Source organism: Nomascus leucogenys, chromosome 10, assembly GCF_006542625.1.
Source record: "Nomascus leucogenys isolate Asia chromosome 10, Asia_NLE_v1, whole genome shotgun sequence".
Taxonomy (NCBI): Eukaryota; Metazoa; Chordata; class Mammalia; order Primates; family Hylobatidae; genus Nomascus; species Nomascus leucogenys.
In genome coordinates, this window is record NC_044390.1 from 40,158,484 (window position 1) to 40,302,662 (window position 144,179).

A 144,179-nucleotide genomic window follows, 5' to 3' on the forward strand; every position below is an offset into this window, starting at 1 on the left:
TGGGCAATGAAATTGTTTTCCCTTTCTTCCCTATCATATAAAAAAAACCCTTCATTAAATGTCATAAGGATAAAACAGCATGGATGAGCAGAAAAGAATAGATAGGGTTTTTGGAAGACAAGATATGCTGGGTTGCTTGGCAATGCCATCATGTGAAGAAAGAAGGGCAAGAATGTCACATGGGATGATGAGGAGTACTACAGCCGTGCTGTGCTTCAGTAATGAGCTCTCATGTGTTGTGATGTGCAGTTCTTAAGTGGTAAAGTGTGCAAGCCGCATAGCAAGAGGTGCTAACCTAGGTGTTGACAGCCGCCTACTTCAGGAGAAACCGGCTGAAGCAGGCATAAAACAACCTTTTTCTGTTCTTAAAAATGGTTTTTAATTACTAAAGCATCTGCTCATTTTATTATGAATCAGAAAATGTTTGTGCATAAATGGAAAATCATTCCCTATCCGTGTTGCTACTTCCCATAGGTAACCACTAGAAATACTTTGTTATATAAACTTTCAGATGTTATAGAAAAGGTAGACAGTTATAATCTATCCATAGTTATATATAGCTGTTATATATAGTAGTATAAGAAGAGAATTTGTTTTTAAGCATAATGCTCACCAATTTGCCCTTTTCATTTACTATCTTGTGTCTCCCTCTCCACAGCAGTGTAGTACAGGGGTATCTGCTCCTTCCTTCTCCAAGACACAGCTTAGGGTGCAGCTGATATGCCCCAGTCTCAGTCCCAATGCCTGCAGTCACCAAGATAGTTCTGGCAACTTGCCTGGGTGAGTGAATGGCTGGACACTGACAAGACCTACCTCTAGAGCACTGTTTTCCCTGGTTCCCACACAACCGCACTTCCAAGATGAGCACTGGCTTCAGCTCCCTCAGATACCTTCTTCTTCCCTGTCCCTCGGGGTCTCCTCCAGGATATGCATGGCAAACTCAGAAGCCTACAGAAGCCTAGATGGTCAAGTAAAAGAGCAAAGCATGCTGGATGGAAGAGTAGTGCAACTGTAACGACTGGGCACGCAGTCCTCTTTGAAGGGCAGTCACTACTCACACCAGCTGATTCCTTGTAAGAAGGGAACATTGTCAGATCTCTACATTTTCAAGAGAAGCCAGAAATCAAATTTTTAATTTAAAAATCTGCTTTTCAAATGTCAGCAGCTAAGATTTTTTTACACATATTCAAGTCTTGATCTTTAATTTTTAAAATAAGCTTTATATTTTAGAACAGTTTTAGATTTACAGCAAAAATGGCAAAGATAGTACAGAGAGTTTCCATATACCCCCACACCCAATTTTCCCTGTTATTAACATCCTACATTAGAATGGTACATTTGTCACAATTAATGAGCCAATATTGATACAGTGATATTAGTAGTTGACCATTTCCTTAGCTTTACCTAATGTCCTTTTTCTATTCCTAGATGCTGTCCAGGATAGCACATAACATTTGGTAGTCATGTGTCTTTAGGTTCCTCTTGGCTACGAGTTTCTCAGGCTTCCCTTTTTTGTTTGATCACACAGTTTTGAGGCATACTGATCAGGAATTTTGTAGAATGTCCTTCAGTTGGGTTTTTCTGATATTTTTCTTGTGACTAGACTGGGGTTATGCGTTTTCAGGAGCAAGATCACAGAGGTAAGGTACCATTCTCATCACATCATATCAATGGCACATACTATCCACATGACTCATCACTGTTGATGATCTTGATCACATAGTTGAAGTAGTGTTTGTCAGGTTTGTTACTTTCCCCACTTTCCACACTGCACGCTATAAAAGGAAGTCACTCTGCACATCCCACACTTCAGGAGTGGGGATTTATGCCTCACCTCTTTGAGGACAGCGTCTCTAAACAAATTATTTGAAACTGTTCTCAGCACAATCTTCCATAACCAGGTCCTACCTACATTTTGGGCTTCATCCCCAGCTGCTCCTTCCCTCTCCCATTCCAGGCTCATCATACTACAGGTCAGCACCTGCAGATCCTGCATGGTGCCGTTCTTTCTCACGTCTCTTGCTCTCACTATTGCCACTGTCTATGCATGGGTGTTCCTTATCCTTCCCCCTTGCATGCTCAATTCCCCTTTGACGTTCAAGACTGCTCAAGTCCGCTCTACTCTAGAAAGTCTTCCCAGAACCCAGTCTGCCTCGAGGGATTTTCCTCGAGTCCCAAAATACCCTGTGCATTTTCCCACCATGGCGTTCATTCCTCTCTATTCTTTATTCTCAACACACTCTCTTGTTAGACTGAGAGTTCTTTGACAGCAGGGCTGTCTTTTTACTTACCTTTCTATCCCCTGTGCTTATCTATGGCAAACATCAGACACTGGGTAAATATATTTTGAATGAATGAATGAACAAATGTACAGAATTCTAGATACAAGATTTATTCTATGAATTTCCAGTCATTCTGCCTTATCAACAATCACCACATTCTGCCTTGTGTATGGTTGTTTAGGTGCCTGTCTTACTTATTTTAGCAGCTCTATTGCTCTTTGAAGGCTATGATCATGTTTTATTTGTACTATAATTTCCAGGTCAGCGTCTTACACATAATAGGTGTTTAATAAATCTTTGTTGAACAATCAAATGAGTTAATGAACAAATAAATGAAGCTGCCTGCACACATAATTGATGAGAGGGAATCGCACAAGGAAAGGAAGCATAATGAACTGGAAAACAAATGGCAGAATTTTCAAACGAAATGAAGTTGACTTGCCTAGCACATTATTTCCAAATTTTTATCATATGCTAGTAAATATTGTCACATGTTTGTTTAAAGAAATTTAAAAACTTGAATCAATTCTTAATGAAATAGCTACATTAACTGCTCCTTAACAACAGAAAGGAGAGTCAAGCCTGATTTATCTCTTAGAGATGGACCTCCCTACAAAAAGATCCATGCTGCTACTCTTAAAAATCGCTGTTGTATAACACAACATGTGTTCCTTCCTCCCCTTTAATAACCAAACGAGTTTATATCAAAAAAATTTTTAAATAGCTTTCTCTTTATCTATCTCTAATAAAATATAATTTTTCTAAGTGTCCTCTGCTGGAGAGAAGTAAACAGAAAACAACCATTCTGGAAGGAAAAAAAGTCCTTATAGCAAGATAGATTACCATTGTTATCAACACCAAATTCAACTGCTGCAGAAGAACCTCACTCAGAGGAAACCGAGTTAGGAGAGAATTTATTTCCTCTTTTTCTTGCACCAAAAAATAAACTTTATGAATATTTCTCAATTAGTATTTGATTAGGAAAACCTGTAGAGGGCGTCCTTGCACCAAGAGCCATAGAGGTTTGCGCAGAACTAGGAAAAAAATGTTAAATTAAAACCACACGCTCCAAGTCAAAGAAAATGCTATTGTGCTGTGAAATTATTATCTTTACCTGGGTGAAACTGGCATTACAACATTAAAGTGTTTTAAAAGTAGCCTAATGTTCATACATTATATACATGAATATTCACAGAAATAAAAAATAACGCAATGTTGGGAAACAGGTAAATATTTTTATTGTAAAGGAAGAATGACTGTGAAGCTTTGGATGCAAACAGACTTAATTATGATTTATTTATCAGTATGAGGTATAAGTTACTAAGAGAATGGGCTTTGAAATCAGAGTGTCTGGGATTTGAACCCTTACTCTCATTTACCAGCTGGATCCACAGTCAACTTACTGGACTTTTTGAGCCTTCTTTCCTCGTCAGTAAAATGAGAATAATAGTAGTACCCACTTAAGAGTTGTGAGGATTAAGTAAGCACTTAAAAGTACTTTAAAAATTAAGACACTACAAGTTCAAATCAGTCATAGACTTCTTGTCTAATTCCTTTTTTTCCTTTTTTTTCTATTGGTTGGTTGTATAGCTGCAAATATTTCCTGATTGGAAATCTATATTCTCAGAAACTAACACTGATTTAACTTGATGCCTGCACATGCACCTTCTCTTCTGTTGTTTCTGTTTGATTTTCCCTCTTGAGGCATCTGCTACTCTACAAAGGACTGATTGAAACACCACGCCCAGCCCCAGACATTTGATCCTTGAGGCATTTGTCACAGCATCGGGTACTAAAGAACAAAGACAAGTAAATGAACCTTTTCTGAGTCCGAAGGCTAAGTTTTTTAATCAAAAACAAAACAAAACCCTTTTGCTTCCGTTTTCTTTGCGCATCCAAGGAATTAGGCAGGAGGCAAAAATCAGTTCTTTTCTGCTGGGCCAGGTGGATAGGTTATGCTGCAGCCCACTGCCGGCCAAGCATGCTTCTCATAGACGAGGCCAGAGCCTTGGTTTTGCCCCCACGTACCTGTGAATTCGGCAACTTTAAAAAAAAATTATTTTATTTATTTATTTATATATTTTTTGAGACAGAGTCGCCTAGGCTGGAGTGCAGTGGCACGATCTTGGCTCAATGCAACCTCCGCCTCCCGGTTCAAGCGATTCTCCTGCCTCAGCCTCCCAAGCAGCTGGGACTACAGGCCCCCGCCACCACGCCTAGCTAATTTTTGCATTTGTAGTAGAGACGGGATTTCACCACGTTGGCCAAGCTGGTCTCGAACTCCTGACCTCAGGTGATCCGCCCGCCTTGGCTTCCCAAAGTGCAGGGATTACAGGCGTAAGCCACCGCGCCCGGCCGAATTCAGCAACTTTTAAAAAATATCAGCAAACGTGAAGATATACACGATGTTAGAGGAGCCCTATCCTGGAGGGTCAGGTACAGCTATCATCCAGGGCCCAGGGCACTCTTCCGGGCACTGCCGGGTTATCAGGGAGACAGACGGGCATCCCCAAATGCTGGGTGTCGGTCAAGTACCAGCTGAACGCCCTGCGCCTCTAGCCAAGGCCAGCGCCTGCCATCGGCACCACCGGATAGTCGAGCCTCGAGTTTTAACTGCTTGGGAGCGCGCAAGGTGTCAGCCTATCGCAGAACGGAGCGCATAGGGTTGGCAGAGAGAGGAACCCTGCTGGCTGAAAGGGAGACGAAGGGCAATTAGCGCCTTTAAGTGAGCGCCGGAGGAGGAACAGGAGTCATCACCCTCATCACCATCACCATCATCAGCGCTCAGTCAAGCCCAGCGTTGTCTGCTCTTCCCATTTCCCTCCCCCGAAGCATCCCTTGGCCCAAGGAGGTGGCAAGTGACGTCCCAGGGGTCTCTGAGTGCCCTTCTCCGGGTCCGCCAGCCCTATACGCCCACTTCGCGTGAGCTCCACTGGGCTCACCGCGCTGTGAACGCGGCCTCGGGGGTCCCGCGCGGCCCCGCCCCCGGGGGGGCCCACAGCGCCCCCAAGTGGCGGCCGCCCGGGCCTCGCGGGCCCCACTCCTCGCTCGCGCCAGCCCTTCCCGCTCTTCTGCTCTCGCTCTATTTGCCCCGCTGACTGCTGGCCTCGCCAGCTTTGCCAGTCTTACGTCTCTGCCGCCCCCACTCCCGCCCGCGCCCCATCTTCTTGCGCGGCTCGCGCCCGCTGGTCCCCCCCTCCTCCTCCCGCGTCCTGCCTGCGCCCTCCTCCTCCTGCTCTCGCAGGCTCCTTGGCACCCAGGCCGGGAGGCGACGCGCCCAGCCGTCTAAGCGGGAACAGCCCTAGCTGAGGGAGCTGCAGCGCAGCAGAGTATCTGACGGCCCCAGGTTGCGTAGGTGCGGCACGAGGAGTTTTCCCCGCAGCGAGGAGGTCCTGAGCAGCATGGGCCAGAGGAGCGCCTTCCCTGCCGCCGTGCTCTGGCTCTGGAGCATCCTCCTGTGCCTGCTGGCACTGCGAGCGGAGGCCGGGCAGCCGCAGGAGGAGAGCCTGTACCTATGGATCGATGCTCACCAGGCAAGAGTACTCATAGGTAAGGCACCCGCGTCCAGCGCCTTCCCCTGCCTGTGTCCTCCTCTCTCCACTCTTCAAGAAAGAGGGATACCTGCATTTCGTGTGTTTTAAAACTTAATTTCCATAAAAGAGTTTTCCCCTCTTTTAATTAGATATTTTCCATCTGAAAGCTTATAAACTTCTCTTTTAAAAAACCAAAGCTGATCTAGTGTTCTGATCATGCTGTTATTTTTTATAGCCCTGCGTTTTTAGGTGCACCCAGCATTTGTTTGCATCGGTTAACTCCATGCCCATCCTTTTCCCTGAAAGCATGGGTCTGTTGGCATCATTCTCATCATCCAGAGAGGAAAATTAATCTTAGTAGCGTCGATGGTACTGAAGGCAGATGCCTTGTGAACAGAAATGACCCATACTAATTCTTTAGTTTTCTTTTTGCTTGAAACTTCTGATTTAGATGATTTCAAGTATACCTGGTTTGATCGTTTTTTTATTTTAAAAACCAGGATTTGAAGAAGATATCCTGATTGTTTCAGAGGGGAAAATGGCACCTTTTACACATGATTTCAGAAAAGCACAACAGAGAATGCCAGCTATTCCTGTCAATATCCATTCCATGAATTTTACCTGGCAAGCTGCAGGGCAGGTAAGTTCTGAGAAAATTACCCTTTAATATTTCCACTGCCTTATGGCAGGTGGAAATAGTACTGTATAGTGTGTAGCCTGGTACATTTTACAGTTATTAAGAGAAACTTCTCATCTGATTGCCAAAGCAAATAAAGAATTAATTTCCATTTATTTCAAGTTGCCATATAAATTAATGATTTTCAAAAGAAAAGAGCAAGCCATGTGCCTAAGCCCATTATTTTGATAAGACTCAGTGTCCTGAGGCTGCTGGAAATATAAAGAGCTCCAATACCAACATCACTGTGTCTCTGTGATCATTGACATCAAAATTTAACATACTTAAAAGACTCTTTGCTAGTAGTTTCTAATTGCTTGTGACATTCTTTATACTTTACGACAAATTTTAAAGTCTGTAAGTATTTTTGACATTGTGCACTTTTAAAAAGTCAGTATGTTGAATGTTATTCACTGGAACATGAATGTTGCATATTTCTGGTAGAAGTTAGACCCAAAAGGTGTCATGTAAGAACGTTGTAAAATATTGCAGCCTATGTTTTCAAGTTACCATTTTAAATGCTTTCATATGGAAAAGAAAACTGCAATCTATTTTTTATGAAGAGGCATTCCTTTTATTCCTTAGCACATTAGCATCTTTTATATGTTACCTTTTGTACATTTTTATGGCTTCTAATTTTAGAAAGAAAGAATAAAATGCTTATGTAAATTTAATTTCTTTTGTACAATTGGAGAATTTAGAGGACAAATGGTAAGTAATACATTCTTTAGCTTATTAGTTGGTAAAATGTGTCTACTATGAAAATCATTGAGCTTATTAGTTGGTAAAATGTGTCTACTATGAAAATCATTATAATTATAATTAAGACCACATTTTGAGGTCTTTTATTCTAAAGTTCCTTAAATGATTATTTTCAAGAAGAATGTGATACAGAAAACACTTTTTAAAAAATAACTATTTTGAATTGAGAAACCACTTTGTTTCCCTCTAATTACCTGTTATGGTATAGACATGACCATTTTAGCTGTCTTTTTCCCTTCAAGTCTGTTCTCTTTTTCTTCTTCTTCTGAAATAGATCAAATCTAGACCCTTCAACACTTCCATTGCTATGTGGTTAAAAAAATTGAGGTTTTGGATTCACTGAGGTTAATAACAGGAATGTCATCTATTGTTAATACCCCCATTTTGCAGATAGGTTCATCGAGGTTTCCATTGCTCTATAGGGAGATTATTCCTTTTCTCCCTACAAGTCCCTCTTCACAGATACTTTATAAACAATTAAGTTGGGAATATTGTGAAATCAGTAATAAACCAGTGAATGGCCTTTAATTATCTCCTTTTCAGCTGAATCTGTTTACTTGTGGTTGACCGCTCATCAGATGGTCATTAACTAAATGGCCAATTAATTCTATATTTTTGAAAAGACATTTTTTAACCTATACCTTTATGGGTTCATAAGAATCACTAAAAGGCAACTTGAACTGCACGCCTCCAGCAGAAAGAGTTTGGTAACTGGTTGACTGTAGGAGAAGCAGAAAATGCCAATAGCTGTCTTGCACACACTCTCTCTCTCTCTCTCCCCCCACTCCCTCCCTCCCTCCTCTCTCTATCTCTTTCTGTCTCACTTATGTTTGTCTGCTGAAGAATAGAATTTGAAGCAAAGGCTTAAATTCCATGTTGCCTACCCTATTACTTAATAGTATAATGCATGTTTGCAAATATTGGCATATTGGTGAGTACAAAATGGACTGACATGTCATACCATCTCAGGAATATGTCCTGTAGGGGATTAGGGAGGAGAGTGGAACTGGCATGAAGATGAAGTTTGTAATATTTTTTTCTCCTGCTTAAGTGTTGCTCACCTATGTGGATGATCTAATGATGCAGGACAATGTTGGCACCTCAATTAAGGTACCTTTCTCTCTACTCATTCGGCTTTGAATAGGTTACCACAACTAACTACATAAAATCTGCTTTCTGGGGAAAGGGTGGTAAGGGGGAAGAATCTACACAATACCAAGCAGCAAAATGCTTTAAAATATTATTTTTTATTTATTTTTAATATTATTTAAGTATGGCTAATTTTGCTCAATAAAGTTATGTGATCCCAGCACCATAATTTGAAATGCACGGAAATTCTGAAGATGGGAAAAATGACTTCAATACCAATTAGTATTTTGAAAGGCATCCATGGCTAAAGCCAAACCACATCAAAACATTTACATGGAAAATGAAAATTTCATTTCATTATCTGATTATTTCATCCAAATGATATCAAATATTTAGGAATTTCAATAATACATAAACAAAACACGTAGCTCATTAATTAAGTTTTATATTTAAGTGTTTAGCAACATGAGGACAACATTAAAATAACCTCAGGATTGAAGACCTTATAGAAGCAGTAAGGTGTTACTTACTTCCAATAAATTATTAGTACAGTAATGAAGGGTCCCCAACCTCTGGGCCACAGACCAGTGCTGGTCCATGGCCTGTTGGGAACTGGGCTGCACAGCAGGAGGTGAGTGGCAGGCGAGTAACTGAAGCTTTGTCTGCATTGACAGATGCTCCCTATCTCTTGCCTTACTAAGCTCCGCCACCTGTCAGATCGGCAGCAGCATAATATTCTCATAGGAGTGTGAACCCTATTGTGAATTGCACATGAGAGGGATCTAGGCTGCACACTCCTTATAAGAATCAAATGCCTGATGATCTGTCGCTGTCTCCCATCACCTCCAGATGGGACCGTCTAGTTGCAGGAAAACAAGCTCAGGGCTCCCACTGATTCTACATGATGGTGAGTTGTATGCTTATTTCATGACATATTACAATGTAGTAATAAAAGAAATAAAGTGCATGATAAATATGATGTGCTTGAAGCATCCAGAAATTATTCCTTCACCGCCCAGTCCATGGAAAAAAAGTCTTCCACAAAACTAGTCCCTGGTGCCCAAAAGGTCGGGGACCACTACAGTAACCCAAAGTGTTCTTGGTGCCACTTAAAATGCATCTCATGTTCCACTTCAAACAAATGCAAATACAAATTACAGTGAGATTCATTTCCCCATATCAACTTGGTCAGATCTTTTAAAAGTGGTTTTAGGATGTGGAGAATAGTGCATTATCATATGCTGCTGATGTGCATGTAAACCTTTTTGCAGGGCTGTTAGACTCTGATGGCAAAAGGCAGGATGTAGACTTTTTGACTGGACAATTTTACATCCAGAGATTCGTGCCAAGGAAATAGGCATGGATATAAATAAAAATTTAGGTCCAAGAGTGTTCCTCATCATGCTGTTTATAAAAATTAAAAAATAGATACAACTTAGGGTCCAGCAATAGTGGCAGAAGAAGAAAGTGAAGCAGTTGTAAGGATATTCTAGACATCCATTTGGGGCCATGGGAAGAGTCTCATACAAATTAAGTAGTTCATAAAAGTGGTCCCCAACCATTTTGGCATCAGAGTCTGGTTTCACGGAAGACAATTTTTTTTTTTTTTTTTGAGACAGAGTCTTGCTCTGTCGCCCAGGCTGGAGTGCAGTAGGGTGATCTTGGCTCACTGCAACCTCTGCCTCCCAGGTTCAAACGATTCTCCTGCCTCAGCCTCCTGAGTAGCTGGGATTACAGGCACGTGCCACCATGCCCAGCTAATTTTTGTATTTTTAGGAGAGACAGGGTTTCACAATGTTGGCGAGGCTGGTCTCGAACTCCTGACCTTGTGATCTGCCTCAGCCTCCCAAAGTGCTGGGATTACAGGCGTGAGCCATCACGCCTAGCAGAAGACAATTTTTCTATGAACTGGGGATGGGGGATGGTTTCAGGATGATTCAAGTGCATCACATTGATAGTGCACTTTATTTCTATTATTATTACATTGTAATATATAATGAAATAATTATACAACTCACCATAATGTGGTGGGAGCCCTGAGCTTGTTTTCCTGCAACTAGATGGTCCCATCTGAGGGTGATGGGAGACAGTGACAGATGATCAGGCATTAGATTCTCATAAAAGGTGCGTAACCTAGATCCCTTACATGTGCAGTTCACAACAGGGTTCACAGTTCTATGGGAACCTAATGCCGCTGCTGATCTAACAGAGGCAGAGCTCAGGCGGTAATGCAAGCGATGGGGAACACTCACCCACTGCTCACCTCCTGCTGTGCGGCCTGGTTCCTAACAGGCCATGGACCAGTACTGATATGTAGCCTGAGGGTTGGGGACCCCTAGTGTATAATATAGTATATTCTGTTTGATTCCATTACAAAATATGTTGGCGGATATAGAAAAAATCAACATCTGATCTTCCAAGATGTAAACACCAGTTACATCTTCATCTATTATGTTTTGGTTTCTCTACAATGAATTCATTTGTAATTTAAAAAATTATTTTACATCAAATGTGTATAAATGGTGTGTGAGTTTAAAATTGTATGATGTTTTGTATTATAAATACTTTATTATCTGGTATCATTTTTACACTACTTATCACTCAACAAAATGATAACACCAATGATTTTCATGGGTTATCGTAACTATGGAGACCAAAGAATTTATTGATGCTCATCAGATTCTCATCAATTTCTTTTGAGGTCCCCCCAAATCTTTCTTGCCTGAAATCATTTTTCCTGAATTCTCCCTCTCCCTGCGATTCCCATTTTTCATGGACAACTTTGCCTCCATTTAACCTTCTGATACTCATTTTCTGACATGCCTCCTCTCAAGGCTTTTAGATGAGAGAAGAATTTCTACTGCAAAAGCTTAGCCTTAATGGATTTTTAGTAATTAAGGAAAAATACTGTTTATTCTTGTATAAAAGTTTTCAATAGATATTTTTCAATGAGGCATGCTTTATTCTTTTTCTTTAAATTTGAGACAGGCAGGGGCCATGAGCAACAATTTTAGTTTTCTAAATAAGGCACTAATTAAACATTTTATTTGGAAAATAACCCTTTCTAAGCCCAATGGCTTTCAAGTAAAAATTTAATGAGAAGTTTTGTTAGACAAATCAGAATCGAACGTTAGGATACCACTGCTGATTTCCATATGAACCAATTTGGTGTAAGGCCAAAAGGTTTTTATTTATGTCGATTATATAAATAGATCTTTACTTACAAAGGTCGCATAGACTTGATCTTGATAACTATAATATATTCTATCACCTGCATAAATATGCTAAGGTTCTATGAATGTAGTACTTAGTTAATAGGACATCCCTTTTGATGTTGCTTTTTTTTTTTTTTTTTTTTTTTTTTTTTAGCAATGACAAAGGATTTATGCTGAGCCATCTGTACTAGTTTTCCAAACTCCTTGTGACCAAGGGCCTGGATTTCTAAGACGGATGGCAAGGGTTGGCGTGAAATTGTTGTCTATGGAATAGAAATTCTCTGGGTGATGATAATCAACCAATATTAATTTCAAGCCCAACACCTGGATTGCTAGGCAAGCTCTAGACATCTGTACCAACAGGTCCAGATCTTAAAGTGAGCTTTTTATCGTGTATAGTGTGCAGAATTCTTATAACCACTAAAAGTCAGTGTGGTACCTTCATTTTTCTGAATCTCCACGTTTAAAAACAAAACTGAAGTGTTGCTGTGGATACAGGAAAAGAACAGGAGAATTTTGTCTGCTGCCCTGGGGATGTGGGAGGTCATGTATATACCGTACAATAACTGACTTTATTGAGTTAAACTGCAGGAATGTGTTTCTTCGTTTTTATGTATAACCACTGAAAATAGAAAATATTTGATATGCTCAAGAGAGAGCGTATCAAGTGAAACATTTTCCAACGTGTAAGGTTTATTACAAATGAGTTAGTGACACTAGCCTAGCTCCCTATCAATTTAAAAAAACTTCTTGAATTATTGAAAACTATCAGAAGTAACAACAATAATAATTTAAAAATCAAACATAACAAAGGCTTAAGAACTTTGTCTGGATACTGGTATCTTTGTGAATGATTCCAGTCAGTATCATCCAAATTCAGCTTTAAAGTGAGAAAAGTACCACTGGAAAAAAGGGAAAACAGAAACAGGCCATTTCTCTGACAATGGACTCACATAATTGCTAATTTTATAACAAACAGAATCATCCTACTTATCTGTTTCTGTAATATGCTGTTTGATATGATGTAACACTGGTCCCATTAAATTGGCTACAGTTTGCACTCTCAAGTTTCCCATTGGACTGGAGTTAGAGACTTATATTAAAAGTGTGGTTTTTTTCCCTTTCCTTCTCCCCTTGACGTAAACCAAAAAAAATTTAAAAATAGGGTAAATTTTAATTCAAGAATTCCCTCTCCAACTTCAAAGGAACTGCCAAATACCCTTAAACATTTCTTTCCAACCCTGCAGTTATGGTAACACTTATTATTATTATGGAAATCCCTTAATGTGTACTGTCTACATTTTTTCCTAATAGAGTTATGATTGTTTTGGTAGTTACAACCCAAGTGGTTTCATACCTTTGCACTCCTGGGGTTTGCTGTCATACCTTAGTGGTGGTTTTACGTCACCAAACGGAGGAAATGCCTCATTTTCTGACCCCTGTTCCATGGTTTCAAAGTGGGAATGTGAATATGTTTACATACTGTTGGCATGATTTTTTTCAGGAGGTACTCATATCAAAAGCACAGCTTTAAACCTTTAATGTTTAGATTCTGCTGTGCTGTGGTATTTTGCATTGTGGTGTTGTAGACATGCCACTAGGGATCAAAGAGTAATTCTGCAGAGAGCCCATTTCATTTAGCAAAGCAGGCATGTGCCAGCCATCTGTTGTATCTGCTGATAGAAAACAGCAGTAAGTTTCTCAAACTTTTGCCAGAGGAAAAAAAAAAAGCCTTTATTGCTCAGAGGAGATGAGTTACAAGGTACCTTGTAAGCCACATCTGGTTCTATGGCAATTTACATGGCATAAATGTAAACTCTGCTATGTCTTCCTTTCACGGTGGTGTAAAAGCACGTAAACAAACCCTCCGCTGGCACCCTCCCTATTTATTCCTGATTCTAAATTGCTTGCACAAATAAAATCTTTGAAATTGTTGTGGTGAAGCAGAAAGGTATGATATCCAATAAAGCATTTTGTTTTGGATCAAACTGATTTAACTTAACTGTCCCTGATAAATAAGATGGGTGTGGTTAGGGAAAAACTTTGAGGGCCAAGTTCAGCAAAAATGTCCCTTATCCTGTTGCCGGACCTCTGGAAGAGGCCTTATCAGTTCAGGGTTTCTTTTACTGCAGTAATTTAGCCAATTCAGTAAAGTTACACATGAGTAACTTGCTGACATTCCTATAGAACCTTGGTGGATGGCAAGTTGTTCTCCCGTGCAGCCTTTTTCTCCGACTCAAACACTCAATCAACAAATACAGAGCCAGGTGCAGAGCATACAAAGAGAAATAAACCCAGTACCTGCCCTCTGGGAGCTTGTACTCTAGAAAACAAATATTAATCTCACTCATCCAAATGAGGTTAGGAAGCACAGGATTGGCTGGGTGGCCAAAGGAAGCCACTCTTCTTCCTGCCTGGGGAAGGAAGGGAGCCAGGGCTACTTCACTGAGCTCACTGAGCAGGTGATGTTTGAATCAATCCCAAAGAATGAGTCCCATAAGCAAGGGAGGAAAATGCCTTCCCAGGGGAGAGCTCAGGATGTCCTAATGCTTGGAGGTCTTAGAGGGGAAAACATATTCTACGTGATCATAAGGGGCTTTGTATCTCATCTGAGAAGTAATGGAAGCCCAATGAAGGGAGGTCAGGGCCAAATAATGGAGAGAGAGTCTCGGGGAAAAGAAGTAGAAGACAGAAACAACTAAGGAAAGTTTCTCTCTTCTTGGCTATGGAGACAGTGGACTCAACATCTTGCAAATTTGTATTGAGTAAATCGTTGAGTATGTGTTGGGTCAGCAACAGTTTTTCCACAACCCTCATTTAGCTCTTCCTTCTTAATAAACTTTCAAAAGAGTTGCAATGATTAGTCTCAGCTCCAGGATGGGGTGTGTGTGTGTGTGTGTGTGTGTGTGTGTGTGTGTGTGTGTGTGTGATTAGAGCAGGGAACTATAAAAAAATTCTTTTTGTGAGTGCATAGTACTAAAAATAATTTCATTTTTTAATGGAGTCTAGAACTTTGAACATAACATAAAAGGGAGCTTAAATAAGGAAAATAATATGTTAATTGGAAAAAGAATTGACTTAGCATCTATTCTCAACCTCTACACTACCTTTTTAAGTACCAGGAAAAGTACAAGAGAAGTATAGAAATTAAAGTTGGCGGCCGGGCGCGGTGGCTCACGCTTGTAATCCCAGCACTTTGGGAGGCCGAGGCGGGTGGATCACGAGGTCAGGAGATCGAGACCACGGTGAAACCCCGTCTCTACTAAAAATACAAAAAATTAGCCGGGCGTAGTGGCGGGCGCCTGTAGTCCCAGCTACTCGGAGAGGCTGAGGCAGGAGAATGGCGTGAACCCGGGAGGCGGAGCTTGCAGTGAGCCGAGATCGCGCCACTGCACTCCAGCCTGGGTGAAAGAGCGAGACTCCGTCTCAAAAAAAAAAAAAAAAAAAAAAAAAAAGAAATTAAAGTTGGCAAGTGATCCTTAAGTTTACAAAATGAGAAGCTGAACACTGGAAATGGATTTATTTAAAATATGCCTGCATCTTCAAATATTTGATTTCCTTTTAAAACTTACTATTAGCACAAACTCTAAAGTCACAGGACAATTACTGTCCTTCCCTGTTTTTCTCAGCTAGACACATGGATGTCTGTCCTTCTGAGCTGTACATTTTATCTTCTTTTTGGATTTTCTGGATGAATGTGATGAAAGAATCTTGGAAATTGTTAGGCATCTTTTGAACCCATTCATCTGAATAAAATCTCACAGGGTAGCTGTGTGTTGTAGGCCTGGGACAAAGGGACAGTGGCAGGAGGGTAAGTTCCTAAGCTGGCAGCATGAGAAAGGAGATGAATGTAGTTTGCTTAGCTGCCCTGGGCCAGAACACAAATCTCGCCTTGGGGGTAAAACATGATTAAGAACCATTTATCTGCTCTTGAGAAAATTGGAAGCTAACTGGAGAGACATATATATAAATATATCCTCTTAACAATTCCTGGAAAGTGATGTTGTGGAAGTACTGAAGTATTCCCAGGTGATGATGTGGGCACAGAGAAGTAACTCCAGAGCTGAGTCTCACTCTTGAATTAGCCAAGCAAAAACGTGGAAGAGGGGATGGTTTTTAGGGAAAGGAAACAGCTTGGGGCAAGGCATAGAGACCAGAAATACAGTTTTCTCGGGGAACTGGTACTTTGCTGTGGTTGGAGTGTGTAGTACAAGGCAGGAAGTGGTGAGGTAACTAGGGCTATCTTCTGGAGGGCTTTGTCCACCCTGTGAAGGCATCTGGGACTTTAGTCTATAGGCAGTGGCAGGTCAGATAATGAAAAAGTAGAAAGGAGCGGAAAATGGGGTTGGAGATACATGTTTAGATTATCTCGTCACAGGGTGGAGGGTAGTTTTGAGGGTAGCTCAACTGCAAGGAGAGAAATCTGGGATCGAGAGGAGATCAGGGGTGAAGAGGAGGTTAGAGAAATATTTAGAAGATAAAACTCTGAAAATCTTGGTGCCAGGAACAAGGAGTGCCTCATTTCCTCTGCTCTGCTTCACTGACTTGGCAGTAGCCCTGCTAGCTATCCTATCTCCCGACCCCAGGCTCACCTTTCCTGCCTCAGGGCCTTTGCACATGAAGTTTCCTCTGCCTAGAATGCATTCCCTTCAGATTTCTGCAGGGCTCGCTCCCTGGCTTCCCCCATGTCTCTGATTAAATGTCACTCCTCCGAGAGGCTTCCCCTGACTCCCCTCTCTAATAAAACAGCCACCATTCTTTCCATCACTCTGAGTCTCCTACTCTGCTGAATATTTCTTCATGGCTCTTAGAATAATGGTAATACTTGATTATAATAGGTTTTAATTGATTAACTTTTCCATTCAATGTAAGCTCATGAGAGCAAGGACTTGGTCCTGTTCACCATATATCTCCAGGTCCCGGAACAGCTCCTGGCACATAGTAGGCAGCTGATAATTATTTGTTGAATGAATGAATAAGTGAGGTAGGTCTCATTATGATTCCTGTTGGACAGATAAGGCAACGGAGGCACAGAGGTCCAGGGTCACACAACTAGTAAGTGTCAGAGCTGGGATTTAAACCTGGGCAGCTAGGATCCAGCCCTTTCTCTGATAAGTGCGAAATAGATGTATGAACACAGAGCTCTAGGAGCACAGAGGGGGATGCAGCTAGTTTGGGCCGGGGTAGTAGAGGAAGGCTTCACCGAGGAGACACGTAACAGTGGAACTGGGGCTCAAAGGATGTTCGTGAAGCTGTTTAATGAGCTGAGATGGGAGGAAGGCACAGGGAGAAAGGCTATCACAGGCAGGGTCAACAGAGTTGTGAAAGTGCATTCCAGGAAATGTTAATGAGGCTGGGGCTTGGTGTGTGGAAAGGAGAATATTGGGGGCCAGGGGAAGGGGGCAGGGGGCAGGGGAGGGATGACGACATGAGGCTGGACATGTGGTCAGGGCCAGATGGAGAAACACTGTGGAAAGGTCACTGAACCCATTTAGGCCCCAACACTTTCATGTATAAGGAAAGCAGTTTGGATTATCTCTAAACTTTCAAATTCTAAAATATTATGATTCTATCTCTGAAGTAAAACATCTTCAGTCATTAAACATTAATGGTAATATCTTTATACAAATGCAAGATCTGTCTCCAGATTTTCAGAAATCAAAGCATAAAGATTCTCTTCTCCAAAATTGTATTGTTTGTTGCCAAATTTAAAAGGATTCACCTCCGAATACCCTTTGTGTATCCTATTACTGTCATTAGTTAAATGGTATATACTCTGGGCTGGGCACTCTTCTAAGTGCTTTACAGTGAATCTTCAGTAAATCTTCATAGTAACCCTGAGACAGGCATTTCTTATTATCCCCAATTTGTAGACGACGAAACAAGAGAAGAAAGAAATTAAGTTACTTGCCCAAGATCACATAGGTAAGAACACTTATGCACATATTTATATACTTCAGAGACTTTCCTCAGATCTGCTCTGACAACTTTTGGAATATCTTCTCATTCCGAAAAATAACAAGTCAAAGAACATTTGTCAGTGCTTACTATGTCCTTGGTCCTAAGAATACAAGCTTTAACTGATCTAACTGGCTTCAGGAAGTCACCAGCTGGGGAGAAGACTGTGGCATCAATAAAGCAATCATAATAACTGTGATATTATGTATGTATATGGGAACCCAATCAAAGGGGCAAGTGGGAGCTGAAATCCAGCCCATACCTCACTTCTCAAGTTTGTATACAGAGCTGCCTCTGTCTAGAGGGGGCATTTCCACCTAATTTGTAGAGAGACTTCACATAGGCCATAATGCCCTAAGAAAGATGCTATGAGAGTATAAAGCTAGAGGATTTCGCTACTGATCAGGTAAATTTGCAGTTACTTATCTGCTGGAGAAGACATCACCAAGGAGGTAACAGCAGACCTGAGTCATGAAAGATGTTTAGTAGGCAGAGTGGCCAAGGAGGGTGGGGCTGAAGTGGGCACTTTACGTATAATGAATAACCCATAGGGAAATACATATAACTGATAATTATTGGTGTAGTTAGAAAATGACAATTATTTAGAACAGTTAGGTTTTATGGAACAGAACTGAGGAATGTGGGTCTAAGAAATAAGTTTGGGAAAGATTATGACAACTTAGGTATGCACAGTTGACTTTGTCTTATAGAAAATCAGAGCCATTGAATGCTTAAAAGTAGATAATAATGTTGTATCTGAATTCACAGAATTAGCTGGTCTTTTCAAGGGAAAAGGTAGGAGTAAATGAAACAGAGTTACTACAGGAGCAATAGAAGGGACAAGTTAGCACTTCAGAGTATAAATGTAAGGTAGGACTCTCTAAATGTAAGTCTATTGACTGGTAGAGTCCAGGGATATTCAACAGTTCTGTCTGTGAGTGATAACTTTGGTGACAGATGGAGGTAGATGATGGGATGCTTGACTAAGGACAAGGAGTCAATTAGGAAATTATGTGAGATATCACGAAAGGTGAGGAGCACCTGAACCAAGGCAGGCAGTGGAGAGGGAGGGGAGGTGTAATCGACAGGACTTATTGAGCATGGGTGTTAATGGAAATGAGGGAATAGAGATGACTTTGAGATTGTTGCATGGATGATGATGTCGTAACTAAGAAATCAATAACTAGAGCAAGGGCAGAACAGTTTGGGCTGCAAACACACGGGGATCCATTTGGAAATTCCTGGATACATATTTTCTACTGAACATTCAGATGGCAAAGTCTGGTAGACAATTGAAAAAAATTTGACTCTGAAGCTAAGACATGAAGTGGAGAATGGAAATATTGATTTTGAAGAGTGAATCTTCCTTCCCCTTCTCATCCGCTCTATCGCTCTTCCTTCTTTTGACCTCCACTCAGTAAATATTTATTCAGGTTCTATCTAATACCAAAGCTTAAGTTGAACATGAACAAGACTAATGTAAATTGGATATGATGCCTGCTCTCAAGGGGATCACAGTCTAATGTGGAAACAGATATAACCCATATAACGACACAATATTAAACGTATTATAATTGCAGTATGAAGAAGGTGCTATGAAAGTACTGAGAAAGGAGCATTAACTCGGCTGGGGGAGGACTGAATTATCTGCATAGGGTTCCTGGTGTTCTTCAGAGCATACTCTGAGACTGTCACACTAAGATACTAACAAGTGGAACAACTTTTGCTCTGCTAACTTCATGGCTTTTATGTACTTGAGATAATTGGGCCTAATATAGTCTGCCTTCCACTTACCATTAATTCTTTGGAGATGAATATGACAAATGTCACTATACCATCAGGTGACAGAGCAAGTCACCTCTTCCAAATGAAACATCTAGAACAACTCTTGAGGAAACTTGTTTGTGGGAGCTGAAGACAGGCCTAAATAAACATATATTTCAGGGCTTCTTAGGATGCCTTGTTTCCAAGGGCTATTTCAGTATCAATAACGGATGCGCCCCTGGGAGGATTCACATCTGAAGCCAAGTCCAGGTAGGAAATCTCCAACTTTTTTTTCATTTTTCATTTTTAATTTTTTAGATGGAGTCTTGCTCTGTTGCCCAAGCTGGGGTGCAATAGTGTGATCTCAGCTCACTGCAACTTCCGTCTCCTGTGTTCAAGTGATTCTGTCACCTCAGCCTCCTGAGTAGCTGGGGTTACAGGAGCTACCATGCCCGGCTAATTTTTGTATTTTTAGTAGAGACAGGGTTTCAGCATGTTGGCCAGGCTGGTCTTGAACTCCTGACCTCAGTGATTAGTCCACCTCGGCCTCCCAAAGTGCTGGGATTACAGGCATGAGCCACTGTGCCAGGCCAGGACATCTCCTACTTTAGACAATAACCAGGTGGATCCCAATACATGTAGAATTACTCTGATTCCTGCATGTTTGAAGCACATTGAAGCACTCAATATTTTTATTCGCAGTTAGAACTCAATTAGGATTGAGGTTGTATTTATATTGCTGTCACTTATAGCAGTAACCAGCAGATGGCAATGTAAAAGTTACTTCTTTATGGAATTTTTCATCTCAACATTTTTTTTTTTAAGCCTGCAGGTGCTCTCTGTGTAACAGAAGCCCATTTGTGATCTTTATGTCACTCATTTCAATAGCCCATTACTATATTCAGTAGGTTGGAAAATAAAGTTTCCCAAATTCATTGCCACCGATACAATTAAAACTCACCAAAAGTTAGAACTTATCCTCATTAAAAATGTGAATGATTCATTACACACTGATTACATATTCTTTTTCTTTTAAGTAATTGCTCAAATTTAGGCAGAAGTCAAGTTTTGAGTTATCTCTCCATGTTCATCCAATTTCTTCTTTGCCTTCTCTGGCTGTATCTTTAGAAGACATAGAAGAGCAGAGTTGGAAGAGATTCCAGAGCTCATCCAACTCAGTGAGCTCAATCTTTCTCCAAAGTATCAATGAACTGTGGTCTCTCAGCCTCTGGTTGAACATGCCCAGTGGCAGGGAGCTCGTTAAGATGGGGTTTAAAAAATATTTTTGGGATGGGCGCAGTGGCTCATGCCTGTAATCCCAACATTTTGGGAGGCCGAGACAGGTGGATCACCTGAGGTCAAGAGTTCAAGACCAGCCTGGACAACATGGTGAAACCCCATCTCTACTAAAAATACAAAAATTAGCCAGGCGTGGTGGCGGGCACCTGTAATCCCAGGTACTCGCTACTTGGGAGGCTGAGGCAGGATAATCACTTGAAACTGGGGGGCCGAGGCATATCACTGCACTCCAGCCTGGGTAACAAGAGTGAAACTCCATCTCAAAAATAAATAAATAAATAAATAAATAAATAAATAAATAAATAAATATTTATATGATCATATATATAATTATTCTGTTAATCATAGAAAGTTGTTTTTATAATGAGCCCCAATCTGTCTTCCCAGTATAACTTGAATATCCCTGGACTCTACCAGTCTGTGGGCTTACATTTGGAGATTCCTACTTGCATTTATACTCTGAAGTGCCAACCTGTCCCCTCTACTGCTCATGTAGGGATTCTGTTTCATTTACTCATACTTTTTCCCTTGCAAAGACCAGCTAATTCTGTGAGTCCTTGGAAGAGTTCCACACATGCCATCCTGAATGGAGATATCCTGACCCATGGTGCCACTGGTGAGAAGTCTGCTTCTCAGATCTGAGTGCAATCTGTCCATGTTTCTTAAGCTGTAAACACTCAAGGGTCAAGCTGGCCTGTATTCTCTACAGGACTTATGGCCTCAGAACAGCTTGGTGTCCTGTGCAGAATGGAGAAGAGTCTGCCCCTTTCCTCATTTGGCATTGAACTTTGTCACTTGGTACCTAAAGCAGTCCAATGGTTTAGGTGTGGTTTGTCACTGCAAAAACTCATCTTGAAGTTTAATTGCCAGTGTGGCGGTGTTGGGAGGTGGGGCCCAGTGGGAGGTGTTTGGGTCATGGGGGCAGATCCCTCATGAATCTATTGGTACCACCCTCACAGTAGTGGGTGAGTGCTTGCTCTCATGAGACTGGATTAGTTTCCATGAAAGTGGGTTCTTAGAAAGTGGGTCAAGCCTTCTCAGCTACACCCTGGTGCACTAGTCCAAGCCCCCACAAAATCCCTCATTTCCCTTACTCTGCAAACACCTGCTTGCTTTCTGCTTCTCCGTCATATTGTGACACAATGCAAGGCCTTCACCAGAAGCCAAGCAGATGCTAGTGCCAGGCTCTTGGACTTTCCAGCTACCAGAATCAAGAGCTAAATAAACTCTTTTAAAATTACCCAGCATATTCTGTTATAGCAACACAAAACAGACTAAGACAGACAGCATGGCTTAACACCCTGAGCTCAGTGAAGTACACCAATGTTAAGTTCCTTCAGCCCATGTCCCCGTAGAAATCAGGCCTGGTCCTTAGGGCCAGGCCTTAGAATCTTTTGGTACAAATGTGTACCTCTAACTTCCTTCCCCCTTATTTCCTAGGCAGCTGCATAAACAAACTCCCCATTAGTGGGTCCCTGGCATCTCATGCATGCATGGTGCCACAGACCACCGGAGACACAGCAGAACCCAAAATCCCAATTGGAGCTCTACTCCTATTATCCTGGTCACATCAGTAATTCCTGGTCTTGGTTCTCTCCTTGTCCTCTGGAGCCACTGGAGTATGTTTTAACCCCTTTCTTACTTGAAATCATACCATAGGCATTTTAAACCAGCTCCCATCCCCTTTAAATCATCTTTTCTTTATGATAAACACCCCCAATTTCTTCAGCTACTTCATATATTCAGCTTTGCATTTCTTAAGCCCTGACTCCTAAATACTTATCAAAAGTATAAAATTGTCACAGATAGACTTGACTGGTCTTTTTACGCTCTAATGAGAAAAGAGTTGATTGCTAGAATTAGAAATTTACTAACTTACAGAATGTTAAAATCATATTTTGGCCTGTAAACCTTGTATTATGAACTAAACAAGAAGAAGGGGTGGTGGGGTGGAAGGAGGAGGAATAGAAGAAGAAGAAAATAGAGGAAAATGTCTAATGCTTATTAAGTATTGCTCATGTGCCAGTCATTGTGCTTATTATTTTTCATCATTATCTAATTTAATTCTCACAACTCTATGAGATAAGCACTACTGATATTCTCATTTTACAAAAGTGGCAACTGGATCACAAAAAGGTTAAATAACTTGCCTGAGGTCACACAGCTAGTAGGTAGTAGAGCCAAGGTGTACACTCAGGTAGTCTGACTGCAGAATCCATGATGAATTGCAATTTGAGCTCTTTGAAATCAGGATATTTCTGAATCTTCATCTTTGTTATTTAGACATTCTGTTGCATGCATATGAAGGGTATCCTGCTGTGTGCTGTGGAGGGTGAGTTTAAATAAAGACTTTGACCAAGAAGAGTTTATACTTTTAGGGGAAGTTAAACTAGAGTGGCTTTAGTAAATATTGGTTGCACTTGCTTGAAATTGTCTTTTTTAATAGATCAAAATGCTTGAATTTTATGTGATTTAACCTAATAATAAGAACTGGCATATATGGGGCATTTACTGTCTGCCAGCCACTCTTCTAAGGTAATTTACATGGATTATCTCATTTATTACTGGGATCAATTCTGTGAGCTAAAGGCACTCATTTTTTTGGCGGTGGGGTGGAGTCTTGCTGTGTTGCCCAGGCTGGATTACAGTGGCATGAACATGACTCACTGCAGCCCCAACCTCCTGAGCTCAAGCGATCCTCCCACCTCAGCCTCCCAGGTAGCTGGGACCAGAGGTATGCACCACTGTGCCTGGCTTTTAAAATTTTTTTTGTAGAGACAGGGTGTCACCAAATCACCCAGTCTTGAAGCCACTATTTTTATTTCCATTAAACACGTGAGAAGTTAGAGGCACAAGGAAATTAAGTAACTTGCCCAAGGTCACACCTTAGTCACCTGCAGAGCCTGGGTTTGAACTCTAGCAGTCAAATGCCAAGGTACATGTACATGTATGTATATTATTTTACCTCCATATTACACAAGGGTAGGCCTACCTGTCCACTCAAATCAATTTTTTAAAATGTAGTTTCATCTGTAGAGTCCTATATATATCAAATTTTCATATTCAAGATCTAGTTCAGAAGCCAAATAGAGCAAAATCCACTTGGCTCCAGACTGGTGGAATATTTTTGATTTCCAAAGTTTGAACATTTATCTAGTTTCTCAGTTATCTGCAGGCTTGAGTTTAGAGTTTATTGCATGTCCTATATTGTCTAGAGTTTGAGGAAGCATTCACTCATAAACTGAGAGGCAAAGTGTAAATTGGTACAGCTCTCCTGAATTGAAGTAAGACGTTGTTCTATTATTCTGCTAACAGTAATGATGCCTTTCATGTACTTAATTATTTAAAACATGCTTTCATTTATTTTATCCCATTAAGTTCATTCAGTCCTCCCAAAAACTAAGGAAAAATCATGCATTAGTGAAACTTTAGATAACTAAATATGAGGAATAACTGATAATTTACAGTAAGTGGCCTTTAGCCAAAAGTAAAATAATTCAAACCTGATCTTCAATAGCTGTGCATTTTTCTATAATGCACAAATGATTTGTGTTCGTGATTTATAGAAATGCTTTTGCCTTTCAATAAAAATATATAAGGGCCCAGTCAATAAATACTATTTGAATTATAAGGAAACATTTTGAGTGGAAAATATAAGTGGATTTCCATTTCATTACATGGTAAGCATGGAAATACTTACCCATCATCTATTTTTGTACTCTGTATTTTAGATATTTTTTGCCATCCATTTTTCAGAAACTCTATATATCCAAGGCTTTTCTAGAATGGTATTTACTTGGTTATAGATAGTTGTCCACCCAATATAAAACACTGCAAGCTAAGAGATGTGATTGAAACTACCCTTTTGGGTGGGACAGAGGGCCAGGACTAGGGCACAGCAAGCAAGGCACTCGGGGTGCTTGTATGAGCCTAGGAATGAGTGCCTCCGTAAATTCACACCCTGGGGACCTTGCCTGCCTAGTCCAAGGCCCTGAACTGAACATACTGGCAAAAACATCATGTGTGATGTTAATTTTATGTGTCAACTTGACTGGGCCTTGGGGTGCCCAGACAATTTGGTCACATACATTATTCTGTGTGTGTCTTTGAGGGAGTTTCTGTTTCTGGATGAGGTTAACATTTGAATCCATAGACTGAATGAAGTAGATTGCCCTCCCTAATGTGGGTTGGCCTCCAACAATCAGTTGAAGGCCTGAGTAGAACAAAAAGGCCGCCCCTTCTATGGGGAGAGAGAACTCCTCCTGCTTGACTGCCTTCCAGCTGAAACACTGGCTTTTAAGGGCCATCAGACTGGAAATACACCATGGGCTTTCCTGGGACTCCAGCTTGCCAACTGAAGATCATGAGACTTGTCAGCCTCCATAATCATGTCAGCCAATTTCCTTATAAGAAATCTCTGTATATAACTCCTATTGGTTCTGTTTCTCTGGAGAACCTTGACCAGTATACCAAGTATTCTGTCTTACCTGCCCACCAGTGAGAGAAGTTACTGTCAAAGAGAAGCAAAAGGCAGCACAGGTTAAATCTTGATCAACTAAACTCTTGAGGGCCTCAGTTTCTTAAAGTACTAAAAGGAAATAATTAAATTACTTTTTACAATGGCAGCAAAATGCAGTTGCATAATGTATACAAAATTCTTGACACATAGTAGACAATGAAAAAGTAGGGTCTTTTCTTCCCTTTGTATTAATGAGCTGTTTGTGCTAGGTGAAAGTCATTAGGCCAAAGAAAGCTGGTCCACCTGATCCCAAGCTGGGGAATATGCTGGCAAGATGCCCAAATGCCACTATAAGTGAATGGTGTCCCACTCTCTGAACTCAGAGTATCACACTGAGCTGACCTCAGGAGACCTGTCTCCCAGCCCAGCTCCCACACCAGCTATCTGAGCCTTCAGACAAGTATTTCACTTTTGTCCTTATTGGTAAATTATAGGGGTTTTTTATTTTCAGCTCTAAAATGTCTGTGATTTATGATCGGTCACTATCATTTCTGCATTGTTCTTAGTTTTGCATTTGAATTTAAATCACAGTAAGAAAAATAGCACAGACAATACAATTACTTGTAACAAAAGTAAAGCAAATTTTGAGCAGAATTAACTTTGCAAAATACTGTTTGCCATTTTAATGTTAATAAAATTTCTTAAATTAATTTTAGGCAGTTTTTGTCTGGTTTCTCTATTAGCTTGATTTCAGTGTCTTCAATTTGACTAATAAACAGACTTTAGGAGTTATACTCTGAGGCTGGTAGACAGAACAGCTATATTACTAATATTTATCCTGTAAGACTTCCTCAAATGGTAGCTTCTTTCCAGATATTCATGACATTTATTCCTGGCTTGACTCTTTACAAACAACTGAGAAATTGACTCTGAGATTTAGTCCCTCTGTTACAAATTGAGTTTTTATATTGCTAGTTGTCTTCGTAGTAATTATAACTTGCAAAACCTTTTACTCACCAAGAACATAAACTGGACTTCATTAAAGTTTGCAGTACTTAATTTCCTGGATATAACCATTTCTTTTTATGAATCCTGACTGAGTTTTAAGTTCATTACCTTTTTCCGTCATAAATTAGCACACCCTTAAAAATATTTGGAAAATACCAAAAAGGAGAAAGAAGAATGGGAAAAGAGCATTCATATATAGTTAACTCACCTAAGAAGATTTGTGTCCTTTTTTGTTTGTTTTTTGCTTAAGGGCAGTAGGGTAGTTTCCCATGTTATTACGTACTCTGTAAACATGGTTTTTTTTAAGTGGCTACACAATATTTTGTGGTATTTTATTATTTCTTTTTTGTAGAGATGGGATCTCACTATGTTGCCCAGGCTAGTCTTGAACTCCTGGGCTCAAGTGATCCTTCCACCTCAGCCTCCCAAAGTGCTGGGGTTACAGGTGTAAGCCACCACACCTGGCCCTATTCTGTGGCTTATTTAAACATTCTATTTAAATCTTTTTATATATATATATAACATATATATATATATTTACTATTACAAGTAACACTGTGAAGAACAACTTGATGCATAAAACTTTTTCTGTATTAAGATTACTGCCATACGACTGAGTTCCAGGAGTGGAATTTCTGAGTCAAATTGCCAATTATTCTATGGGCTCTTTGCACATACATTATTGCTGAATGGCTAGTAATGACTACTCCATACTTCCAATGGAATTATTCAAGAATCTCTTTTTTAGTATGCTTTTGTCGCTTTTAAAAAATCCTCCAAATGAAGCTTTCCAAGTAGTATTGATAATTGTTGATTTGTGCCTATATTTTTGTTCAGTTAGGACAAGTTTTTCTCAGTGGGAATTTTATACTGTAGGGGGCAGTGGGGGATCAGTAAGTGGTAGGTGAGTGCTCTCCCTTTTCATCACGGCTGTTAAGATCCCTCAAGTTTAGAGGCTTTGCATGGGGATGACTATAATTGTGAACACGGGACCCACCAGATACATACTACATTATAAATTATACTTCTAGCCTACAAATACAGAACTAGTAGGTAATTCCTAAAAAATAAACCAAATAATTCCTTTTGAACATAATAAGGAAGCATATTTTCTACTTTTAAATGAATGAGTAAAATATTTTTATGAGTTTCTTTGTATGCTTCATATACATGTGCACATGCATTTATTCATAAATATTTTAAAATAACTGAGTTCGAACATTTATTTTTGTATAAATGCTTTAAAAAATTTTTAATATTAAATAATTTATTCTCCCAATGCTCAGAGGTGTTATTTCCTCAGTTTTCTTAAGGACAAAGTAGAGTGGGATTAACAAGTAGATCAACGTCAAAACTTAAAGAGTCATTGTCATTACTGGCTGGAAAATAGCACTTTTTAAGAGAAAGAATGTGTATGCTACATTGTATAAAAATGAGGAAACTGAGCTAACAAATACATTCTCATGGGTGCTTGTAAAAGAAATGGCAAATAAACTTGCTAATCAGCGCTCCCAGAGCTGTATATCCAAGAGGAAGAAGAGGAAAGAATAGATGTAAGAGAGTCTTTGGAGAAAGTACCCAGGCAGCCAAAGAGCTGGCTTCACTTGAACCAGCAGTCTTGATATCTGAGTAAAGACTCTGTTTCAGGCTTTGAAGTGTCTGTTAACTTCTGCTAAATTTGCTCTCTATGGAATAAAACAGTTCAAGGTGGTGGGTTGGGGAGAAGGGGAGCCTGGTAGGCATACACAAATTATTGTTTCTAGACTGCTGGCCTCTCTGCTGCAGAGCATCTTCTGTAGCCACTTCAAAGGCAGGAGCATCACGTGGCTTATTTGAGCAAAATCTGCTCCGGTGAACATGCGGCAAACAGGAGGGAAATGGGCAGGTCTGATGGAGGGAAATCATTCTCAATCATTCCCATTGGCTCACTCTAAGTAATCTCATAAATTGGCTATCAAAAGATTTCTATACATTTTGAAAACATCAGGAATTGATAAAGGCAAAGATATGTCTCCAAAGAGATTTGTGCATCAAATTTCTAGGTTTGCATGTGTTTCTGAGAAGATTGCTTATTAGATCTTAGGCCACTAAGAGCACAGAATAATTATGCTGGGACTTTAAGACCTAAGTCTATATCGAGCTCGTCAATTCTCTACCTAGGTATGCATGCAGAATGAGCTATATCCTCTTCCCAAATGCTCAGGACTCTATGCTAAATCTTAGAAGAAATTGCTAAGGGCTTCCTTAGAATTCTGAACTCTTAGAAGGGAGGGAATCTTAAAGATTAGTTCAACCACCTTATTTTTCAGATGAGGAAACCAAGGACTAGAAACGATGACCGACTTCCCAGAGGGAGTTAGCAATAGAGCTGGCTAAAGGGTACATGTTTTCTGACAACCAGGGCAGAGTTTTTCACTGTGCTTCGGTCTTAGGATACAACATCACCATATCACAGTCCCATAAAATGTGGAAAGAAAAAGTTGCCTACAGTATTTCTCTGGAATGGAGTATGGGGAAGGCCATTGATCTGTTTTTGTGTTGTCCAGTACACAAACACACACATAGACTTTAATGTTCAATTTTGAGGCAGTAGCTGAGTGGGCTAGTTGCAAGCACTACTTGGTAACTCAGTTCTGGCCATGATCCATTTTGCCCAGCACAATGCCCAGGACATGGTAGGTATTGAACAATAGCAAAGCAGACAGAAGTGGTTGATGTGGGGGCCATATGATATCATGGAATGCATGCTGAGCCAGTCCTGACTGGGGGCCTTTGGAAATTTAACTTAACCTGCCTAGCCCTCCACTTCCCCATATGATCTCTTAGAATTTTTCCAGCTCAAAAGTGATATAAGTGTTGTGTCTGCTATTTTCCCTTAGAAGGGCTTTGTGAAGACTGGCCTGTTTACAGAGCTCTCTGAGATTCCTTATTATGGACATTCCAAGAGCATCAAAAGGAACTACAGATACAGATTTTTCAAACAGAGTTGAAAAGTGTTTAACAGTCAGATAATATATATGTTTAAAAATAGTGCTATTTTTACATGACTTTGAAAAATTGCCCTGACCCTATGTTAACCTATTTCTAAAAGTCTGTGTTCATAAATTGACTTATTTTATCCACTGCCTATGGAGCAGGAAAGACATTATGCTAGCACAACATGTACTAACCCTGATGTGCTGTTGTCCTTCTCTTAATTTGTTTTGTAACTTTGGCTCAATCTTGGATATAAATTCTTTTCACCAGAATCTGCCAATCCTAGAATCACAATTCCTCTCTTCCCCACTTCTTCCATTTAGTAAACATGTTTTTCCTCTATGATACTAGAACATTTTGAATTTTAGTTTCCTCTTATCATATCACACAAAGTGATATGATACTATCAAAGAAAATTAAGGGAAGACACCAAAGACAGAAATACATAAAAGACAATGCTAAGCTAATTCTAAAAATGGCAACAGAAAGAGTTCTATGGAAAGATTTACTCTCTGGTCAGGAGATAATTTAGAAACAAATGTTGAGGAAGGACTTGATTTTTTGAAACAAAGTGATTTTGAAGGGATCAGGAAAAGTAACATAGACTAGTATGAATAAATGATAAGAGTTGGGAGTGAGAAAAGTAGGAAAAAGAAGTAGGCAACTTGAGCATCTCCATATCTGTGTTTGTCAAAGTCACTAACAAGAATATCTAATAGATTGGTTTCTGAGACTAACCTGAATAAAATACCACCCAGTGTGTCCACCAGGCTGACATAGGTTTCTGCTTTGGGTGTGGCTCTTAAATCTATTGTTTAGCCATCGCCTAGAATGGTAGAGGCTAGATTTCCCATTTTATAACTATGCCATGTAGGAAGGAATCAATATCAATTTTGAAATGGAGGTAGCTATCTCTATTGTTTCTTGTCCTCTCTTTTGAGCAAAGACGTCAATTTAATATGGCACGGCTTGCATCTTGTGACTCTATGTTTATGTCTACGTTGTTCATCTAGCTATTAATAAAGCCATGAAAACAAATATTGATACTGACTGGAGTATAATTCTCAGAGCTGTTCTTTTTTTTTTTTTTTAGGTGAATAAAAGAGGCCCAGTTTTCAGAGCTCTTAGTTTCCATGTATCCACACAAATCATGAATCAGATTACATCAGCCTTGCTGATTTGGATACATCAAGTTTTTTTCTATTGATGTTTCTTTTTTTTTTTTTAAGTTCCAGGATATATGTGCAGAATGTGCAGGTTTGTTACACAGGTATACCTGTGCCATGGTGGTTTGCTGCACCCATCAACCCATCATCTAGGTTTTAAGCCCCACATGCATTAGGTGTCTCCTAATGTTCTCCCTCCCCTTGCCCTCCACCCCTGATAGGCCCCAGTGTGTGTTGTTCCCCTCCCTATGTCCATGTGTTCTCATTGTTCAACTCCCACTTATGAATGAGAACATGTGGTGTTTGAGTTTCTGTTCCTGTGTTAGTTTGCTAAGAATGATGGCTTCCACCTTCATCCATGTCCCTGCAAAGGACATGATCTTATTCTTTTTTATGGCTGCATAGCATTCTATGGTGCATATGTGCCACATTTTCTTTATCCAGTCTATCATTGATGGGCATTTGAGTTGGTTACAAGTCTTTGCTATTGTAAATAGTGCTGCAATAAACATACGTGTGCATGTGTCTTTATAATAGAATGATTTATTATACTTTGGGTGTATACCCAGTAATGGGATTGCTGGGTCAAATGGTATTTCTGGTTCTAGATCCTTGAGAAATTGCCACACTGTCTTTCCACAATGGTTGAACTAATTTACACTCCCATCAACAGTGTAAAAGCATCCCTATTTCTCCACATCCTTGCCAGCATCTGTTGTTTCTAGACTTTTTAATGATTGCCATTCTAACTGGCATGAGATGGTAGCTCATTGTGGTTTTGATTTGCATTTCTCTAATGACCAGTGATAATGAGCTTATTTTTTTATATTTATTGGCCACATAAATGTCTTCTTTTGAGAACTGTCTGTTCATATCCTTTGCCCACTTTTTGATGGGGTTGTTTGTTTCTTGTAAATTTGTTTAAGTTCCTTGTAGATTCTGGATATTAGACCTTTGTCAGATGGGTAGATTGCAAAAATTTTCTCCCATTCTGTAGGTCGCTTGTTCATTCTGTTGATAGATTATTTTGCTGTGCAGAAGCACTTTAGTTTATTTAGATCCCATTTGTCAATTTTGGCTTTTGTTGAAATTGCTTTTGGTGTTTTAGTCATGAAGTCTTTGCCCATGCCTATGTCCTGAATGGTATTGCTTAGGTTTTCTTCTAGGGTTTTTATGGTTTTGGGTTTTACATTTAAGTATTTAATCCATCTTGAATTAAGTTTTGAAAAATATGGAATGCTTCACGAATTTGCGTGTCATCCTTGCACGGGGGCCATGCTAACCTTCTCTGTATCATTTCAATTTTAGTATATGGGCTGCCGAAGTGAGCAGGATCTGTTTCTTTTCTTTTCTTCTTTACATAACATATTTCCTTCTATTACAACTGGGGCCCTAACAAGCTCATTGATATTTTCTTTAAAGATAGTCAAACTGAAGATATTCCAAAACCTGATCTCTCTCCCTTTGGTGTTACTGGTCTTCTTTGATCATCCTTTTTTTGTGTGCAAGACATTTGAAATTACCTTTACAAAATAAACCGGACTATTGAAAATAGACTGATAAATAGTTATTATCTCTGCCTCTAGGAATTATAATCAACTAGAGGAGATATGGAGCCAAATATCATATTTTTAATGCAAATGAGTAACTGAATGTATTGTGAGTATTTCTAATTTGAAAGATACTAACATATTTACAAGAGGAAAAGTTCTCTATAGTGGCAGTAGAGCCACAAGGATTGCTTGAGAGTGCTATTTTGAACTAGAGAATCTAGAGACATACAAATTTGCCCAGAAGTGGCTTGGCAACTTTCAAATATGTTCCAAAATAAAGAAAAATTCAAGCTGGGCACTAGTGGCTCACGCCTGTAATCCTAGTACTTTGGGGGGCCCGAGGCAGGAGGATTGCTTGAACCCAGGAGTTCAAGACCAGCTTGGGCAACATAGTAAGACCCTGCCTCTACAAAAATAAAATACAAAAATTAGTCTGATGTGGTGGCATGCACCTGTAGTCCCAGCTACTGCAGAGGTTGAGGTGGGAGGATGGCTTGAGCCCAGGAGATGGAGGCTGCAGTGAGTCAAAATTGCACCACTGCACTTTAGCCTGGGTGACAGACAGAGACCTTGTCAAAAAAAAAAAGAAAAAGGAAGAAAGGAAGAAGAAGGAGGAGGAGGAGAATCCATGATAACAGGTAACAAAACTGACTAAGGTGACGATGGAGTGGGGAGTGGGAGGGAAGTTAGTTAATAGTTATTGGGAAAGAAGAAGCCAAAACACAAAAATAACTCCTTTGATGTGTGCCCTCTTTATTTATTGCATTTGGCTTTATATACTTATCTCTTTAAAGATCTCATGTTTAGTACAAAAAGATAGGACTAATCTTTCCTCGGATATCTTTTATTCTGTCATTAAGTGCTCCTTCAATTCAGACTTCTTTGTTGTTCCCTTAGATAGATCAGAAAATTCTGTTGGTTTTGTTTGTTTCATGCTTATTGCCCTTCCTCCCAAAGTGAAGGCAATCAAGCTACACTAAACACCCACATTTCTAATTTGCTAATAATGCAATTTCATTTAATGAGAAAGAGAAAACAAATATAAACCCTAGATAATGTGGTTAATGACATAATGGCTTCCCAGGCATTTGGGATCTTCACACAAGAGCATGTCTTTGCTAAATGAATATATTTTCACTTATATTTTAACAATGATTTGTCGGAGAAGTCTTTTTCCCCCCGATATATTTTTCAAAGCACACAAGCCATGCAATTAGGTAAAAAGTTACTGTCTTTGATTAAATTGCTTTCCGCAAATGAGTGCTTATTGGATCTGGGAGAAATATTTGTCCTTTCAGGCTTTCCAAAAATCCTGCCCTTTAGGTACTACACCCACGCTTAGGGGTTTGAAGAGTTCAAGGCTGACAGTAGCTGTGAAAAGTTTCATAGCCTTTTAAGAAAGTTCAGCGGCTATGTTTGGGGAAGAGATATGTGTATTATGCAGGACTGTTAGCTAATGCTGAGATTGTAACATATGGAATTCATAAAGGTCCAATTACAGAACCGTCACTGTTTGCCATGGTTTTAACTTATGTAAGTTATTGATTATACTTTCATGAGATCATAATCAAAAGGTTATTCTTTGGTAATGGTGCGTTAGAAGAGCTTTATCCTGAACTTCAAAGCCATCCTCTGAGCCTCAAGAACAAAGGCTTAGAAGTTTGAACCGGGGCCAGAATCAGTCTGTATGAGTTAACGATGTTTCAGACCATCCAGGAGCCGAATCCACCTATCCACGTGCGGGAACTTTCTCTCATCACATCAGATCAACAGTTATCACTAAAAGATGACAGTTGATTCAACTTTAATGTGTCTGTGTGTGTGTGTATGTATTTTTTTAATGAATCAGCTTGACTATAGCGTCTGCTCTCATTTGTTTTTATAACCATTTATTTTGACTGTAAAATACTGTTATTTGCTGTGCTTTCAGAAGACAGTGATTACCATTAAATAGGTATACATCTAGGAACAGGAATTACAAGTACTCAAAATTTGCAGAAAACAATTCTTAGAAATTAAAAAGCTAAGGTGTAACTTAACGTAAGTAAAAAGTAATGAAGGAGGGCTCAGGTGTGTCCTAATATTCTGGCATGTGTTAAGCAGGCAAAAATAAAAAAAAAAACCAGACTGTGAGTTTGGCTAACGTTACAAATGGCAAATCTGCTGCCTCTCTTTTACTCTTAACATCCTTACATAAATTATTGCATCAAAGAAGCAAAATGCCATCATGTGTAATCACACAGAGCGATCTTTACTCTTTCTCACAGCAGATCCTGCAAACCTACCACTAGGCTACTTTCTCTCTGGGTCTTTGGATGGATGCTCAGGCAGATCCTGAGATTTCTGTAGTCAGCCTGAGATAATAAAATGTCCTCTGATTACTTTAGTGCTAAGATTATTCTCATGCCAGTAATTAAAATCTCCTCTTCTGTGTGGTAGTTAAAATTCTGACCTTTATTTAAAGTTAAGATTCTCCTTTCCCTTAGCTGCGGCTTGGGTGGTTGCAACATGGTTGACCCTTCTCAGTAGGGTCTAGCTCCTCCAGGAGAGGGTTCATGGACAAGAGAGGTCAGAGGTAAGAGGCAGAAAGGAGTTGATGTCACCTACAGAGTTTCCTCTGGCCCCAGAGGATGCTTAAAACTGATCTTGTTATTATGGGCGCTTTCTCGGGTTCCTCCTCTGGGATCTCCAGACAGCTTTGCTTCGGTTAAGGCATTGCTTCCCCTTGAGCTGCATGCTCATAACCATGGTACCCATCCACTCTGATACAGCCACACTGGCCTCTTCGCTATTTTTATGAATGTGCCAGGTACGCTGCCACCTAAAGGACTTGGCACTAAGCATTCCCTCTGCTCTTCCCCCAGATATCTGCATAGCTTGCTCTCTCACTTTATTCCAGTCTCTAGTAAAATATCCCAACCCAGCAGTCTTCCGCGTCTGTCCTCTCAGAAACAGCAATCCCCTACCATGCATATATATATATATGTTCTGGGATATATGTGCAGAACTTGCAGGTTTGTTACATAGGTATACACATGCCATGGTGGTTTGCTACACCCATCAACCCATCATCTACATTAGGTTTCTCTAATGCTATCCTTCCCCTAGCCCCCTACCCCCTGACAAGTCCCAGTGTGTGATGTTCCCCTCCCTGTGTCCATGTGTTCTCATTGTTCAACTCCCACTTATGAGTGAGAACATGTGGTGTTTGGTTTTCTGTTCCTGTGTTAGTTTGCTGAGAATGATGGTTTCCAACTTCATCCATGTCCCTGCAAAGGACATGAACTCATTCTTTTTTATGACTGCATAGTATTCCATGGTATATATGTGCCACATTTTATTCTCTGCCATCTTTCTCCACTGAAGTCTTCCACATAGTGCCTGTCATTACTTGATATATGTTCATTTAAATATTTCTTTAAAAATTATGTGTCTCCTCCTCTTTATCACATCAGAAGTAGGCTCCATGAGGGCCAAGAGTTTTTACTTCTTTTGCTGACTGCTGCATCCCTAGTGCCTAGAGCAGAACCTGGCACATGGAAACTACTCAGTAAATATTTACTGGGTGAATGAATGAAAGAAGGCATGAACACAGAAAGATCGGCCACATATAATGATTTGCTCTTCTGTGTGTATCTCAATTTGGAAAAGATTTTGTTCTTAATTAATTAGAATTAATTTACTTTTTAACCTTTGATCAGAGCTATTGGTTGAAGTGGATTCCTAGGGTAAAAGGCAAGACCGATGAAAATCAAACTTGCTTTTGGAAATATAAACACGGTAGAATTTAATCACAATACCATTTTACCTAGTCTGTGATTTCTTTTTATTCAAACTGTAATACAGGAAATTGGTTATATAGGATACAATATTGAATTTAATTTAAACAGAAGCAGATACTCTAATTAGCTAAGTTCAGGCAAATAGTATTGTTATCAGAGATTCTCAAAGATAGGGAATAAGACTTCTTCTGTAGTTTTGCTTTGTATAATACTGGGAAATACATGGAGATTTCCTTGTATAATACTGGGAATAATATATATAATGTATAATATGTATTACATATGGAATATATATATAATATATAAAATACTTGTCTTGCATAATACTGGAAAATACATGGAGATTTCCTCTCTTTCTTTCATTCCTTCAAATTTTTATTAAAGAAACTAGGTTTTTGCCCTGTAGAGTTGTCCATAGTCTGGATTTTACTGATTCCATCTTTGTGGTGTAGTTTAATTTATTCCTCTATCCTTTAAATTTCCTGCAAATTAATCGTTTGATAAGACATTTCTAATTTATTTTAAAGTTAAAGAAATAGGATAATTCCAATTTTGCCTATATGTGCTAACTTGAACTAGAAAAGGAAGGTTGTTTTGGACTGTTTTCACAGCCCCTGCTTTCACTCTGAACCTTACTCCCTATACCCACAATGCATTACAGAGACCCTCCCTTGATCACACCCCTCCAGCTCCCATCACCCAGGAATCTCCAAGCTGCTTTTTTCTATGGGTACTGCCACTGTCAAGGGACTCCTGCTACCACAGTGCACCAATAAAGGACTTTATATTGATCCTGTGTATAGTAACTAGCATTTGTTGAATGCTTACAATGTGCCAACATTTGCACCTACTTTACATGCATTATTTGATCCTCACAACAGCACTGCAAAGTAGACACTGGCTTCCTTGGGTTCCTCAAGCTTGCCAGAGTCCTCCCAGAGCTTACACAACTGATCTTTCCTCTGCTTAAAAAGCTGCCCCTCCTTCACCTGTTTAACCTCTGCTCACTGAGCAGATCTCAGTTCTGCCATCCTTTCTCAAGCAAGCTGTTCCTGACCCCCAAGTTAAGCCAAAGTACACATTCTCAAAGAACCCCATGTACTTCTCTGAAGCCCTTTATCACAGTCTTAATTTTTTACTTACTTGATTAATGATCAGCTCCCTTCCAGCCTGCAAGCTCCATAAGGACAAATACTAGGTCTGTTTTGACTCAGCTTGGCATCTTAGGCACACACAATGCCTTACGCCTGGCACACTCCATACATATGTGTTGAATGAATGTAAGGCTAAGCCTGTACCCAAGGCCAGCTAGTAAATAGTAGAGTTAGAATTCAAGCCAAGCTGGTCTCACTCTAGCCCAGATTTCACCCACATTCTCCCCAGCCTTGTGGCCATTGTTATTTGGACTGTTGGCTCTCTCCCTTCAAGAGCCAGCTCTGGACCAGCTTAGTCTCCCTTGTTGGCCCCTTTTCCCATTTCCCGCTGACTGTTGACTGGGACCCAATTGTCTACCTCTCTCAGCCAAGACTTTGCAAGTATACTTGAGCTTCTGTTTCACTGAAAGTCAGAAGTTTCATACCTTGAATGAACATGGTAAAAGGTGACTTACCTATTTTTTTAGACTACACTAACTTAACTCAAAGTTTGCATTCATTTTTTAGAAACAGTTTTTCAGCCACAAAAAATAGATTAGTCACTGAGGATTCAAATAAGAAGAGAAAAAACCCCTTCCAATGAGGAGAGTTTAATTGGGGTAGGGGCCAGGGGGAAGAGACAAGAAAATAGATTTTTACTGTAAGTACAATAGTGTAAAGATGAGGAAAAGGGGACAGGAAAGAAGCATCTGTAGCAAGGGCAATTTTACCGAAGAGATGACATTTCATCCAAGCTTGGAGAGGTAAGTCAAAGTTTGCTTGGTGGGAAAGTGCAGGGAGTGGATATTCCAGGCATAGAGTACGAAATAAGATTCGTGACAGAGGCTGGTGGCTCCGTTAACTTAAAGCTTGCTATGGCCAGATCAAAGACCTGTGAGGCAGGATGTGGGAGAAGAGGCTGGTGGGCAGAGCTAGAGAGAAAGTTGTAGCTAGCCAAAGTCTTCATTGTAATAAGAAACAATTAAGGGTGTTAAGTAGGAGCAGTGATATATTCCAGTTGGCATTTAAGAAGAAAAATTGGATGATGATGCCGATTGAGGGAATAAATCTGGAGGGCATGAGTTACCAGGGAGGTAGGTTAGGAGCATGAGGGAGAAATGTCTGAATTTTGGTCGTAATATTGGGAAGGAAAAGACGGGAATAAAGCTGAGAAATCAATGAGAATTTGTGGAGGTAGTTGGTAAGAAAGAAGTTTGGAGTCTAAGAAAAACTGCCAAGTTTATGTCTTGGGTAATAGGTATATTATGCTTTCTTAAGGAATACAAATGAACAGCCTCATTGGGAAGATAATGAGTTTGTCCATTATCTTTCCAGTGTTAAGTCCAAAGGGAGATATCTGGTAGACCGTTGTCAATACGAATCTAGAGATTAGGAGAAGGGTGAAAATTGGAGATAAAAATCTTGGAGGCTAATGAAATGTAGGTGTAATTTGAAGTCATAGAAATAGATAAGATGCCCCCAAAAAGAGGGCATAAGCCAGAAGAGCAGACTAGTAGTTGTTTCCTGGGAACATCAACATTTAAGACAATGGTTCTTAACTTTTTTGAGTCATAGATTCTTTTGAGAATGTGATGAAAGCTAGAATCTGCTCCCCCCACCCAGAAAAATATTCATATGCATATGAACATTGAAGCTATGCATTCTGTAAGGATGCATAGACCCACGTTCAGAACTCTTTTTTTTTTTTGAGGTGCAATTATAGAGAGAAGAGCATGTGAAGGTGACTAGAGAAAGTGATTGGAGAAGGAGAAGAAAAACTCAGAGAGAGTTGCTATGTATACACCAAAAAAGAAGAGAAGGTGAAGTTAATTGTCATTAAAAGATTTCATAGAAGACAGGAGAGATAGAGATGGGAAAGGGCTCACTGGACTTAGCAACTTGGAAATCATCAGTAACCTTTTATGAGAAATTTTAATAGTGACTGGGACAAAACCATACTAAAGACTGATGGGCAAGAAAACCAAGGCCATGGTTATAGACTCTTTTAAAAGCATGATAATGATGGTAGAGACAGAGTTTTTAATCTTTTCATCACATTAGTACACTTACATGTGCACAGATGGCATAAATGATGGGGCCAGTCTCAGAAGATATGGAAAGGAACCAGGATTGGATATTAGACTATTTGTAGATAGATGGGGGGGATGTTGAGAGAATTTGTATATAGTAATCTCTGTTTTCTTTGTGGATATTGACATCAATTGGAGAAGATAGCAGGAATGGGACAGCATACCTGGGGGAAAACTATGAAACTGTCGTGTGTACAAGAAGGGAGAGACTAATGACGTTTACAAGAATTTCTTGGGGATTGGGAGGACAATTGAAGTTGGCCGTATAGATTTAGTTAGTCCTCAGATTACGGCTTGTCATCATCGGTGCTCCTCAGGAAATTTTCAGTTCTGCCTTAGTTTCTCTTTTCCTTAAACAGAATGAATAATGCATGTATGAGTGACAACTTTTAAATAGCAAATCACTAGAAGAGCTTAGAAGAAAATTAAAAGAGCCAAGTATCTTATATCTTCTAGGCAATGACTTTTTCTAAAGTGTAAAATAAAATTTATCGAATACATGACTGTTCTTAAAATCTTCTTTGGTAAGACTAGTTTTGGACTTTGAAAATCTGTAACCAAGAGGTTACGGATTTTTTTTTTCCTATTTGACTCTTAGGTAGGAACAGAACAAACTGCTCATTAGAAGATACCTTGTAATATAGTATTCTGAAATATGCAATTGCAATTACTTGAACAAAAATGTCAAATTAAGGCACTTCTCATAACCTTTACGAAAGTATCTAATGCATTTTTTCAAAACATTAAGCTAAGGGGGAAAGTCTGTGTTTTTTTTCCTCCTTTTTTTTTAAATTAAAGAATAAGTTAATACTGTCCATGTGGATTCAATGAAAAAATACTAAAGAATTTAAGAAAACTACCTAGAGCTAAACTAAGAAAAATATGACCTAATTTTAAATATTTTGGAAGTCATCACTGAATATATCTTCTGATATTTCAAGTTTAAAATTTTGACATTTACTTTTTATCAATAGACTGAAGTAAATATACACCCCTGGAGGTAACTATGCATTTTAGAGAACTGTGAAAGAAATGGAACATTAATTTTGCCTCTTTCAGTTACTTATATATGCTACTCAAGTTTTTATGTACACTTTGTAAATGTCATTCTGTCCTAAAAATTTTGATTTGCTGAAATATACCACCACGTAAAATGCATGAAGGAGAGAACAAGGGAATGAGATATTGATGAAGAACAAATGTACTGCATAAGGTGTGAGGGTAATTTGCTCAGGATTTTTTTTGTTTTGTTTTATTTTTTCCCCCGAGATGGAGTCTCACTCTGTCACCCAGGCTGGAGTGCAGTGGTGCGATCTTGGCTCACAGCAACCTCTGCCTCCCAGGTTTAAGCAGTTCTCTGGCTTCAGCCTCCAGAGTAGCTGGGATTACAGGTGTGCACCACCATGCCCAGCTATTTTTTTAATTAATTATTATTTTTAGTAGAGATGGGGTTTCACTATGTTGGGCAGGCTGGTCTCGAACTCCTGACCTCATGATCCACTGCCTCAGCCTCCCAAAGTGCTGGGATTACAGGTGTGAGCCACCATGCCCAGCCAATTGCTCAGGTTTAAAAATATTATTAGTAAAGAAATAGCTGTTAGCACAGTTCTCTTTTCCCTTCATACAGATGAATACTCAATGACTGCTTCTGAAGCTTTAAGAAAAGAAATATTCAAATGTAAGCCTTGAGATGAGATGAAAAAAAAAAAAAAAAGAAACACCAGGAAAGAGATTCCTTTTCCCTTTCCAGAACTGTTTCCCTCTCCCTTCTTCTCCCAAGTACCTGCACACACACTGCTGCTTTCTGGGCACCTCCATGCTATGGAATCATCATCTTGCCTTAGCATTTAACAGAAATGTGTCGTTGTGCTCTCAAGTTTCTCCACGCTGTTTCTTTTTCCACACCTCCTGTTTAGACTGACCCTGGTCCCCACAGTGTCAACCACACCACTTGTAATGACATTTTCTTTCCTCAGTCCCTTATCTTACCCCACCATAGTTGCCTAATGCTTCCTTCCTCCCCATGCCCAATTTTTAGGTTGGCATCAACCCAGGACTTTACTACTGCTTGAGTTGGAGCAGGCTTACTGTGAGGAGGAGGCACTTGTCCTGGAAGCTCGAGGGGAACAGAAGTTTTCAGAAGCCCCACTGCTGCCTACACCACCCTTTCCATTATAAATTTTGGCAAACCAGTGAAAGCAGTGTGCTGAACAGGGCTAAATTTGGTTTAAAGACTACTTTATATTTATACCAATACCTTTCTTTTTTTCAATTTTTAGATGAGCTGAACAAAGTGTTTTCCATTTCCCACTGCTTTGCTTCTACTTTTCTGTCACCCCTTCCTCAAAAAATAAAAATAAAAAACCTTAACTGTTGGTTTTATTTAATACAAAATAGCAGTATAGCCCTCTGTTGCTTCTCTATCTTTAGACATCTTGAAAGAGAGTGACTAGCCAATGATTTGTCAGATAGCCAGGTCTGTTTCTGGTTTGCATGAACAGTGGTGATTCCAAACCCTAGGAGGAAAAAATGGAAAATGTCTTAGAAATTTCAGATTCATGTGAAGCCAAACTGTGATCTCTTGCCAGTTTTAGTTTACAAAACTCTCATAGTCCTGGATGTGTTTATTTGAACTTCAAGTTTTAATATCACCATTATATTCCAATAACCTCACTCCCTCAGTCCAGCCCACTGGCTGTGGTCTAGTCTAGTGTGTATAAAAACAATGACTGGAACAGAAGAACTTGGCTAATTGAGATTTTCTCTTTAGGCAATGTGTCTTCCATTGCCTGTTTAAGCCATGATCAGTAAAATAAATAGCTACTCTGCATGAGAAGGTGCTTTCCCTTTTCCTTTTGAAACAAGTTCTTCTAAGAGCTAGTTTCAAAAGGAGGCGGGGAAAAATAGTCATTGTTGATATAGGTTGAGCATTCCTAATCCAAAATCTGAAATGCTCCAAAATCTGAAACTTTTAATGGCCAACATGACACCACAAGTGGAAAATTCCACACCTGACTTCATGTGACTAATCACAAAATTATTTAAAATATTATATACAACTACCTTCAGCCTATAAGGTGTATATGAAACATGGATGAATTTTGTGTTTAGACTTGGGTCCCATCCCCAAGATATCTTATTATATGTATTCGAATATTCCAAAATTTGAAAAACAATCTAAAATCCAAAACACTTCTGGTCCCAAGCATTTTGGATAAGGGATACTCAATCTGTATTTCACAGTTTCCCAATGATAGCACAATTACATCCTGTAATTTATAGAAGGCAAAGTGATTGGAAACCCAAGAGGGAAATATAAACCAGAAGAGCCTTAGGCAAAGTCTTGTGTCAGAACAGGACCTCATTTACATTATCTCCTTACATTCTTTCTGGGAGCCTCATTGCCAAAAGTTGGTGCCAGAACAAGCATAAAATAGTTATAAACTGCACACAGATCAGGTAGATAACAAATGTCAGTGTTTGATTGTTCTTTTTTTCAAAAGTGTCCTGTGTTCTCAATTGTGGGCTACAATGACTGACCACACAGAAAAGTAAGAGAGGAGTTTTTGGCCCATAAAAGTAACTTAGCAATTGCCAAACAGAAAAGCTGCTGTCTGTCACTAGAATCAGAGGCTAATGCCATTTTACCACAACAGCGTGTTCTGGAACGCATCGGGTTTATACTTCGGGATGCTTCTCAGTAGGTCGTTCATTCACTTATTCAGCAAATATTTTTCAAATGCCTTGCTGTGCACAATGCTGAGTGAGTCTCCAGTAGACCATTGGAAAAAAATATGTAGTCCTATTCTTAGCCACAAGGAATCCAACATTTAGATGAGAATACAAGATAGAAACATACGAAAAGTTAAATAATAATACATAGTGGTAGATGTTTAAAGGCCAAGCTGGTTTAAGTCCTATCGAAGGTCAGTAGAGGTTAAATCACTGGAATATAGGCATGGCTATGGTATCACCTTGGGCCGGTGAGCTCCAGAAGATGATCCCTGTTAGGGAGTAGTGAGAGATAAAAAGATGAAGGAACCAGGCTGTGGAGACACGTAACAGGCTGAAGGCCTTATCCCAGCCATAAGCGAGGACAGGAAAGGATTGTAACATGGCAAAAGTGGCGGTTTAATTTGATGTATTGGCCACTTTTAAAGAGAAAGGCGAAAAGAATATTTCAAAGAATGTTATAAAAATGCCAATATGAGGAAATAAATGCTGGATTCAGGTGGAAGTGGTGGGGATGAAAGGAAGGTACCGAATCCTAAGATATAAAAGAAGAAAGAATAAGATTTTGGTATCTTTCTGTGGGGACATGAGATAGAGGTAAGAAACAGCAATAACCCTGAGATTCAGTATCTTTGTTAATTGAAACAATAACAAGACTGTTGGCAGCTAAAAAGAAATCAGTGGGGCTAGGCACAGTGGCTCATGCCTGTAATCCCAGCTACTTGGAGGGGTGAGATGGGAGGATGGCTTGAGCCCAGGAGGTTGAGGCTACAGTGAGCCATGATCGTGCTACTGCATCCCAGCCTGGGCAAGAGTGAGGTGCAAAAAAAAGAAAAGAAAACAAGAAGAGAAGAGAAGAGAAAGAGAAGAGAAGAGAAGAGAAGAGAAGAGAAGAGAAGAGAAGAGAAGAGAAGAGAGAGAGAGGAGAGAGGAGAGAGGAGAGAGGAGAGAGGAGAGAGGAGAGAGGAGGAGGAAAGAGGAAAGAGGAAAGAGGAAAGAGGAAAGGGAAGGGGAGGGGAGGGGAGGGGAGGGAGGGAAGGGAAGGGAGGGAAGGGAAGGGAAAGGAAGGGAAGGGAAGGGAAGGGAAGGGAAGGGAAGGGAAGGGAAGGGGAAAGGGAAAGGGAAAGGGAAAAGAGGAAAGGAAAGAAAAGAAAAGAAAAGAATAAAAAGAAAAGAAAAGAGAAATCAAGTGGGGAAGCTGATTTTGGAAGATAATGAACCAGGCTCCATGCACATGAGCATGGGCATGAGGCAGATGGCAAGAAGAGTCTGAGCTTTGGAAGAAGGATGTGAATGGTTCATGTTGAGCATCACTGTCTACAGGGAAATGGTTCAATCTGTGAAAATACCTGAGTTTCATGACAATATAAAAAGAGTCTTAGTGATTTTATATGATTATGAGCTGAGAGGAGAGTTAATGAGGAAACGCAGGAAAATCAAGAAGTGATATGAGAATAAGAAGAGTGTCACAGAGTCCAAGGATAATGAGCTTTGAATTTGAAGAATGAAATTTTGTAGAGGTAACAAGAAGAATTCTGAGGAAGAATGTGAGATCTGGCAATTTTTGCTCTAGATATTCAGATTAGTTTAATCATTGGGCATGCTTATTTGTTTTGTTTGGGTCTTTAACGTTGAACTATTTTCCTTTCTTGCTTATTTTAGATTTTTTCTGGCCCTTCACATACAGCATAGGATCTATTTTATAGCTCTTAATACCTCTCATACCCAGTGAATCTGCTAATCTGAATTCACAGTGAATCTGCAAATCTGAATTCACTCGTATGCTATAACAATAATAGGCTGTTGTGAGAATTAAATAAACAGTAACTGCAGTATAATAAACATTCAACAAAAATTATTTGAAAATCTTCAAACCTTATGGCTTTTGTGTGTTTTGTATCTATAAATGCCTGAAACCTTCTTTAGAATAAAGATGATAACTTTATTGTTTTAATGTTCTTCCATGAGCACTTAGGTCAGCATCACGATATATGGGTTAAAAGAGGTTTGAAGTCCTTGGTTTTATGAAAGATCTTTGATTCTTAACTCAGAGGCTCCTGCAATTATTGTGCTTATTAGATTAAGTACACACCATAAACATAGAACTTCAAAGATAGAAGAGAAATACTGGATTCTCTTCATTCCTCCCAATGGTTAATGCAATTCTCTGCTTCCTTTCTCTATGTCTACCCCAAAAGAAGTGCCAGAACAAAGGCCTTATGAGTTGTCCCATTTTGCTGTTTAAATGATGTCTTCATCTCATCTGGAAGGAACAATCCTAATATTTCAGCCAAGTCCATTGGAAGCAAGTTAAATGACCTCTGGCACTCCTCTCTTGATAATATTTGGGTGTCTTTTATGCTTCTCCATGGAAAGAAAATTTACTGCATGGCAAACCAGGCCAGTGAATTATTCTCCTGAATAGACCCATTCTTTGTTTGAATACAAAGCAACCTTTTCATGTATTTCCCAAATAATTACTCTGTTTGCCTTTACCTGAGTGTCCTCTAGTGTCATTTAATAGAACAAAATGTACTTTTTCCTAATAGAGGTTTTAGACTCTCCAGTATACTATTTCTCTATTACTGTTCATGCTCTGAGTTCCTTTTATCTAAATAATAAACCTACAATTTGTGGAAATTGTTCCCAAACTTTAAAGCTAGTTCTCTGTTCTCTTCGGTGTAGAATTTGGATTTTATTTGCTCTCAAATAAGTTTTTCCAATGGGGAGATTTGGGTCTAAGAATATTTATTATAAATAAAAACAGAAAGTCCTGTCTAGAAGTTAGAGTATGGCATAAATATATTGTTCATCAGCCATTTCTTGTGGCTTTTAATTTAAGCCCTTAGGTTAAATGAAGGATATATTTACTCTGTAGTTCGTAATACTATATTTGTAGAAATATTTTTACAGTATTGAGGGTTTTAGATTTCTTTACAATGGCAAAGTAAAAGTTTGAAAGAAGTTAGTGTCAACATCAGAGATAAAAGGTTAGTCAATTTCTAAATGGTTTTCAAGTTAAAATTTTTCCTTTTTCTTCTCTTTTTTTGTTTTTTTTATCTTAAAGCTTCCCAGTGTGAAGTTACAATTTTTAAAGACGCAATGAAAACCACAGACAAAATCTTTTTTAAAAAATGTACCAAGTATCCAGGAAATTACATGTTTCAGAGATTCATGCACCGTTAGTTATCATCTTCAGCAAGAAAGAAAACAATTTGGTAACTGCCTTTTGCTGATAAGATCCAAGAAAGAAACCAGTTCCTGCCTTATGATACAGTCTTATTAGAATAAGACAAATATTTACTGATTCTCAAAGAAATAAAAGGGACACTTTTGTGTAAAGTGTGTTATTGATTAGATCAGAGTATTGGGTGTCCAGAGAAATCTATTAAGCCTAGCTGCATCATGTGGAGCAGTCGTGCCGCTGCTCGTTATCAACTCTCTGATGGTAAGTATAACAGATTCCATGCTTCTCAGCCTACCTTCTGTGGTCATACCTGAAGGCTCTGTGAAGTTATGTTTCTGGCCTCTGAATGAAATTTTTTCAGTTCCATATTCTTTGAACATCATCAAAACTTTTTGAAAGAGACGTTCAGAAGCTATTTTACGCGAATTGCTGCACTTTCAAGGAGACATGCAAGAGATTTAAATAAAATTGTTGTATAAACAGCCACGTTAAATAGATGTTCAAGAAGAATATTTTATCTATGATCACAGAATTATGGAAAAAGAATCATCAGCCACAGAACTGAAAGGAGGGTACATGATTAATGCTTTTTTAAAAAATAAATGCACTTATTTCATGAAAAGATACAAATTCACATATAGAAAATCTGAAAAAGAGAGAAAAGGAAAAAATCACCATCAATTCTACACAATCGTTGTTTTAATCTTGGTGTCTAGTTTTTCTTATTAACTAAAAGCTTATTTTTTTAATTAAATTATATTTGTTAAAATTATTATAGTTTTACAAATGTAATTTTTAAATATACCACACATAGAAAGGTATATTTAATTTATAATGTGACAAAGCTCAAAGATATAATTATGGGGTAGCAAATGATAACTTATATGGTATTTGACCTTTTCATTTCAAAGTTTTTGCATTCTATCCATTCAGTTCTTTTCCATCATTATATGTACTGTTAATAAAGTCTTTAGACTGTTTTGGCACATGGTGTGCATTACACCCAAGTTTATTGTGATTGTTGTTACTGTACTTAGTAATAGAAATAATTCAAATGTTATTCATTATAAGGGCATCTATCACTAAATCCTTTCATAGTGCCAAATAAAATACATTTTAGAACAATATGTTAAATGATATATATTATCTAGTAAAATGTAGAGGGAAGTGCAGGTGGTAGAAGTCATTTAAAACACCTGGATTCATGAAAACATATCCACTTTTAATAGTCATTGGTTTTCCTGTAGGGACAGAAATACTGTTCTCTCTTTCAAAGGAATTCATTCCAAATTGAATTACCTTTCCTGACAACACTCCTTTCATCAGACTTCTTATAAACCTCTGCCTTCCCTTAAAGAGGGTAAGAATTACCTGCCTTATGACCCTTTATTCTCAGGGCCATCCTAGTGAATCAATTTTATAAATTAATTTAAACAATGTTGTTACCCACCTAAGGAACTGTTCACAGTGGTCTTTTGGAATCTTGACCACAACTCACAGGAGGGGATGCAGTGGGAATTTGGTCCCTGAAGGTTCTCCTTTTGGCCTAGTGAAACCAGGAAGTGTTTCTCAATTAACTTCAAGTATAGACAAGTTCCCACAGCATCTGAGACTACCCCTTGGCATTATTATCCTCATGTGAAGTCCTTAATGCCTGCTGCGTGTGATACTGTGATTTAAAGCAGCAAATTGTTTGAATGTCTACCATGTATCTCTTAATATCTTTCATGTTGTAAAATAAATTTTATATTGCTTGTAGGGTCATATTCTTTTTTAACCTCCTAGCCCATGTTAATGTAATTTCTTTAATTAATTAATGGATAGAATGCAAAAATTAATTAATTATCTTTAATTAATTACATTGAATTAATGTAGTTCTGGGTGTGGAACTGAATGGATAGAATGCAAAAAATTAATTTAATTCTTTACATTAAATTAATGTAATTCTGGATGTCTCTACAGGTAACTGCAGAACCACTCAACTTGCCTCTCATGTTAGCATTGATGCTATTTATTGATTGTTCTTTATTTCTAAGCAAGAACATATTGTTACCATCACAACTCTCCTCCCACTTTTTTGTTTGTTTGTTTGTTTTTTTGAGACAGAGTCTCACTCTGTCACCCAGGCTGGAGTGCAGTGGCATGTTCTCAGCTCACGACAACCTCTGCATCCCAGGTTCAAGCTGGAAGCTGATAACTGAGGGAGGAGACTTATGAAAACAATATTGATGATAATAATAACAATCTCTAATACTTATAAATTTCTGTAATGTTGGCATTATTTCTTCCTTAATGTTTGTGAGAATTCACCAGGGGAGCCATTTGACCCTGGAATTTTTTTTGTGGGAGGGTTCTACAATTTTGAATATAATTTCCTTAACAGACATAGGCTATTCGAACTTTCTGTTTCTTGTCAGATTTGTTCATTTGTGTTTCTCAAGGAGTTCATTTTATCAAAGTAATTGAATTTATTGGTGTAATATTGATGGCAATATTCCATTTTCTTGCTTAAATGTCTATAGCATCTCTAGTAATGTCTCTCTTTCACTTTTTTTTTTTTTAGATGGAGTCTTGCTCTGTTGCCCAGGGCTAGAGTGCAATGGTGCTATCTTGGCTCACTGCAGCCTCCACCTCCTGGGTTCAGGCATTTCTCCTGCCTCAGCCTCCAAAGTAGCTGGGACTACAGGCACCCACCACCAAGCCCAGCTAAGTTTTGTATTTTTAGTAGTGATGGGGTTTCGCCATGTTGGCCAGGCTGGTCTCGAACTCCTGACCTCAAGTGATCCGCCCACCTCAGCCTCCCAAAGTGCTGGGATTACAGGCGTGAGCCACTGTGCCTGGCCTTCACAAACCCTTTTAATAATCCAGTTGGGAATCCATTAAGCATTAAAGCTCTATGGTGAGATTATGCATCATTACTTTCAGTATTCATGGCCATTTGAGTAGCAGGAATCATTTTCTCAACTAGACTTAGTGGGTAAATGAAAATGTTTACAATGTAAAGGTTTATGGCTTGTTGTCTTATTGTGATGGTGGTTTTTGCATCTTTTGGCTTTTCTCTCCACAATTAAATTGAGACATTAAATATAAACCTTTCAAAGAGAATGAGAGTAAAAAATAAATGTTAACAGCGAGATCATGGAATTTGGGACTTCGTTACAACTCTCCCAATTCTGATCAAAAGACTCACTTCAGAATTTAGAATTAGGAGTATTAAAGAATGACTAAAATAGCGGAGATGGATTCTAGTCAATGACTGGTTTCACATCACCTATTTCCCTAAGAGAATTTTTTTTCTCAATCTTTTAAAAAGACAGCAATTAATATCATTTAAGTCAAAAGATTACTGGGCGGGCATAGTAGCTAAAGCCTGTAATCCCAGCACTTTGGGAGGCCAAGGGAGGCAGATGACTTGAGGTCAGAAGTTCGAGACAGACTCCGGCAACATGGTGAAACCCTGTCTGTACCAAAAATACAAAAATTAGCAGGGTGTGGTGATGCATGCCTGTAATCCCAGCTACTCAGGAGGCTGAGGCAGGAGAATCGCTTGAACCTGGGAGGCAGAGGTTGCAGTGAGCTGAGATTGCACCACTGCACTCCAGCCTGGGCAACAGAGCAAGACTCTGTCTCAAAAAACAAACAAACAAAAACAGATTAACTATTGTGGCTGTTTTTAATGTTTTTAGGGATCACTTCTCTCCAGAGTCTAACACAGAAGGGTGAGTTGTGCCTACTCAGTATCTAAGATGCTGTGTGCTCCAGAGTTCCTGTAATGAAAATTATCTCTGCCCCATCAGATGGACGATGAATTCTGTGGTGCCTTCTCCCTCTCTGTGGTTTCCATGTTACTAACTGTCAGTGCCTTTGGTTGTAGGCAGAATACTTCTATGAATTCTTGTCCTTGCGCTCCCTGGATAAAGGCATCATGGCAGATCCAACCGTCAATGTCCCTCTGCTGGGAACAGTGCCTCACAAGGCATCAGGTGGGTGGTCTTTGCCTGGAAAGGTTTACACTTAAAATGTAATGATGATGAGAATATTTAAGATGCAAATGTCCTACATCAGAGAGGTTATGAAATGTTTTCCTGAAGAGATTTGTTGATTTTAGGACAGTTCAATTGTTATTCTTTGGGCAAAGGATTAAGATGGGAATGAAGAAATGATGGTTATATAATTTTCTAAAGATTCAGAATAGCCCCAGCCCAGCCCACACTAAGTTCATAAATGATTCAAGACTTTTTTAAAGAAAAAAAAAGAGAAAGAAACACATCTGGTGAGATATGTTTGGCCAATGTATGGATTAATGAAATACACAAAAATGTGGCAAAGATACAAAGTAAGTGATTGGGGGGCAAATGGGATAAGTCAAGAAAATTCCCCAAAAGTTAGCATTGTATTAAATTAGAATTTGAAGGAGAGAAGAGACATGGAAAAGTGGGAGAAAGGTGTTCAACGTTTCTAGTCTAATCATCCTTCTTTGCTAAGAAAATAATAGTATGTGATATTTGTTTCAAGCTTTTCAGCTTACAACAGACTCACTCTTGCGTTATCTAATTTGAATACTAGGAGTGATTCAAATCCAGAATTGCAGCTCCACTTTCTAAATTAAAAAATTAAGACTTAGGAGATTTGACTGACTTGCCCAAAGTCAAATATTAGGATAGTAATAAGCAGTAGAGTTGAGACTAGAGTCCGGGATTTCTGACTTTTAGAAATATACAGAGATCACTTGTGTTAACATCCTAATGTATTTCCTTCTCATCTTTTTTCTCTGAATTTTTACATACCTGCAATAATATATATTTGGTTTTGCATCATGATTTTTTTTTGCTTTTAACCTTTTAACATAACCATTTCCTATGTCATTATGGATTTTTTCAAAAGTTGTTTTTAATGCTCTTACAAGATTCTATTTTATGGATATACCATAATTTGTATATGCATTCCCTTATTTGTTAATGATGTTGTTTTTAGAGTTTGAATATAGCAATATCACAATATTTTTTTAAACTAATGGATGGTAACTTCCATGCACATAGGAGCCCTATTTTTTTGTTCACTGTGGCTCCACCCCAGGGCCCAGCACAGAACAGGTATTCAGAAAGTAATTGTTGGATTAATGTGCATACCAAAATCTTGGTGCTTATCTCATTAGTTTGTTAAAATCGATTCCTAAAAGTTGAATTATTGTGTCAAATGATAGGAACTATCAGCTTTTTAAAGATTCTTAAATTGCCAAAATGCCAAATTACTTTCTGTAAAGGTTATCATACCCATTTTTACCCTGGTTAAGCAATAGGGAGAATGCTTGGCTTACTGTAATCCCATCAACATAGGTTATTAATCACATTAACTACTTTAGTGGCTTAAATAGTGAAAAGTCAGGCCAGGTGTGGTGACTCACACCTATAATCCCAACATTTTGGGGGGCCGAGGGGGGAGGATTCCTTGTGCCCAAGAGTTCAAGACCGGCCTGGGCAACATAGCGAGACTGTCTCTACAAAAAATAAAAAAAATTAGCCAGGTGTGATGGCACATGCCCATAGTCCCAGACGCTCAGGAGGCTGAGGCAGGAGGGTTGTCTGAGCTGGGGAGGTGGAGGCTGCAGTGAGCTATGATTGCACCACTGCACTCCAGCCAGGGCAACAGAGCAAAAAAGAAAAAAGTCAGTCTCAAAAAAGAGAAAAGAAAGAAAAAGTAAAAAGTTATTTATCACAGTCATCTTTTGGTATTTTTTATTCCTATTAAGGTAGAAAATATTTTCTTGTATCTATTAGACCATGAAAAATGTGTACCATGCTCATTTTTATATTGAGATAATAGTGTTCTTCCTACTGATCTGCAAAGCTTGTTGTATATTAGGTATATTTACCACTTACTGCATTTTTTTTCAATTTAATATTTATATTTTATTTTATTTTGGGGGAGAATATGCAGAGGCTTTAAAATCCTATGTGGTCAAACCTATCTTTTCCTTTGCAATTTTTTCCACTGTGTTTATGTTTTGATACTAATTCCTATTCCAGAAAGCAATTAAATTATAACTTTCATATGCATCTAGCATTTTATACAATTTTATTTTTGGAATATTAAGAAATAAGGCTCTAACCTGAATTATTTTTGAGTCATTAACTTTTCTTACGTGAGAAGTTGAATTGATTCAAGATACGCTGTTTATTTCACATTAAGTTTTTCTACACATAGGGTGTGTTTAGAGATTACTCTTTATTTTACTATTGTGATAGTGGTAGCTTTATAGTGTTTTAAAATCATCGATGGCATACTCTCTCTTTTTAAAAAAATTTAGTCTTATTCTTCTAGAGGAACGTGAAAATAAATTTTGTCAGATGTCAAATAAAAATCCCCTTCGGAGCTAATTTAAGTCTCTAAAGTAATCAGGAGATCAGGTACTTTTACAAAGGGCATTTTCAGATTATGGTTATCTACCACTTCCAGTGGATCTGCCTTGTTGCGTTCCAGTGCCGTAAGAGTGGGAGACTAAATAAACACAGAGTTTCTCTAATTTCCTGACCTAAGTGTCATCGTGGGTGTAGACAGGAGGAGTATAACTTCAGTTTCTCTTTGATCATCACAGTGCTGCAGGTGTGACCAACAGTCCCCCTAGAGGATCTGTTTCTGACTTAGATGAGTTTGGGTTCTGGGTGAAGATTTATTCACCTGAGATGTGTAGCCCCAAGGACGTGAGTATCTATTCCAGAGATGTGGATACGCTGATTCCACTCAGATGGCATTTGTAGGGCTTTATTACCTTGTGGAGAAGAGAAAGACACTCCAGCCACCAAATTCTTGGAATATGGTCATCACTCAATCTCATGCCATGTCACATGGTGTTCCTTTTTAGTTAAAAATAATTTTTTTTCTTTTTTTTTCGTGAGACAGAGTATCCCTCTGTCACCCAGGCTTGAGTGCAGTGGTGCGGGTCTCAGCTCACCACAACCTCCACCTCCTGAGTTAAAGTGATTCTTCGCCTCAGGCTCCTGAGTAGCTGGGATTACAGGAGCATGCCACCATGCCTGGCTGATTTTTGTATTTTTAGTAGAGATGCGGTTTCACCATGTTGGCCAGGAAGGTCTCGAACTCCTGACCTCAAGTGATCTGCCTGCCTCGGCCTCCCAAAGTGTTGGGATTACAGGCATGAGCCAGCACCTGGCTAAAGATAATTTTCTATAAAATTCTTCTTGATCATATTTTGTGCTCTTTTTGTTTTGTTTTGGAAGCAGTCAGAATGAAATAAGTACATAACATCTCACAATTTCTATTTTATATTTTTCTTTTTTTCTGATTAATAAAGGAATATAAGCTCATCATAGTCCATTAAAAATACATTAATTAATTACCAGTTATACCTACCTGCTCAGCTTCTGGTAAATCTTGCGTCTTTGAATTTTTAATTTAATGCTTGTATCCTAAGTGCTTTTTTCACTTTTTGTGTCTAGTTAAAAAAAAAAAAAAATCTCACTGAAATTCTACTTCTTAGGAAATTGACACGTAAGATTTTGAACATATGATGTGAGGATATTTTAATAGATCATGTTTAGATAGAACATCATTTTCTAATAATTTAGGTTCTTTATAAATAATAAATGTAGAGGAAAAAGTGGGTGACACTTTGGTCAACCTGAAACTAAAAACAACAAGCCTTCTTTGGGAACCAGGTGATATGTACACATATGCCCATGTGTGCACACAGACTCGCACACACACACATCCTTTGCATATACAACTCCCTCACCCCACCCCGCACACACATAGTCTTTTAGAAGCAGATGTAGGATTTGTTTGTAGAAATGCAGGTGCAAGAAGTTTATGGGAACCTTAGACCATTGCAGGGCAGTTACTCATTAGCCTCATTAGCTCAGTCCCTCCAGTAGGAGAAGTGAAGGTACCTTGCATTATTAAAAAGTAACCAAATCAGTGTGTCTTTGCTCTTAAGCATCCAGGTAGCATTCATTATTCTACAAGGCTATTTTATACCCCCAAGCTGCTAAACTGTTCTTTTATCCTACAGACTCCTATATGCCTAAACATTGCATGAAAAAGGAAAACTCTTGATCTTTAACAGTTATGAAGTGCCTGCCTTCTGGCATCAGAAGAGAACAAAAACAGGAAATACAAACTGCAGGGTGGTTCAGTAAAATTACTGAGTTGTATAACAAAAAACAGTTTCATGAAGCCAAGACTTTGCCTCTTTGAACACTCTCTTTGTCTGACCATGAAACCAACAGAGCAGTGGTGTTTCTCAACTAGGACTTTTAGGAATCCAACGTCTACACTGTTAAATAGGTGCCCATGCTGGAGCGACCATCTTATAGGTGACCTCAGTTCTTAGCAGAATGTGAAGCCCAGAGTTTGTGCTAAGTATTTGGTAAGAGAATGAATGGCTAGCAGGGCAGCTTGGAGGACTGATGAATATTTATGTTGGATATTTCTAGTGATGTAGCGGTTCATGATCATGTGGTGTGGAGGATGCGCTCTTGCCTGCCTTTCTCATCTCTTGCCCTGTTGTAAGGACAGGGACTCAACTGACTAGAGGCTGAGGCTATCTGAGCACCATGTCCATCTGTGTGTGGGAGCAGTATGCAATCAGAACAAATTTGCTGCTTTCTTCTGTAGAAGAGTTAGTTGATGTGCAATCAATTGCATATCAGTCTGTACTTCAATGCTGTGAGTTATATTCAATCTGCTTTAGTTTTTCTGAGTTGTTTTAATTCACCTCGTTTAGATTATACATCCTATTCTGCACTGGAATTCATATCTGGTCTAACTTCATCTAGCGTTTGGGAACAGTGGCTCTTTACTCATATGCCTATTGTTGCAAAAGTACATGACTTTCACATTCCTGTTATTCCTTGGAAGCAAAGAGTCTCTTTTTCTCTGTGCATCTGTTTTTCTGAGTGCGTGTTGCTGGTATTTTATTCTCTACATCTCCCACCGTCTATGGTGAATTTCTGTCTCTGTGTATATGTACAGGTATGTGCATGTGTGGAAGTGCAAGTGTGTGCCTGTGCACACAAGGTATATGGTTGTGTCTACTATAACGTATATCACATCTGTTGGTACCTAGTTTGTGACAGACAATATGCTAGATGCTGAGATTACAAAAACAAGATATAGTTCTTGCCTTTGAGAATTCTCATCCTTAGCAAAGGATGCAAATCATAATTAAATCATTACACCACAATGAAATAATATATATAGGTGTTTGTAAAATATATAAATGTAATCATATAGGCAAAGCGTGTTAGGAAAGACTAAAGAAAGCAAATACTATTTAATTTTGGCCTTGAAAGTTGAGTGGGAGGACAGTAGGACAGAAAACACAAGAAAGAACATTCCAAGCACCTGGGTGTGCAGTAAGGAAATTGTGGATGTGCACCGCACATTTGGGGAACTGAGAGACCATAGTTTGCGCAGAGCACAGGATTGACAAAAGGCAATTACTGGAGATGACTAAAGTCAGATTTTGTTTTTTTAAAGCAAAATTCTTTGAAAACTTTTAAAAGGTGTTTAATTATAAATATTATTACCTAAATGGTCTTATAGGTAAAGTCTATATAAACAGAAAGGAAGACAACTGGGGTTTGCACAAGAGGAAATAAAATTTTTACTTTGTGTTTTAAAATTGAAGAGTAGGCAAGTGTAATGGTATGGTTTATCACATCTTTCTGTAATTTCTTCTTTTACATTAAAAATTAATTGTTGATCTGGCTCAAGATGTCCTCAGTGAAAAAAATAATAATTCATTGAAATTATAAGCTAGGTACCTCCTAATTTCTAAACTTTATTTCCTAGTTCTTTACAAATCATTCTGCAGTAGGGTTCAGATCATAACTGTGCTTACTGCCTTCTATTTCTGAAGAGGCAGAAATGTGCAGGTAAAACTTATATACCTGGGCTGATGGGATCTTTAATGTGTTCATTTTTAACTTGAAGCTGAATTTAAGGGCTAGTATTATTATGCACAAATAAAATTAGCAAAAATCGCAAGCCTAGAGTATATTAGGTCTTTAAAAAATATAAGAAGGAAAATATTTCATATCAGTTATAACAGTAATTGAATATAACTTTAGTAAAATAATTTTTAGGGATATCATTTCTTTTGGTTTACTAAGAAAATTAAGATACTACATCTTTAGTTATCTGCCAAAATTGCTTGCAGTTTTTCTATTGTAAAACTTTCATCAGATTCTGCAACCTCACTTTTGTTCCCTGCAATGGTGGAAAGCCGTATCTTCTAGCATCACCACAGGCCTAGGAACTCTGTGAACATATCCTTACTTTAATTGACTTAAAGGTTATGTTAGCAAACCACATGCTTTTCTTTCTTTCCTTTTTTTTTTTTTTTTTTTTTGACGGAGTCTTGCTCTGTTGCCCAGGCTGGACTGCAGTGGCTCTATCTTGGCTCATTGCAACCTCTGTCTCCTGAGTTCAAGTGATTCTCATGCCTCAGCCTACAAGTAGCTGGGATTATGGATATATGCCAACACACCGGCTAATTTTTTTACTTTTAGTAGACACGGGTTTCACCATGTTGGCCAGGCTGGTCTCTAACTCCTGATCCCAAGTGATGCACCCGCCTCAGCCTCCCAAAGTGCTGAGATTACAGGAGTGAGCCACTGCACCCGGCTGCAAACCACACACTTTTATGTGAGCACTCTAAGCCCTCTAGAAGCATCCCCTGACAACTGACAACCAGAGCTTGTGAACATGTAGTCGTAATTTAATCGGATTTGTAAACGGTCTTTTAGCATATCTGAAGATGTGGAAGAACTAATAACTGTTCTTAACTAAATTTCCTACAAACTTAATAAGACAGTTTTTGATATTTAACATCCAAGATACATTTTGAAATTTGATAATGCTGGCAAGCAGAAATGAAGATGAGTTTACTGATAAGCATCTTCTCTTCCATACCAATATTCTGGAAGCCAAAATAAAACTGAAGGGCCTTTTTAAAAGAATCAGGTGGGCTGCAAAGGAGAGGCTGAATGTGGTTCAGAAAAAAGATACACCTGGAAAATAATAAAGTTTGGATGATGGCGTGCAGTGAGGAAGATTCTATAAGTTCTATCTTTAAGTATCCGTTCAGGTTTTTCCATCTTTTTATGCCTCAAGGCAATTATTGGCCTACCTGTCCATGTAAAAGAGTCATAAGAAGAGTAAACTTTTACAGTTGAACGAAGTATAAGTACATACAATGTAAAGAAATTACTTGTCAATTCCTTGGCTTCTTTCTGAAAGAGAAATCTCCATTCATAAATGTTTTGTAAATTGGCATTTTTATATATGAGATTTCATTAAGCCAAGGTTTTCAATAGAGATAATTTTACTTTAGAACTTTAGACACAATTTTTTTTGTTTTTTCTTTTTATTTCTGTTAAAATATCTGTGTTTCCTTTTCATCATAATGATTTGCAATGTTAAAATCTCAAGTTTCAGGGGAGCTGGAAATGGAAGTCCATGTAATTTTGAGTACGACATAGCAATGAACACTGACAATGCCAGAGCTGTAAGAGGAGTTTGGGGTTGCCAAAAGCACATTAAGGAATTGTATGACCAGCTTGTGTGCAACGCTTTACAGAAAAGGGCAGACCAATTTCCAGCTCATTTATTCCTATAAACCTAGGGAGAAAGTTTATCGACACTCTAAAAGAAAAGATTTGTCTTAGCTTGATACAATTTGCACAAGCTTGGCAGAAACCATAACCTGCCATGCAGAAATAAAATGAAGCAAAAAATCACATGTATACCCATTAGCAATATTTCTTTATATTAACAAGGAAAAACAAGAGTCTGGTGGATCTGCTAGGTCAGTCTTACCCAGTGGATATGTTGTAATAACCCAGTGGATGTTGCAAATATACATAATCAGCTTCTCAGCAAATGATCACATCTGATTTGCCCCATTTTCACCCAGTGACTTGTGGGTATCCCACAATGGGTGTCCTCCTTCCCTCTTTGTACAGCAATGTCTTCAGTTCCCAATCCCTGCTTTGTGACTTCATTGTCAACACTTGCACAGGCCGAGTGATCATTAGACTCACAAGAAAGAGAAGCTTCTCTTTAAGAACATAAACCATTAGATATAACCCTATTCATGAGATTATTTCATCACATCAAACTCTCTAGATGCCTGAGATATGGACACTTCTTATTAACAAAAAGCCTGAGAAAATATTAACTTCATTAACTCAGTTCAATGATTGAACTCTAGTCTGAGTCGTAAAATATTTTCAAAGAAGATATTTTGTCACTTTCACATACACATAGTAAACATAAACCAGTGGGGTATTGCCCATTGGGCTTTATTTAAGGGATTATGAAATGCTGATTTCTAGCCCTTTTTGGATTATATGGAGGCTGATGAAGATGCCACAAAGTTTCTTCCCTGAATCAACCACTTTTTATTTATTTTTGTTTGTCTTTTTGTTCTTCCCATGCTATGCTGACGTATAATTAACCACTTATAATTAACCACTTTATGATTCTTCTTTCCATCTTTAATTTCCAGGGAAAATATTTAAGATAGTACAAGTCCAGACTATGAACAGAATATCCCCAATTCCATATTAACGAGGTAAAAATTAGAGTCATTCACTCTTTCTTCACCTGACATGATGCTCAACTTCTGTGGAGCCCAGATGCTCAAAATACATTTCCTACTCCAATGGAGATACAAGGAAATCCACAACATGTGAACATTTTTGCTTTGTCCTTTGACTCTCTTCCTAAGATTTCTGTAAAACTCGAATCCACTAGATTAACTGTTTCTCCACACTTTCTCTTTTTTTCTTTTAGTTGTTCAAGTTGGTTTCCCATGTCTTGGAAAACAGGATGGGGTGGCAGCATTTGAAGTGAATGTGATTGTTATGAATTCTGAAGGCAACACCATTCTCCAGACACCTCAAAATGCTATCTTCTTTAAAACATGTCAACAAGGTAAGCACCGACGGTGATTCAAGAGAAGACATATCGTAAAGGCTTTAGGTGTGATTTGGGCCAAATATTTATATCTATACACACATACATACACATACACACATGGTTTTTGGGATGATGGCTGTATAATTACAGCAACGGAAGGAGGAGATAATAAGCACAGGGTTTAGCAACAGTACTAAGATAGACTTTCTCTGACCTTGACCCCACTTTTAATATTAGGAATAGGAAGCTTTTCAAAACACCTTTTCTTCCTCCCTCTCCACTCCTCCAACACAGTCATTGGGAGTCCCAGTGTATCTCACCCGTGATCATGAATTTCCCCCTTTCTTGCTCTGTTTGCTCAGGGCAAGGTGGATCGTCATTACCAGCACTTCCCACTTGTCAAAGGCAACACTAATATAACCCCTAATGAAAGCCTGATGCTACTCATATCCACGGAGGACAAGTTACCACCTCATGCCAGTGATCCCTACCAGGTCAAGGCCTCATTCAGTACCTCCCCACCACACCCCAGATGCCCATTTAAGTATAAAGGCCCGGCTCCTTTCGCATCCCCATGCAAGCTTTTCTAGCTCAGAATTTAAGCTCTGGCATCTTTCAGTGCTCTAAAGATGTACCCATAAGTCATCTTACCCTCTGAAAGGGGAAAGGCAATACCATTCATTCAATTGCAGTGTGAATTTAACAATTCACACTCCGTAAGAGGAGATGAAGGCAGAATAAAATTTGCCTTACCTTCTTCCATGAGCCCCCTACTGTTGGCAATAAGGGAGGCAAAATCTTACTCTGCAGCAGATTTAGTGAAATCCAAGTGATATCGAGCGAATGAGTTGGAAGTACTGATATTTGATCAATTATGATTAATTGGTGGGCTAAAACAGAAATGAACACCACTGTCTCACGCTGGCTGTGATTCACCCAGCATGATTTCAAGGGTGTCCATATAAGCTTTGTTTCTCTCTGGTGAAGCTGAGTGCCCAGGCGGATGCCGAAATGGAGGCTTTTGTAATGAAAGACGCATCTGCGAGTGTCCTGATGGGTTCCACGGACCTCACTGTGAGAAAGGTAAGACACAGAGCCGACTTCCCTTGCTCCCTTCCTAATGAACATGGATGTCATGCAGGAGCCCCATGTGGATTTTTAACACCTGAAATTATTTTTCTGGTCATGGGGCAGAAAACTTTGGCACAATGCCTCCACTTTCTGTGGCCATTCCTGGCCATCTCCCCCAACTCATCCCGCTTCACAAATACAGCCACTGTACTTTGGCACAATCTTATGAAAATTTTGAGGGTTTTTTCCTCCTCTTAAGTTGGGTTTAAAAAGCTAGCATCACCAGTGATCTGAAATTGTTCCAATTAAAAGTAGCTTGATTCACAACTAAGAGTATATCTGAGTTATGAAGTTATGATAAGGCAAAAAAGTGGATGAAAAGAATTTGTGTAGTAAGTACATCAATTTCAGGGAAATTAATTTTTAAAAATATATGAAAAAGATATAAGCAAGGAAATGAATATTAATCATAAGATGTTTAAATACTAAGAGCTTATCTGAGTAAGCAAAATATTTTTCATCTTCAAGAAATAAGAATATCCTGTGAGAGATAGCTAAAAAATAATTTTAAAATAAGTAAGAAAGAAGAATATTTTCTTATTTTTCTTCTTTGCATTTATGTTGGAATTAGAAGATTAAGGAAATGGGGCAAAGTGAAAATATTTAACAGTTTTAAGAAGACCACATCTTAGTCAAAATGATTCTGGGGAAAATTTATTCAAGTATTCAAATGGAACCAATCCAAAAGTCATCTCTAAGAAATTGGCTGAGAAATTGAAAAATAGCATAATTTATACCACAAAAATATTATTATAGCAAACTTGTATCTCTGAAGAGTAATCATTTTAGAGTCAACCACAAAGCTTGAAAACGTAGACCTGTTGTATTACTGACATTTCAAAATGCTCCTGCTCCAAAATACCGTTTGGCCTTAATCAGGGTTCTCTCTCCCTATAAGCCCTTTGCACCCCGCGATGTATGAATGGTGGACTTTGTGTGACTCCTGGTTTCTGCATCTGCCCACCTGGATTCTATGGAGTGAACTGTGACAAAGGTAACAGTTTCTTTTTAAGAAGAAAGTTATTTTTACTTTTAAAATGTTTGATTAGAATAAGTTACTTTATATGTCCTCACTCTTCGTAACAGCTCTGAGAGTGTATGGCTTAGGGTAAAGATGGCTGCTATAGTAACTGAAATCCCAATTTTAGTGTAGCATAATAGCAAAAGTTTATTTTCATTCACAGAATGCTCCAGTGCATTTTGCCTGGTCAGTGGGCAGGGCAGCTCTTCTCCATGCAATGACTCAGGAGCCCAGGCACCATCTATCTGTGTCCTGCCTAGAGCTTTGGAACTCTCTAGATCCAGCCAATAGGCAGAGAAGGATTGAAGTAAGCACTGCTAAAAATAAATTAATTAATTAAAAAATTTAAAAGCCCTGGCCCAGAATTTACCCATAAAACTTCCACACCTATTCCATAGGTAGGAATTAGCCTCATGGTCCTACCTGGTTTCAGGCAGAAGAAATGTTGCCCCTGGCTGGACAGCTGTCTCCCACTGACATCTCATATTATGTGACGGGAGTGCAAATTTTTGTGAACAATTAGCTGGTCTGTGCCACATGGAATTTTAGTATGTCCTAAATCGGTTTTGTGGGTGAGCTTCTGAGGCTAAAATTAAACAACCTGCTCTACATTGCCTAACCTAGAAGTTTACTGACTCCCGATTCAATACTCTGCTCACAAATCACATCCGAGAAAGATCGGGTTCTTCCTTCTTAACATTGCAGCAACACAGCCAGATTTTACTCTTAGTAAGTGGATTCAAACTTGGCCCTAAAATTGCTGAATGATTCATACTCTTTACAAGAGACTTGTTTATTTTGCCCAGTTCACATCTTTTAAGTGGAAAAAAAAAAAGACTATGCTGTGAAATTTGTATATTTAATGAAGTTATCTTTGTGTTAAAAATGCTAATTGTATGAATAGAGCATTTTTTGGTCAATAAACATATGAGTTAAGATAGAATAATAAATTTTATTCTTGAAAAGTGTCTCTTTAGTGATCACTCAGTTAGTACCAAGTAAGATTGCCATGAGCAGTTTTTTGTTGTTGTTGTTTTTAAAGGAAAGCTAAAGGAAAGAGCCTTCAGTATGAGTCAGAATAACTTATGGTTGTTTACTCTTTTATGATGTACAAAGTACTTTCATACAGTTATGTGATTTTACTCTGAACATCTTTTGAGATATGTAAAGTATTATCCATCTCATTCCTAGATAAGCAAAGTGAGGTTTATGGAACTTGAGTAGGTTGACCCAAATTCATATCCTGCACTGTACCATGTTGCCGCCCAGGCTACCTAATTCAGCCCTCAGTTCTTCCACGAGTGACTCTGAACCTGGGCAGGCAACTTGATCTCTCTGTGGACCATGCTTTTTCTATCTCTAGACTTGGAATTAAGCCATTGACCCTCATGTCCCTCAGCCATGAGCTATATATTATAACTATATTGAGATAATATGTGAAAGCATTTCTGCCTTTTTTAAAGTGGCCTTTTAAAACTATAGTATTGGATTAAAAATCATTTTTTAACATGTGTTTTCATAAAGATTAAGCACTAATTACTCTAATAAGAATTAACAGCCAATGAGTAAAATTCATTATTGTGAATCTGTCTAAATTTAGCATTCAGTATCTCTACTATTTTAAAACTGGGCATTCTAGAGGAGAATTAAACTCTTATTGCCTCAAAATTATTAATAAATAAAGCAAATCCTCCAGAGATTTAGTTGAAGAACTCATATATTCACAAGAGACCATTTGTGAGACCTTCTTATGTAGGCGTGGCCATTGTTGGTGTGGTTTGCATAATGGAGTGTCAATTGCAGTGTTTTTCTAGTGCTGTAGTGTCACAAACACCACATGGTCACGGTTAAAGTAATATATCTATATATATTCCAGTACATACTATATTTTATAATATTTTATCTTTCAAATGAAAGAAGTTCCTACTCATCAGACTCCAGTAATTTTTTTATTCTTTTATAAAGTCTGTTGAAATTCCACTTGGTCTCACTGGAGATCTGGGAATATTAAAAAAAAAAAATTTTCTACCTCAACAAAAAGATGCTTTTATTCTCCAGGAGGGAATATGTGGAGGCTCTGAAAAATGATTTAATTACTACTATGGAACTAGACATCAGCACTATGTATTTGAACAAATATTAAAGAATAACTTTCATTGGCCCTTGGGACGAGCATTTTTTGTGTGATGTGGACATCACAACCTTTAGGACCTCAGGAGTTTAGTATTGGCCAGTGGGGCCTCAGCCCTAGAGAAAGATACTTCGTGTCTCTAGCTGCTCGTTTTTCTAATCAAGAATCATTGCACAACAGAAATACAGAGAAGCTTGCTCATGACAATACAATAGCATACAAGTACTAAGAGTGTGGCCAAATTATGTAACCAACTTTGCTGAATTCTACAGCTTTCTATGAAGCTACCAGGTTCACTGCATTCTACACATCAGTAATTGGGCAGTGCCCATGGGGCATGGGCCAAGTGGGTACTGATCCCAAAGTTTTCCAGAGCACTGATCTCATCATTCCCTTCTATCTCCCAGAGAAACAGAAGTGAGGAGACAGGACACACTTACAAAAACAACTGTCCAGCCTTAGCAATACTGCAGCAAAAAGGAGGCCCCAAGAGCTGGTTCTCCTAAATCCTAAATCCTATACCAAAATGCTACAGCTCCCTTCCACGTTAAGAGGCTTGATTTTTTTGTGACCTGTGTGGACAATGTAGCAAGACTCCATCTGTACAAAAAAAATTCAAAACTTAACCAGGCATGGTAGTGTACACCTTTACTCCCAGCCATCTGGGAGGCTGAGGCAGGAAGATCCCTTATGCCCAGGGGTTTAAGGCTGCAGTGAGCTACGATTGTGCCACTGCACTCCAGCCTGGGAGACAGAGCAAGACCCTGTCTCTTTTAAAAAACAAACAAACCAGGCCGGGAGCGGTGGCTCACGCTTGTAATCCCAGCACTTTGGGAGGCCGAGGCAGGCGGATCACGAGGTCAGGAGATCGAGACCACGGTGAAACCCCGTCTCTACTAAAAATACAAAAAAAAAAAAATTAGTCGGGCCTGGTGGCAGGCGCCTGTAGTCCCAACTACTTGGAGGGGCTGAAGCAGGAGAATGGCGTGAACCTGGGAGGCGGAGCTTGCAGTGAGCTGAGATTGTGCCACTGCACTCCAGCCTGGGTGACAGAGCGAGACTCCGTCTCAAAAAAAAAACAAAAACAAACAAAAAAAAAGTTTTGATTTGCCAAACTGAGTACAGCACTTCCTTAAACTGGGAGATCTTTGTGATTTTAAACACAATTTATCATTTAAGAAGCATGATACTCATAGAACATTTTACTTTGTGGACTTTTTTTTTCCCCACAAAGAAAGCATACACTTAGAACTTTTGGATTTCTTTTCTGATTTTCATACTGGAAGCTTACTTTAGCTTTTGTTCATCTATAGCCAATTTTGGCCAATTTTATATGAGACAAGAACAAATAGGTCATATAACTGGAATTGCTAAAAATCCAAGCTCTCATTTTAATTTCCTTTATAGAATGAGCCAACTTGTCTATTTTTAGATATTTCCTCTCCTCTTCTCTCCATTTCTCCATCCTCCCTCTATTTTAGGTGCTAGTGAGCAGTGAAACTCCAGAAACTGACACTGTGAGAGAGGGTTTAGGATGAATCATGAAGTGTGATTACTACCTGGATAACCTGTTTATTGGGCTCCCACTATGATACAGCCAACTTCATCATCCTCTGGTCCCTGCTGTGGCCACACTCCTACCTATGGGATCTCACCCGGGCCTACAGTCTTTTTCTGAATACAGTTACTCTTTTCTCCAAAAGTCATAAAAGTCTATTTTTTAAAAAACAATCTCATTAAGATAAATATCTGTTCATCTTGTCCTGAAAGAAAGTTGCTTTTTTACTTGTCAGGTCCTGATATTTATGACTTCTCTTTTATCTATTCCAAAGTATGTCTTCTCCTTTTTACTCTTCCTTTATCCTCCAAACTGATGTTTACAAAAAAAAAAAAACCTCAGGTTTATACCATTCTTCTCCTTTTAAGGGCATAGCTATGTATAAGAAAATTAAAAAGCTAATTTTTTTACTGTGCCTTTCTTCACTGAGATGGAAACTCCTACTGGTGGGTAGTATATGATGTGTGTGGTCTCCTATTATGTTCTGGAGTCTGCACATAGGCAAGCAATTGGTTACAACTTTTGTATTTGTAAAGCAGCTTATTTTATTAAGTCAGGAAATGGGCAAGTAGCAGATGCCTAAAAAATAGCACCTCACTGTAAGTGAAATTTGTGTTGGATTTAACCTACTGTCTAATGCAACACCCCTGTTACTCATTCTAACAGCAAACTGCTCAACCACCTGCTTTAACGGAGGGACCTGTTTCTACCCTGGAAAATGTATTTGCCCTCCAGGATTAGAGGGAGAGCAGTGTGAAATAAGTGAGTACTGACTTTCTGCCTTCTTTTGACTTGGGGAGAACTTAGAAATCCCATATAACCCCTTCATTTTATCAAGGAGGAGTCAGAAACTCAGAGAGAATGAATAACTTGTCTAAGATCTTAGGCCAGTGGTTTCTTTTTGCTAGATTCAGCTGCCATGCATTTTGGCTGAAGGTGGGGCAAAGAGTGACACAGCTCACCTCGGAGGACTCAGAAGAAATGCTCTCTGACTCGGTTATGTCTGGGTTTGGATTATTCAGCAGTTGCATTGTTTTCTGTTAGTCATTTTGTCCCCTCCTCATTATGTGGGACCCATAGCTTCAGACTGGAAATGTAGATCAGAGCTCTGGGACAGCTGGGATCTGTTTACCTACCTACCTGTTTCCCCTGCCGCTCACTGCCAGATATCCTAGACTGAGCCTAACAACCCATCGAAGAGAAAAAGGTAGACTCAAGAAAAAGGAGAAAAAAAAGGTGCATAGCAATAAAAAAAGAATGAAATAATAGCACACACAGCAACATGAATGAACCACACAGATACTAAGTGAAAGTAACCAGACACAAAAAATTACCTACTGCATGATCCTATCTTTTTGAAGTTCAAGAATAGGTGAAACTAATGGATGACAGTAGAAACGAGAATCACAGCTGGAGCAAAAGGAACTTTATGGAATGCTAAGTATCTTGATTGCTGAAGTGCCACACATCTGTTTACGTAAATAAAAATATCTGAACTGTAAACTTAAGATTGGTACACATTATGCCTTTACTATATGTTTGTCATACTTCAATACACAAAAGTTAAAAAAGTAATGGTTGAAATGTGGTAGCTTATCATTGTTTTCGGAATCAATATTCCAAACTGCTTGTCCAGGCTCCGCCATTGACCAGCCATGTAGCTCTCAGCAAGTCACGTGGCCTCTCTCTTTAACTCAGAAATGAGGTAACTCCCTCCTTGATTGCCTTACAATCCAGAAGAACAGATAGCACCAAAGCACATGCTCAAGAAAGAGCAAAAGGAAGGTCAGCCTGTCCACTAAGGGTCCTGTGTCCCTGCCTTTCTTGAAATGTTGATTGAGGGAAACTTGGTCTGTGTTTCATTTCCACCTGTATCTGTAAAATACCACTGTTTGGTACAGCCGAACAGTGTATACAGTAGTGTATATAGTAGCGTATTGTAGATTGAAAGTTGAATAAGACTAAGTTCCTGTTTGAACTTTCAACCTCTAATTTATTTGTGGGTTTTTGTACTTTAATGAGTAGTGGATGAAGTAACCATTTTTATAGGGTTCAGATGAAATACCTCTAAAGTTTCCACAGAACATGTAATTAATTGTCTGGGTGTGGTTTCTATTCTTATTAATTACCCTTCCCGGATAAAGATATCTCTGAACTAACTCCCCTCAATTTTCCCCCATACTTACTTCAGACTCTGCACACTTAGGTGGTTCATGGTTATGAATCTTTGTCCAAAGGCTCATATTCCTTCATGTAAATATGCCCTTTCATGTCCTTAGGTTTATGAATCTTCTACTGGCAGAGACAATGTTTTGTATTCTTGGTTTTTTGTTTTACTGCATCAAAAAATGTGGGTCTTTGAAAGCTCCTGATTGGCCCTAATTCAAGTTTTATCCAAAACCTTTGCAGAAGTTTCCTGTTTCTATCATGGGAACTACATTACTAGGAAACTATGGAAATGGGTCTTGAGTTGAAAAGTGTCTCCAAAGGTACAGAAACAAAAAAGTATAGTTGAATTATGTATCCTTATTTTTAATTAAGATATAAGCCACAATCGTATAAAACTCAACATTTTAAAATGTACCATTCAGGTTATTCACAAGATTGTGTAGCCATCACCTCTATCAAATTCCAGAACATGTTACCATCCCCAAAAGAAAGTCTGTACCTATTAGCAGTCACCTCCCCTTCCCCTTTCCCTCTAGACCCTGGCAACCACTAAGCTACTTTCTGTCTCTAGACTTGCTTATTCTTAACATTTCACATAAATGGAATCATATAAGATATGGCATTTCTTGTGTGGCTTCTTTCACCTGGGTTCATTCTAATGTTTTCAATGCTTACCCATGGTGTAGCATATGTCACTGCATTATTCCTTTTTATTGCCAAATAATATTCCATTTTATGGATTTACCACATTTTGTTTATTTATCAGCCATTGGACATTTGGGTTGTTTCCACTTTGGGGCCATTATGAATAATACGGCTATGAAAATCTGTGTGCGAGATGTTTGTGTGGACGTTTCCATTTCTTCGGAATATTTACCTGGGGGGTGGAATTGCTGGGTCACGTGGTAACAACTTTTTTGAGGAACTACCAGACTGTTTTCCAAAGCAGTTGCATCATTTTACATTCCCACCAGCAGTGTATGAGGGTTCCAGTTTCTCCACATCCTCACCAGCACTCATTGCTAGCTGTTTGTTTTTTGTTTTTTTAAATGAAATGTATATTCTGATGTCATCTTTATTTTCATTTCTCCTGACCTCTATCAAGAATGATGCCATCTCACCTGGGTGCAGTGGCTCACGCCTATAATCCCAGCACTTTGAGAGGCCGAAGCAGGCTGATCACCTGAGGTCAGGAGTTAGAGACCAGCCTGGCCATCATGGCAAACCCCCTTCTCTAAGACTAAAACAAAAATTAGCCAGGCGTGGTGGCAGACACCTGTAGTCCTAGCTACTCAGGAGGCTGAGGCAAAAGAATTGCTTGAACCCTGGAGGCACAGGTTGCAGTGAGCCAAGGTTGAGCCCTGCACTCCAGCCTAGGAGACAAGAGCAAAACTCCATCTCAAAAACAAAAAAAAAATTTTAAAAAGAATGATACCATCTCAAGCTTTATTCCGCGTTGATCGTGAGATATGCTTGTAGGTTAACAAAACTATGGTTAGAGGTATCTGGATGGATGGTGGGTACATGCATCTTGTTATCTAAGACTCATGGATTTCCCGAGAATCTTTAATGAAACTTCAGTTAAAAAGACTACGCAAATTATTTATAATCCTTTTGTAATGCAAGGATTATTAGAAAAGAATTAGAAAAGGATTTTAAAAATAAGTGAGTGGGTTCTTCTTATAAAAGTTCTCAATATAAAATGTTCTCTGTTAAAAAATTTTAGAATATTGGAGAAAACAATTAAAAATCACCTATAATCCTAAAACCCAGAGATGACAATTGTTGGCACTTAAAAACCCTTTTATCTGTTTTCTTCATTAAACTGATAATTTAAGTTATCCTACAATTGCATAGGTAGAAGAAATTTAATGTCTTTATTTTGTCAATACCTTATTTCATTGTTCTTACAAGGACTCATCCATTGGTTATAGTAAAAATGCCACCAGCTGAAACTTAGTCAAATCTGTTTGTCTTTAGGCAGGGCTTAGTCTATTTTTTTTTTCTTTTTTTGAGATGGAGTCTAGCTCTGTCACCCAGGCTGGAGTGCAGTGGCACCATCTTGGCTCTCTGCAACCTCCGCCTTCCAGGTTCAAGCGATTCTTCTGCCACAGCCTCCCGAGTAGCTGAGATTACAGGTGCCCGCCACCACACTTGGCTAATATTTTTACATTTTTAGTAGAGACAGAATTTCACCATATTGGCCAGGCTGGTCTTGAACTCCTGGCCTCCAGTGATCTGCTCGCCTCAGCCTTCCAAAGTGCTGGGATTACGGGCGAGAGCCACCATGCCCAGCCAGGGCTTAGTCTCTTTAAGTAAAAATGTGCCATCTCTGAAGCTGACTCAGTTTTCCACTATTCAATGGGTAGAATTTGGTTGCAAACTATTTTCAGGAAGAAGAAGTTCATATTAAAGATATTTCCAGGATTCTGAATTTTAAAACAATCAGATCTTCATGAATTTTGGCTCCTATAGTCTTTGAACTAGTAATAGCTTTTGAATGTCTAACATCTCCTGCAGTCACGTTTCTGTTGTGTAATAGCCAGGAGAGAATGTCATCCTTCCTGACTGCAGTGAATCTAAGGATCCTCACTTCCCTGTTGCCATGAAAACAAAAAACCTCGTGAAGTCGATGAAAGGATTATCTCCACCAGTCATTTTCTGCATTATCCCAGTTACCAACTTCACTCCTTATAGAGGAGGAGAAAATTCGGGCTCACCAAGTAATTCACATATGAGTACTCTGTCTTTTCTGCCATATAATTATCATCCTATACCTTGCTCACTTGAAAAAAACCTGGTGCATTGCAGAGTACTGTGATATGACCTAATTTTGTGTATATGTTGGGGTCAGGTATTTATTTGATGCAAATGGAAATTTGGAGTTAGATATTCCTTCTTTTGGGTGAGAGTTGAGATCTTAACTAAACAGTAAATGGTATTCTTGTATTCAAACCTGGCAAAAAAAAGGACCCTCTTTTGGTCAATGAAGAGGTGATATTCTGTTATTAAGTTTGTTTTAATACCTGTTTCTGGAACACCTCTATGCAGAAAAACCTCAATGTCTAACGGCATTCCAGGTTTGTGAGAGGCCCTAACATCCCAATATTGTTATGTCTATATTGTTTCCACAATGACTAAATACTGCTTTGGTCTACTTATATATGAAGAAAGTCCTTTTAGGTAAATAAAAAGATAAAGTGTTTTTAGTAGAATGATTTTCATAAAGAATTTACTTCTTGTTTATCAAGAATAGCACTTGTCAGTAAAATATATGGGGGTTGACTTCTTTCACAGCTTTCTTTGGCAATCAAAAGAAGGGCTTAGAGAGTGAAAGGCGGGTTGGTTTAGGATAAATTTTCATTACTTCTCCTTATGTACCCAGAAGCCTTTGTAATGAGTGTTCTGCTAAAGTGAATAAAAATAAAAGAAAAAGAACAACAAAAGCAATCCAAACTCCTCCACTACCAAAATCTACGGGCTACTTGCTGTCTTCAAAACATCTTATGCCAGGCATAGGATGTGGTTTCAGCTCTAGGTAAAAAGTACCTTATCTTCCACTTCTTCAAAAACTAGGACTTAGGATAGCAAATTCTAGATTGCAGAGGGATAATAAATAGCCTCTGGAGAAAGAAGTGAGAAATTTATTACATGATTTTTACACCTAGGGCCTTACTCCAGCTCTAAAATTCTGTGACTCAAAGATCTGTGAAAAGCATTCGTAATACTCATTGAGAAAAGAGATAAAAGAAATTACGAAGTATCATTATGGACCTAAGGCATTCCAGGAAAACGCATTGCTGTGATATTGGGCACCTTTTGTGTCACATCTCACAGCCTCTTGGCCAGCCTTGCACACCAGTCGTTGCCACTGCACCTTGACTTAGCAGCCCCATACTCCTGCTTTCCACCCACAAACACACTTTTGTGTTTCCTTTCCTTCCTTCCTTCCAAGTTTCACCTCTCCCATTCCCCCATTCCTGTTTCCTACAATCACTTCCCCAAATAAACTAGCTGCATGCAGGTCCTGCTTTCTGGGGAATCCTAGGCTAAGACTGTCATCAGGTAAAGGTATAGACTTACTTTCAGAAAAAGTGACATTCAAAAATCAAAACTTGGCCAGGCACGGTGGCTCATGCCTGTAATCCCAGCATTTTGGGAGGTTGAAGTGGGAGGATCACTTGAGGTCAGGAGTTTGAGACCAACTTGGCCAAGAAGGTGAAACCCTGTGTCTACTAAAAATACAAAAATTAGCCGGGCATGGTGGCACAAGTCTGTGTTCCCAGCAACCCTGGAGGATGAGGCAGGAGAATCACTTGAACCTGGGAGGCAGAGGATGCAGTGAGCCGAGATCCTGCCACTGCACTCCAGCCTGGGCAAAATAGTAAGATTCCGTCTCAAAAAGAACCAAAAAACAAAAATCAATACCCAGTGAAAAGATTATTTAAAGGGTCATTTATGTCATAACTTTTAGTAAAGTATATCTTAGCAAGTATTTGTGAGTCAGTTAAAAGATTATTCTGTTTATTAAAAAGTAATTGGGCTGGGCGTGGTGGCTCATGCTTGTAATCCCAGCACTTTGAGAGGCCAAGGCGGGCGGATCACTTGAGGTCAGGAGATCAAGACTAGCCTGGCCAACAGAATGAAACCCTGTCTTTACTTAAAAAAAAAAAAAAGAAAAGAAAAGAATATAAATGCAGCATTTTGGCAACACATTTATAATCCAAAAGCAGAAGTTAAAAATATTATCCTGTCTGTTCCAAAAACAAAACTCAAACAAAATAAAAGCCAGAGTAGATCTGAAATAAATGAAAATTGCCATTTAAAAGCATTTATCCTCTCAAAGCCTTGTAATTCCTTTGAAAAATGTAATTACCTCTGAATGAAGCACCAGGTTCCTTGTTTAGCTGCATTCTTCTCTTTTTCAGGCAAATGCCCACAACCCTGTCGAAACGGAGGTAAATGCATTGGTAAAAGCAAATGTAAGTGTTCCAAAGGTTACCAGGGAGACCTCTGTTCAAAGCGTAAGTACCCCATACACATTGCCAATCTGGGCTACTGGGTCGTTAAACTAGCAGGGGTCTCTCACTACATACTTCTGTGCCTACTGCATGTTGCCTGGGCATCACAGTTAACCTTTCTTCACTGACATATATGCTTCCTTATGTAGACCAGAGGTGTTGTATGAAATCTGTGCATGTAAAAAAATGGATATGCACACATGCAACTGAATGTTTTAAATACAAGGTGGTTTCTTTGTTTTGTTTTGTTTTTTGAGACGGAGTCTCACTCTGTCACCCAGGCTGGAGTGCAGTGGCGTGATCTAGACCCATTGAAACCTCCGCCCCCCAGGTTTAAGCGATTCTCCTGCCTCAGCCTCCCGAGTAGCTGGGACTACAGGTGCCTGCCACCGCGCCTGGCCAATCTTCATATTTTTTTACTAGAGATGGGGTTTCACCACCTTGGCCAGGCTGGTCTTGATCCACCTGCCTCAGCCTCCCAAAATGTTGGGATTACAGGCATGAGCCACCGTGCCCAGCCAGGTGTTTTCTTAAGGAAAATAAACTTCCATGCTCCAGCAGTTTCAAAATCCTACTGAATGTCTTTTGCGAATGAAGAATGTCTTTTGCGAATGAAAAATATCATGCTTAAAGATCATTCTCAGGACTTTACAAAAAGTCCAAAACCAACTTATGACTGGAGACTGACTTAGGAAAAAAATTAGAGGATGAAGCCAAAACTAATACATTCTAAAGAATTGCAAGGAAAGCAACTATGTAATTCTGTTGAAAAAGGAAAGCTCAGGAAATACTCTTTTTATTTCCTTTGATTCTAGCTGTCTGCGAGCCTGGCTGTGGTGCACATGGAACCTGCCATGAACCCAACAAATGCCAGTGTCAAGAAGGTTGGCATGGAAGACACTGCAATAAAAGTGAGTGGGAGAAATAAAAAGTTGTAAACAAGGAAAAAAATAAAAATAAAAGTGAGTGGGAGACCAGAAGAAGAGCCAGCCTTTTCACTTCTGTTTCTTGGCTTCAAAGGCTAATAGTCAACCTATAACTCAGCCCTGCTTTCCATTTCATTAAAAGCAGCTTTTTCTCTGCCTCTTCTCCCCTACACTTCCTCCACCTCTTTAAACTTTAGAGTCTAAGCTTTAGTGTGTAAAGAGTAATGCATCTTTGTAAAAGATCACATCTGTAAAATATTAAAAGTATTTTCTAGGCTAAATTAGTCATACAGGTTGATTTGGAGTAATACAGTATGTTAACTATGAAGAAATTACACATGAAATTAAGATTTTAAATCAAATGTAGAATCAGTATCTCCTTGCCTCTGATTTTATAATTCATGATTTGTCAAGTATCATTATAAAACATGAAGCATTTTGCTTCTTAAAATATTTAAATCATATTGGTAATAGTAAGTAAGTGAGTTCTTTTGAGGGAAAGAAAAGATTTATAAAGCATCTATGAGAGAGATGTTATAATGGAGTTGCATTTTTTCAAAATTTACTACCAAAAATGAGCTAGCTATGTAGATAAACAGCTGGCCTATTTTAGACACACAATGAAACTCGCTAAATTCATTCAGTATTGATTGTGGTCTCTCCTGTGCTAAGCATGAATCCAAGCACTGGGGACACACCAGTGCAAAGACAGAAAAGGCCCTGCCTTGTGGAGTGGGAGGGACAGTCAATTAGCAAATTAACAAAACGACACAGTTTCAGCACTTCTGGCAGCTAGAACTCAGTCTCCTAAGCATGGGCCCACTGTCCACTTTAGTTTGAAAAAAGGAAGACTTCAGTCACACACCATACTCTTCAAAAGCATGATTCCAAGCTGGGAGTGGTAGCACATGCCTGTAGTCCAGGCTACTTGGGAGGCTGACGCAAGAGGATTTCTTGAATCCAGGAGTTTGAGATCAGCCTGGGCAACATAGCAAGACCCTGTCTCAAAAAAAAAAAAAGCAAATTCACAAAATTCCAGGTGTGTCTACCATATTATGTCTCCAAAGTAATGGATACAAAATGAACAAATCACTCACATATCAGATGTTTTCCTAGATCAGTAGTCTCCAAAGGTTGGTGCATGCAACCCAGTGAGTGTGGAAATTATCCATTGGGGTGCTAAAAGAATATACTAGTTTTTAAATATTTTTTATATTTTAAATTTGATTTATATTTATATATAAATATACATTTAATATACTTATGGTAGTCTTTTCTAATTTCTAAGTTTTGCTTGTATTTTACAATGTTCATATTGTATTAGTTTAATGTATCTATAATAAGTGTATATGTAGTTATACATCTGTTTACTTTAAGGTAGGTTGGTGTCTGGTCTAGGTTACATGTATTAGTCTGTTCTCACGGTGCTATAAAGAACTTCCAGAGACTGAGTAATGTATAAAGAAAGAGGTTTGACTCACACTTCCATATGGCTAGGGAGGCCTCAGGAAACTTACAATCGTGGCAGAAGGCAAAGGGAGGCAGATACCTTCTTCATAAGGTGGAAGGAGAGAGAATGTGCATAGAAGGAGCTTGCCAAACACTTATAAAACTGTCAGATCTCGTGAGAACTCACTCACTATCAGGAGAACAGCATAGGGGAACCATCCCCATGATTCAATTACCTCCACCTGGTGTCTCCCTTGACACACGGGGATTCTAATTCAAGATAAGATTTGGGTGGGGACACAGCCAAACCATATCACTACACTAAGCCACTGATTTGATGCTTTTCACCCACTGAATTAGCTGGAGGGTTGATTAAATTGGCTTCAGGTGGACACAGATTAATAAGCAGTGCAGCTCCTCTGGAAAATCACTTCTCACATAGTGGGAATGGTTGAATGGTATCCCTGCTAGGGCATACTGATAAGGAGATCTTCTCTGGACTAAAAGACCTGTAGGAGACTCAATATTTCTAGTGCCATTTTGGAAAAGAGTAAACCGAAGCCCTTATGCCACCCTCAACTGGAGACAAACCCTGAGGCTTGTCTCAGATCAAAATAACTTTCAAAAATCCTCAAGCCTAGTCCAGACCACACATCCAAGGTCTTAGTTACAAAGTTCTTCTAAGACTCACATCCAGATCCCAGCAATCCCCACAAGTGATGAAGACGGGAGCGCAAGGGCACTGTTACTTCTGATGCACCCAGCCATTCTTCCAAAGGGAAGGCAAGTTAGGGGCCCTCGTGTGGTAGATGACCCCTCCTGACAGGTCTGCCAGCCTCCAAATAGCACCCCCACTTGGAGATTATGCTGCTGAAAGCTTCTGCCATCAGTGTGCCTCCTTCAAATCCAAGCATTGCATGCCAAGAAGATGACCTGGTGCTTGATTCAAATGCAAATGTGTTTTCCAGGAGAGGTCACCCAGCCATTTTGTACATTAGCTAAAATAATTGAGCTGAAAGAAGGGCGTTTATTTTGACTAGAGGGAGGTGACAAGGAAGGTCTGAGGCATAGAGTTCTGCTAAGAACATACTCCCAGTGGGATGACACGTTGGGAGGTCCAAGGACCCAGGCATGATGGTGGGGCGGAGGATACTGGAGACAGACGTCCCCGCATAGGCTCACCCTCGCCAACAGGAAGGTTTGGGCTTCATGGGTCACAGGCCAAGGAGCATGGTAGAGATTTACTCCAGCTCATTGCTGGCTCAGGTTTTGACCACTCCACGAGCTACTAGACTACATACTGACAATTCAAAGGAACACATTCAGGAACAAAGTATACTGTTCTCAGTAGCTGCTTAATGGCATGTTTGCATTTAAAAACACAAGGAAGAAATAAATGCTGAATTTAACTCTGATGCACAAGAAGATGGAGGCAGCTTTTTACAATGTAATTTGCTGCCTTGGATCAGTTTTAGGAAATGAGAAATGAGTCACTGCCCCTGAGCATCACCCCAAGTAGGAAGAAGGGAGGTCTGAAGTTGTGTAACTTAGCACTTTCCATTTACAACCCATCTGGAAACAGGTGCCCACCTTGACCAAAACACAAATCTCCATTGATAAGGAAGAGTCAGTTCAAATCTTAACCTTTTCCCTAACACATATAATGGAAGTCCTTAATTTTTACAAAATTCCTGTCTTATAAGTGGAATAGCCATACTCAATCATGTGATCTTTATGAAGAGTAGGGTTGTCATATTGAACTGGATCAATATCAGCTAGGTTAGGTTTGCAAGTGCAGTGAAAAGGATCAACGACCAAATCTGCAGCTGCATTCAAAATTTCAATGCTAGATCCTTACCAGCTCTTGGATGGAGACTATACTTCCATTCAGTCACGTTCACCCAGATTTTGCATCAAGAGTTTCTGCATGGCCAGAATATATAGGGAATGAGAAATCCAGTGGAAACCTGGTTTCATGGAGTTAGTAAAATGGGTTGCTCTTAACAGAGATCTCTTCATTCAGGTAGCTTTTTGTGGTCATTGCGGTTTTTCATTCTGGATTGAAAAGGCAAAAATGGATTTCATTTGAATAGTTAATAATGAATCTGAAGAGCCTGGTTTTGTAGTTTCTTTCCTTTTAAGCTGTGAATAATTTTGCAGGGTACGGAGCCAGCCTCATACATGCCCTGAGGCCAGCAGGCGCCCAGCTCAGGCAGCACACGCCTTCACTTAAAAAGGCCGAGGAGCGGCGGGATCCACCTGAATCCAATTACATCTGGTGAACTCCGACATCTGAAACGTTTTAAGTTACACCGAGTTCATAGCCTTTGTTAACCTTTCATGTGTTGAATGTTCAAATAATGTTCATTACACTTAAGAATACTGGCCTGAATTTTATTAGCTTCATTATAAATCACTGAGCTGATATTTACTCTTCCTTTTAAGTTTTCTAAGTATGTCTGTAGCATGATGGTATAGATTTTCTTGTTTCAGTGCTTTGGGACAGATTTTATATTATGTCAATTGATCAGGTCAAAATTTTCAGTGTGCAGTTGGCAGATATTTTCAAAATTACAATGCATTTATGGTGTCTGGGGGCAGGGGAACATTAGAAAGGTTAAATTGGGCAAAAATGCGTAAGTCACAAGAATTTGGATGGAGCAGTTAATAATGTTGAAGTTACAGCATTTCAGATTTTATTGTCAGATATTTAGATGTTTGTCACATTTTTAAAAATTGCTGTTAATTTTTAAACCCTCAATACAATATATTTTGACCTTACCATTATTCCAGAGATACAGTATTAAAAAAAATTACACTGTGGTAGTGGCATTTAAACAATATAATATATTCTAAACACAATGAAATAGGGAATATAATGTATGAACTTTTTGCATTGGCTTGAAGCAATATAATATATTGTAAACAAAACACAGCTCTTACCTAATAAACATTTTATACTGTTTGTATGTATAAAATAAAGGTGCTGCTTTAGTTTTCTGAGTGTTGTATGGAGGTGATCTTTGCACATGCTATCTTATGAAAATAAAGTTGGTTGCAATTTAGTGGTAGTTAATATTTCCAGTATCATAAAAAAACAAAGCTATTCCATTGTCTGCCCCCACCTTAGCTCTTCAGTGTCAGCCCTCCCTCCCAGCTCTCTGACTGTACTCCAGCCATGCCATACTGCTCTCTGTTGTCACCACCTGCAACACTATTTATGTCAGGTCTCAGCTTGTTATTTCTTTCAAGAATATTTCACATTCTCACTAAGTAGAATGTGTTAAATATCCGTTTAGTGGAAGACTTTCTCAAAGGTCAGAATGTTACAAATGAAAAGTGCTACCCTGTATTAAAAACCTATTGGTACCATGATTTGAGGGAGCCTAGCAAAAAACAAACAAACAAACAGCCCTATCAGTTCCCAAGTATAGTACATGGGTTATCTTACAATTCTATGAGGCAGGTATCATTATGCCCTTTTACAGATCGGAAACTGAGGCTTGGAGACAGTAAGATCTCACGTGACAGGGACGGGGTTTGAATCTGTGACATCTGACTCCAAAGTGTAACACTATGCTGCTCTCCCTCCTTCCTTTTTCTCAGCAGACAAAATAGAACACAAAGCTCCACAAATCCTAGAGAGCAGCTTTCCAGCATATGTTATTCTGATTCTTCCAAGGGAATGTGGACTTAATTTCATAGATAGTCTAATGTCTACAGATTTTCTTCCAGTAGGGTGTGGCATGATCGGTTGTGTGATGTAGAGAGGTGACTTGATGACTGGAAGGGATCAAGGGAAAGGCTTTGGCTGAGGGAATGCAACTTTTGATGCAGTGTAGGACCACAGCAACCTCTCTTCTAACTGGGAGAGCCTGGCCTGTCAGCCTGTGATCACATAGACTTGGGAAAGCAGGCCAGGAGCCAGGGAACCAACATTGGGATCCCACTATGGGAACAACTCATGTATCTAAAGCTATTAAGTAAGTAAAAATCCAAATCTGTGATAATGAAGATTAGGATGGTGGCAGAAAGTCAAGTTTGGCGATAGGATAATAGTCATAGCTAAGGTATATAGTACTTACTTTGTTCTAAGCACTTTAATTGTATTAACTAACAGATGAATAATAGAGTGGTAGGGAAGTTAGTCTGAAACAAAGGGACCAGCTGCAATAATCTTGGTTGGTCATCTCTGAACCATTTGAATTGCACATTTCATTAGACATTTTTGAGCACATAGTCCTATATATGACCACTATTTAGTAACATGGATAACTGTACTAATATATGCATTATAAAAGCCAGAAATGTTAAAGGGAATAGAAAAAATACAAATAGAAAGGCCAATAATTGTGACTTTATGGGACATGAAATCATTGTTGTTTCTGTTGTAAAGTTACCATACGACAGAAGGCGGATGGGAAGGAAGAAGAAGACGAAGGAGGAAAAGAAGGATAGTATCTGCATAAAACACCTCTAAACAAGAATTTAAAGGTTGAAGTCGTAAGGAGGTAAGGCAGACGTATACCATTGGCAAGATAAAGTAAGTAGGAAAAATGAGGCAAAAGGAAATAGCGTAGACAATAAAATTGGTGGAAGAAGGAGGATTGAACAAAAGGCATACATGAGTTCCTGCACATTTGTGAGAGGTGGACCATATACTTATCTCTCACAAGTGTGCAGAAGCTCTTAGGCACCTTTTGTCCTAACCTCATTCCTCAAAGAGGAAACCATGGTTGGTTAGGAGGCCCAAAGACCATAAATACGAAAACAAACTAGTTGTCAGGAGAAGTTAGACTACATGAGGTACTTCTATTCAGGCTATATCGAGAGGTGTAGGTCTGTGGGAATGCTACTTTTTTGGCATCTCTTCAGGCTGATAATCTTTAAAATATTTCTTTCAAATTTATTTATAGAGGAAGTGCGTGAAAAAGAGGTGAGAAAGAAAATACTGACAGGGTTCAGCTTCTCATCCACTATTCCAGACTATATGTCTCCAGGCCTAAAATTCTTTCTGTTCTTATTGCTATATTGAGATATAGCTAGCTAGATAGCTAGATAGATTGATAGATAGATAGACACAAAATTTACATATTTATGGGGCACATGTGAGTGTTTGTTACGTGGAAAGAATGTGTAATGATCAAGTCAGGGTAATTGGATTATTTATTATTTTTATGTGTTGTACCATTTCAAGTCTTCTCTTCTAGTTGCTTTGAAATATATGTAATATTGTTGCTAAGTATAGTCACCCTAGTCTGCTATCAAGCATTGGAATTTATTTCTTCTATCTAACTGTATGTTTGTACCCATAACCAACCTCTCTTCACTCCCCCTCTCCCCTCACCCACCTTTCCCAGTCTCTGGTATCTGCCATTTTATTCTCTTTGGCACAATTTTAGATTTATATGCTTGTTATGGCCCCAGATAACGTAGCCTTTAAGCCAGATCTCAGAGCAGAGAAATGTCTTCTATGGTTCTCGTAAAGAAGTCAGAGTGTCATGTAATACACAATGCTCTCAGTATTACGGACAGAGTAATAGCAGAGAGGAATATTTCTTTTCATATTCTTCAAGAAGGCACAAATCTTCACTATAAAGTACAGTTTCATAAAAGCATTTCTACCAAGGTAGCAGAGGAGAAGGGGATATGGCAAGGTGAGCAATGTTTAAATTGGGTAAAGAAGAAATATTGCCATTTCAAAAGAATCTCTTAAGGCAATACAAAAGGAAGAAAGAAAAGAAAAAAAAGACACACATGACTATTTAAAGAAAGGAGTTTTGTGGCAGTAATTCTTAGCGTATACAAGTGGTGCAAATATAAAAATTTAATAAGCACATTGAATAAATGAGACTCCATATGGTTCAACATAAAAAATAGAAACCATATACAGGAAACAGACATCATACAACCAAAGTATTCAGGTGTTCAGTAAGATTTTTTAGAATTCTAATGTAAACTCCAAATGTAAATTGGTTTTGTACCTGTTTACTGGTTTATCATTGATGAGTATAAAATTACAAATGAAATGTAATTTTCATTGAGCTTTGGCGTTGCGGGATTTTTCCCAGGCAACATATTTGCCTCCCTCCTCATGTTCAGCTTGCACGACTGTTGAAATTACCTGACTTTTCTTGAAAGTCCAAACGAACTAGAGGTCCATTGGATGGCCAAAAAAAAAAAAAAAAAAGCTACTGAGATGACAAATAATCCACAAAATCCACAGAAGGATTACTGAAAGTTGACTCCCTGTAAAGTGAGTACTCAGCTTCCTGCTCCAGAGGACACGACAATGGCGAGTCCAGCACTGAGCATGGTCCTGAGCCTGGCTCAGGGGCATGACTGGGAGAGAAGAGTGAGAAGAAAGCAGAGAGCCCAAGCCATCTGTAACCTAGGAGAAGAACAGGCTACATAATTTGAGAGACTCAGAGTAAAGATGAAAATGTAGGGCTCCTTGTTCAAAAAGTATTAAAATTTTCAAGATGGTGACAACAGAGCATGCAACAAACATGAGGCCCTTCTCAAAGCAGAGCTCTGTGCAACTGCACAGTTCCCACACCATGATGCTGGCCCTGACCGGGAGCAAGTTCTTGGGTCCATGCATGAGGAAGTTTGGGTAAAATAGAAAACATCCTCCTCTCCTTAGGCACTGGCCTTTTCTCTTGCCTTTCTCTTGGCTTCAGCCCCATGGCTGACTGTAAGAACTCAGGCCTTGAGAACGAAATAATTATTAGCCAACAAAACGGTTATGTCAGTGACCATTTACTGAATTTCTTCTGAATTGATATTGCAAACACAAAATTAGGGAAGAGAGTAGAGGACAAACTAGGGGGACAAGTATTTATTTGCTTTATGTTTCAGTCCAGTCAAATTGTTTGAACATCAGTTCCTGCTTAGGAAAGGAGTTTGTAGCTTTAAGTTTATAGCTCACAAGGGAAAGATATTTTTCAGAATTCTGTGAACAAGCTATTTTAACCCAAAAGATAATTTGGGGATATTCCAACTCATAGTTTCTTCTCTTTATTAGAAGAAACACACAGAAACCTGGCTGAGTTGGGATCTTAAGCCTTGTGACAAAAAATAAATTCATCCCCAAACATGGAAGCTTAATTCAATGAGAAGCCATATGACAGTCTCCAAAAACCCCCAAAACAAATGTCCCAAAGGCCTAAATTAGTCTTGCCTCATTTCAAGAAAACACCCAAAATTAAAAAGCAAATCTGTGATTTTTTTTACTCTGTGAAGATGACCATTTGCTCAGAGTTTGCATTTGAGCCTAAAACATAACACGCTTGAGGAAAGAACAAAGGCATCCTCTGCAGAAGCAAAGCCACCCATGGCACCAAGTCTACTGGGCACCTTGTCGAAAAATGAATCCTTGGCTGTGTCAAATGAGCTAAACCTAAGTATTTTACTGGAGTTGTAAAGAATAAGTTTTTGCTTTTCTGTCATTTGGATATTCTGCCCTGGCTTGTTTATTTGGATTCTGTACTACCTTGTTTCTAATCCAAAACCAGGCTGAGGAGGTGCTTCAGGGTAATGAACCGAGGTGGGCCTTAAGGCTACAGTCATCTGGCTCCACATTTAAGCCAATCTTGAAATGAGGATGTGAACATAGGTTATGCCATGACAACCTGTATCGATGCAACTAAGGATGTACTACAGAAAATTACTGCAGCAATTGTGCCTTTAGAAGAAAAAGAAGGGCCAGGCACAGTGGCTCACGTCTGTAATCCCAGCACTTTGGGAGGCCGAGGTGGGCACATCACGAGGTCAGGAGTTCAAGACCAACCTGACCAACATGGTAAAACCCTGTCTCTACTACAAGTACAAAAATTAGCTGGGCATGGTGGCATGTGCCTATAACGCCAGCTACTCAGAAGGCTGAGGCAGGAGAATCGCTTAAACTCAGGAGGCAAAAGTTGCAGTGAGCTGAGATTGTGCCATTGCACTCTAGCCTGGGTGACAGAGCGATACTCCGTCTCAAAAAAAAAAAAATAGAAGAAGAGGAAGAGGAAGAAAAAGAAAATGACCTTTGAAACAGACCATCAGGGTGAAAACTGAAGCAAGTTGTAGCTTCCTTGGCTTTGCCAAGTGTCCACCAACGCTTTTAAGTGTGTGCCAATCCGAGGTCAACATTCCGCAGATGTGCCTTATTGAGAGTCTCTGCAGAACGGAGTAATAGGAGAACTCATAAGTTGGCTTTTTGCTAAGGAATGTTAGCCCAGCACAAAAGTAGTTTTTGAAACTTTTTAGAGAAACTCTCTGTGAAAATTTCGATTCACAGCATCTCTGTGAAAGGATTCAGTAAATCTACAGAGAAACTGAGGGCTAGGGTTTGCTGAAGATCACAAAACCACTTAGAAGCAGTAACAACCCTAGTGTGAAGAGTCCAGAATTGTGTCCTAGAAACACTAGTTGCTCAGAATATTAATAGGAGTTAGGTGAAAACAGGATTCTGGGGTCAAATATGTCTAGAAGATGAGGAATTACACTAAGTTGAGGGATGTCTTTACAGCAGCACTCCTCAGAGCCTTTACTATGTGAGTGTGTGCCATCATCTGTCAGAGGGGACTGGTCTGCAGCACCCTCAAACTTACTTCATCAAGGAGACTGTTCACCCTGAATTTATTTGAATGCTCTTTATATGCATGAATTTAAATAAGCTGGAGTTAATTTATATCAGCTCGTGAGAGAGAATCTTGTTTAATTTTTAGGAAACTAATGAGCCAGTTGTTAAACTTGGCAATTATTAAAAATTAAATTATATGAATACAAATAAATAATTTTAAAAAGAATAATTTAGGAAATTTTATTCCTGAAGCATTTCCCAGAAATAAAATTCCATGCAGCATGCTTTGGGAAGCACACTCCTAGATAAGCAGTTTGAAGTCCTTAAAGTTGGGTCTTGAACGCACTCTTTTTTTCTCTCCGGAATTTACACTATCTCTTTGAAGCTAATTCAAGGATGAGTGAAACTTGTCACTTATAACACAAAGAATTTCTGGTATAAAGTAAATCAGTTGTTTTTACATAATTTACTTATCTTTCCCCTAAATGAATTGATCTGTTTTTATTCTAGCTTTACTTACACATAGGAGCATTAGAAAACACCTCAATTTCTGCAAACTTAGGTATAAGTTTACAATTTATGGAATTAAACAAAACGATAAATGGATCCTTATAAAGATTTTATTTTTGAGACATTTAAGTAACATCCAACATCTAGGGAGCCCATGTGTGAATTACCTGTCAAGTACTTTTTTAAAGTCAGTTGCCTTTGGTAAGCTTTCATGGTGATTTTGTCAATTCCTGATCTCCAGTTGCTTCTTAAATATTACTCAACTTTAAATCAGGGATGGAAGTGGTGATCAGAGAACAAAAGGTCACCAACTAAAGACAATAGGGAGCACAGATACCAGTAAGAACAGCAGATAGGAATAAAGAGACGAACCTTCAACACGTCCTCTCACAAGCTGATGGTTCTCACTCTAGGTTCCCCAAAATGATGCACCTTAAACTAAATTTCCTTTGCCTGTCCCCCTCTCTGGGCCCTCTCTTTATTCCTAACAATTGGCTCTTAAAATGATCTGAACACATCAAGCACTCTGATAGAGATGGAGTAGCTAACATTTCCTTCACTTTGCTACCAAATCTGTGCTGTTCTTGGGTGACCATGCCCTTAAATTTGAGTCTCTTCAAACAGTAATTAATCTTCCCTGGGCATAAAACAGGGTGGCCCTAGCTCAGTGTTAGTGCTAGGATAATAAGGGAATATGTCTACTTTCAGCCTTTGTAGAGCTCACCAGTCAAAGTAATTAATAGTAGTAGCAGTAGTAATTAGCTAATACATGCCATTTGTGTATGCAAGGCTTTGTTGAATGCTCTTTATACGCATGAATCTAAATGAGCTGGAATTAGTTTATATCAGCTCATGAGAGAGAATCTTGTAAAATTTTTAAGAAATTAATAAGCCAGTTGTTAAACCCAGCAACTATTAAAAATTAAATTATATGAATACAAATTATAAAATCAATAAATTACAAATGAATAAAAATTAAATTATATTAATTATTTTAAAAAGAATAAAAATACTGAAAATGAACTTCTTCCTAATTATTTTACTATTATGTGAGGTTATTTACATCTATTGTATTTGTATAAAGGAAACATTACATCATGGTATCCAAGCCAATTGGACACAATAAGAAATACACAATAGGCATTTAGGGCCAACCTGGATATTCTGGGATGAGCCTATTTTCTCAAGATCTTTAATCACATACATCCTTTGCTATGTAATGTGATATTCTCACATCCTAGTAATTAGGACAAATGTATCTTTGGAGCCACATTCAGCCCACTACAGTCATCATCATCAATGACCCAAAACCTATGCACTGATTTAGGACTTCAGTAGGATTGCTGTCCTCAAGAAACCTACAGCCTACAGAGAGAGACAGAACTCATACCATTAAGTCAGTCACAAGGAACACAAAATGATGCAGCCATTTTGGAAAACAGCTTGTCAGCTTCTTAAAAAGTTAAGAAAATGGATGTTTGTGAATAAGATCTTGAGAAGATAGATTTACCATAAGAACCAGCAATTCCACTCCTAGGTTTATACTCAAGAGAAACCAAGGCATACATACACACAAAGACTTGCATATGAATGTTCATAGCAGCATTATTCATAAAAGCCAAAACATAGAAACAGCCCAAATATCCATTAACTGGTGACTGGATGGACACAATATGGTATATCCAAGGAATGGAACACTATTCAGCAATAAAAAGGAATGCAATGCTGATACGTGCTACAACGTGGATAAATTTCATGCTAAGTGGAAGAAGCCAGACAGAAAGACCACACTTTGTTATGATTCCATTTCTATAAAATGCCCAGAAAGGGCAAATCTACAGAAACAGAAAGTAGACTGGTGGTTGCCTGGAGCTGGAGGGGCAGAGGGGAGCAGGTAATGACTGCAAATGAGCATCAGGGATTTATCTGGGGATAATGGAAATGTTTCAAATTAGATTTTGGTGATGATTGCACCATTCAGTAGACTTACTAAAAATCATTGAAATCTATACCTAACATGGGAGGTTTTCATGGTATGCAAATTATATCTCAATAAAGTTATTTTTTTAAGTGAATGATAGCCTAAGACCATATATGCAAACGGTAAGTGAGTGATGCAAAGGTTGAAGAGAGGATATGAGTGTGTAGTGTGTAGGTATGTGATTTAGTCAAATCTAAAATTTTGTTATATTTTCAATTCTACTAATAAAGCAAATCATCAGACATAGCATGGTATTGGGCTGGAAGACAAACAGAGTTGAGGAGACGAACTGGCCAGGAGTATACAAAGAAAGGTGAGTTTTAGCTCCAGCCTCCATGGCTCACAAGTCATTCTTTTCTGCACCCCTTTCATTAACTTTCTGCTCATCCTCCCTTGATCTGCAGCCTGGACACCTAGGGGTCCTGTGGCCCAGTGGACTCACTGAGCCTAACTTGGCCCAACACAACACATCACACAGAACAGTGGAAATAGAACACATCACACCTCTCCACTTCCCCAGATGCAGCTCTCAGCCAGGCTTGCTGGGTCTCCTCCATCGGGTGAGGGAGGCTCTGGGAGACCAGATCTGCTTAGCCTGCTGTGGCCTAGCTCCAGCTACCCATAGCAGAATCATATTGCCTTTCCATGTCCCTTTGGAGCCATCCCACAATATTCCCTAGGGGTTTTCTCTCAGGAAGGCTGAAAGGAAGCTCTGGGATGTTTGTTTTGCTCTGATATACTATCAACATTGTCAAAAATGTTTCTTAAAAATGATAACTTTCTACATATTTGAGAGTCAACCAGGAACCCTAACCTAAACTTTGTGTAACCCCCATACTCCAGGGGTACACATAAATGAGAAAAAAATTACTTGTAACAAGTAAAAAGGAATGAATCCCCCCATCTTTGAGAGTTTGAAACTTTTCAACTAAATAGGAAACACAGTGGAGATGGGCATGAAGTCCCCTTGTTCTGTCTCAATATCTCATATCTCAGGGCGTTGTAGAAAGCAGACTCAAAATAAATGCTTATTGGATTGATTCATTCAAAAGAACCAATAAGTACATTCCTCTTCTAAAATTCCAGACTCATATAATCACCAGCCAACTCCTTTTTGGAAGTCAAACAGGAAAAAAAAATCACTCATTGAGAAAAAAAAAATGTATAGTTCCTCTAAGAGACAGTCCTTCTGAAAAGAAGCTTATACCTTGCTCTAGGTTGGTGTTTTCACATGTAAGTGATTTCTTATATCACTCTAGAAACAAGCAAAAATGCCAGTGGTCTTAGCCTTTCTGCTAAGGTAACAAAGAAAAGTCTTTCGAGATGAAGTCTAGAAATTTTTCTGTCATATAACCACTAGGGATTTTTTTGGATCTCTGAAAAGCCTTAGGATAGACTTTAGAAATTAGATACCTACAGTCAAATTGCAAGATTACAGGCTAGGCTTGGGTTCTCTAGTCACATGTCATAAAGATATGAAGGCCATGATTTGGAGAAATACAGTTTATAACATATACTCTAATAATAATCTTTCTGGGGCCCCAAAATATCATGGTAACTATTTCATAAGGTTGATAAGGGAATAACATGGGACATGCAGAGACTGGCACACAGAAAATAGTACCCAATAAGTGATTGTGTTAATGCTGGTTATTACTCCTTACAAAAAAAAGAGGAGGCCAGGCACGATGGCTCACACCTATAATCTCAGCACTTTGGGAGGCCGAGAGGAGTGGATCACCTGAGGTCAGGAGTTAGAGACCAGTCTGGCCAACATGGCAAAACCTTGTCTGTACTAAAAATACAAAAATTAGCTGGGTGTGGTGGCAGGCACCTGTAATCCCAGCTACTCGGGAGGCTGAGGCAGGAGAATCACTTGAACCCAGGAGGCAGAGGTAGCAGTGAGCTGAGATCACGCCATTGCACTCTAGCCTGGCTGACATAGCGAGACTCTGTCCTCACCAAAAAAAGAAAGAGGAAAGATAAATAGCAACAATCATTTGAAAGGACATTCAATCTCGTAAATTAGTAATAAGGTAAATGCAAATTCAAACCATTATGAGATATTACTTGCCAGCCACCTTAGCATAGTACCAAATATTAGAAAAATGTGGGCAGGGCACCATGGCTCAAGCCTGTAATCCCAGCACTTTGGGAGGCAGAGGCAGGAGGATCACTTGAGGCCAGGAGTTCAAGACCAGCCTGGCCAACACAGCAAAACCCCATTACCACTAGAAATAAAAAAAATTTAGCCAGGCACAGTGGCACTCACCTGTAATCCCAGCTATTTGGGAGGCTGAGGCACAAGAATGTCTTGAACCTGGGAGATGGAGGTTGCAGTGAGCTGAGATCACGCCACTGCACTCCAGCCTGGGCAACAGAGTGAGACTCTGTCTCAAAAAAAAACAGAAAAATGTGAAGCAATGGGAACACTTATCCACTGCTGGCAGGAATATAAACTGGTATAACCAATTTGAAGAGGAGTTACATATTATCTTGAAAAGCTGAATATACACATCCTCTATGAACCAGCAATTCCACTCCTAGGTATACACCCTACAGAGATTTTGCATATAATGCCCCAGGAATCACGAGCAAAATGTTTGTAGGAGTGTTATTTATAATAACAGAGATAAGTACAACCCAATTGTCCATCAACAGGACACTGGATAAGTAACATACAGCAAAAACCAATGAACCACAGCTGTAGAAATCAAACATGGGTGAATTCCAGAAACACAGTACTGAAGTGCAGAAGACTCCAAAGAGTATGATTCTGTTTTCAAAAAGCAGCTGTAGCAAAAGGCAACCATGGTGCCCATCCCCAGAGCTCTCCATCTTGCTCTGAGTGACTCTAGCTTCTGCTGACTTTGGGGCTGGGATAGAGAAGGGCTGTCTTTCCCACAAGACGGGGGTGTGTCTGATCTGTACACATCACTGTCCACTGGCCTTTCCCAAGGCCCCTGCCCAGCTGCCCCTTCAAGAGTGTGCACACAGCACAGCCTTGCCTGAGTGCTTTGCCTGCAGCCTGGGAGTCAGTACGCCACCCTGTGGGGCCAGAGGACAAAGCCATGGGCCCAGACCCAACCCCCCAGGGTTTGAGCACACAGCTCAAGGGTATTGAGCTGAGATCTGAGCTCAAGTGAGGGAGGGGCCCCTACTCTTACAACACTGAAAAAAATAAAGTATGGGTTCATATGCTGGCATGGGAGCTGGGCATGCCCCCTTCCACAAGTGCAGTCCAGGGAAGATGTAGCCTATTTGCCAGCTGCAGCATCTGCCCAGTGAAGCCCCATATCCCAGAATACCAGCAATCTGGGCGCAGAAGGCTTAGGACAAAACTAGCTGGTTAACCCTGCTACCGAGGCAGGCACACCAAGAAGAAACTTGGTTGGGAAAGCACAGGCTGGACTGTCCCCATAGCTGTCTGCTGAGCACAAAACCCAGGGCCTTGGGTGTCACACCAGCTGCCTATCCTTGACAACACTGCCTTGTCTAGGGATCCTCTGCCTTTGACCCACTTCATCAACAGACTACCCCGACACATACCCTACTACCCACCCTGACTATGCCAATCAAAGAGGACCAGCTCCCTGGGGAGCTGCAGGTCTCCTAGTGACCTAACCTTTGACTTGGGTTGCCCCTAACGGAGGAGGGAACACAGCCTACCAGAGCCCCACCCCCTTGGGGCTAAGGAAATGTGGGTGTGGCACCAGTCATTCAAGGGGGCTCTTCCAAGGCCTTGTTGGAATGAATTTGACAAGAGGGTCATCTCTTGCCCTCCCATCTCCCCAAATGTGTTCCCCAGAACATTGCTGAGAATACAAAAGAGGTGCTAAGATGAGGAAAAGCCTACCTGCTGGCCCTTACTCTTAAGTGCAATTTAATGGATCTCAGTCTGAATTAGACCACCAAACAAAAATTTCTTCAGCACACTTCATATGTGAAACCTAATGCAGGAATCTAGCTACAACTAAAGAACCCATATAAGGCTGAGCACGGTAGTGCATGCTTGTAATCTCAACACTTTGGGAGGCCAAGGCAAGTAGATCACCAGAGATCAAGAGTTCAAGACCAACCTGGCCAACACGGTGAAACCCCATCTCTACTAAAAATAGAAAAATTAGTCAGGCATGGTGGCATGAGCCTGTAATCCCAGCTACTCGGGAGGCTGAGGCAGGAGAATCACTTGAACCCGGGAGGTGGAGGTTGCAGTGAGCCGAGATTGTGCCACTGCACTCCAACCTGGGTGACAGAGTGAGACTCCATTAAAAAAAAAAAAAAAAAAAAAGAACCCATACAAGCCCTGGCCCTCTGAAATCACCCAGAAATGAAACAAATTGGCTACATACAACATACACCACAAACTCTCAAGGGAAAAAAAATATATAAAAACAAAAAACTCCACCAAAACAACAGCAATTTCAAAAGCTAAAGAAATACCAGCCTTCTCAGATGAGAAAGAACCAGCACAAGAACTCTAGGAATTCAAAAGTTCAAAGTGTTTGTCTCCAAATGATTGCACTAGCTCCCCAGCAATGGATCCTAACAAGATTGAAGTGGCTAGAATGACAGAAATAGAATTCACAATCTAGATGGCAAGGAAGTTCAACAAACTTCAGGAGAAAGTTGAAACCCAATCCAAGGAAACCAGTAAATGATACAAGAGTAGAAAGATGAAATACCCATTTTAAGAAAGAATGAAACAGAACTTCTGAAATTGAAAAATTCAGTACAAGAATTTCAAAATACAGTTGGAAGCATTAACAATAAACTAGAGCAAGGTGAGGAAAAAAATCTCAGAGCTCAAAGACCAGTCATTTGAATCAACCCAGTCAGAAAAAAAAAATAAGGAAAAAAGAATTTAAAAAAATTAACAAAACCTCTGAAAAATATGGGATTATGTAAAAAGATAAAAGCTATGACCCACTGGCATTCCTAAGAGAGAAGGAAAAAGAGCAAGCAACTTCAAAAACATATTTGTGGACTTAGTCCCCCCAAATTTCTCCAACCTCACTAACGAGGTTGACATGCAAATTCAAGAAATTCAGATAATCCCTGTGAGATACTGTGCAAGAGGACCATCCCCAAGACACATAGTCATCAGACTTTCCAAGGTCAATGTGAAAGAAAAAAATCTTAAAGGCTGCTAGAGAAAGAGCTCAGGTCACTTATAAAGGGGACTCCATTAGGCTAAAAGCAGACTTTTCAGCAGAAAACTTATAAGCCAGATAAGATTAGTGACCTACTTACAGCATCTTTAAATTTAAGAAAAGAAATTCCAGCCAATAATTTCATATTCTGCCAAACAAAGCTTCATAAGTGAAGGAGAAATAAAATCTTTCCAGATGAACAAATGCAAAGGGAATTCATTGCCACTAGACCAGGCTTAGAAGAGATCCTTAAAGGAGTTCTAAACTTGGAAAGAAAAGAACAATACCCACCACCATAAAAACACACTTAAGTACATAACCCACAGACTCTATAAAGCAACTACACAATTGAGTCTACGAAACAACCGGCTAATAACATGATGACGACCAAAACCTCACATATCAGTATTAACCTTGAATGTAAATGGTCTAAACACCCCACTTAAAAGACAGAGAGTGGCCAATTGGATTTAAAAATGAGAGTCAACCATCTTCTGTCTTCAAGAGACCCATCTCACATGTAACTATACCCACAGGCTCAAAGTAAAGGGATGGAGAAAGATCTATCATGCAAACAGAAAATAAAAAGAAAATAACAGGGGTTGCTATTCTTATAAAACAGACATGACACTAACAACAGTTTTAAAAGATGAAGAAGGGCATTACATAATGATAAGGGGTTCAGTTCAACATGAAGATTGAGCTATCCTAACTAAATATGCACCCAGCATTGGATCACCCAGATTCATAAAGCAAGTACTTCTAGACCTATGAAAAGACTTACACAGTCACACAATAATAGTGGAGAATTTCACTGGAGGTTCCAAGATGGCTGAATAGGAACAGCTCCAGTCTACAGCTCCCAGCGTGAGTGATGCAGAAGATGGGTGATTTCTGCATTTCCAAATGAGGTACCGGGTTCATCTTACTGGGGCTTGTTGGACAGTGGGTGCAGCCCACAGAACATGAGCCAAAGCAGGGCAGGGCATCACCTTACCCGGGAAGTACAACGGGTCAGTGAATTCCCTTTCTTAGCCAAGAGAAGCCATGACAGATGGTACCCGGAAAATCGGGACACTTCCACACTAATACTGCACTTTTCCAACAGTCTTATCAAATGGCACACCAGGAGATAATATCCCGTGCCTGGCTCAGAGGGTCCCACGCCCATGAAGCCTCACTCACTGCTAGCACAGCAGTCTGAGATTGAACTGCAAGGCGGCAGCGAGGCTTGGGGAGGGGTGTCCATCATTGCTGAGGCTTAAGTAGGTAAACAAAGTGGCCGGGAAGCTCAAACTGGGTGGAGCCCGCCACAGCTCAAGGAGGCCTGCCTGCCTCTGTAGACTCCACCTCTGGGGGCAGGGCATAGCTGAACAAAAGGCAGCAGAAACTTCTGCAGACTTAAATGTCTCTGTCTGACAGCTTTGAAGAGAGTAGTGGTTCTCCCAGCACGGAGTTTGAGATCTGAGAATGGACAGACTGCCTCCTCAAGTGGGTCCCTGACCCCGAGTAGCCTAACTGGGAGACACCTCCCAGTAGGAGCTGACTGACACCTCATACAGCTGGGTGCCCCTCTGAGATGAAGCTTCCAGAGGAAATATCAGGCAGCAACATTTGCCATTCTGCAATATTTGCTGTTCTGCAGCCTCCGCTGGTGATACCCAGGCAAACAGGGTCTGGAGTGGACCTCCAGCAAACTCCAACAGACCTGCAGCTGAGGGTCCTGACTGCTAGAAGGAAAACTAACAAACAGAAAGGACATCCACACCAAAACCCCATCTGAACATCACCATCATCAAAGACCAAAGGTAGATAAAACCACAAAGATGGGGAGAAACCAGAGCAGAAAAGCTGAAAATTCTAAAAATCAGAGTGCCTCTTCTTCTGCAAAGGAATGTACTCCTCGCCAGCAACAGAACAAAGCCAGATGGAGAATGACTTTGACGAGTTGAGAGAAGAAGGCTTCAGACGATCAGTAATAACAAACTTCTCTGAGCTAAAGGAGGATGTTCAAACCCATCACAAAGAAGCTAAAAACCTTGAAAAAAGATTAGACAAATGGCTAACTAGAATAAACAGCTTAGAGAAGACCTTCAATGACCTGATGGAGCTGAAAACCATGGCATGAGAACTACGTGATGCATGCACAAGCTTCAGTAGCTACAGTGGAAGAAAGGGTATCAGTGATTGAAGATCAAATGAATGAAATGAAGTGACAAGAGAAATTTAGAGAAAAAAGAGTAAAAAGAAACAAACAAAGCCTCCAAGAAATATGGGACTATGTGAAAAGACCAAATCTACGTCTGATTGGTGTACCTGAAAGTGACGGGGAGAATGGAACCAAGTTGGAAAGCACTCTGCAGGATATTATCCAGGAGAACTTCCCCAACCTAGCAAGGCAGACCAACATTCAAATTCAGGAAATACAGAGAATGCCACAAAGATACTCCTCGGGAAGAGCAACTCCAGGACACATAATTGTCAGATTCACCAAAGTTGAAATGAAGGAAAAAATGTTAAGGGCAGCCAGAGAGAAAGGTCAGGTTACCCACAAAGGGAAGCCCATCAGACTAACAGCGGATCTCTCGGCAGAAACTCTGCAAGCCAGAAGAGAGTGGGGGCCAATATTCAATATTCTTAAAGATAAGAATTTTCAGCCCAGAGTTTCATATCCAGCCAAGCTAGGCTTCATGGGTGAAGGAGAAATAAAATCCTTTACAGACAAGCAAATGCTGAGAGATTTTGTCAGCACCAGGCCTGCCTTACAAGAGCTCCTAAAGGAAGCACTAAATATGGAAAGGAACAACCGATACCAGCCACGCAAAAACATGCCAAATTGTAAAGACCATTGATGCTGGGAAGAAACTGCAACAGCTAACAAGCAAAATAACCAGCTAGCATCATAATGACAGGATCAAATTCACACATAACAATGTTAACCTTAAATGTAAATGGGCTAAATGCTCCAATTAAAAGACACAGACTGGCAAATTGGATGAAGAGTCATGACCCATCAGTGTGTTGTATCCAGGAGAACCATCTCACGTGCAGAGACACACATAGGCTCACAATAAAAGGATGGAGGAAGATCTACCAAGCAAATGGAAAACAAAAAACAGCAGGGGTTGTTGTCCTGGTCTCTGATAAAACAGACTTTAAACCAACAAAGATCAAAAGAGACAAAGAAGGCCATTACATAATGGCAAAGGGATCAATTCAACAAGGAGAGCTAACTATTCTGAATATACATGCACCCAACACAGGAGCACCCAGATTCATAAAGCAGGTCCTTAGAGACCTACAAAGAGACTTAGACTCCCACACAATAATAATGGGAGATTTTAACACCCCACTGTCAACATTAGACAGATCAACGAGACAGAAAGTTGGCAGGGATATCCAGGAATTGAACTCAGCTCTGCACCAAGTGGACCTAACAGACATCTACAGAACTCTCCACCCCAAATCAACAGAATATACATTCTTCTCAGCATCACATCACACTTATTCCAAAATTTACCACATAGTTGGAAGTAAAGCTCTCCTCAACAAATGTAAAAGAACAGAAATTAAAACAAACTGTCTCTCAGACCACAGTGCAATCAGACTGGAGCTCGAGATTGAGAAACTCACTCAAAACTGCTCAACTACATGGAAACTGAACAATCTGCTCCTGAATGACTACTGGGTACATAATGAAATGAAGTCAGAAATAAAGATGTTCTTTGAAACCAATGCGAACAAAGACACAACATAACAGAATCTCTGGGACACATTTAAAGCAGTGTGTAGAGGGAAATTTATAGCACTAAATGCCCACAAGAGAAAGCAGGAAAGATCTAAAATTGACACCTTAACATCACAATTAAAAGAACTAGAAAAGCAAGAGCAAACACATTCGAAAGCTAGCAGAAGGCAAGAAATAACTAAGATCAGAGCAGAATTGAAGGAGATAGAGACACAAAGAAGCCTTCAAAAAATCAATGAATCCAGGAGCTGGTTTCTTGAAAAGATTAACAAAATTGATAGACTGCTAGCAAGACTAACAAAGAAGAAAAGAGAGAAGAATCAAATGGACGCAGTGAAAAATGATAAAGGGGATATCACCACCCCTTTATCATCCCACAGAGATACAAACTGCCATCAGGGAATACCGTAAACACATCTATACAAATAAACTAGAAAATATGGAAGGAATGGATAAATTCCTGGACACATACACCCTCCCAAGACTAAACCAGGAAGAGATTTAATCCCTGAATGGACAATTAACAGGCTCTGGAATTGAGGCAATAATTAATAGCCTACCAATCAGAAGTCCAGGATCAGATGGATTCACAGCTGAATTCTACCAGAGGTACAAAGAGGAGCTGGTACCATTCCTTCTGAAACGATTCCAATCAATAGAAAAAGAGGGAATCCTCCCTAACTCATTTTATGAGGCCAGAATCATCCTGATACCAAAGCCTTGCAGAGATACAACAAAAAAAAAAAGAGAATTTTAGACCAATATCCCTGATGAACATCGATGCAAAAATCTTCAGTAAAATACTGACAAACCTAATCCAGCAGCACATCGAGAGGCTTGTCCACCATAATCAAGTTGGCTTCATCCCTGGGATGCAAGGCTGGTTCAACACAAGCAAATCAATAAACATAAGCCATCATATAAACAGAACCAAAGACAAAAACAAGATGATTATCTCAATAGATGCAGAAAAGGCCTTTGACAGAATTCAACAGCGCTTCATGCTAAAAACTCTCAGTAAACTAGATATTGATGTGATGTATCTCAAAATAATGGGAGCTGTTTGTGACAAACCCACAGCCAATATCATACTGGATGGGCAAAAACTGGAAGCACTCCCTTTGAAAACTGGCACAAGACAGGGAGGCCCTCACCACTCCTATTCAAAGTAGTGTTGGAGGTTCTGGCCAGGGCAATCAGGCGGGAGAAAGAAATAAAGGCTATTCAATTAGGAAAAGAGGAAGTCAAATTGTCCCTGTTTGCAGATGACATGATTGTATGTTTGGAAAGCCCCATCATTTCAGCCCAAAATCTCCTTAAGCTGATGAGCAACTTCGGCAAAGTCTCAGGATGCAGGGTCAGTGTGCAAAAATCACAAGCATTCGTATACACCAATAATGGACAAACGGAGAGCTGGGTCATGGGTGAACTCCCATTCACAATTGCTTCAGGGAGAATGAAATGCCTGGGAATCCAGCTTGCAGGGATGTGGGGGATCTCTTTGGGGAGGACTGCAGACCACTGCTCAATGAGGTGAGGGAGGACACAGGCAAATGGAGGAACATTCTGTGCTCATGGATGGGAAGAGTCAGTGTTGAGATGGCCATACTGCCCAAGGTAATTTATAGATTCAATGCCATCCCCATCAAGATACCAATGACTTTCTTCACAGAATTGGAAAAAACTACTTTGAAGTTCATATGGAACCAAAAAAGAGCCCATATAGCCAAGACAATCCTAAGCCAAAAGAACAAAGCTGGAGGCATCACGTTACCTGACTTCAAACAATAATACTACAAGGCTACAGTAACCAAAACAGCATGGTATTGGTACCATGCTGAGCTAGCATATAGTATATAGAGATATAGACCAATGGGACAGAACAAAACCCTCAAAAATAATACTACACATCTACAACCATCTGATCTTTGACAAACCTGACAAAAACAAGAAATGGGGAAAGGATTCCCTATTTAATAAAAGGTGCTGGGAAAACTGGCTAGCCATGTGTAGAAAGCTGAACCTGGATCTCTTCTTTACACCTTATAGAAAAATTAATTCAAGATGGAATAAAGATTTACATGTTAGACCTAAAACCATAAAAACCCTAGAAGGAAACCTAGGCAATACCATTCAGGACATAGGCAGGGGCAAGGACTTCATAACTAAAATACCAAAAGCAATGGCAAAAAAGCCAAAATTGACAAATGGGATCTGGTTAAACTGAAAAGCTTCTGCACAGCAAAAGAAACTACCATCAGAGTGGGCAGGCAACCTACATAATGGGAGAAAATTTTTACAATCTACCCATCTGACAAAGGGCTGATATCCAGAATCTACAGAGAACTTAAACAAATTTACAGGAAAAAATCAAACAACCTCATCAAAACGTGGGCAAAGGATATGAACAGACACTTCTCAAAAGAAGACATTTATGCAGCCAACAGACACATGAAAAAATTCTCATCATCACTGGCCATCAGAGAAATGCAAATAAAACCACAGGGAGATACCATCTCACACCAGTTTGAATGGCAATCATTGAAGAGTCGGGAAACAACAGGTGCTGGAGAGGATGTGGAGAAATAGGAACGCTTTTACACTGTTGGTGGGACTGTAGACTAGTTCAACCATTGTGGAAGACAGTGTGGCAATTCCTCAGGGATCTAGAACTAGAAATACCATTTGACCCAGCCATCCCATTACTGGGTATATACCCAAAGGATTATAAATCATGCTGCTATAAAGACACATGCACACGTATGTTTATTGCAGCACTATTCACAATAGCAAAGACTTGGAACCAAACCAAATGTCCGTCAATGATAGACTGGATTAAGAAAATGTGGCACATATACACCATGGAATACTATGCAGCCATAAAAAAGGATGAGTTCATGTCCTTTGTAGGGACATGGATGAAGCTGGAAACTATCATTCTGTGCAAACTCTCGCAAGGACAGAAAACCAAACACTGCATGTTCTCACTCATAGGTGGGAATTGAACAATGAGAACACTTGGACACAGGGTGGGGAACATCACACACTGGGGCCTGTTGTGGGGTGGGGGGAGAGGGGAGTGATAGCATTAGGAGATACACCTAATGTAAATGACGAGTTAATGGATGCAGCACACCAACATGGCACATATATACAGATGTAACAAACCTGCACATTGTGCACATGTACCCTAGAACTTAAAGTATAATAAATAATAATAATAGTGGAGAATTTCAACACCACACTGACAGTGTTAGACAGATCATCAAGGCAGAAAACTAACAAAGAAATTCTGGACTTATATTCAACACTTGACCAGTTGGACCTAAAAGAGATCTACAGAATATTCCACCCAACAACCAGAGAATATACATTATTCTTATCTGCACATGGAACATACTCTAAGATTGACCATATGCTCAGCCACAAAGCAAGTCTTAATCAATTTTTAAAAAATCAACATCATACCAAACGTACTCTCAGATCACAGTGGAATAAAAACAAAAATCAATAACAAATCAATACTCAAAACCACCCAATTACATGGAAATTAAGCAACTTGCTCCTGAATGACTTTTGGGTAAACAACAAAATAAAGGTAAAAATCAAAAAATTATTTGAAGTTAATGAAAACAGAAACACAAATACCGAAATCTCTGGAATGCAGCAAAAGCAGTGTTAAAAGGAAAGTTTATAGCACTAAATGCCTACATCAAAAAGTTAGAAAGATCTCAAATTAACAATCTAATATTGCACCTAGAAGAACTAGAAATACAAGAACAAACTGACCCCAAAGCTAGCTGAAGAAGAGCAGAACTGAATGAAATTGAGACACAGAAATGCATACAAAGGATCAATAAACCCAAAAGTTTGTTCTTTGAAAGGATAAACAAGATCGATAGACTGCTAGCTACATTAACAAGGAAAAAAAAGAGAAGTTCCAAATAAGCACAATCAGAAATGACAAAGGTGATATTGCAACCAATTCCACAGAAAAATAAAACATCCTTATGACACCTCTATGCACACAAACTAGGAAATCTAGAGGAAATGGATAAAATCCTAGAAATTCATGACCTCCCAAGATTGAACCAGGAAGAAACTGAAATCCTAAACAGATCAATAATGAGTTCCAAAATTGAATCGGTATTAAAAAATCTACCAACTAAAAAAAAAAAAGCCCTGGATGGATGGACTCAGCCAAATTCAACCAGGTGCACAAAGAAGAGCTGGTACCTATCCCACTGAAACTATTCCCAAGAATCGAGGAGGACGGACTCCTCCCTAACTCATTCTATGAAGCCAGGATCATCCTGATATCAAAATCTGGCAAAGACACAGCAGAAAAAGAAAACTACAGGCCAATATCACTGATGAACATAGATGAACAAATCCTCAACAAAATACTAGCAAAATGAATCCAGCAGCATATCAAAAAGTTAATTCACCACAATCAAATAGGCATTTTTCCTGGGATATAAGCTTGGCTCAACATACACAAATCAATAAATGTGATTCACCACATAAACAGAACTGAAAACAAAAAACCATATGATCATCTCAATAGATGCAGAGAAAGCTTTCAATAAAATCCAACATCCCTTCATGATAAAAACCCTCAATACACTAGGCATCAAAAGAACATACCTCAAAATAATAAGAGCCATCTATGATGAACTCATAGCCAATATCATACTGAATGGTCAAAAGCTGGAAGCATTCACCTTGAGAACTGGGACAAGACAAAGGATGCCCACTCTCACCACTCCTATTCAACATAGTACTGCAAGTGCTAACCAGCACGATCAGGCAAGAGAAGAAATAAAAGGCATCCAAATAGTAAAAGAAGTCAAACTATCTGTCTTCACTGACAATATGATTCTATACCTAGAAAATAATAAAGAATCTGCCATAATAATCTGAGAACTTATAAACAACATCAGTAGTTTCAGGATAAAAAGTCAATGTGCAAAAATCTGTAACATTTCTATATACCAATAATGTTCAAGCTGAGAGCCATATTAAGAATGCAATCCCATTTACAATAGCCACAAACACACACACACACACACACACACACACACGAATACCTAGGAATACATCTAACAATACAAGGAGGTGAATGACCTCTCCAAGGAGAACTATCAAACACTGCTAAAAGAAATCAGAGATGATGCAAGCAAATGGGAGAACATTCCATGTTGATGAATTGGAAGAAGCAATATTGTTAAAATGGCCAAACTGCCCAAAGCAGTCTACAGATTCAATACTATTCCTATCAAACTACCATCATTTTTCACAGAATTAGATTAAACTATTCTAAAATTTATATGGACTCAGAAAAGAGCCTGAATAGCCAAAGCAATCCAAGCAAAAGGAACAAAACTGAAGGCATCACACTACCCAACCTCAAACTGTACTATAAGGCTACAGTAACCAAAAACAGCATGATACTGGGATAAAAACAGCACATAGACTAATGGAACAGAATAGAGAACCTAGAAATGAAGCTACACATCTACAACCATCTAATCTTCAACAAAGTCAACAAAAATAAGCAATAGAGAAAGGACTCCCTATTCAATTAATGGTGCTGGGATAACTGGCTATCAATATGCAGAAAAATGAAACTGAATCCTTACCTATCACAATATACAATCAAAATGGAAGAAAGACTTAAATGTCAAACTATAAAAATCCTAGAAGAAAACCTAGGTCTAATATCCAGGATCTACAAGAAACTTAAACAAATCAACAAGCAAAAAACAACCCCATTAAAAAGTGGGCAAAGGACTTTTGAATAAATGAACAAATGCTTCTTTAAAAAAGACATACAAGTAGCCAAGAAACATATGAAAAATGTTTGTTGCTCAGCATCACTAATAATCAGAGAAATGCAAATCAAAACCACAATGAGATACCATCTCACACCAGACAGAATGGCTTCTATTAAAAAGTCAAAAAATAACAGATGTCAGTGGGACTCCAGAGAAAAGAGGAGAAGGCTTATACACTGTTTGTGGGAATGTAAATTAGTTCAGCCACGGTGGAAAGCAGTTTGGAGATTTCTCAAAGAACTGAAAATATAACTACCATTTGACCCAGCAATTCCATTACTGGGTATATACCCAAAGGAAAAGAAATTGTTCTACCAAAAAGACACATGTACCTGTATGTTCATTGCAGCATTATTTACAATAGCAAAGACATGAAATCAACCTAGGTGCCCATCAATGGTGGATTGGATAAAGAAAATGTGATACATATACACCATGAAGTAGTATGCAGCCATAAAAAATATGAAATCATGTTCTTTGCAGCAACACAGACACAGCTGGAGGCCATCACCCTAAGTGAACTAATGCAGAACAGAAAAACAAATACTATGAGTTCTCACTTATAAGTGGGAGCTGAACACTGGGTACACATAGATATAAAGATGGGAACAATGGACACTGAGGAATACAAGAGCAGCAAGGGAGGCGGACAGGGGTTGAAAAACTACTCTGCTCAGTACCTGGGATGATGGTGTAATCAAACTCTAAACCTCAGTACCATGCAATGTACCATGTAACAAACCTACACATGTACCCCCTAAATCTAAAATAAAAGTTGAAGAAAGAAAGTAAATAGTACATGAGAAAGTAATGGATGATATGAAAAATACAGAGCAAGAAAATTTCATTTACACAAGAAGAATAAGTTCAAGTGGCCTATTGTACAACATGGTGACTATAGCTAATGTGTTGTCCTTGAAAATCACTAAAAGAATAAATTTTAAATGTTCTCACCATAAAAAAAAATAAGCATATGAGGTTAAGAGAGACATCTAGGCATGGTGGCTCATACATGTAATCCCAGCACTTTGGGAGGCCCAGGCAGTAGGATCACTTGAGGCCAGGAGTTCAAGACCAGCCTAGGCAACATAGTGAGATCCCATCTCTACAAAATAAAAATTAGCTGGGTGTGGTGGTGCATTCCTGTAGTACCAGCTGTTTGGAAGGCTGAGGTGGAGGATCCCTTGAGCCCAGGAGTTTGAGGCTGCAGTGAGCCATGACTGCACCATTACACTCCAGCCTGGGTCATACAGTGAGACCCTATCCCTAAAAACATAAAAACAAAAAATGGAATAAGAAAGAGAGAGAAGGAGATCAGAAATAGCAAGAGGTAAGATGGGGAGGAGCAGTTTGCTTCATTAAGAAGGTGATACAAGCAAAGGTTTGAAGGCATTGAGCTAACTGAGCAGTGAGTTCTTGGGCATTCTAGGCATAGAGAATAGCTGGTGAAAAGGCCCAGAGGCCTTTTCCAAAAGAAAAGTGGGGAGTCCAATGTGGTTGGAGTGGCTTGAGCAGGGGAGGAGCAGGAGATGAAGCAAGAGAGGTAAAGTTTGAGAGTAAGCCTCAAAGGCCATCACCAGGACTAAAGCTTTTTTACTCTTGGCAAAATGAGATCCTTTAAAAATAAAAGTCATATCATGTCTCCCCACTGCTTCAAAGCCTATAAGGGCTCCCCATGCTCCCAAGCACAGGATTCGCTGTGATTTATGTAGCAATTTGCCTGTTGTTGAAAGCCCTAAAAAATATGTCATATCATGTCTCTCCACTGCTCCAAAGCCTATAAGGGCTCCCCAGTGTTAAAACAACAGGGAAATTGCTAAATAAATCACAGCACATCCTGTGCTTGTTCATAGTAGGAGTTTGGAAAATATTTAGAGAACAAATGAATATAACGGACTGCTATACAATCATTAAGCGTCATAACCTCAAAGAATATTCAGTGACATGGAAAAATACTCATCATACATATTAAAGGGAAAAAAATCACATGTAAGTTATAGCCCTAATTTTGGATAGATAGGTAGGTAAGTAGAGATGATAGACAGACAGACATGAAGGTAGGTAGGTAGGTAGGTAGGTAGGTAGGTAGACAGACAGACAGACAGACAGACAGACAGACAGATAGATAGATAGATAGACAGAGACAATAGAAAGATAACTAGATAAAACTATAAGGAAATACCATCAAATATGAAATGGTTTTAAGTTGTGAAATTATAGGTAATTTTCATAGTTTTGTTTGTATTTTGTATATTTCTGAATTTTCTATAATAATGTATTACCTTTATAATCAGAAGAAAACAATAACTGCAGTTTTTAAACTACCATACCCACATGGTATTCTTTATGACTTCTATGGCAAAACTCAGGAACTATGTCCATTGATCAGAATTATTAGCTTCTTTCTTAGTTCCAGGGAAAAATGGAAGGTATTTGATATTTATTGGCTGAATCTAGCAGCAGGCAGCCTGCAGTTCATCAGTGTGGCTGTCACCAGTAGTTCAATAAATCCATTGGAATCACTACAGAAGAATTTCTAATGGGATCATGGAAACAATTTGGCTAGTAGAAAACAAATGATTAAAAAGTCATTACATTATCTACACAGGCGGGAGGAGAATTGCTTCATTTAACCACGAAAGTCACTACAAAAGACCAAAATAATTACAGTGTAAATGGATGCCCAAAATAAGGGAATCATTTGATTTTAATGATACCTTGAGAGAAAATTATGGTTGCAGGGTACATTTGCCAGAACCACGTAAAACAGCTCATTGGCACCCTCGTTGGACTCAGTTGACTACTCATTCAAATCTGAGGCACCCTATCCCCGTCTCGGCGGCTCCTTCTTGTTATTTTCATTTTAGTGTCTAGGGTCTGTGTCTTCAAATGCCTGAGGCTCACTTAAAACATGCTGGAGGACAGGTTTCCTATGAGACACATCTCCTTTTAAGTTCCTACAAGGCTCAATTTGTAGCAGTATTTCAGCCTTCTGTAGCTAAGAACATGTCGAACCACCAGAAAAATGTAATGTGGTCCATTGAGGCATATGGAGTGATGAACAAAAAAAAAAAAAAAAAAAAAGAGTTTGTAAGGGAAACAAAAGTGGATTTCAACAAAACATTTGAAAAGCTCCCAGAATCTTGCTTTCCCTCTCTAAAGGGAAGGTTCTGTGTACACTACTTCCCAAGGAGCTGAGGGATGTCCTTGTACAACAGTACCTTCAAATTCAAAGTATCCTACCTAGCAAAGGTGGTTGCAGATGTAAATTGTTGATCATTTACTTAATCATGTTAACAGGTATTTATTGAGTTTCTACCATGTTCCAAGTTTAAAGATGAGTAAGACCCTGCATTAACAAGTGAATAGGAGGGAAAGCAGGTAATTCGCTAGCATTTCGTGGGATACATGCATGCAGAATGTACTGTGGAAACACAATGAAAAAGCATCTGATTCTGGCCTGAGCCAGGGTGGGCAGGGGTGGTCAAGCCTGCCTTCTCTACAGGAAATGCTTCAAGTTAATTTCTAAATAAATTAGACAGGTGGAGAAAAAGGCATTGAAGGTGGTTTTTATAGTGTCCAACAAAAACATTGCAAAAATAAGCTGGCTGTTATTGTTATTATTGTTTTTCTTTTGCTTTTATGAAAACAGTTTTTTCCTCTAATGATAAATGCAATGCAGGGTAATAATAAAATTTTTAAGTTTCACTGCTTGGAGGTATAAGTATTATACTCCAAAGGTTTTAATCAGGGTTTTTACCCTGCAAGTAGGATCATCTCAGAATTTTTTCAAACAGCTAGGATTCTTATAGGTGCAGTTAACTGAAACAGAAAGCAACAAATTTTTATATGAAATTCACTATTTTGATAAAAAGACAGTAGAGTCTCTTCTGGCAAAGGCGAGAAGTGAGTTTTGGTGCTCTTATGATCATATCACTAATAGAGATGCAGGAATGTAACATCCTTCCCTGACCACCACATCCTCATCACAAAATTTCTGGAAAAACCATACTCATAAGAAATAATAGATAAATTGGAACCAAAATCCCACTTTACTGACATCTATGCAAATCCCTAATACCCCAATAAAGGGCTTGTTCGGACTTGGAAGCTTAAGTAGGACTTCCTGCTTTCTTTCTCTGTTCCCTCCAATATTTAAATGTTGTTTGAGTGTGATTTCCAGAAGAAAGGAACTGATACAAAGACAGAGAAAGAGATAGGGAAGGGGAAAGAAAAACAGAGGCAGTGGTTGTAAATTCCACAAAGTAACTGTCGTCTAGTTTACCCACCCAGATGTTTGCTGCAAAAAAATTAGTCCGGGTATCACTAGCTGCTGTAACTAACACACCCACAAATTTAGAGATGTAATCCAATATAAGTTCATTTCTCACTTATATTGTGGTCTAAAGCAGATATTCCTGGTGAATGGGCAGCTTTCCTCCACCTAGTGATTCAGGGACCCAGGCTCCTTCCCTCTGGCTCTGCCTCTAGATTTTGATATTTCTAAAATCACAGTTCACAAGCAGTATATTAATTTTGATTCGTATTTTAGCTAATGGGAGGGCAGTTAAGAACACGAGAAAGTTTGTTGATTAATGAGAGGAAGCAACATGATAGAGTGGAAAAGACACAGGTTGAGAGACATAAATGATATTAATCCCTAATGTCTACCAAGTTCTGGCTCTGTGCCAGGCTCTGTTCCAAGTGCTTTTCCTGCATTAACTCATTCATTACTCATGACAGCCTATAAAATTGCCTGATCTAGGCAGTCTGACTTCACAACCTGTGCTCTTAACCACTACAGGTTATTCTTTCTCTAAATGAGTTTGGATTCAGGTTCTCCCCTTTAAAACGTATGCACCTTTGCACAGTTTTTAATTTTTCAGAGCCTATCTCCCAATCTCTAAAATCAGCTGCTATTAGGATTAAATAATGTGAGGTTGATAACATCATAATAGCTGCTCAGAAAATATTAATTTATTCATTCATTCAACAAATGTTTTTAAAGCTCTGACTAGGCACAAGACACTATGCTAAGCACTAAAGTCACAATTGATGAATAAGCCTATAAAGTGTATGCCCACATGGAACCTAAAGTATAGTAGAAAATACAGACATTTTAAAAAGCAATTGGATAACTAAATAACTAAAACCAAGTAAGCTCTGTATAACAAAAGTCCAGGGTGATAGACCCCATGTAATCTTGTTAGGGTTGGGCATAGGGTGGGGTGGGCAAAGTCCAGAAAAATGGTTTGCAATCCCATTATTAAGTCTAGGCTTATAGGGAAAGAAACCAATAAGCATGGAAGAGGTTAACCATTAACTTACTCTCCCTGTGTTTTCAAATGACTGTATTTATTCATTACTAGATTTCTTATTACATCATTTCTGAGTCTCTTAAAATCAGGATTTATATCACCAATTATTTTAAATGTAGAGGGGATTACAGAAAACAGTCGGGTCCTCTGGCTTATCAGGACAAACCTCCAGGAGAACTGTGTGCATGAACGCCCTCTGGAAGAAATGTTGATAATGGCATGAAACCAATGTTTTGTATTAGGGCCCTGGATTAAGCATCTCACATAGAAAGAGGGGCCCAAAGCTAGCCCCATACTCCTTGGGAAACGCCTTCAGGCAAATAGAGCCTTTCTGAGATAGAAAACTGTCAAGAACACTGGGAAACACAGGGAGTGATAATATGGGTGTGTTGGGGAGACACTGCCACCGAAATATCTTTCCATCCAGCTCTGGGGATAATGGACATAGAATTCCACTCCCTTCCTCACTCCACCGCCCACCAGAGCAGCAATGTGCACAGGTTCTTGGGTGTGATCTGGATTCATTTGGTAGCAAAAGCGTGGCAGTTCAGATTCTCAGTGGCTGTCTTGATTGAAAGCTACAAATCAAAGAAGAGTCTTCTGCTACTATCACTAGAATTGTTACCCACCCCTTCAATTGTCCTCAACCAAGAAGGGTTGGCCAGGGTTGCTTGAAATAGTAACATTACTTACATGGTAAACACTTTTCTGGAAACTACAATAAAGAAGTATCAGGCATTTCTTCTTTTTGGTCTAAAAGGATATCTTTCTCAGTTATAAACCAAAAGACATGGATGAATCATCTCAAAAGAACATAATACGCTCTTGAAATAATTATACTGAACAAAGTATTCTGGGGTCAAAATTAAGGAAAAGGTTATCCTTCCCCATATTCTCCTTTCCCTTCTCAATTCTTCCCTTCCATTTCTGAAGAATTTAATCCTAAAGCCATTAGGTGGTGCAGACCAGGTGGGCTCCCACGCTGGCAGTAGGAGGAGGAGGGAGCTCCAGCCTAAGTGTGATTAGAAGAGATCCACACATGGGGGCAGCACTGAGGGGTGTTAGAGCCCAAGCAGGGTAAGGAGGTTGTCCGGATGAAGGTGGCCTTGAGTAGGATGTCAGAGCCTAAGCAGGCCTCCACAGGTGGGGGCAGACCAGCACACAGTGCTGGAGCCCACGTGAAGGGCACGTGGCTTTGGTGTTAGGCTAGAAGCAGAGGTATGGATGTGAACTTGATGTTTCCATATGCAAAGCAAGATACAAAAATAAAGATGGAGTGTGTGCGTGTGTGTGTGTGCGCATACATGAGTGTGCGTATGTTTGTGTGGCTCCTTGGAGAAATGGCTGATTCCTGGGTTGGCATGGGAAGAAAATAAGATGAGCCTGAAATATCTTATGTCAGAAAAACAAAGAACTACTCGAAGAATGATGAGGATGTGTCAAAAGGACAGAGAAGCCAACTGAAAAGGATACAATGACCAAACTAGGGACAATTAAACATTTTAAAAAAGAATGATGGTAGTACATTATAACCCACTAAATAAATAGCAAGGAAACCATGAGTCTATACAGATTAAATTAATAAGTTAATAATTTCATGATGAATGGGATATTTACATAGTCTCAAAGTGCCTCTCCCCAAAATACTTACCATTACAAGTAACGATAGAGGAGAGAAACCAGGCACACCCCTTTCTTAAGTGATACAAATGAGCATTACCGGTCACAGGACAAATCAAATTCCTGTGCCATCTGAGAGCATGGAAGGAGAGGAACATGCCTCTCTCCTCTGACTCCCTATCTGAAATGAATAACCCAAATCTGATCATGAGAGAACAACAGAGAAACCCAGACTGAGACCATTCTGCTAAATAACTGGCCTACAATCTTCTAAAGTATGAAGGTCATGAAAGTCAAGGAAAGACTGAATGAAGCCAAAGATACATGATAACTTAATGCAAGGCATGATCCTGAGTAGGACCGTTTTGCAATAAAAGGCATTATTGGGACAGTTGGAAAAACTGTAATGAGGCCCGAAGTTTTGATAGTAGTGACGTATCCCTGTTAACTTCCTGAATCTGATGGTTGTACTGTGGCTGTGTAGCAGAATGTCCTTATCTCAGGCAATACACAGTAACGTATTCAATGATTCATGGCCATCAGGTCAACAACTTATTCTCAAATGTAAGGAAAAAGATTCAGGAAAAAAAAAAAGATTTTTATGCCATAGTTGCAACTTTTCTGTAAGTTTGTGATTGAAAAATATTTTAAGTACGCTTTTAAAACCAGAAAAAATATATCCTATGGTAACAGTGGAATACCTGACAGCAGGGCTCTCCTGGAATTGTCAGGGTGTCTGGAAGCTCAATCCACTGTGGGTTAAGAAAGAACCTCCTGGGGGCAGGTCCTTTGGTCCTTCCAAGAGCAGCTGGACCTTTCCACTTGAAGTTTCGACTTGAAGTTTCTCACCACCATGGAACTTAGGCCCAGATGATTTACATTTGTTATTAGCATGGTTTTTCCAGGCTTGAATATTCATCCTATGCTTAAGAGAACTGAAAACACAAAAGGCCAGGCACCTATTCATTGAGCTTCCTTTCCAGGTTGGCGCTGAGATGTTGCCAGCTGCTGACATCTGTAAACTTCGTCTGTTTAGTGGCTCATTGTTCAGAAGCTGATGCTTCTGAAGGACAATGACAGATGGTTGGTGCCAGGACACCAGGGGAAAGCAGTTCTTTCTCTTTTTTTTCACTCAACTAGTATTTATTAAGTATTATTGTGATGGTCTGAATGTTTGTGTCTCCTCGAAATTCATATATCAAAATCCAAATCCCCAATGCGATGGTTTTAGGAGGTGCAGCCTTTGGGAGGTGATTAGATCATGAAGGTGGAGCTTTCATGAATGGGATTAGAGCCCTCATAAAAGAGACCGTAGGCCGGGTGCGGTGGCTCACGCCTGTAATCCCAGCACTCTGGGAGGCCAAGGTGGGTGGATGAATTGAGGTCATGAGTTTGAGACCAGCCTGACCAACATGGTGAAACCTTATCTCTACTAAAAATACAAAAAATTAGCCGGGTATGGTGGCGAGTGCCTGTAATCCCAGCTACTTGGGAGGCTGAGGCAGGAGAATTGCTTGAACCCGGGAAGTGGAGGTTGCAGTGAGCCAAGATCATGCCATTGCACTCCAGTCTGGGCAACAAGAGTGAAACTCCATCTCAAAAAAAAAACAAAAAACAAACCCAGAGAGCTTTCTTAACCCTTTCCACCAACCAAGACGCAGTGAGAAGACAGCCATGAGCCATGTAGGAATTAGGAAGCCAGCCAGGCCTCACCAGATGCGAAATCTGCCACCACTTGAGCTAAGACACTTATTATGAGCCAGACGTTGTGCTCAAAGCAGGGAATAGAGCAGTGAATAAAAACACAGTCCCTGTCCTGAAGGGGAGCAGAGCCCAGGGCAGTTTGTAAAGAAAACGTTTCTTTAAATTGAAGTATAACATATACACACAAACACACACAATGATCGTATTGCACAGTGAATTTTCATAAGCCGAACACACCTGTATAACCAGCCCTCAAATCAAGAAAGAGAATGCTGCCAGCACCCAGGAGCCTCTTCACTCTTTCCAATCACAGCCACCCTCCCAGACTTTAGCCGAATTTAGCCACCCTTCTGACTTTTAACAAAGCTTAGTTTTGCTGAAAGCAGTTCACTTTAAAAGGAGATGTAAAGTAGAAGAACTAAGTACTGGTTCTTCTAGGACAAAGTTTCTCCTCGTGGGGGCCAGGATCCCACAGAGTCAACATGATTCGCATGTACAGTAACCTGATTCTGCTTCTCTGGAGGGCTGAGTTGCTGATCAGTGGGTGGGAGTTTGCACTTTGCCTGTCATAGACCTGGATGATAATTCCTGTGTGAGTTCGAGCAGGGCTGCTAAGTACAGTTGCTTGCGGGGAATCCCTACTGAAATCCAACCTCACCCCTTTTCCCAGGCCAGATGCATGCAACATGGTGGGACACCATGTGTCCATCTCACACAGGAGCCGAGGGCAGCCCTGAGGATGAGGGCTGTTTGTGTTGAAAAAAAATGAGTGGAGTGGCACAGTGGGCTTTACCCATGGATCCAATGGCAACTCATGGGCTTGCATGTTTCTCAGGTGTCCCAACAGGAGCCCGGCCCCTGCTTCTTTAACAGGAGGCCTTCAGGGATGCCTCCCCATGTTCCCCAGGTGCTGCTGCTCCTCCACTGGGGCTGCTCATTTAAGTTGGCAGATCCCACTTCTGCCTTAGAGACTGTCAGGCTACAGTACCCTTTTATTTGTGTAACATAAAGTCCCACAGAACTCAAGAAAAGTAGGTGTATGTTCTAAGCTAGGCCAGCTAAAGCATTCTTTATTCTTTTTAGAAATTTTGCACCATCGGAGGGCTGTTGAACCCCTCTCATCCTGAGGGCTGCCCAGGGGCAAAGTTCATTCCTTAGGGTGGTTGTATAATAGTTTCTTCCTCACTCCTCCTCATTTTGGCCTGGTCTTCCCTGGACTTGTCTTCTCCCTTCCCTTCTTTCTTTTTCCTCTCACTCTACTACTGTTGTTAAGAGTTCCACTTTGGTCTCATCCTTAGCAATCATGTGGAGAACACTAAGAAAGGAAGCTTTATCGCCAGAAAGAGGCAGGGAAAAGAAGAGGGTTCCTACAGATGGCATGCATGACACATGTCTTCAGCAAATAAAAACTAGAGACACATATTCGTCTAGAGAAAACATTTTACATAAAGTTTCCCTTTTAAAGTGAATTTTGAGGAAGTTTCCAGAAGGGATGTCTAAGAGTTATGTCAACTGGGAAGACATGAGATAAACTTAAAACTATAGCTTATCAAATTTGAGGGTGTTTCTAGAACTCAGAGCATTCTAATGGGTCATCAACCCAGTATCATTTTGCAGATGAGAAAGCAGGTCCAGAGATCCTACCAGACTGCCAAAGTTTCATAAACGGTTGGTGGCAGGAAGCCACATCTTTAGGCTCTCAACACAGTGCTCTTTCCCTCATGATTGTCCTTGTAAATTGGAAAAACACACAGCAGCTTCATCTTAGGTGTCCTGCTCAAGTGGCAAGCTCTAGCAAGTTGAGAAATTAAGAATTACTGTTTTGTTTGCAAAAGCATGCATCAGAACTTAATCCAGCCTTCAGAAAACACAATACAAAAGAACCTCTTCTTTACTACCTTAAATTAAGGGTGGTACATTTAGTGAGGTTTTCCTAACTCACTCATTTGGGAAGTGTTGAAACTTCTCAGAGGAGTTCCATCTTTTTGTCTTCTTGTGGTTTGTTTGATATTCATTATCCTCTTTCTTCCCCTATAATCCCTTTCTCTCCCTCCTATGACTCCACCCCTCCACCCAGTCCCAGTTCCATGTCAAATCTGAAGGATCTTAAAGGGAACTATCACAGTCACCAAGGACTTATCATCATCACCAAAATTGATCCCATATGGTGTCTACAAAGAGGAAGGGTGAGGCTACAGCTCTTGTGTCCTTAACAAGGATGATGTGGAAGCATGACTCCTTTGACTCCCCGTTCCCTGTTCCCGGGATGAGTTTGGCTGACTAGAACCAAGAATTTCTACTCCCCTGGCTTCAGTAAAGCTTCTAGCCATGTTTTTTCCATTTCTTCAGCTGCATTTCAAGAGCAGTAGGATTCAGAGATTTGAAAGGCTTAAAAATGTATTTTATCTGATCCTATGCCTACAAAATTCATGCTTATGTTTACCTTTGAGTTCTTGCCTATTCTTACTAACTTAATTGTTCCTTTTGTGTCTATAAACCACATTCGGTTGTGTTTTTTGTTTGCTTGTTGTTTTTTATTTTCTCTTTCTTCTAGTTTGTTTAGTTTCTACGATGGAAGAAATTTCATCTAAGGTCCTAATGACAGTTCCAGAACTAATCTGTCATTTGTTCCCAAGATGTTGGAAGAGGTGTCTCACTCCATTCTCACCCTTCAAGCTGGCCTCTCAGAATGTCAGTGGGGATTTCCAGAAGCTTCATCTATTAGCCATGCATTGATCTGGAATCTGAGTGTTTGCTTCTAAAGTGATGTACTGCCACAGAGGTAGGGAGACACAAAAGGATAATCACAGGAAACACCAGGTTAGGATGGCTCCAGCCACCCCCTCCAACACTATCCATATGGCATTTGTTCCTGAAGCATCCTGTCCTCAGCTACAACATGACAACAATTAGCAAAGTTTTGAGTGTGTTTCTTTTAAAGAAAGAAGTGCTTTACTGTTTGATTTCTTCCCAGGATCTTCATTGTTTGGCCTACTGTGTTTAGAGAAGCAAGGAAAGCCCAGCTGCAAGAAGGAAGATTTGTCTGGCTCTCCTAATTGCTTGCCCAGTTACCGGAGCATTACAGCTCATGCCAATGGCCACACTATTGAAGAGCCAGCCAAAAATGGACATGAAAGGAGAAAGGACACATAAAAGCAATTCTGCTCTAGTAAACTGCTTCATGGTGTTCAAGGAGGGGAAAGGCAAACAACTCAAAATACAACCTTAAAATGTGCTCAGCAAGAAACAAACTGCACACTGGGGGCCTCCGGAACTTTGTTCAGATGCAAAGTTCAGTTACACGCTCAACTAATGAGTTACTAGAGCCCAGGCTGAGTTGGAAGAGAATAAATACTCTTCCCCTATTGAGTTCAGCTCTGAAAAAGATTTATCATATATCCGATGGATTTGCCACATGTCGTGAAAGACTTACTTTAATTTCGTGAATTATTCTCCTTTTTCTATCCACACATAAAAAATATGTAATTGTGGTGATGGGAAAATATCTGCAACAATTTTAACATATGTGAGATAGCCCAAGAGGTGTATCATATTTAGATGGTTTCAGAATTTCGTTAATCCACCTTCTAGGAATGTGATATTTTACAGATTGTACTTTTGTACAGTACAAAGACAGGCAGCTAATTCTTAACAGAACATTAAAAGCCATCTCTCTTTTTCCAACATGCTCCTCACATTTCTTTAGTTATTCAAACACAGAAAAGTAACTTATCAGATGCTCAGCTCCTGGTTTCTTATCCAGGTCCCCTTCAGAAAGTAAGTAATCTCTACTTGAATAAATTTACAAGAGACAGGATTCAGGGCCAGAGATCGCATTAATTGACCGGGCAAGAATGTCACCTGTTCAGTTTCTCCTTGATAGATATACTATAAAAACTTCAATTTCAAAAATATAAAATGTATATCACCGAATTGAAATATCTGTGCAGGGCATATCAGACAAATTCCTGCAATGAATTTCCAGGATGACCATGTACAGCTGCCCCCTTTACCTAAATATTAAATAAAAATGCCATTCCTCTAGGCAAAAACATCTGTGACCCATGAGCTCCTGTGCTTCTGAGCTAAGTGCTGTGGTGAGTTCTGCATGACTTATTAAATTAGGGCACAATCCCGAAGGAGTATCTTCCTGCTCCGACCTGACTGATTGAGGCTCTGCCAACAGAACAAGCATAGATCTGAATGTAAATGAGAAATGTTTCACCATAACTCAGAACTAAGTGCAATCATTGTCAGGAATTTAAAACAGCAAAGGAGAGTATAGCTCATCACTGTGTCACTGGGTAGAACCATACTCAAGTGATCCCTCAAAATCTTTTATTTAAAAAAAAATTAGTAATTATCAAGTGCCTCCAACGCCAGCAAAAAGAAGTATTGCATGCATCTTGGCTAAAGGAGCTAAAACTTTGATGGAAAAATGAGCTATATAAAAGTTTCACACAATTACACGCTCCTGCTCCACTTTCATGAACGTTCTTCCTGTAGTCCTGCTGATCCCTGACTCACTCCATTCCAGAGGTGCCCGGTCTCCCTGCTGTGTGCCTGTCACACCCCACCTTAGCTATTGCTGTTCCCTCTGCCCAGAACTCTCTTCCCCCAGATGTCCAGTTGGCCACCTCCTACAGATCTTTCCTGGAGTTCACCTTCGGAATGAGGCCCACCCTGACGACTCTGTTTAAAATGGCAACTACCCTCCAGCCCCACAGTCTCCTTCGCACTTACCCTGCCCTTCTTTCTCTTTTTTGGTAACATTTATGGTCTAAGACACTAGGTAATTTACTTCTTCACTACGTGTGTTGGTTCTTTCATTTTCCCCCCACTAGGATGTAAACTTCACAAAGGCAGGAACCTTTGTTTTGATCACTGATATATCCCTAGTACTTGGTAGAGTTTTCATAAATGTTTGTTGAATGCATAATCAAATGCCCCAAAGAAGCAGGAGGCCACATCGAAGTCAATCATGGAAGAGCGAAGAATATCTCTTAGAAGCTCTCATCCATAAGAGGTAGAGGCCTCTTCCCTGCAGAGGAAAGAAAGTGAGCAAAGCAAAGAGGTTAGGATGAAGGGCCCTGTTATCCCTCAGGGTTGAAACTCCCTAAAGGAAGAGGACCAGGGGCTGTAGAAGCCCCAGGAAGTTCTAGAAGAGAAATCCCAGCACAATTCTCAGAGTACAGCACAAGCAAAGAACTCTCCTTACCCACAGGCTTCTCAGGCTTCCTCATGCCCAAAGAAGGAGAAAGAGAAGGGGTGAGAAATACTAAATGCAAGTACCCAAAAGAGACTGAGGTAGACCAAAAGTAGCTATTTTAAAAAATAAAAGAATTAATTAGTTTTATTGATTGATAATTTTAACGGTTTTTCTTACCATCAGCAGGAATGAGACCTATCATAAGAAATAAAGGAAACTTAATTTTTAGCATATCTGAGTAGTAAGGTGTGAACTCTCCTCCCCTGCTGCATTTGGTTATGTCTGTCTCTACAGCTAGGCTTTGAACCACATTAAGAAAGGCCCCCTATGCTAGGAGTTCATAGCTGTACACAGTGCCTGCAATGTGGTGGGTGATAAATACCACTGGTTGATGGGATAGGTGGTCGACTTAATGAATGAATCAATAAATTCATTCCACATAGGCTCTGGAGTCAAAGTGCCTGAAGTCAAAGCCTTGCTCTGCCAGAAACAGTATGCACAGTGGAATCATCAAGACCATGTCTTCATCCTCTTGTGGCTGGATCATTTATTGAGATACTAATTTCTATTTTATTGTCATCATATTTTTCTCTAGCCCACTCTAAGCCACCCATCTCCAAGGGACTGTGAAAAAGTAATGGTGAGATATTAGTAGCAATGACAGGCTACTGGGGGTATGTTTTCCATTTTCTGAACACCACACAAGTTTCTTGTACAACCCGGGGAAGGTATGTGGGGCCCACCTGTCTAAGCATAAATTTCCTTCTGACCAAACATATTAGAGGAGGGGGGATATATTGTTTCTAAAATTTGATTTGATATAAATAAAGTCATGGCTTTGTTGCTTGCCCACCATAAACAAGAATTTACATCATGCACTATTATTTAACAAAATTACAATTCTAGAAGCACAGTGACCCCAAAGTTCCTCTAAGGACCTTCTTGATGAACAATTCCAAATGTCTGTTGGAAGTTCAGTAAAGGGGAACACTGGATTCCATTTAACCTCTTTGTAAAGCCAGCACAACATACTTCTGGGAGAAGTCTGAGAAGAGCTCATCTATCCAGATTATTAGGAGTACCCCTCCAGACACCCAAGGTCAGTGTTGAAGGGTCTGATGCCTACAGGATGGGCTTCTAGGGTGAACTCTCCTGTTGGCAAGTTGAGTGCTTCCCAAATAGGTCTGTCCCCAAAGAGCAATGTTGACATGTATTTGTTTTTCAAACTTAAGCCTGAATCCTATAATCATGTCCCCACATATCTAAGTTTTAGGAGTTCAACTGAAAATTGTGCTAAACTTTTTGAAAAGTCATTCTCTGCATAGAAATGGATTTTCCCTTCTTCCCAGGGCTCAAATGGGCATGAAAAATTATTTTAATTATGTAAGTGCTTTACACTTGGCCTAAGACCAAACCTGGAAAATGAGTTTCCTTTCCCTTCAATTAATAATTACTACAGTCTGATTCATCTTTTAAATTGCTTTCTTTTTTAAAAAATTCCCCTTTGCCAGTACTTTTTCCTTTACATTTTCCTATGCGTATGTTTGCACATGAAATGCCAACAAAGATGAGAACAACCCCTTCACTGTGTGAGCGCAGTGGAAGTACCATAATAATTTTCTTTTGAGTTTTTTTGTCTTTTCTTTCTCTCTTTCCTTTGTTATCCTTCATGCGTAAAGCTCTCACATGTAATTAACAGAATACTTGTGTTTCAGAATATTGAACATAGCTGTACCTCATAGGTGCAGATGAAATAGGGCATTTGGGATTGGCTGTCACATCTCCTAACTGTATCCATTTGCTTTCTTTCATATGCATGTGAACTTTTTGTTCTGAAACTTGTCTTGGAACAGGAGTTTGGGATGAGGTAATCAGAAGTCTGCCCAAATAATTACAGCCCCCAAAAGAAGAAGTGGATGATGGAAAGGGTGGTTTATTGTCTCCTTCCCACCCAGCCTCATGCAGCCCTGTGGTCAGAGAGCAAAGAGGACCAGAAAGTGATGGGGCAGTTCAAGAAGAACCTCACATGGCTGTAAATAAGCAGAGTCATTTGGGGTCCCCAGTGGTAGGCACCAGAATTTGGGACCACTTGGGGACCAAGAGGATGGGAAGCATGGAGCATTTGGAGTCAGCCTGTTGGCAAGACTATTGGCACTTCATGATGATGAGAGGGCATAATGCTTCTCCAAATGATGTTCTGAGCAGAAGAGAAGCATCCCTTTGAAAGTTCCACAAAGTAACTGTAGGCAGATGAGAGTGGGACCTATTGAGCCAGAAGTCATATGTATTATACATGTAATACCTGTGCATGAATATATAATAAATAAGCAGCACTTTATCCAGTGAACTTTCTCGTTATCCAGAAATAATGAGAATCTATTTTGATGACAGAGAGAAAAATTCCTTTTAAAGGAAAGGAATAAAATCAGAAAGGTTTTCCCAACATACAGCAAATCCAGAACAAAATATTGAATCCACGTCAGTTCTCCTATCACTCTGTTTCTCACTTGATGAGTTATTCCACACTTTCTCTTTTGTTGGAAAGATTTTTCCCCTGAATGGTCTCCTCATTAAAGCCTTCAAAAGTGCATTTCTGGGGATGCTATAAAAAAAGAAATAAATAAACCTGAAGAGGTACATCCAAGGACATTTATTGCAGCTTTACTTAAAGCTACCGAAAACTAGTAAATCTGAGTCTTCATGAATAGGGGCATAATTTAATACATTGGAGTATACAATTAGACCTATCGTAATTAATCTGGGGGAAGTATCCATGATATATTTTACAATTATATATGCAAGTTGCAGAGCAATGTATGTAGTTTTAGTAAAACATAAAACAATAACACAAAATTCTGCTTACAGCTCCACATATTTGTATAAGCATAGAGAAAAGCATAAAAAGAATACACATCAAGTTGTCATTATCATCTCCAGTGGATAGGCATGAAGAAGGTGGACATTTGTAACTTATTCTTTTTATATATTTACATTGTTTTATGGTTACAATAGGCACACATTATTTTGGCAATTTTTTAAAGTCTTTTTTAAATGCACACACTTTATTAAAAATGGGGCCGTGATGTTAACTCCTCCAAAGTTTAATTGCCAACATCAGGCATCCTAAAAATTCACATCTCTTTAGAATGTTAACTGTAATTCACACTGCAAATGCATTCCGATGCTAACTGCCTTGGATGAGAACTTAACATGATGAAAGCTTCTCTGTTAAATTTTCTTTTGAAAAGTTGCCATCACCAATGAAAGAGTTTCAAATACAGCGGCAGGAACATAACTAATCAGAGGCTTACTCTGTCTGTGCATTTGCTTCCTGGGTGTTTGGAATTTAGTGTTCCAAGTGGGAACTGGATTTTGTTTTTGTTTCTTTTAATAACAATTTTACAGGGAATAAGTAAGGGTAGGCCTAGGGCAAGCTGATATTTCAAGAGAAAGGGGAAAAAACCCAGCCATTCAATGCCAAAGCTATGAATCAAATAACAATGACTGGCAGTCACATTTTTGGCAAGAATTTCTTGAGCACTCCCAGTATGTCAGACATTGTGTTTGATACTGAGAATATAGAGGGATAAAGACACAGCCTATGCCCTCAAGGAACTCAACTGAGTGCAAGAGATGGACAGGATCTTTATTTGTCCTTGGTCAGCTACCTTTCTCATTCTCATTAGCGACCCTTTCAAATCTTTACTGGCCCAACTTCCTCTAGTTCTTTTTATCCAACTCACATCTTCCCACCTCTTGGAGCTTGCCCATTGGTACACTTTATTGAAGGGTCATTGGGTGGCACCTAGTCACATGTGTAAATTCCTTTCCTTGGACAGGTCAGATTTCCCTCCAATATCCTGGTTAGAGGTTTAATCCTGGCTGCTATTATCTTGGAAGCCAAGGTGGGGACTCAGAATTGTGCCATTAAGCTTGGTGACTTTTCATTGTTCCCAATTTTAGTATGATTCCACACCACCCCTTAGCCCTAGTGTACCTGAACCCAAACTTCCCATCTTATGCCAAGGTGGGAAAGAAACAGTTGTTTGTATGCATGGGGTGGGAGATGATCTAGTATTCTGAACTCTTGTTAAAGCCTGAGCCATGTATCTCTAACTCCAGTGAAACTTGGTAGCTCTGATTCTACAGGGGAATTTGTCAGAAAGAATCAGCTGACTTTTACTGGCTTCCCCACTATGGGCTTAGTCTTCGGCCTTTCCTAGTTTTCTAAGTGAATTGTTGTACCCCCCAAAACTCGTGTCTTAACAATCATTTCTGATTACTCAGGATTCTACAGTTCAACTGCATGGTTCTTTTGCTTTTAGCTGGGCTCCTTCAGGCACCTGCAGTCAGGTACAAGCCTGGAAGGCAGGTGTGCCCATCTTGGCAGAGTTCACCCACATTCTTGCAGTTTTGACTGGGACAATTGGGCTGATTCATTGCCGGTTACATGTTCTCCCGTCCTTCATCATATTAGCTGAGGATTATTCATGGCAGAGGCAGGGCTCCCTAGATTCAAAGCAGAAATAAACAGGCCTTTTGAGGTCTAGGCTTGATCTGGTAATATTTACTTCTGTCCATTTCTATTGGTCAAAGCAAATGACAAGTACAGTCTACATTCAAAAAATGAGGAAATATACTCTACTTCTTAACAGAAGGATCTGCAAAGTCACATTACAATGGGCATAGATGAAGGGAAGTGAGAACGATGGTTATTGTTGCAATCTGTCACGGTTACTTCTGATTGGTCAATTTTTCAGTGCCCAAGATGCTGAATTCTCTTGCCAGCAGTTGTTTATGCCTTGATTTTTATTGTTGTGGGTTTTGCTTCTGTATATCTTTATTCATTCATCTGTTATATAACCAATGTTTATGGACCTACTATCATGCCAAGCCCTGTCCTAGGTGCTGAGAATGCAGAGAATGCAGACATGAATAAAATTGTCAAAATACTGCCTTCATGGAATTTATATAGCGGAAGGAGAAAATAAACAAAATATATAAGCACATTTTATGGAGAAATCAGAGTAGGAGTATAAGCAGTGTGCATTCATAAATGGATCATAATCATCATGCCACAACATTTGGGGAGTAAGTAGAAGTAAATGTATATGTTCAGTCTACAACGTTTGACTTGCAATTGTCCCAATGAAATATCATACTCCAATTAAAAATTATGCCACGGGAGGATATTTGACTTCCGGTTAAGATATATTAGAAATCTATACTTTAAGGCACCTTCCTTTACTCTCATCACAAAGCAATGATTGATGAAATATAAAAAGAGAAAATAGAGAAGGCCTATCCAAATTCAAATAGAATATAAACATTTTTGTGAGCCATAGACAAAACAGAAACACAAACCAAAAAGTTGGATGAAGCTGTCGATCCAATGGGACCTGAGATGAGTTTACTGCTCAAATCTAGGGACTGGAGCAAGATTTTCTGCCAAAAAAAAAAAATACTAAAAATGTTTCCATTAATCACTTTCTGTTTCTATTCCTTGCTTATAGCCACTTACCAATGGCAGTGAAAGAATGAAGATGCAGTCCCAAACCCAGGACCAACTTCCCTGCTTCCTTGGTGATAGGATTTACTCGCTCTTTAGTATCACCACAGGGCTGGAGCCCAAGCCCTCAACATAAGACCTGGCTCTGTATTAGCAATCACATATATATTAGGCAACCACAAAATGATAGGGGTAGGGTTAGCCCAGAAAGAAAGCAAGACCAAGGAATAAAAAGAAAGAGGAAAACAACAATGCAAAATGAACCTACATGCCAAAATTCCAAAACACATGAAGAAAACTCATAACCGGTTAAAACCTACAAGCAGGAGATAAAATCCATCCAGTCAAAATAAAAATGGAACTATACAAAAACAACTTTAATATAAGTATATTTGTGGTCCTCAAAGAGATAGTGGAATTCATAATAGCTATAAAAAAAAACAAGGAATTTGAACCAAAAATAGCCAGAAATGGAATCAGAACAGATGAATAAGAGAAAGAACAATTAGAAATAAAAGGATGTGCAACACTTGCAGGGAATTAAAGAAAGAAAGCAAGAAAAAGAATTCTAGAATCAGCATATCAGTCAAACAATTGATATTTATTGGGCATGCCAGACACTACTCTAGCCACTTGGAAATATCAATGAACAAAACAGGGGGTCAAAATCCCTGCTCAATATAAGCTACAGCTTACATTCTCTCAAGGAGAGAAAGACAAAGGACACATCGGGATCCTTTCTAGGAAATAGATGACACACTTAACAGGCATGAATGCACATAATTCGATGACTGTTAGATGTAATAAAGCATGCCCATGCTAGCAACCAGAGGAAGTCATCACCACAGAGTCTCGAATGAGCAAACCACAGTATGGCAGAGAGATGATAATTGAAAAGTTCCCACAAACTTAGGAAAAGACTGATTTTTGAAGCCCTGGTAATAAGTAGCCACCAGAACCCATTTTTAAGACTGTTCAAATGATCAACCAAAACTCACTTCAGTGAATGTGCTTTTTGCAAGCCAACTACTGTCAGGCCCTCATTCTGAAAGTCAGGCAAACAGGGACAGACACACTCCAATAAACATGCCTCTGAGAGTCAACCAATCAACAACAGCCTTGCCTACTAACAATGCGTGTTCTCACTCATAGGTGGGAATTGAACAATGAGAACACATGGACACAGGAAGGGAAACATCACACACTGGGGACTGTTGTGGGGTTGGGGGAGGGGGAGGGATAGCATTAGGAGATATACCTAATGCTAAATGATGAGTTAATGGGTGCAGCACACCAACATGGCACATGTATACATATGTAACAAATCTGCACGTTGTGCACATGTACCCTAAAACTTAAAGTATAATTTAAAAAAAATGTCTCTACAGATGATATCAACCATTTGAGCCTCTGAAACTGTGCCAATCTTGAGTTCCTTACCTCAAGTTGAACCCTATGTAAGATCAGTTTTCTCTGCTTGGTGACACTGTGCTGAGCAGTCTAGTCTTCTTCGACAGACCAATTTAGGGAAATACACCAAACTCTCTTTCTTCCCCACATGCAATATTTTGACAGTGTCACCTATAGCTGAACTCAACTAGAAGCCAGTGAGCAAGGGAGATTTGTTGATATATACCACAGATGTCAGCTTCCCAGAGCACAGGACAGAGAGGATAAGGGTGAAGAGTGAATCTAAAGAAGTGAAAGAAATTTTTAGCACAACAATAGACATAATAAGTAAATGATATATAAGTTAGAATGTAACAGAATAGAGAAAGTGGGATTGTCAGTACTGGGGAAGGAAATGGGGGGAGATTGAAGTTGTTGGGTTTTTTTGTTTTTTGCTTTTTTGAGATGGAGTCTCCCTCTGTCGCCAGGCTAGCATCCAATGGCACGATCTCTGCTCACTGCAACCTCCGTCTCCTGGATTCAAGAGATTCTCCTGCCTCAGCCTCCCAAGTAGCTGGGATTACAGGTGTGAGCCACCATGCCCAGCTAATTTTTGTATTTTTAGTAGAGACGGGATTTCACATGTTTGCCAGGCTGGTCTTGATCTCTTGACCTCATGATCCCCCTACCTCGCCCTCCCAAAATGCTGAGATTACAGGCGTGAGCCACCATGCCCAGCCCGAGATTGAAGTTTTAAATAGGGTTTTCATGATAGGTTTTATTAAGAAAGTCACATCTGAGCAAAGACTTGAAAGAAGAGAGTGACTTTGTCCCTTGTATATTTGGGGGAACAGCAGTCAAGGCTGCAGGAACAGCCTAGGTAAAAGCCCTAAGGCAAGGGTGTGCCTGCCTGGCATGCCCATCAAACAGCATGGCTGGAGCCACATGAAAGAGAGGAAGAGGAATAGAAAATGAGATGAGAGGTGAAACCGGGGACCAAATCAAGTAGATTTTGTAATGAAAGGATCTGGGCCTTGCATTCGTTTTCTAGGGCTGCTGTAACAAAGTATCACAGATTGGATGGCTTAAACCACAGAAAGTTATATTCTCACAGTCCTGGAGACTAGCAATCCAAGATCAAGGTGTTAGTAGCTTGGTTTCTACTGAGCCTCTCTCCTCGGCTTGCAGATGGCTGCCTTCTCGCTGTGTGTTCACATGATCATTCCTAGGTTACATGTTATCTGCATCCTACTCTCCTCTTCTTATAAGGACGCCAGTTACATTAGATTACAGTCCACCTGTCTGGACTCATTTCATCTTAATTACCTCTTTAAAATACAGACAGATTCTGAAGTGCTGGGGGTTAGGACTTCAACATATGAATGTGAGGTGAGAGGGCATAATTCAGCACATATCAGGCTTTTACTTTGAATATGAGGAGCCACTGGATAGTTTTGAACAGAGGAGTGCATAATTTGATTTCTGTTTTAAATGATCACTCTGTCTGCTATGTGGAGCTTAGACTGAAGTGGGGGTGAGGATGAGAGTGAAAAGCAGGGAAACTTGTTAGGAGGATGTTTCAATAATCCAGGTAGAAAGTGATAGTGACTAGGTCCAGAATGGGAGCAGTAGACATGATAGTGAGAGTCAAATTCAGGATATATTTAGAAAGTAAGGTCAGTGGGATTTCCTGAGAGTTAGGATGTGGGATATGAGAGGATGAATGGCATCAAGTATAATGCCAAGGATTTTACCCTGAGCAACTGGAAGAATGGATCCCCTAAATGGACTTTGGGAAGGCTACAGGAGGAAAAGCTTTATGGGTAAGACATAAGAGTTAATTTGAGGCTTATCAATTTTGAGGTGCCTACTAGACATTCAAGAGGATATGCCAATAAGCTGCTCGATATGGGTGTGGAGTTCCGGAAGGAGATCTGGGCTGGAGATATAATTATGAGAATCATCAGAAGGTAAGAGGCATTTAAAGCCATGAGACTAGATGAGATCAGCAAAGGAGTAGCTGTAGAAGGGAGAAGAAACCAAGGTTTGAGTTCTGGATCACTCCAATTTTTGAGGTTACAAGAAAAGGAGGAATCTGTAAAGTAGACTGAAATGAAGCAACCAGTGAAGAACAAAGAAAATGGAGAGGGTGTTGGGTGCTCAAAACCAAGTGAAGAAAGTTTGTCAAGAAAAAGGAGCAACCAGTTGTGTCAAATAATGCCAAAAGTCCATGTTCAGGTCATTGTTATCAGGTCATTGTAAGACCATTTGATATTGCCCCACAGCTCCTAAATACTCTATTCTATTTATTCCCTTATTTCTCTTTGTGTTTCAATCTGAGTCATTTCTATTGACCTAATTCACTAATTCTTTCCCAGATGTTTCAAGTTTATGGATGAGCCCATCAAAAAACTTCACTTCTGTTGTTGCTTTTCATTTCTTTTCATGTATTTCCACTGATTTTTTTCTTATTGTTTCTATCTCCATGCTGAATTTAGCCATCTTTTCATGCATATTGTCCACCTTTTAAAAATCTCTGTCTAACAGTTCTAACATTTGTGTCACAGCTGAGCCCAGTGCTGTTGATTACTTTGTTTCTCTTAACAGTGTTGAGTTTTTTTGCTCTTTGTTTGCCTCGTAATTTTTTGCTGAAAGCTAGACATCTTATATAGGATAGTAGAGACAAAGCCTACCAGTCTATTAGTCCCTACTGTTTTTGTGCCTTCTTTTCCTTCTGCAGGTTTTATGCCTGTGTAGGGGCATATATTTTCTTCTGCAAGAGAGGGCTAAATCAATCCAGTCAGGATTTGAGCTGAGTTTGTGACTTGTTGCTACAGTTAACCTCAATGTGGCAAGAGCTTTAAATTTCTCTAGTATTCTCTGGTGTTTAGGGTGGTTGCTGGTTTGCTGAGTGTTTTCTGAATGTCTGTTTCACACTCAGCTTTAGGTCTTCCCTTTTCACTGCATCTCAGTGCTATTATTGGTTAATTGGTATTTGTTAGCCTAGTTTGATGGGTGGGAGTGGAATGGGAAAGGAGGGAATCTCAGTTGTTCTGCTTAATTCTCAGTCTTAGGTAGGCACTACATTCCTGGATTTCTGGTACATAATCCTACCCCACTCTCAGATGACATTTTGCCCCTCCCCCAGAAGGAGAGGTTTTTTTGCAGTCCCTTTTTCACAGTTGCAATGGATTTCTCCAGTGCCCTAAAAGCAATAGTGTAGTGACTTAAGAACTTACTCCACATGAGAGACAGAGGGAAAAGGACTTGTGCCTTTTCTACAGTGGCAACTGTTCCTCTTTCCCAGATCTGTACCGTGAGGAAGCGTTTCTCAGAACTCTCATCCTGCCTGCAATCTTTTTGTGAGCACTTGATGGGGTCTGTGGAGAAGAGCCTAAGTGGCCATGAATTTCCGTTGTGTCTGTGGCCCCCTGACATTCTATACACTCTAGCTAGTCCATATTCAGCCTTTAGTTCAAAATTTTAGCCAACTTCTACTTACCAATAGGATCTGCCCCTATAGCCAGTGCCTGAGACTCATTTCTCCTGGGAGGCACCGGGTGTCTGTTCAGATTTAAGGTGAGTTGATTGCCTGTGACCTCTGTCCTCTGACAGGTTCAAGAAAAGTTATGAATTTTAAGTTGGCATTTTTTGTTGTTGTTAGAGTGAGAATGATGCTCTTTCCAGCTTCCTACTCCCTAAGCAGAATCCAGAAGTCCTGTTTTATTACTCTTTAATGTGTGACTTCAGGAAAGTTATTTGTTCTCTTTGGCTCTCAGTTATGAGAACAGAATGCTAGAATATCTCTAATGACCCTTCCAGTGCACGTGCTCCGTGGCTTCAATAAGCAAAACAGCTTCTAGAGAAGCTGCATTTTTATCCTTACCTCATTGCTCCCTATCACACAGCTGCATCAGCTAACTATATAGAAAGCAATAAGATGTGAGAGAATTTGAACTCAAATTCTATGTAATAATTTCTATCAGGAGTAGATTTAGAATCACAATATGTTCTGACTTCCTAGATCATCCTCTAGTCATTAGCTCCAAGAGAGCAAACCAGTTTTAGTTCAATGAGTAGTTCATGGAATCTGGAACTCATTTTCCTCTTAGTTAATTGTCACCCTTAACATTTTTTTCATGCTGAACTTTGAGGCCCCTTTAACACATTCTTGGATGGCTCCACTACTCTCTCATGTTCCCTTCCTCCTATGATCTCTGGAGAGTTTGAAAAAGCCTAGAAGTTCCTGCCAGGAAGTGTTTGTGTCTCCTTGGTTCTATTGCTCAAATTGTGGAGTACTTTAGTCTTGAGGTAGCTAGTGGGAAGGCATGAAGGATAAACCTTTCATGTGCCAAATCCACCAACTCACAGTCTCTCTGAGCCCATCATCACAAGGGGAAGTCTAAAAGGTGATTCTTCCCTCCTTGAATAGTCCAACTTGAACAAAAAGTTTTTGTCCACAAACCAGTCCAGCCAGAAAATAGCTTCATCCACTTCCCAAACTGTTGACTCTTACGTGGCAATATACACATGGCATTGATGAATCCTTGGCCTGGTATTTCCTCCACATCTCATACGATTGATTACTGGATTTTACAGGCCAGAGTTGGCTACTACATAGAAGCAGCATCCTAGGCTCTGGAGAGCTTTGCCTCATGCCTGTTCAACTTCTCTGTTACTATTTATTTTTATGTCTCACTAAAGCCCCTTCTCTTCTGTAATTGATGACTTTCCAGGCTTAATGTTTAGCCAAAGGAATTAACAGATAACCCAAAGCAATGATTTCACTGCTGTGGACTCAAAACACTGCCATTTCACTGGAGAATACAGAATTTTATGGTCTCTCTTTTCTAGATTTCATTCCAACAGAGTGTGAAATCCAGTTGTTAGGTGGCAGGAAGCTGAACTGGGCTCAGAGATTTGGACACAGCGACTGCTTGTTGGCAGAGTTTCACTACCTGGAGAACGAGGGAGCTACACACTTTCCCTTTAAAGGGGCCTTAGTGAAGAGAAGTTTTATAAAATGCTTTGACACTCAATTTATTTGGCTTTTCTCTCAATCAGTCCATTATGTGCTGAAACAATACTTCCTTTCTTTTGATTTACGTAACTTGTTTGAGATTTGTAAATTTCCTGGGCCAAAATTTTGTGACCTATTTAAGCTTTTTATTTTTTTTTTCTATGCTATCTCCACCCCTCAATTTCACTCCTCACCCTCCAAATTTAGATCTGTCAAGGTAAAGATGATGGCTGCTGAGTGGCAGGACATCCTCTAACATTCACAGGAAATGCTTGAAAATGGAAGGAGATAGAAGAATCATTGAAAGATCAATACACTTCATGTCAACTTAGAATGGGGGTAGTAAATATTTGCTCTGTCTAATCTAAAGTGGGGACTCTGGAATGCACCCTCTTTCATGAGACCTTGCAACATGTGTTCATAATACAGCCAGAGAGAACAGGAGGAAGGGGATCAGATCACACACCTTTCCCAGCAGAAGTACAGGAAATGGGCTACACCACAGGAACACTCAATTCTGAAATGTGCAGAGTGGAGCCCTAGGATGAGACTGGGAAGATAAAGAGGAGAAAAGATGAGAGGGAGGAGCAAAAGAAGAAAAAAGGAAGAAAGCACTTTTAGTGCTTACCATGGCCAGACAATGTAATGCATTGGCATTCATCGTCATGAGATAGTTCGGTCTGGGCTTGAAAGTTAGACTTCCTGAATCAAACCTTGGCTCTGCTCTCACCAGCTGTGATGACTTGAGCAATTGCTTAGCCTCTTTGTGCCTCAGTTCCCTCACCTTGAAGGGTTGATGTGAGGTTTAAATGAGATAAGACTGGGAAAGAGCACAGAGGAACCAGTTGGTAGAGCAACAATCAATATATGCTGGCTATAACTACTGATTATCACCTTTAAAGAAATAATTCACCACGGAATCAAGGAGAGAGGTTTTCCTATATAGGACATTGGCTGCTTGTTCATTCTTACTCAATAAATAGTTATTGGAAACTTTCTATAAGATAGGTCCTTGTCTAACTTCTAGAGATATAGCAGTGAACAAAACAACCAAGTCTCTGTTTATAAGAAGACTTCTTTCTACCGCTCTGTAAGGCTGGCTCCTCAGAAGAGAAATGCTTACATATTCCTTTGAAATAAGACAGGTTTCTGTGAAAGAGAAGGAGGCTGCAGATCTACATTTCAGAGTCAACACAAGCTTGAAGTATTCAGCTGTTTCTTAAACAATTATTTACTGAACACAAACTCTAAGCATCAAAGATACAGCAACAAACAAGAGAGACTTGGAATCTTCAAGGAATTTGCTAACAAAATACTATACACTAAAGGTAATTTTAAAAAACAGTAGCATAAAAATGATTTATCTAGATCTATACTGTCCAATATAATAGTGACTAGCCATGTCTGGCTATTTAAATTTAAATGAAATAAAATTTATATTTATTTCCTGCGTTGCACTGGCCACTTTTTAAGTGTTCAATAGTTTTCTATTGGACAATGCTGGCAAAAGCTTAACTACATTAAGGTATGATATATTTCACATGGGATAATATTTAATACTTCTATAACACTCACTGATTTCCAGACAGTTTTCTAAATGCTTTATGTATATTAATGCCTCCAAATTTCACAGCATTCTTCTGAGGCAGGCACATTATTCCCATTTTGCAGATGAGAAGGCTAAGGCACAGAGTGGTTAAATAACTTGACCAAGGACACACAGCTAGTAGATTACTTCTTCAATTATAGCTTTCTGTTATAGTTCCTGGTCTACAAAGAGCCTTGGCTGTACTGCAGTATCTGAAAGGTCACCTTCTCAGTGGTGCCCTAACAAGACTGTCCATTGGCTTCTGTCCTGTAGCTCTCTCTGGTATGGCCCTCATATTAGTCCTTTGAGACCTGGTTCTTCTACTTTCCAATAGCCAGTGCTCACCACTCCTGTAACCTTTTGATCTTTTTTTTTTTCTTTTAGGTTAACAAGAATTGGTTTCTGTTACTTATGACCAAAAAATCTTGGCTGATAAACCCTCATCAATTCAAAACTTGTTCAGGTCTCTCCATAGCTTACAGGAGTCCCAAAGCCACACTTTGAATTTAAGGTTTCCCATAATGAGCTACAATCCAATTTCCCATCCTTTTCTCCCAAATGCTCTCCTACACAAACCCAGGCCATTCCTTCCAAGAACCTTAAGAGTCTGGCCCTCTCACCTATCCAGTTAACATGCTTTATGCTTCCCACATATACCTTTCATGTTTTCTCAGATTATTCCAAACCTGTCAACTCTTTTACCTCAGCTCAAATTTCAAGACCTCAGGAAAAGCTTTCCAATAACAATCTGCATCAACCAATCTCTCTGTTCTCCAAATTCCAAATTCCTGTAGCCACATGATAGGGGTATGATTCATTTGGCTGCTAATCATATTTCTTCTTGCAACATTCCTGTTGAACTTTAAAACCTACTGAAGCCTACTATCCCCAGCGTATCTGATTTAATTTATTTGGACAGTGGCCTAGACATCAGAATTTTCTAAAGCTCCCCACGTGATTCTAATAGGCAACCAAGGTTGAGAACCAACAGTATAAACTGAAAACTCACTGAAGGCAGGGACTAGTTGTTATTTGTCTTTGAGAGTTGAAGAGGAAAGTATTCCAGTCAAATAAAATAAGATGGCTCATGCCTGTAATCCCAGCACTTTGGGAGGCTGAGGAGTGCAGATCATCTGAGGTCATGAGTTCAAGACCAGCCTGGCCAACATGGTGAAACCCCACCTCTACTAAAAATACAAAAATTAGCCAGGTGTGGTGGCACATGCCTGTAATCCCAGCTACTCAGAGACTGAGGCAGGAGAATTGCTCGAACCCAGGAGGTAGAGGTAGCAGTGAGCCGAGATTTTGCCACTGCACTCCAGCCTAGGTGACAGAGCAAGACTCCATCTCAGAAAAAAAAAAAAAAAAAAAAAAAAAAGATGTGCAAAGACCCTAGGGTCAGATGGAGTGTGGAGAGTTCCAAGAATTGAAACATCACCAACAAAGCTGGAGCTCAGAAGCTGATGGAGAGATTTGAGATGAAACTAGAATTAGGAACGTGAAACATTTTTAGAACTACACTGCAGCTTGAGACTCTTCCTATCCAATCTTCCTTTCTTCCTTCCTTCCCTCTCTCCCTCACAGGAGTCTAACCAGCATCTCTGAGTGAAGTCTTTCCTCATCTCCTTCAGCTCCCTCTCCTCCCTCCCCAACAAATTCCTTGCATATCTAATCCTGTCTTGGCATATGCTTCTCACAAGAAGACATAATCAGATTGCCATTTTGGAAAGATCACTCTGCATGCTGTGTGAAAATGAACTGGAGGAGTGTCGGAGTAAATTTGGGAAGATTTAATAGAAGGTAATACCAATAAACCAGGAAAGACTTAGTGGTGACTTGTATTGGGGCGTCTCAGCCCAGGCTCACATTACACACAAAAGATACTAGATTTAATGAGGGATTTCAAGTTTCAGATCCCACCTGCCTCTTGCCTGAGATAGTGCTCCTCACATCCTACCAGAGTGTCTCAAGATCTAAAAGAAGCAGAAAGTATATCTGGAAGGTTTCCATACCTGCAGCTAAACCAAGTTGAGGAAAACAGGCATTGACACCATTGAATTTGGGATGGTTTCCTATAGCTAGTTTTTTTTTTAAATCGATTTTTATTTTCAGTTCCAGGGCACATAGGCAGGATGTGCAGGTTTGTTACATAGGTAAATGTGTGCCACAGCAGTTCACTGCACAGATCATCCCATTGTAGCAGGATGAGCCGCAGACAAAACCCCTCAGACACTGAATTAAAGAAGGAAGGGCTTTATTCAGCTGGGAGAATCGGTGGACTCCCATCTCAAAAACCGAGCTCCCTGAGTGAGCAATTCTTGTCCCTTTTAAGGGCTTACAACTCTAAGAGGGTCTTCATGAGAGGGTCGTGATCAATTGAGCAAGCAGGGAGTACATGACTGGGGGCTGCATGCACCGGTAATCGGAAAGGAACAGAACAGGACAGGGATTTTCATGATGCTTTTCCACACAATGTCTGAAATCTATAGATAACCCAAGCAGTTAGGTCAGGGGTTGATTTTTGACTACCAGGCCCAGGGCGCGGTGCTGGGCTGTCTACCTGTGGATTCCATTTCTGCCTTTTAGTTTTTACTTCTTCTTTCTTTGGAGGCAGAAACTGGGCATAAGACAATATGAGGGGTGGTTTTCTCCCTTACCATCACCCAGGTATTAAGCCCAATATGTATTAGCTATTCTTCCCAATGCTTTCCCTCCCCAAACACCCCTCCCCTGACAGGCCCCAGTGTGTGTTGTTTCCCCCACGTGTCCATGTGTTCTCATTGTTCAGCTCCCACTTGTAAGTGACAACACATAGTACTTGGCTTTCTGTTCCTTTGTGAGTTTGCTGAGGATAATGGCTTCCAGCTCCATCCACGTCCCTGCAAACAACGTGATCTCATTCCTTTTATGCCTGCATAGTATTCCATGGTGTATATGTACCCCATTTTCTTTATCCAGTCTATCATTGTTGGGCATTTGGGTTGATTCCATGTCTTTGCTTTTGTGAATAGTGCTGCAATGAACATATGTGTGCATGTATTTCTATAATAGAATGATTTATATTCCTTTGGATATATGCCCAGTAATGGGATTGCCTACAGCTAGTTTTAAAACCATCTACAATTCAGATCATCTTCAAGGTTTTAGCAGCATGAGGTTTTTCGGTGACAGAGGTTATAGCATTGCAGTTGGACCACTGTAATCATAGAAGCGTCAGCATTCCTACTGCTAACATGGTATTTCAAGTGCTATAAAACTTACAGCATGCTGCAATGTGGCATGCGAAGTTAGCCACAAAGTGTATACATTTCCTAAAAAGACTCAATCACTCCATTCTTAAAAAGCAAAAATGGAAATATAAGTAAAACTTTGTTTAGAATTCATTTACTTTTAAAAGGTTAACCTCTGTTACACAATCAGACTTGGTGAATGTAAACCTTCACGTGAAGAAGCAAGGATTTTCTATAGGTATTCCATCAGAGAGCCACTTTAAAAAGTACGTTTGTTGGACTTCTAGAAAACCCAATTGCTTCTCAATTCAGCATTTCCCCTTGAGAGCATTAAAAAGAGCATTTTTATAGGCCCTTATTTTCTTTCTTGGGGGAAAAATATCACTATCCCTGATTCTTAAAGATAATAGAGGTACTGAATTTAACTTCCAAAAAAAAAGATGGGAAATGAGGGCAAAAATCCTGACACCCAATGTTCCATACTAATGCTATTGAGTTATTTCTTATTCCCATCAGACAGTGGACTTTAGAATGAAAACTGAGCCTGCTGTTTTATTTTTTGTTTACATTCATGTGGTGGCAGCATCTTAACTGGTGCTGCTATAGTTGAATGAGAAACAAATACATATCAAAGCTCACTTTCCTCATGGGTAGAAAGCTATTTGACTAACAAATTTCAGCGGTGCCTTGGTGACACAGAAAGAAAAAACCCTCCAAGGATTCTGGAGGAAGTTGAAAGGCGGGAGGTCAGGCTTCCACCTGCAGGTAGAATGAGTGTTTGCCATTTCCTCAAATTCCTTGAGACCACCCACTGGCATGAAGGATGGTGAGCAAAGCCTGGGGAATGAAGACTATCTTTCAAAAGGTGCTTCCTGGGAGATTTAAGGGACAAAAAGAAAATAATTTGTTGGTTTGTATGTCAGCTAGCAAGGCTTTTGATCATTCAGATGGGACAGTTCTGCCTGGAAGGGATCAATCTTTTTTTGTTCCAAAGACTAACACCAACAGATAGAAATCAAAGGAGGTATTCTTTCAATAAAGGAAATTGCAGAAAGGATGCCTAGGCTTAATTAAAATATAACCTTTTGTTTTAAGGACTTTTCTTTCCCTTGCAAAAGGGAATGCACTCTCTGAAGAAGCATATGCCAGCACTGGCGAGATAGGGTTCTTCAACAAGTAAGGATCTGTCTACATTCGGGGCACGTCTTGGGGAAGCCTTGAAAGGAATCGTGCCTGGAGTCCCATCTGACTTAACTCCTCATCACAGGCCTTCATCACAACATAATGAGTGTTATTACTTCCGTATGTGGCCTGTGGGCTTTGTTAATTAAAGAATGGAAAGGTAAGTAGTTCCAACCTTTTGCTTTTAATTAATCAAAAGATGTGTTTTCCATCTTCTTGTTGCTGGGCAGCAACTAAAGTATTTAGTCTGCCTTCCAATACCCAGAAGAGTTCTGTGAAAAAACTCAGCTGCTGTTTTGGGACTGCATAGACTACATAGCAGATGACTGGCTTTTTCTTTTCTTTCCAAAGTTTAAATTAATTGTATTGGCTGGTCTGCTGCCTACAACATAATAGTATTTAGAGAAAAAGAAAATATTTTCCCATATCATCTCATCAGTACAAATAAAGCCTTCTTAAACAAAAAGTTTATATCTTAGGATTTCTTGGGCATGTACCATAGTGCTAGGTAATTAGGAGACACTCAGCACAGGGAAAGAAGTGGAACTTACGTTTATTGAGTGCCTGCTATGCCAAAACTGGTGCTCTTTTTGTTATATTGTCTTGCCTTTCCGCTCATTTGATTTATTAAAACTTCTATCATTAGGGTCACTCCACATTAAAACACTCTCTGCATTTTAAATAGAAACACATACCTGGAGGGAAAACACATTAATCCATGAACAAGCACCATACCTTAGCGAAGACGGTACCTCAGGGAGTGAGCAGGGCACTAGCATATTTCCTTTTGGAGGGAAGTTAGAAAAAGCCCTAAAGCTGGGGTAGCAAATCGGTTTTCTCTAGTGTGCCAGCCCTATACAATTAGTGTTGCTGCTCCCTGGAGCTCTGCTTTGAGAATCAGGCAGGAGGCAGAGTCTTAGCTCTGCAGGAAATAGAATTGCAATTGCCTAATGATGTCAGACCTGCTGCATGCTTCAGTTGTTAAAAGGAAAACTTCAGACAAATTAAATTTAACAGGGTCTAATTGAACAAAGAACAATTCACGAATTGGGCAGCCCTCAAAACTAGAACAGGTTCAGAGAAACTTTGGCCTGCAACGTGGTCAGATAGCACTTAATGAACGAAGATGGAAGTGAGGTACAGAACTCCATTGATTACAGCTGGTGTTTGCCTTATTCAGCATTTGCCTTATGTGAACATGGTCTTTTGAGTTGGCTGCCTGTGACTGACTGAAGTTCAGCTGCTGTGATTGGCTGAGACTCATTTGTGACAAAAGTATATGCCTAAGTTAGGTTTTCAGTTAGTGTGAGTACTAAGTTACATTGCATTTCATTAGTAAGGACCCAGGTATGGAGGCATTCTGAGGTCAAATTTAGTTTAACAATCCCCCCATATTTAGTTTAACGATGCCACCTCTCAAAACCTGGGGCATTGATACCACTCTCTGTCACCATCATAAACAAACTTATTTGGTCTCAGCATGAAATTCACAAGTCATGACATCACATCAGTTGAATAATTCTTTATGTTCTTGATGATCTACTCAAAGTGAGACCATTCGACACTCAGTGGATGGCTGCATACAAATATTTAAGACTTGAGAGGATATGGTACACCAGGGGACCTACTATGATGACTATCGGAAGGACAATACCAAAAATATCAAAAACCTGAGGTGTATTCCCTAACAGGAGCCTCTGCAAACCAAATCAATTTGATCCAAATCAAAGTTCCGGCAATATAGGTGTAGCAGGACAAGACACAGACAAAACCCCTCAGACACCGAGTTAAAGAAGGAAGCAGTTTATTCGGCCGGGAACATTGGCAAGACTCCTGCCTCAAGAGCCGAGCTCCCTGAGTGAGCAATTCCTGCCCCTTTTAAGGGCCCACAACTCTAAGGGGTCTGCTTGAGAGGGTCGTGATCGATTGAGCAAGCCAGGGGTACATGACTGGGGGCTGCATCCACCGGTAATTAGATTGGAACAAAACAGGACAGGGATTTTCACAGTGCTTTCCTATACAATGTCTGTAATCTATAGATGACATAACTGATTAGGTCAGGCATCGATCTTTAACTACCAGGCCCAGGGTGTGGCGCTGGGCTGTCTGCTTGTGGATTTCATTTCTGCCTTTTAGTTTTTACTTCTTCTTTATTTGGAGGCAGAAATTGGGCATAAGACAATATGAGGGGTGGCCTCCTCCCTTATAGGCAGCTCAAAAGCATTTGAGTACTGTTGGTCATAGTCTTTGTTCAGGAGGTGATAATGATTAAGAACTGCAGTTTGCTGATTTAAAGAGGTATCCAATGTTGTCATTATCTTGTTGACACAAGTCATAGTAATCTGGAGACCCATTAGAAGAGCATAAAGGTTAGAACACCTTGGAAAAGCCAAGCTTACCTGAAAACCAATGGCTTGCTGCTCCTATAAACATATCATATGTTTCTTTCCTCTGAGAAATTTCCTTTATGTATTTGGTGGCAGTGTCTAAAGAAACAGCATCTAAAGCTGCATGATGTTTTATTAAGTGTTTTCAGAAGATGACTTCTACTCACCTGAACCTCTAGGGGGACTGGTTGGTCAAACCCAAGATTTTTCTCAATTTCTGGGTTACTTTCAAATTCCATATTACCAGTACCCCACTAGTACCAAGAGTGAGCCCCCAGGAATGCCATTGAAATCTTTCCTCAGTAGAAACTAGCTTATCTTCATAAACCCAACAATTGCTCTGTTTTTTTTACTACAGCAGAAGACTTAGCTAAAGCCATCCACAGATTATGGCCCCATGGATTTTCCTATAAGTAAAAGGAAGGGACTGGGACAGCAGGAAATCGGGAAGAAAGGGAAAAGATAAAACTTTCATGATGGCAGAGAAGTCTTGATCCACAGTCTTAGGAAAGCTGTTGAAACAGATGCCATCTGCTTCTGGGGGAAATCTTCGCTGCTCAGCTTTACCTTAGAGTCTCCAATAGGTATACAGTTCCAGGAGTCCGGAGGAGCTCTTTTGGGTTGAGAGATGTAGATCTAAGACTTGAGACCCTGATGGTTTGCTGCAGAAAAGAACTTGATATGGTCTCTTCCAATGGAGCTTAATGGCAGTCTTTCTCTGATGTCCTTTCCAAAGACCCAATGTCTAGGTTCTAGGTTGTGAAGAATTTGATTGTCCTCAGTCAGTGAATCATGAAAATCTTCCTTTACTTGCTGAAAATACACTTTGCTTTAAAAATTAAAACCCTGAAGCATTTAGTCATATCAGAGTTTAGGAGACGGAGAGGTCCTATTATTAGGGGCATAGACCTTCCATTGACTATTTCATAAGGGATCAATGTATGTTTTCCACTGGGGGTGGATCTGATTGCCATCAAGGCCAATAGTAATACCTTTAGCTAAGGCAATCCAATCTATTTAGTTAACTTTCGCAATTTCAGTTTTAAGATGCCATTTTTCCTTTCAACCTTTCCAGAAGACCAAGGGTAATAGGGACAATGATAATGCCATTGTGTTTATAACACCTTATTTGCTTTATAATTTTCTAGCAAAATGAGTACCTCTATTGCTGGAGATTTCTCCAGGAATATAAAGGAAACACATTTCTGATAATCTTTTAGCTACTGTTATAATATTGGCCTTCCTGTATAGAAAGCCTCTATGTGACCAGAGAACACAGACCATTGCAAGAACATATTCATATCCCATGGAAGATGACAAATGGATAAAATCCCTTTATAAATGTTCAAATGACCCATCAGGTAGCAGAAATTTACCACCTGAATGTTTTATTGTCTTCTTGGGATTATGGAATTGGCAGACCAAACATTGGTTATAAACCATGTTAGCAATTTTTGAACAGTCACCACACCAATAATTTTCCATAGTTTGGATCATTTTGTCTACTCCATGATGAGTTATAGAGTGCAGAACTTTTAATAACGAAAGCTTTAAGGACTCAGGAAGGACCAGATGGCCATCCAAGCTCTCCAGTAGATAATGCTTAATATTGGATTTACATCCTCTTAAATACCAATTTTGTTTCTCCAATTCAGGTACACAGCACTGTTTATTAAATAGATTATCAGGCTGGACGCGGTGGCTCAGGCCTGTAATCCCAGCACTTTGGGAGGCTGAGGCAGGCAGATAACTTGAGGCCAGGAGTTCAAGACCAGCCTGGCCAACATGGTGAAACCCTATCTCTACTAAAAATACAAAATTAGCCAGGCATAGTGGCATGCGCCTATAACCCCAGCTACTCAGGAGGCTGAGGCAGGAGCATCACTTGAACCCAGGAGGCGGAGGTTGCAGTGAGCGAAGACCGGTGCCACTGCACTCTAGCCTTGGGCAACAGAGCAAGACTCCATCTCAAATAAATAAATAAATATTATCAGAGATATAATTTGACTTGGATCAGTCGTATGGTGTTCATTTAAATTGCATATCATAACAATTTCAGTACTGGCTGATTTAGCGTGAAAATCTGCCAAAGAATTTCCTTGGCATTTAATTAATTATTGTTCTGCTTGATGTGGGATTAGCAGTTTTATGAACCAGATTCTTCATTAGAGTTCTGGAAATTCTTACCTAGTTTAATGGTATGATCTTAAAGTTATCAGAAACTTGTTAGAGTCCTATGAATCTCCTTGAAGACAAAACAATTTAAGTGTACAGTTTCTTAGGAAGATACCAGAGTAAACAATTATTCTTCTGTGAATGACAAAAACATACAATTTAAGTGGCCATTTTTAAAGATCTAACGAGAGTTAATTACAATGATTATGCAATTGACAAGGAAATTTGGTTATTGCTGCATACAACATTTTAAGATAATAACTAGAATTAAGACTGATAGTGTTATACCAGGGCTATTAGATTTCTATGAATTTCATAGAATTTCTGAAGCACATATTAATAAAATAATCATACAAATATAATTCAATGGAGGTTTAGCATTACTTATTTGACAACGCTTCCCATATAATTTAATACATAAAATAAGACCAATTAGTTTAATATCTCTCTCTCTACAAGAAGAAGTTTCCAGATGGAAACTTCCGAAGGATCCATGTAGAAAATCCCAAAATCACAGGAGAGGAGGCCAGAAGTCCATCATAGACTGACTTTGTCACAAACCACCATCTATCCTTCCAAGGGCCTATCCATTCTTTCCCAAAAACAAAGTTTGTGTCTTTTCACTAGAATATTGAGTGGGTGGAGCCCATGGAAGGCTAGGACAAGCATTTTATATGCCTGGACTCAACATGAATACTTCTAATCTTGCCTTTTTGTTAGAGACTGGTTTGTTATTTTCTCGTTTGTTTGTTTGTTTTCCAGATTGAATGACAAACCAGTTGTCTTGTTGTTGTTGTTGTTGTTGTTTTCCAAGAAAGAGTTTTGGGGCATACCAAAGATCATGACAAGAAAGAGGTGGACAGAGTTGGCAGATCATATAGTCAGCAGGGGTTTGAGAAGAGGGGTTTTAATCAACTGAGAAGTTCCCAACAGAGAGAGAGGTTTCCATCAGATCAAATAGAAAAAAACAGAGACCAATAATTCTTACAAGTATTTTTCTGGAAATAGTCAATTAGACATGAGGATCTTTAAGACTTGATTTTAAATCCCTACCAAAGAAATATTCTATTTTTTTAATTTTTGAGAGATTAGTTGATTATTGTCTCAGGAGTGAAGCCTTTGGAGGCTTCCTCTAGTCGGGAATCAGTCCAAGCCAAAAGGAATGGGTCCGTCAGATGCCTGGTGTAAAAACTGATACTTTCTTTTCCAATGGCCTAGCTGTTTATAATAAAGGCAAATGTCTTAGGGCACAGGGTTCTTTCATTTGGGACTCTTTGGTTTTGGTTTAAAATATATACAAGGAGATCTTTTTGGTCCTTACAGTTGTTATAGCTACTCTAAAGACGTGCCTGTTCACCTTTTGTAAAGAGTCTTTTAGAGTGGCAATTTTGTATTCATTTAATCTTTTGGAAGATTCTGAGTACCAGTTTAAAAAAAAAAAGGATTCCTTTGTTTCTGAAGCATTTTGGATCCTCTTTTATAATGCAGCTCACAAGTGAACAAGTGAACAATTTTGTCTAGGTTAAAACTTTCCCACTGTGGCCACTGTAACTCTAAGTTACCTTTGGTAAGGTTTATCCTTTTTTTTTTTTTTTTTTTTTTTAGAAAAGTACAGTTCTGGGTCCAGAGTTCTTATACATTAAATTGGCTGGAGCTCCAGATGCAGCAGTCCTAGACTCCTTGGATCCAGAGGAACCTATGATCCTCTGTCTTATGGTAACCTCACCTACCTACTGAACCCAGTTCAGTTTCTGTCTGACCCAGTCAGACACCTGAGGCCTCCCTACAGAAGCCAGTCCTATTTCTGTCATGACTTCCAAGCCCAGTCCAAATTTTAAGATGTCCAAATAAACTCAGAAAGTTCAAAATACAAGTTTGTGGAACTTGAAATCTGAAAGAGAATTCAATCACAATCTCAGTTGCTACAAGAGATCAATGGGCATAGTTGGGCCTGGTGGGTACCTTCATTTGGCCACTTGGTCCTCCTGGGAGTCACTAAGGTTCTATCTCAGATCCCATTTCTGACACCAGTCTGTTAAAAGAAAAACTTTAGGCAAAAAAAAAAAGCCCAAAACTTATAAGATTATCTCTGCAAGAGAATCTGTCTGTGAGGGTGGGGAAGAAGACCACACAGCCTCTACAACTATTCACTCTTCTGCCAGATTTATTTTCCCTTAGGTATGTCTCACACTGTGTGTCCAGTAAGGAGTCAGGCCATGTTCCTGCCCACTGAATACTCTGGCTCAACAGCCTATAACACAGCTGTAGCAGGCTGGTTTGTGTAAAGAACATGTCTCTAAGAAGAGCTAGGTGATAATAAGTGTATAGAGTAGAGGCTTTTTCGACCCTTTGTGTCATGGGACCCTTTGGTGCTTGGGTGAAGCTTACGAAACGCCTTGTCAGAATAATGTTTTAAAATATGTAAAATAAAAGATTACAAAGGCATAGGCAAGTTAAAGTTAAATTTTATTTTTTAAAGACAGCAGTGTAAATGAAGACTGTTGGTCTTCATTTGAATAGGAACTTAAAACTTTGGGATGGTCCTTATCTTACCTCTTTCCATATAGCAATAAACAAATCTTCACATACTGATAAAAGAATACTAGAGAGCAACATAGACATCTAGGTTGACCTCAGTGTTTGGCGCTCAAATAACCACTAGACAGAGAGCTGCCCAACTGTTGACCAACTATATCACTGAGTATCTGCAGACAGGTAGACCTTGATCTGTGGCAGTCTAACCGCAGGTTTAATAACAACCCCAATATCAATGTTGTGATTAGCAAAAATAATATTTTGAGACATCTGAAACAACTATAATGTGATATCACAATATCTTTGATTTCTATTGGCAGCAAAGCCATTGATACTGCCTAAACTTCTATGGTTTGTTCTTGTGGAAAACTCAATTAGTATCCCCAGTTTTTCACTGCTTCTTGATTCACACATTTTGGATTTTGTAAAGACTTTATCTTATTTTATATTTTTTGAGACAGGGTCTCACTATTGCCCAGGCTAGAGTACAGTGGCATGATGACAGTTCACTGCAGCCTCAGCCTCCTGTGCTCAAGCAATCCTCCCACCTCAGCCTCCTGAGTAGCTGGGATTACAGGTGTGTGCCACTACACTCAGCTAATTTTTTTTTTCTTTTTTTGTAGAGACAGGGTTTAGCCATGTTTCCCAGACTGGTCTTGAACTCCTGGGCTCAAGCAATTCACCCTCCTTGGCCTCCCAAAATACTGGGATTATAGGTGTGAGCCACCATGCTGGGCCAGAAAACTTTATTTTTTTTAGAGCAGTTTTGGGTTCACGGAAACTCAAAAGGAAGATATTCCATATACTCCATGCCCCCACATATGTATAGTTTCCCCCATTATCAACATCCCCCACCAGAGAGGTACATTTGTTACAATCAAAGCACCTACACTGACACATCATAATCACCCAAGTTCATTGTTTACATTAGGGTTCACCCTTGCTGTTGTATGCTCTCTGGGTTTGAACTAATGTATAACAACATATATCCACCATTATAGCACCATACAGAGTATTTTTACTGCCCTAACAACCCCTGTGCTCTGCCTGTTCATCTTTCCCCCACCACCTTCACTCCACTGGCAACTATTGATTCGTTTACTGTCTCCATAGTTTTGCCTTTGTATTCATACTTTTTACTTTGTGACTTGGTAATTCCTCCTGCAAATGTAGAATGTATTCCTCCAACCCCAGGCCTTGGACTCAGCCATGTGACTTGCTTTGGCCAAATAAATATGGGCAGAAGTGATCACATGCCAGTTCTGAGCCTAGGCCTTAAGAGGCCTCATGTTTTTTTCATGGCTCTTAATGTATTTTTCTTTACCATGGGAAAAGCATGCCCAGACTGGCCCACTGGTCTAAGGAGGATGAAAGATACTTGGCACAGAACTGCCTAGCCAACCTACAAAACTGCAGTGAAAGACAGAATCAACCAGCTGAGCCCACTCTAGATGAAAGAGTTCCTCAACGCATGAAGAAGACTACCTGAGATCTGAAGAGCTATTCCAGCCAACCTATACATAGATGCATAAGAAAGAAGGACGGGCGTGGTGGTACCTGTAATCCCAGCTACTCAGGAGGCTGAGGCAGGAGAATCGCTTGAACCCACAAGGCAGAGGTTGCAATGAGCCGAGATTGCACCCCTGCACTCTAGCCTGGGTGACAGTGAGGCAAAAAAAGAAAGAAAAAAAGAAAGAGAGGGAGAGAGAGAGAGAGAGAGAGAGAGAGAGAAAGAAAGAAAGAAAGAAAGAAAGAAAGAAAGAAAGAAAGAAAGAAGAAAGAGAGAGAGAGGAAGGAAGGAAGGAAGGAAGGAAGGAAGGAAAGAGAGAGAGAGAGAAAGAAAGAAAGGAAGGCTTGTTTTTGTATGCAACTAAGATGTTTGTGATTATTTTTTATGCAGCAACAGCTAATACACTGTATTTATAACTTAAGGAAATACTAAATTTCAGTTAGATCCTTTGCAATCTACTGCAGTGTTTTCCCTCTCAAGTTCATAAACCCTTCTAAAGCAGAGACAGTTCAGCCACTGCTTAACTGCTCAGGCTCTGGACCAACTCTTCTAAAATGTTGTCCCGTTTATCCACTGTGTCTTCCATAACATCAACAAATTAAATTATCCATTGTCTAAACACAAAAACCAGAGATACTCTGGTGACATAGTAGGAATCTTCTCACCTTGGTGGACCACCTAGGCAGTTCTGTGAGCAGAAGTAGATGCAGAAGTACCTCATTTGGTGGAGACATAGAGTAAGAGAAACTTGTTTGCAGAAGCTATAAAACCAAGAAGGAAGAAATAACAGGATAACAGCAACAACAACAAAAACTAATTAAATCCCTGTTGCTGGTACATTAGTAGATTTAAGTGTGTTACAAAATATTCTTTAAATTATTGTATATGTTTTTAAATGTTTGTTAGATACAAAAGTTAAATGAATTCAGCATTAAACAAAATACAAAATTATTGTGATTATTGCTATCCAGATTAAAAACAAAAACAAAAGCAAAACCAAAAACCTGAGCATTAAGAATCTGTGACTATCTCTTTTATCCAAATAAGTTATAATTAAATTTATAGATAATATTGACATGGTAGAATTGGGATGGAGAAAAGCAGGAAGAGAGTTTTATGATTCTGAGAGTATGTAGAATTCTTACCTTGATTAGGGGAAGATATAGATGTCTGTTTTCTTAAGTAAAAAGCATATTTTAAAAAACACAGGGGGGTGGAGCCAAGATGGCCGAATAGGAACAGCTCCGGTCTCCAGCTCCCAGCCCCAGCGACACAGAAGACGGGTGATTTCTGCATTTCTGCTTGAGGTACCGGTTTCATCTCACTAGGGAGTGCCTAACAGTGGGTGCAGGACAGTCGGTGAAGCGCACTGTGCGCGAGCCGAAGCAGGGCGAGGCATTGACTCACTCGGGAAGCGCAAGGGGTCAGGGAGTTCCCTTTCCTAGTCAAAGAAAGGGGAAGCAGACGGCACCTGGAATATCGGGTCAGTCCCACCCTAACTGCGCTTTTCCAACGGGCCTGGAAAACGGCACACTAGGAGATTGTGTCCCGCACCTGGCTCGGAGGGTCCTATGCCCACGGAGTCTCGCTAATTGCTAGCACAGCAGTCTGAGATCAAGCTGCGAGGCGGCAGCGAGGCTGGGGGAGGGGCGCCCGCCATTGCCCAGGCTTGCTTAGGTAAACAAAGCAGCCAGGAAGCTCGAACTGGGTGGAGCCCACCACAGCTCAAGGAGGCCTCCCTGCCTCTGTAGGCTCCACCTCTGGGGGCAGGGCACAGACAAACAAAAACTCTGCAAGAACTTCCACAGACTTAAATGTCCCTGTCTGACTGACAGCTTTGAAGAGAGTAGTGGTTCTCCCAGCACGCAGCTGGAGATCTGAGAACAGTCAGACTGCCTCCTAAAGTGGGTCCCTCACCCCTGAGCAGCCTAACTGGGAGGCACCCCCCCAGTAGGGACAGACTGACACCTCATTCAACCCGGTACTTCTCTGAGACAAAACTTTCAGAGGAACTATCAGACAGCTGAATTTGTGGTCTCACGAAAATCTGCTGTTCTGCAGCCACCGCTGCTGACACCCAGCCAAACAGGGTCTGGAGTGCACCTCTAGTAAACTCCAACAGACCTGCAGCTGAGGGTCCTGTCTGGTAGAAGGAAAACTAACAAACAGAAAGGACATCCACACCAAAAACCCATCTGTACATCACCATCATCAAAGACAAAAAGTAGATAAAACCACAAAGATGGGGAAAAAACAGACCAAAAAAACTGGAAACTCTAAAAAACAGAGCACCTCTCCTCCTCCAAAGGAACGCAGTTCCTCACCAGCAACGGAACAAAGCTGGATGGAGGATGACTTTGATGAGTTGAGAGAAGAAGGCTTCAGACGATCAAACTACTCTGAGCTACGAGAGGAAATTCAAAACAACAGCAAAGAAGTTAAAAACTTTGAAAAAAAATTAGAAGAATGGATAACTAGAATAACCAATGGAGAGAAGGGCTTCAAGGAGCCGATGGAGCTGAAAGCCAAGTTTCGAGAACTACGCGAAGATTGCAGAAGCCTCAGTAGCAGATGCGATCAACTGGAAGAAAGGGTATCGCTGATGGAAGATGAAATGAATGAAATGAAAAGAGAAGGGAAGTTTAGAGAAAAAAGGATAAAAAGAAATGAACAAAGCCTCCAAGAAATTTGGGACTATGTGAAAAGACCAAACCTACGTCTGATTGGTGTACCTGAAAATGATGGGGAGAATGGAACCAAGTTGGAAAACACTCTGCAAGATATTATCCAGGAGAACTTCCCCAATCTAGCAAGGCAGGCCAGCATTCAGATTCAGGAAATACAGAGAACGCCACAAAGATACTCCTCGAGAAGGGCAACTCCAAGACACATTATTGTCAGATTCACCAAAGTTGAAATGAAAGAAAAAATGTTAAGGGCAGCCAGAGAGAAAGGTCGGGTTACCCACAAAGGGAAGCCCATCAGACTAACAGCTGATCTCTCAGCAGAAACTCTACAAGCCAGAAGAGAGTGGGGGCCGATATTCAACATTCTTAAAGAAAAGAATTTTCAACCCAGAATCTCCTATCCCGCCAAACTAAGCTTCATAAGTGAAGGAGAAATAAAACACTTTACAGACAAGCAAACGCTGAGTGATTTTGTCACCACCAGGCCTGCCCTAAAAGAGCTCCTGAAGGAAGCACTAAACATGGAAAGGAACAACCGGTACCAGCCACTGCAAAAACATGCCAAATTGTAAAGACCATCGAGACTAGGAAGAAACTATAGCAACTAACGAGCAAAATAACCAACTAACATCATAATGACAGGATCAGATTCACACATAACAATATTAACGTTAAATGTAAATGGGCTAAATGCTCCATTCAAAAGACACAGACTGGCAAACTGGATAAGGAGTCAGGACCCATCAGTGTGCTGTATTCAGGAAACCCATCTCACATGCAGAGACACACATAGACTCAAAATAAAGGGATGGAGGAAGATCTATCAAGCAACTGGAAAACAAAAAAAGGCAGGGGTTGCAATCCTAGTCTCTGATAAAATAGACTTTAAACCAACAAAGATCAAAAGAGACAAAGAAGGCCATTACATAATGGTAAAGGGATCAATTCATCAAGAAGAGCTAACTATCCTAAATATATATGCACCCAACACAGGAGCACCCAGATTCATAAAGCAAGTCCTGAGTGACCTACTAAGGGACTTAAACTCCCACACAATAATAATGGGAGATTTTAACACCCCACTGTCAGCATTAGACAGATCAACGAGACAGAAAGTTAACAAGGATATCCAGGAATTGAACTCAGCTCTACATAAAGTGGACCTAATAGACATCTACAGAACTCTCCACCCCAAGTCAACAGAATATACATTTTTTTCAGCACCACACCACACCTATTCCAAAATTGACCACATAGTTGGAAGTAAAGCTCTCCTCAGCAAATGTAAAAGAACAGAAAT

General features: G+C 39.7%; 1 protein-coding gene and 1 non-coding gene across 2 annotated transcripts; one reads left to right on the forward strand and one right to left on the reverse strand.

Moving 5' to 3' along the window:
- The first annotated feature begins 5,308 nt into the window (after positions 1-5,308).
- On the forward strand, positions 5,309-77,018 carry WIF1 (WNT inhibitory factor 1). Its single transcript, XM_003259569.3, has 10 exons — positions 5,309-5,831; positions 6,316-6,455; positions 49,539-49,647; positions 58,484-58,624; positions 59,597-59,692; positions 60,639-60,734; positions 65,117-65,212; positions 71,548-71,643; positions 72,456-72,551; positions 76,176-77,018. The coding sequence occupies exons 1-10, from the start codon at positions 5,684-5,686 to the stop codon at positions 76,295-76,297; spliced, it is 1,140 nt and encodes a 379-aa protein (XP_003259617.1). The 5' UTR covers positions 5,309-5,683; the 3' UTR covers positions 76,298-77,018.
- Positions 31,413-31,517, reverse strand: LOC115837197. Its single transcript, XR_004032214.1, has one exon. It is a non-coding gene; the product is annotated as a U6 spliceosomal RNA (small nuclear RNA).
- Positions 77,019-144,179: the final 67,161 nt, after the last annotated feature.

Coding starts and splice junctions, on each gene's coding strand:
- WIF1 (XM_003259569.3), top strand. CDS start 5,684: ATGGGCCAGAGGAGCGCCTTCCCTGCCGCCGTGCTCTGGCTCTGGAGC. Junction 49,648..58,483: donor AGTGCCTCACAAGGCATCAG/GTGGGTGGTCTT, acceptor TTTTTCTTTTAG/TTGTTCAAGTTGGTTTCCCA. Junction 65,213..71,547: donor GGGAGAGCAGTGTGAAATAA/GTGAGTACTGAC, acceptor TCTCTTTTTCAG/GCAAATGCCCACAACCCTGT.